Source organism: Drosophila elegans, unplaced genomic scaffold (assembly GCF_018152505.1).
Source record: "Drosophila elegans isolate 14027-0461.03 unplaced genomic scaffold, ASM1815250v1 contig_476, whole genome shotgun sequence".
Taxonomy (NCBI): Eukaryota; Metazoa; Arthropoda; class Insecta; order Diptera; family Drosophilidae; genus Drosophila; species Drosophila elegans.
The window spans coordinates 21,824,250-21,925,410 of NW_024545863.1; the positions used below are offsets into that span (position 1 = coordinate 21,824,250).

Genomic DNA, 101,161 nt, shown 5'->3' on the forward strand with positions numbered 1-101,161 from the left:
AAACATATGCAGAGATCTTTAGACTTACCAACCATTTTTTTAAATGGAAGAAACTTCCAATCAAAAATTTAAAAAAAAAAACCAGTGTACACCGCTTTCGGTATCCGAAAAAAGCACGATTTCACTCAGACCACTCAGAGATTAAAGAGTGCCGATCATTATCTGGCCCAGCGATAGATGAGTACAGCCCTTTACGCCTGCCAAAACCACAAAAGACATATATAAATATCTATCTATATACCGATATATCTGTTTTGCTAAACTCACACTCGACAGAACTTGAACACACGACTCGGGGTTGTAGGGCGATAAAATGCAGTGTCAATTGAAGTGCTTGATTAGGCGATTTGCGAGCGATTCGCCAGCGATTCCGAATGCATGCCTGCAATTAGAAACGGCGTCGCACTGCAAAATAAATGGGTGGCAGGGGCGGTGATTTTTGGGGGGCATACAGAGGTCTGTCATTCACAAACATGGCGGGTGGTGCTTGAAAAATGATTTACACGCGTAAATCATAAATTATGCCCACTTCAAGTGGCCCGTTACGCCAGAGAATCCATGACAAATGCAGATGACGCCCAGGCAACAACCGATGACGTTTGTGATTCCGATGTGATGCTGATGCTGATGTTGATTGTGAGTTTGATTGAGATTTTGATTGGGATGATGCTAGTGCCGATGAATGTTATGAAAAGAAGATGACGCGTTTTAGCACTGACACCTGCCTCTGACCTCCGAGCGACCCCATTGTCCGTAGGCTGTGGCTTTTCCTCCGCCCCTTATCAGTTTGGCAAGGCAGCTGGCCATCGACGTCATTCAACTCTACCCAATCCCTGCCACTACACGCGAATTCAATTTCAAATTTCACACTTTCAATCACACTCACACCTGGATTGATTGAAAGCGGCCACACTTTCAATGCTAATGAGCTGCGATTCCGCTTAACCATCGCCGTGAGGCAATTCAGTTCGCATTGGTCTTTGCTGGGCTGCGCACCGAGAAACCTTCCGGGTCTTCAACAAAAATATAAGCAATTCCACCTATTGACACCTGGATATAGTTTCTGTGTGCCCATGCAGAACGTCACAATTGTCGTACGATTATCGCACCATTTTCACGTCCGCTTGTCCAGTCTAATTAAAAAGTATCGTTCTTTTCGCACTGATAAACGCGGTGGCAACGCAAAAAGGAAGTGGCGTGCATTAGATAAGGTCCGAGAAACATATTTTGGGCCAGTACGATGCATATAAGTGATCTCTGTGTGATGATAGTGTTATCCTTGGCGTTGTTTCTTAATCCAGGTTGGTACTGTATTTATTTAGTTACAGAATAACGGTCGTTAGATTTTATATCTTAACAATAACTTCTGACTTAATCTAAATTACTCACAATTAAAAAAATGCCTGAACAATAAGCACTTTCTGTGCAATTAACCTTGGAAAAAGTATATATAACAATATTCAATTCGCAAATATCACTGTCAAAGGCAAACAAGTTAGCACTTGAGTCCTTCTTTTGCTTCCTCGGGGGTTTTTACCGACTTTGAGTATAAAATAACAACAAATATTTGTATTTTAAAGTGGAATCTTTACAATACGACAAGATAATTATCAATACCTATTCAACATATGTATTTCCACGGAATTCTGTCTAGTTGTGAAATCAATAGAAGTAATTCGAAAGTACGATAAGGGCCGCATTAAAACAAAACAGGTCATTTTGAGTTAAGCCAAAACCAAAACACAAGTCAATAATTTTTAATTAATATTTTTATTGCGCATATTACAACATTGAGATAAGTTTGTTATTAAAAATTCTTCAGCATTTGTTTTTCAAAATAACAGTTATATATACGAGAAAACTATTTTTTTTAAATTATAATCTAAGTTTCTCAACAAATGTTTTTTAAAAAAAATCTTGATTTTTAACTACGATAATATTTAGATCTTAAAGTATTATGAGGCATTGATCTTTATGCAATTCACCTTAAACCCAGATCAATAGTTCTGACTTAAGAGCACTTTATAAAAGATCAGCGTTTAACTTAAGAGCAGAAGAAGACAGCATCGCAGAGAAAGCTGATCTGTACGAATCGCTCTCTTTATATCTCTTCGACGGCGTCTGGCCGTTTTCTTGTCAGTTTGATAAGGCCACCTTACCTTGAGACGGTGCAAAAACAAACACTATCGCAAACGGCAACGCTCTCAGCTCTCGATTTAAAAATCGTTGCCAATTCGCTTAAATTCGCAGGCCAATTGTCAAAGTGAATTCAGTTGAAAAAAGCGCGCTGTGTGAACCGGGCATCAACATTTTTTAGCGGTTTATTTTCAACAGAAAAAGACAAATAAATAAAAAGTCACCAGTCAAACAAACCACCTCATGTAATTGAAATATTCTAAAATTCCAAACGTTAATGCATTAATGTTTTAACTAAATTTGGGAAGACGCGTTGAGCACGTGCCGCACATTCGCAGACACCTTCAAAGCACCCCAAAAAATAAATCAAAATATAAGCAAACTGATAAGACTGAATATATCAGAGCGTGTGAACGCGTGGTAGCTGACAATATCCACAAAAACAATATTTAATTAATTAACGTGCGCGATCTAGGGGGCGTGGCGAACGCTCAACAACAATTTTAATTGAGCTTCATTAATTGCCAACGTCAACACACAAATGCATATGCTTCTACGTACACAGAAAACAACAAGTTTATTTTACTATCCAGAGATATATTTATATAAAATAATTTGTTCAAATTTTGCATATATTTCTTTAAATTATTTTTATGTGCTTTGTTATATACCAGTTTTATTTAGAAGTGAGAAACAACGAATGGATTTGCTGTGTATTTTCGTGCGTTTAACATCTAGCTCTCTTCGCATTTTTCGGTAAATTTGTTGTTGCTCGATATTTTGCTTACTTTTCTTTCGTGCTTTTTGGATTTTTACGGCTACGCCGCGTTTTTGTGTGTCGCACGATTTTTAACCAGTTTCTTCGGTCTTCTGAGGTCGAAATAAGAAATGAGAAGAGAGCCAAAAAAAAAGAGTATTTATTTTTCTTTTATATTTTGGTTGGCAAGCGATCTTTTAATGTTTTTGCGTTGGTTCTTGCGTTTATTTTTACGTTGACGCCAGCTCTTTTGGCCATTTCTCTGATTAGATAATCTCTGGCGAAGATCTCAAACTTCCTGCTTGGATTATCTAATGGCCATGGTCACCCAAACTCATACCCCTTCTCCCTCCGTTTCCAATACAGTGTAAATACAATACTTTTTGTGAGATCAAAGGATAAAGTGTGAAAACAAGAACAAAATAAAAATACAAACTATAGATAAAGCGAAAACAAAAGCAAAAGAAAAGCAAAACGATAGCCAAGCAAAAGACCATACCATGGCCATAGAGTCACGCTCTACGGGCACTACAAGTGATACCATTAAACCCGCCATTAAATCAACAATAAGTCAAAAATCTCCAGTGGCACTCAACAAAAGACTGGCTGAGCAGCTGTTCCGTTGCGCTTGCGCCAATTTTAACCTTCTTCTACTGACGCTGATTCTTGGATTTGGCAAATGCTGCTCTGCCACGCCCATTCCGCTGAGTACGCCCTCAACATCCACATCTGCAGCTAGCCCACATAGTCCACATAGTACACAGCCGATTGACGAGGGCGGATCGCTGAGCAAACTGCTCGATGGCAAGGCCTTCATCAACATGGGCTTCAAGTTTCTGAATGTCTCCGGAAAGATTGGCACCCCCCTCGGCATAGGTGAGAACCCAAGAACTGTGCATCAGGTGAGATGCGATTGATAAACCAAAGAAAATATCAAGAAAACCAGATTGAGATGGTGGCGAAAGGGGGGCAGAAAGTGCGAAGTTTGTTTTTAGCTTAGCATGTGCTAATTTTAGACCACAGACGACGGCGAGGTTGAAATTGAAGTAGAAATTGAAGTTTGGATACTCTAGCTAAGGGCCTAGATGGCTAATAACTTTCCAAATTTATATTAACAGATTAAAAATAAAATATAATGCGAATTGCGACCAAGAATTTTAACTTAAAACTTTGTTGCCAAATTTTTAGAATTTCTTCCATTTATTTAAAGAAATTTCCTTTTCAACATAAGCTTGTATAAAAATCTAAAATCGTTAACTTAAAAATTAGCGCAGATATTTTCAACACACGCTTTTACAGCGTTAATTGTTAAATATTATCAGCTTAGTTAGTTCACTATACACATTCAAATTAAATGATGTTGATAATGTTTAATGATTGGCTGATGGTCTATTCATAGCCTATCCATTAACAATTATCACCCTACACATGTGCCCTGTATGTGTAAATGATGTTTATAATTTTTAAGAATGTTTAGCTTAAAACTGCTTTTAAATAAAGCAATTTTTTAAAAACTTATATGTGTATTAACCTTAATAATAAATAATTTTCAGCCCTTAAAGGGCATCCAAACCTACTTAATGTAAATGAAGGAAAAAATATATGGCCTTTCAATATTATTATTTGATATTGAATTTCATCAACAATAATTTATAAACCGCACAATCTCTCCGACAAGGGTATCATTTAAATGTTGAGTCATTGAAAAAACTTCACACATCATGCACTTCAAATGGGTTCAGTTTTACAGATACAGACACCGATGTAGTTGCAGATACAGATACCAAAGTGCACTTGCCACTTGTTGCACACACAGCACCGGCTACCGTGGTACCAATATATCCGAAAATTGTTGATCAACTTCCGCATTGATTTCCGCCTTGCTGACCACAGTGTTTTTATATCTTCTATGGTTTTAAGATAAGAAAAGCGTTTGGCGTCTGTCTGTGACGTCTTTTTTTGGCACGGGCCATTCCAGTCGTAAATCTACCTTTAAATCTAGCCACCTGCTTTGGCCAATAGGGATTTGCGTTTAGTGCTAGCCCTGAACTGGGGATTATCTTATCGGTCAATTTTACGATTTGTTTTTATGCATTTCTCGACCGCTGGGATTTTGCGATTTGGCAACAAGTGGCCAATCAAGGGCGGTCAGACAATAGTATTTCCCTCCAATAAATCAAAAAATGAAAAAATGAAAAGATAACGAGACAAGTTTTAAAACGTTCTAATAAGTCTTTCAAACGTTCTAGACATTAACTTACTGAAGGTAACAAAGTGGAGTGACATTATTTTAAATTTAATATTAATATTGTTCTCGCAATTCTTTGACCTAATATTTAATTTCGAAAATATTTTAAACCCGGTAAAACAATATGTGTTTTTAAAATCCAAAAATAACACAAAAATTTAAAAATAACATAATTATTTGAATTTTGTACTTAGCTTTTGGGACTCTTGGACTTTGCTCTAAATACATTAAATTGTTGACAGAAAATATACATATTCCACATAACTCTCTCACAAAAAAGAATGCGCATTTCAGAGTATTTTGTATAAGAAATTGACGTAGTCCAGAAAATTCGTCCGCCAACTGCGGATTTTTGGTTTATTTTAAATATTCGTAGGGTGTGAGCTTAAGAAAATGCTTATATATATAGACCCAGACGAGCCCCTATTTTTCTGTCGATTTGCGTTGTAGGATAGCCCATTATGGGACATCATCTCTTTCTTATCTCTCAGAGAGTCACACTCTACCAAGCTGTTGAAATTTTCCTCTGGTGATTTGTTGCTAATTCCATGTGATTTTTCTCGCCTGAGAGATGCTGTCAGATAAATTAACATATGCTTGATTTGATATATGCCAGCGCATATATCTATATTCGATTGCGATGTTGCAAGGTCGCCAAGGAGAGACAGAACTTGATTAAAATTTTATTTGTGCGCCCCATTTCGCTTTAGTTTTTAATTTATTTGCTGTGCCAACAGATTTATCTAGCATATATAACTAGTTTGTGCCAGAATCGACGACAAACAATAACAATAACAAATTAAATAGTGGGCGTGCTCATCTTACGTAGAGAACTCGATGTTGATGCAGTTTAATTGTTTTGTTTGTTGACTAGTAAACATGTTTTGATTGATTCAACAATTCAGGCGAAATTGTTGATGCATCGTACGATGCCCAAATCAATCTTCTTACTGATTTCATCCCCCAGGAATCACGTGTTATGCCATTTTATTTATAAAATTCAATTCATTCAGACAATTATCAGGTAATCCATTGAGCTTGATCTTGACGCGATCGAGGGGCTGGGCTTATCAATTCCTGCGTAGTTGTATTAATTAATATTAATTTGTTTAATCGAAAAATAGATTACGGATTAAAAATTGTTCCCACCATTAAACACCTTGTTGGACCTTATTCTTATCAAACTTTGCTTATTTTTTTCACACAATTATGAATAATTCTGTGCCTGCTCAATTCACTATGACCATGAGATATCTTTTTATCAGGAATAATTTGATTCGATGTGGTTATCGCAGTTTGTTAATAGATGGCCTATTGGTTGTGAAAATCGGATGATTATGACAACTTGCAGTTTCTCACTTTTGGGGGTAAAGTGAAGTTTATTGGGTTAAGCTAACCGGATTGCGAGTGGACTTGTTTTTGGCTATGCGATTAACGAAATCATTAGATATGGTAAGCAGTTTGGTTTTCGTTATTTGTTATGATTATTTATTCATAGTCTCGCACTGCGGCTGAGTTTTTTCGAAGTTACCGACAGACAGTCTGCTGGCTACCATGTTGATTTAAACTTGTTTTTTAAATCTTTGGGGTGTGTCCGTTTAAATACGGAAACTCTGTAACCAATAACCAACTTTAACTAGTTCAATTAAGTTATATTAACTTGAACTTGATTGATAGGGTAGAAAAATATAAAAGGGGTTAAATAAATAGGCAAACAAAATATATGTTTTCATAGCCTGTTTTCAATTTATTTTCTAGAATATAAAGAAATTTTATATGTGTATTTATGTACATATTTTTTCCTATTTTATATTAGGGAGTCCCATTCTTGCATTACTCTTGATGTTCCTTCAAAAGGAAACGTAACATATGACCCTTATCAATTTCAATAAGTTATGCTAATTTGATTTAAGCCCTGTTCAGGGTCACGAAGTATAAATAAATTTGTATATTGTTTCTATAATTGTCTAGAGAACCTAGACTTTTCATTTTACCATTATCCCGTTTTAAATTCTTCTTCCAGCCCACAAACAAATATTTATTTTTGGACTTATTTGCTAGTCACACAAGGCAAAGGAACTCGAGGCTTGACGTCATCTGAAAATACTTGAATGAAATTCCCCCATCTGCCCCACAAACATGTTCATGCATCTGTCCAAATTATAATTCGCCATTTTGTTGACTGTCATCATGCATAATTGAAAACAATTCCCGACCAGCCAGCGCGGCGTCACGAAATCGAATTGATTTGACCTTATTGATTGACGGCTGGCAATCGGAGATTGCCCTTTGTTTATTTTGCCACACGCACTCCATATTGCTGCGAACTTCAATTACAGCAATTAGCAAGTTTATGCATATGGGAATGGGAATGGAAATGGTAAAACGTTGGGCTATTGAAATATGCAAACGTGTGATGGATCGTCCGGAGGAGGAGGTCATCTGAATGGTGAATGGGTCAAGCGGACAGCTGTCATCTGCAGGCGGGATAGGAAAACCCTTCTCAAACGGTTCCACTTCAGCATTTATCCCTCCTTTATTATCGCTTTTTCTGGATTTCTGTTTGTTCAATGGCAATCTATTACATTCATTTTTTTTAGATGTCACAATTTCGTTTTAGGTTCTTACACAAAAAAAAAATTTGTAAAACATAATAATTTAAACAGTCAAAGTCTTTCAGAAAGATACTTTTAAAATAAAAATAAAAGACCTAAAACCCAAAAAATGGGTGCAAGTTTTTCTGCTTTTTTGCTTATAACTATTTATAGACTTAAAATTTTTAATAACATTGTATATTATGATACATTAAACAAAGACTTAGCTTTTACGTCTACCAAATTGGTTTTTGTAATGACATTAATATCTGAATTAAAATTGCCCATTTCAAAGATATCTTTTTTTTTGGTGTAAGACTGTTGACATTGCTTGGGTTTTTTCTGCCTGCCTGATGGCTTGTTTTGTTTTGAATATGTGTATTGCATATTTTCAAGGAAGTCGGGGTCGGAGTTTTGAGGGAGGAGACCAAAAACTTTGTGATCCATTTTGTTTGAGGCTTTTCTGTTGATTAAAAGCCCCTCTTATCCTCCTCTCGTTTATCGTTTAGTATGCAAATTACTTGTCACACTCACACATATGCACGCAGGCGGATATGTATGTCTGTGCGTCTGCTGGTGATTGTTTCTGAAGTTTTTAGCCCTAATCAATTTGAGCTTTTGTTATTTTTTCCTTTAATGAGAAAAGTTTGCTGTGCGCAAGTGGCCCCAAAGCCCGTAAGTCCGTAACTCCGAGTCGTTATAATTAGCTTTAAGCGTTTGTTTGCCCATCTAAATCAGGATCTGTTTATGTTGCAGGGCAATCTCTGGAGGCCAAGTGCGATGAGAAGCAGTTCCAGTGCCGGAGTGGCGACTGCATTCCAATTCGATTTGTGTGCGACGGCGATGCGGATTGCAAGGATCACAGTGATGAGCAGATTAAAGAGTGCAAGTTTATAGGTGAGTTTTACTTATTTAGTTTTATTTATTTAAGAAGGGCAAGAACCTAAGAGTTTATATAACAACATATAAAACCATTTCAAGACTAAGCTAAATATTGTGTTAGTAGCCATATGTTAGTGGCTTATTTAGTATAAATTTTAAGCAGCCTAAAATACACAGTTCACTTAGCCACTGAACAATATTTCATTTGAAGCAATTAATTATTTTGTTGTGTTATAGAGATTTATTATTGCTCATTGAAAATAAAACAAACAAAATTTGTTGACTTATTCCTAATTTGTTAGCGTATCTAATAAATTTGCTTAATTATTATTTGTTTGTTTATATTAGATTTGTTTTGAACGTAATATTTTAGAATATTTTTCAAGATAAATATGGTCGAAGCTTTTGATTGCATACTTCCAGGCGGCCGCTGCAATAGAACGTGCACAGTGAAGTCCGCATAATTAGGCATGGTCTGCTGCGGGGCATTTGTTGGTTTTCCTTTTGTTTGAATCAAACCTGAAACGACCATCGAAATGGAAACTGAAACTAGTTTGCAACATTTACGCATCGTAATTGTCGCTGACTGCTGACCAAAAACTGTGCCATGGCATTCCCTCGCCGCGGGTTTTTTTTGTATCTGTGTATCTCGATGCACTTGTAACTGCAACGCACTTAGCATTTAGCATGTAGCATTTAGCTGACTGCGGCATGCCGCTCGGTTGCATCAGCAATTTTTCGTCGCTGTCTGCCGCCTTATCATTTTCCGTCGCACGAGACTTTTGCGACTTATATGCGGCCCGATCGAAAAAGGAAACTATGTGAGGTCGTCTGCCCTGATTCGGCTTTATCGCCCAACTGACAGTTGAGCCAGACATCGAAAGTCGAGCCATCGAAACGAGTTCATCCATTTTTGGGATTCTGAAGGCGCATAACGCAATTGTTTTATGTAACTCCTTGCTGGACAAAAATTAATTCCCCTGAAAAGAAATTGATAATGCGCGGGGATGAGGCAGCAAAAACATTGCATTTCTGTTGAACTTGGGGAATTCGATAAGAGAGAGAGCTTGAATTTCCTGAATGTTGCTGACTGTTATTATGCTAAATACACTTAAGAGGCTGCATTATCTCAGCTAATGTATGTTATTGCGACATTAAAATATTTTTATTGCACGCGTAAAATATGTCAAGGGGGTGGTTTTGTTTTCAGTTGATATATTATATATAAATTTAAATACATTAATGTACTGCACTTTAATAAAGAATTTGATTGGTTTTTAAATTTTTGATAATGATAAAATGAACATAATTTTATTGATTTGGTTCAGTAAAAAAAATTTTATTTATTAAATATAAATTTTTAGAAACATAAATAATTTGATAAGTCAGAAGGATATGCAGATTCATTTCAATGATCATTGCTTAAGTCAGGACCGCACTCATAATAATTTCGTAATGCTCTAGTTTTGTACTCGTTTGGAAAGCACTCAAACGCCGAGAATTCAACTCAGCTCGAGTCGAATTTTTGCACTCGACTCGCTGGATTTGGCAAGCTTTCGATTTCTCGGCTGCTGCGGAGGCTGCAAACAACTTTGGGCGGAATTGTTTTTAAGGATAGTCGCTCTGCAACCAACCACTCAGTTGGCGGCGAACCTCTCAACCAAACGGATGTAAACGCGTGAAACTGTGAAAGGACTGCCTCCTAGTTAAGAGGAATTTGCATATATATATTTATAATATATATATATATATAGACGGGGAAACCCCACAAACTCAAAGAATCGTGTGAAACGCAAGCCAACGAAAGTGTGCCAAGCTTGTGAGTGTCTGCCAAAAAGTAAACCGTAAAAGAATAAACAAATTACGCGAAAATATTAAAGGCTAATCGGACTGTGAGCAGCCAGAGTCTGCGTTGCCATGATTCGTTTTATCTCTGACAAAACGCCAGCAGCACAGGACATTTAAATCCTGGGGCCCGGGTCCTCACAGGACCGCCAAGGAAGTCCCCGTTTCTCGGCCTGTCCGGGCCAGACTTATCCTCAAAGTCAATCGGTGACAGTTGATGGGGCTCACTTCCCCCCAAGACAGCCGTTCTTCTTGCCATTTATCATTTAGTTGAACATTAAATGAGCATCCGCCATTTCTACGTCTGACCCCGAAATGGAATATCATGTTAACAATTTATAAATTCTGTCTGCTTGTCCGCTGTGGTCGCAATAAACTTGAAATGTCCTGCTCGAAGGCAGTTTTTGTGTGCGGAAATTATGCAATCAATTTATGCAAGTTGGCCAGACCACTTGAGAATGGAGGCGTTCTGTTTGTCAATTATAATCACGAATCTTGGTCAACTGAAGTACTCATCGTCTTATATTCTTTAGCTCCTTTAAAAAACATCGAAAAAGTCGCGGAAACAAACACAAAATGGATCGGATTTGGTGTTTATTCTTCGTTGCCAGTTTGCTGCACACTCAGAGCCACAGTTTTCGCGCTCTGACCATAAATGGTATGCAAATAATTATGGTGATTATTTCGTTTGTTGGGGATTTAATGGTTCAAAATGATATTTGCGAGGACAATACAACAAATTAAGTGGACATGTTGGAACGACAATAATCACGGATATTTTCACAATACTGAAGTTTATTTAATGAGAAAATATAAATATAGACGAATCATTATTTATGCATATCACATATAATTTCAGCGTGTTTGTGAACATGAGAAACCTAAAATAAATAAACAAAGAGCTTCAAACTGTTAATGCATTTTTTAATTGAATTTCTTCTAAAATAGTCGAAAATCCATTGCGTTTATATTTTTTATATGCAAAACAGTAATTAATAACATTATTTTAATTGCTGCATTTATTTGGATACAAATATTTTTCAATATAGCTTTATTGTTTTGTGTCAATTGAGCAGAAAGTCTTTAAGTTTTAGGCACTCTTTAAAACTCTGTAGTGTGGCTACCATGTCTTTTATCAGACTAGCTTGAGACCCAATAGTAAACACCTAACTCTTGAGAAGACTCGGTTAAACTAGTCGACGTTGGGGAAAACTTTTAACTATTATCAGGTCGAAAAGTTTTCGACACCTTTTAACTTAAATTAAACATGCCAAAATCCCAATCATCTGGATTTACAAAAATCCAGAGTTTCCCCATGGAGTTTTCCGCCAGTTTTCCGCATTTTCAGCAGCCCATGGCACTTATGCAGGATTCCAGCTATGCCTCGCATGCAACAGAATATTTTTGCGAGCGCCGCTTAACATTTGCATACAAATTGGCAGGGAGCAGAGACTGCGCGGGAATACATGAAAGCATCAACTGCCAAGGCCAAAGTTTTTTAATCAACTGAAAAGCCGTTTAAACTTAGTTAAAAAAATAAATTAAGCTCCAAAAAGCTGCATGACAGCGCAACTTTCACATTTTTATTTTTGTCATTTTGTTTTTTTTTTTTGGGAGTTGCTGCATAAATGCAATCTATGAATGTTTCGTCCTGTCATGTCAGACATGATACGCAAACTGGAGTAATTTGATTTTTAATTGGAGACCAAGGCGACATCAAATTTTAACACAGGTGATCAGCAAATATTACCAATTTGCCCGCTGGGCGCAGTTCCCGAACATAATATCACATATACATATTACAAAAACCAAAACACAAAACGCAAGGAAAATAACATAAAATAGAATCGACAATCATTGAACCAAAAGTGGGCGGGGAATTTATTTTCCTCTCTGCACTTGTTTTCTACCAATTCTTTTTATATGTTATATTTTCGCTTGGGTCACACATGTGGCCAATTTTTATTGTTCAGTGAATGTGTATTTATATTTGCCTTTTTTTTTTGCTTTTATTTTTTAACAAATATTGGCTCACATCAAAGTTTTGTTTTCTCCAGTTGCCTGCACACACGCACACACACACACACTCATTTTTTTATGCCACATTTCATTCCCGTTCATAAAAAGTTTAGAAAAGTAATCATATAAAATGTTATTGATATGGCCAGCACAGGCCTGACAAGCATAAAAATTGATTAAACTTTACACAACCAAACGTTTTTCCTTTGGAACTGGCCAAGATTTGCATAATCAACAGCAAATTGTAAAAGCCACAAGGCATGTTCCAATCATTTACACCAAAATGTTTGGAATTCTATAATTAGAGGCCGTAAAAATAGCTTAAACTGGCCGAAGAATTTTCCAAATGCCTGGCAACAATTCACACAACAAAGTTAGGGCACCAAAAATATCTAATTGTTGGGACTGTTTTCGAAAGTATGCAATAGAATTTTGTACCCTGTTTTTCCGGCTGTTGGACGGTATGGAAAACTGCGTTTCATAGCAACAAGTCAGCGAATTCAAAAACCGTCTAATCCGATTACAAGCCATACACGTATCCTATATATATATATATATATATATGCACACACGCGGTATAAAGTGACACATTTTGCTGGCCCTTGGAGTGGCATTGAAAAGCTATTGCAGCGCTCTTTTTGTTTGTCTTTCTGGGGTATTTTCCTTGCTCAGCACGTGCTCAAGTGCGTGTAAATAAATATGTGTGTTTGCGTGTGAATGTGGGCAGTGGGTGTGGCCAAACATATACTCATAAACACGCGCATATTTCTGAGTGGCCCCTATTCCCACGGTTGTTTGTTTGGCTTTTGTTTTTGATACGGGTCGTCCCCAGAGTTCAAAGCCAGGCAAACATACAACTGACAAATAAATAAATAATATAAGACCAAACAAACGGAAATATTTTCTAAACCGATTATGTTCATTTTAATAGTTCTGTGACACATATCTACAATTAAAAAAGTTAGTGAAAATAATATTTAGCAATTTAAGCTTAGGAACATAAGAAAGGAATTTTTAAAATATATTTCATAGCTCATTAATTTGCATTGTTAAGGAAATAATAGTAAACATGGATATGAACATCCTTTTCTTATAAGCACATCAGCTTTTAAATGAAATGCTTACATTACAAATTAAGTTGCTATTATTTTGAAATAGGAACAAGATAAGAACTACAAAAGTAATTGAATATTAGTATGTATAACTTTAAGTATAGTTTAAGCTATTCCTTTTAGTTCAAAAAAGGCAGGGCTTAAATCATTTTTATTTATGTTTAGTAAACCAAAGTGGTTCTACTTCAAGCTTAAGTAACTAAAGTATCACATAATAAATCACTACAACAGCTATATTGCTTGATTTAACTTGAATTCTGTTGCTCTTTGCAGAGGCCACTTGCTCGTCGGACCAATTTCGCTGCGGGAATGGCAATTGCATACCGAACAAATGGCGCTGCGATCAGGAGAGCGATTGTGCAGATGGCTCCGACGAAGCCAACGAATTGTGCAGTAAGTATTTCATCCTCCGGGAAAGAGGGCATTAAATCCATACGGGAATTCCGTGAGGAATGAACCAGCTAACCGACGACTATTTCGATTGTGTGTTTAGTGAACGCCTGTCCCAACAACGAGTTCAAATGCCAAACGGTCGACCAGTGCATTCCGCGTAGTTGGCTCTGCGACGGCAGCAACGATTGCCGCGACAAGTCCGATGAGGCGCACTGCAGTAAGCCCCAAAACCATTTCGTCCTTGCAATCGATACGAAACCACACAATGCCAACCACCAAACCCCACCCGCCGTTCAATCGCTTTCACTAACCAACTTGCCGCATAACTCATACGCACCCTTAATGGAGTGGCGCTTGCATAATTTTCGCAACAATTTCGCCCCCTTGTGCTTAGAAGTTTAATCAAGTCATTGAGAGTGAGAGTCCTGTGCTTGCATACGTGTGTGTGTTTTCTGTGTGCCGAGGTGCGCGTATGTATTGTGTACTCATTTGCGGCGGCCCTTTACAACAAGTATACGACGCGTTTTCGCATGAAATTCGCTTAATACCCGCCCGCAGACAAGTGGGCACCGTTGTCAGGGTGTGTCTACAGTAAAATTTAATAATGTAAAAATTTAAAGTTTTATAAAGTTTAGATTTTCAACATTTTTACAAATTTTAAAAAATGTAGTTAGGTGATTAGATACTAAGCCTTAAATAATACAATTTGATAAAGTCAAGCATTATCATTTAGACAAGTCCCAAAGATATAGGAATAATTATTGTCATGTCTCCGACGGATACACACGGCGTATGCGTAGTGCAATGAAAGTAATGATAGCTCAACACGCCACTTTCTCTTTCCTTTCTACCATTTTAATAAATGCTGCACATCGATTTCGATAGGAGCCCGCACCTGCTCACCGGATGAATACGCCTGTAAGAGTGGTGAGGGGCAATGTGTTCCTTTGGCCTGGATGTGCGACCAGAGCAAGGACTGCAGCGATGGCTCCGATGAGCACAACTGCAGTAAGGAAATTTCATCCATTTTTTTTTTACTTTTAGTAGAAAAATATTTGGCAAAGAAAATTTAATTAATTAAGGTTGCTTGAATTAAGTTTCTTGAAAGATATTTGATTCTAAAAACAAATTAATGTTTTGGCTTTAAAGTTTTAAGTACAATCTTCTTCCCTTGAAATATTTATAAACACTTATTATGAGTCCCGTACCACATTTCTCAAAAGCATTCTACCTTTACTGTTCGTTTAAGATTTTGTTTGCCAAGTCTTGCAGTGAAAATTTACCTATTTACTTTCATTTATTTTGTATTCAGAGTTTTTGTTGAGCTATCCTTGTATAAATGCTATTTAATTTTCATTGGTCTGCAGCAGCAATTCGCAATCCAACTGGTCTCAATGCTTTCCCCATTTTCCCATCCCAAACCTCATTGCTAACTTATTCCAACCGAAGTGAGGCAACCTCACTTCATTTCGATTCTGGTTTTAGTTCCCTTTCATTTAAGCATTCTATTTGCTGTTGCAAACATTCCAATGACCTCCGATGGATTGCGGATATCATATCGTTACTGTATTTAAAGTAAAGAAATGGAAAAACGAGAGTGTGGATGTGATTTGTAGTGTTTTCTTTTTCCAAGTTTAATTAAAAGCTTTTACATCATTTGGTATCAAATTTGACTATTTATTCAAGCTTTTAAAATGCCTATAAACTTCTTGCATTGAAATAGAGACGTTGCTTTAAATTTTGATTCATACTTTGGAAAACTGCACCCTTCTGTATGCATTCTTCCTTTGATTTTTTAAAAGCATTTATATTCGTCTTTCATATGTTGCCTTTTGATTTCGATTACCTTTTTTTCAGATTGAAAAAAGGCTTAGATACTTAGTTTTTTTCTTAAATATAATTTTTTTTGTTTAATATACTCCTTACAGTTAAAACCATTTTTATTTGGTTAGATATTTTTTCCACCAGTTCTTTCTTACCCTCACATTACGAACTCCAGTTTTAATTTCTTCCTTATCTACACAAACACACTCCACTCGAGACTATATTTACCCACAAAGTACACTTCATTCTAACCCCCACGTAACTTCCCCATCACTTAATTTGGGTTTGGTTTTTATTGTTTGCCTGGTATTTGATGCAGCTACCTTTGTGTGCGGTAAGCCTAAATATTTTTGATAAATTCGCAGATCAGACCTGCCGCGCCGACGAGTTCACCTGCGGAAATGGGCGGTGCATCCAGAAGCGGTGGAAGTGCGACCACGACGACGACTGTGGCGACGGATCGGACGAGCGGGAGTGTCCGGTGGTTCCCTGCGATTCCGTGGCGGAGCACACCTGCACTAATGGGGCCTGCATTGCCAAACGGTGGGTCTGCGACGGGGATCCGGACTGCTCCGATGGCTCCGATGAGCGGGTGAGTGAATAATGCCTGCCATAAATTTCCATTCCTTGGAAGCCAAGCAAAAAACCCCAAACTCCAAACCCCTTTCAGTCATTCCGTTTCGTTTTTTTTTGGGTGCTCTCGCCTAAGCCACATGAATTATGGCCAAGTGGGGCATAACTCAGCGCCCTGTCAGCTTTGGCAGCTTTTGTTGTCAACGCATGGCACGCATAAAATTGCATTTTTGCATGCTTAGGGGGTGTATAATTTCCCCGGTGTGCCACGTATTTCCCTGCATACTTCTCCCTACTGCGAAAAGTTTACCAAACTCAGGGCAGGAAACTTTGTCCGGTTCCTTGGGCTAACTTTCGTTTTATTTTGCACCATACTACCAAAAAATGTCTGCCATTTTACTATTTTTAAAGTTTAAGTTTACCTTGCGGACCTTATTTAAAAGTGTAATTCAAAAGACTTACCAGTGGAATTGTTAAAATGAAATAGTTTTATTAAAATAGCTATTTTTAGAAATGAAAAATTCTCCAAACTTTTTTATAAGAAACAATTTCTATAAAAAATATGTTCAATTAATTTATTCAATTGAGTTACGAGTCTTTCTGATTTTCTATCAAGAATCAAATAAGTCATTACATATTTTTGAATTACAAAATTGTGTAAATTATTTTATATGCTCCGCAAATGAGCTTGAAAAAAATGTTGTCTGAAAAATTTATGTTTAAATATAATTTATTTATAAATCTTTCTATTGTTACCCACCTGTTTCTTTAACAGTCCTGTGCGAATGTGACCAAGACGACCACGCCCTGCTTGCCGCACGAGTACCAGTGCAAGGACCGCATCACCTGCCTGCACCACAGCTGGCTCTGCGACGGTGACCGCGACTGTCCAGACGGCGACGACGAGCATACGGCCAACTGCAAGAACGTGACCTGCCGGGCGGACCAGTTTCAGTGCGGAGATCGCAGCTGCATTCCCGGTCATCTCACCTGCAACGGAGATAAGGACTGTGCCGATGGCAGCGACGAGCGGGACTGCGGACTGAGCCTCAGTTTGGGTGTCGCCCAAGGAGGCTGCAACACCACCAGTGAATTCGATTGCGGCGGAGGTCAGTGCATTCCGCTGTCGAAGGTCTGCGATAAGCGAAAGGACTGTCCGGATGGCGAAGACGAGCCAGCTGGAAAATGTGGCGTGAACGAGTGCGCATCGAAGAACGGAGGCTGCATGCATCAGTGCGTGGATCTGAAGGTGGGTCACCACTGCGAATGCCACGAGGGCTACAAGTTGTCCCCCGACAAGCGCAACTGCCAGGACGTCAACGAGTGCGACATCCCGGGCAAGTGCTCACAGATATGCGTGAACGAAATCGGAGGCTTTAAGTGCGAGTGTGAAGCGGGCTATATGAGGGATCCCAGAAATCACACGAGATGCAAGGCCAGCGAAGGACATGCCTCACTCCTCCTGGCCAGACGGCATGATATCCGGAAGATAGCCCTCGATCACATGGAAATGACCTCCATAGTGAACAGTACAAAGGCAGCCACTGCCCTGGACTTTGTCTTCCGCACGGGCATGATCTTCTGGAGCGATGTGACCACGCAGAGTATATATAAGGCGCCAATAGACGAGGGCAACGATAAGACAGTGGTGCTGACCAAGTCCTCGGTGACCTCGGATGGCCTGGCTGTGGACTGGATTTACAACCACGTCTACTACACGGACACGCACAAGTGCACCATCGAACTGACCAACTTCGAGGGCAGCATGGGCAAGGTCCTGGTGGAGGACTCTCTGGACATTCCGCGTTCCATCGCCCTGGATCCCATCGAGGGCTGGATGTACTGGTCCGACTGGGGCGCCTCTCCTCGCATCGAAAGGGCGGGCATGGATGGCTCACACCGCACCACCATTATCAGCTACGACGTCAAGTGGCCCAACGGCATCACCCTGGATCTGGTGCGAAAGCGCATCTACTGGGTGGACGGAAAGCTCAATGTCATCTCCTCCGCCAACTATGATGGGTCACAGAGGAGCCAGGTGCTCTACTCCGGCGAGTACCTGCGACATCCCTTCTCGATCACCACCTTCGAGGACTACGTCTACTGGACCGACTGGGACAAACAGGCCGTCTTCAAGGCCAACAAGTTCACCGGGGAAGATGTGGAGCCCGTCACAGCAGTGCATATGGTGAGTCCCATTGATGTGGAAATCAAAATCTTATTTATAATTTGTTTTACATTTTTATTAAAATTATTTAAAAATTAGTACCCCCGGGGGTGCCATAGAAGTCATTCAAGTTTTGCAACTATTTAAAACGGTGTGTAAAAGTATTTTTAATTATTTGCTTAATAGCTCCAACATCCCATGGTGGTGCATGTGTACCACCCGTACCGCCAACCCGACGGTGTTAACCATTGCCAGTCGGTCAATGGCCACTGCTCCCATCTCTGCCTGCCAGCTCCCAGGATTAACGAGAGGAGTCCCCGCATATCCTGCGCCTGTCCCACGGGTCTGAAACTGATGGCCGACGGCCTTATGTGCGTCGAGGATCGTAAGTACTCGATAACTTTTAGCACCTCTTTTGCCGTATGCTTTTAATTTAACCAGCATGGCTTTTAATTTTGATTTTATGCTTACTAATAAACCCCTAAAACCCCTAAAACCCCTAAAACGATTCCCCAATCTGGCATGACTTGCACCCGCATGTAGCTCTTTACGTCGCTCCCTTCACAAAATCCCCGCGAGCCCGCAAAACGAAACCGAGGCCGAAATTCCCACGCCGGCGATTGCCCACGGGTGTCCAAGTGGGACAAGCTAACATTCGGATAGGACTTAACGATGATCTCCAGCTGAGCACAAGGCTGCCCCTTTTGGCGACGACTTTTGGTATGCCTGACAACCCTGTTCTTTGTGGGTCCACCCTAAAAGGGAACCTTTCGTTGTGTTGTCCTCATTTGTCTGGGAAGTCGTTTTAGATATCTTACTTGTGTTGTCTTTCTTCTATGTAAAATCACTTAATGGTTTTTGTCCTTTTGTCCTTATTGTCTACCTTACTGTCTAATGGGTACCTTGAAAAAAAATTACAATTAAATTAAAGAATATTAATTAACTATTTATATTTTAATCTGAGTTCATTTATTTTTGGTTTTTTTCAGTGAAATGTTTTTGTTCCATCTGTAAAAGATCAAAATTGTCCCCAGAGTGTGGAAAATACATTTTGGTTTATGTATGTCATTGTCCTTGTGTTGTGCTGTCTTTATTTGTGTTCTTTATTTATTTATTATATTATTGTCCCAAATGCCAATATTGTATACCATTGCCCTTGTATATTTTTGCAGGCAAATCATTCAAACAAGTCTACAAATTCGTTTTTAATCCCAATCACACATTAACCCATCCCATCGATCAACCTCCGATTTTAAACCGACACAACGGAAACGAGGAAAACTTCATCAGCAAGACGTCAGCGGAAATTTTGATTAATAAGACCCGAGGGGAGCTTCGATAGTTATCCTTTCGGATGGGTTGACAGCCCGGTGACTTCCTCTCTCAATTTATAAGATTCGACGTCTTCCTCTGCGACTGTTTTTGCCCCAATTCACGCACTGTTTATAAACACTTTCGTGAAAGATTCAGATTTATTGCAAGCGTATTAATCAAACTGCTTGCCGGGATCTGCACTCAACCGGAGCCCTTTTGCGGCGCCCAGGCCACAACATTTGCTTTGTCATGGCCCACATTAATCATCATCAGGAGTTCGGGGTGGACAACCCCATCCCTGACAGTTTCATAAATGCCATCGCAGTTGAGCCACTTGCATCGCAGGCAACCGCAAGTAGGCAGGCGATGGCCCGACCCTGCAATTGAAACCTCAGCAGGGAGCACCACCATCCCATCACCGCCATCTGAAAGTCCACAATTTTCAGGCCGCAAAGTATGAGGTTAATATCGGGAGTTTCGTCTGTCGCCCCCCGAGGGTGTTTGCTTTAAAGTGCGGCTCAACTTAATGTTGATAACTTTTACTGTTTTGACTAGAAGATGTTCTCCCTCGACGGCTTACAAAATCCCATTAAATGCTCTGCGTTAACGATGTCATTAGGTTGCCATTGCCACTGCCATTGCCATTGACGTTGCCATTTCCCATCCAAATCTAAATCGGCGGCAGGCCGCTTCTTGCGCATAAAAGTATTCGCCATCAAAGGCGCGAGCGCGTTTAAGTGTTTATTTGCGCCTAAATGCGCACTTTGAGCGATTTGATTGAAAATTCCTTCGCATCTCATGAGAAGAGGCGGAGTAAGGGGGGCTTAAAGCCGCTGGGAGTTTGATGTTGATTCCCTATTCCGCTTTGCTCTTTTATTGCGATGATTTCCGTTTTCTTTTTATTCAGTTTCCCCTTTGTTTATCATTGCTGTAGGTGAAGTACCGTTTAAGTCCCACCATTGTGTGAAAAAAGCTTAGCCCTTAAGTCTTCCCCTTTATCCAAAAGTGGTGGGATGTCTAGAAATAAAACACTTTCCCCAATTTATGTTGTAAAAACAATTTTCTAAAATATGTTTCATAAAAATTTAAAGGTTATTATTTACTTTCTCCAGCTGTTGCATGTTTATAACTAAAACTTTTTTGTTATCCTTGTTATCCTATGAATTATGGTTGCGGTATATGCATATTCATGTTTACTTATTTCTTGCTTAATATAATAGAATCTATGTTTTTCGTTTTACTGTCCCCTATTTTTATTGAAAATTCGACTGATTTTAAATCAATTTCTGTCCACAGTTGCCGACCAGCGTCCAGTGAAGAACCAGACCCAAATCGAAAAGACCACAACGCCCAGCGAGCAGCCGGATTCCGGCTTCATTGCGCTGGTGGTTATAGCCAGTCTCAGTGGCTTTGCAGTCCTGCTTTCGGTGGTAAGCTGGGTCCACAGACACGGTGAAAATGGGAAAAATGGGAAAAACTAATCAATTTATCCGGACATTGACAGCTCCTGCTCATTGGCTATCGCTACTGCAGCAAGCGACGCATTAACTCGATGAACTTTGAGAATCCCATCTACCGCAAGACCACCACCACAGAGGATCATTTCAGTTTGCGTAAAAACCTGCCGGCACGGATCTACGACCACACCAGTGTCATGGATGAGGAGGTGGGTTTTCAATCAGATTTCCAATTTAACTATAATTTCTGAAGGAGAGTAAACGCCTTTTAAATTGGTTAAAGCCTCTACAAGTTTATGCCATTTTTTTTTTTTTAGTTTTGTTTTAAACTAGTATACATATCTTATACTATTTCTCTTAAAATCATGTTTTTATATAAAATCTAGTTTCTTAAATTTATACAAATGCTTACAATGTTTTTAAATACAATTTAACATCCATATATTATTATTTTTTCTTATTTTCAGTACTCACCCGTCATAGGCATATCCTCGTACTAGATTAATTCCATTGGAATCGTGTAAGAAGTGGATTGGAGGATTATTTTGCTTGGTCACTAGAAAAAGTTGATGACCAAAGCTGACTCGAGACCCGTGGCAGAAAAACACACGCCTGAAGACTGAGCAACTCTGTGTATTGTGTAAATTAATTATTTTAAAATTTTAAGGCACGGCAAGGACGGCGGGTCACCTTGAGGCGCATCCTCAAAGGATGCTGTACAAAATACTATGTCGCAGAGTTCTATCACAAAAAAACAAAAACAAAAACGAAAAAATTTAAAAGAAAACGAGAAGTTTAAGAAAAATCTAATTGCTAATTATAAATTACATAGTTCCAAACTGTATATAGCTGTAAGTGTGCATTATTTTTAATGAAGCAAATTAATATTACTATACGTAAACATGACGGAAAGATCATAATGCTTATGATCGACTATTAGTGCGAGTTGAGATATTATATTTCTGTTCTCGAGGAGCAGAATCGTTTTATTATTACCATTATTACTACATACGTATTAGCCTTTTGTTAACTGTATTTGTTAAGTGTACATACATATGTATATGTTTCCCCACTAAAAGAAATATGATGAATAATAAACTCAGATTATACTTATGTGTAGCATACTCCTATGAGACTTTTTTGTATCTTATTGCAAATTGTTTGGGTGCAGTTTGTAGGTCAGTCCTTCTGTAAAAAAATACATTTTTTTGATGGAGGTGCCAGAAACATAAGTCTCGTTTTCAATAAATTTGCCATAATTTAATAGCGGGTTTTCATGATTCAAATGTAAGTAAATAGTTTTAGCAACGCAAGCAGTTTTAAATCAAAATGTGGATCTGTTAATATTCCGCAGAATAAATTTTAGAACGAATCAAACATTGGAAGATGCAGAGCAAGTATTGGTATTTTTCGAAAAATTTCGATTCGATTTTAAATTAATTTTTCTATTCTGCACTATTTTATGGTATGATGCTGAATGTTGAGTTAACAAGCAATTAATCAACTGTAGGCACAAATATATTCAAATTTCAAGTCACATTATTGTTTTCAACCGGAGCCTTGACCCATGCCAACAATCAATTTACACCTATAATTTCAGAAATTGCCTAGCTCGGTAATTGAGCATAGAACGAAAAATAGAAGACCACACATCCGCAACAGATTGTTACACGACCTAAGAGAGCAGCCTAAGAGCGAACCACCTGCTAGCAACGATTTCAATGTCATAAGTCGGTTACTCTTTGGCGTTTTAATCTCTTAATTTTGGGGACATTACTTTTTGTCGATCGCTCTTTCGAAGGCCCCACTGGTGACGTCGCAGCATTTAGGCTCTCTCTCTCTCTCTCTCTCTGTCTCGTTTTCAACAGGTGAGATCGGTTAAGTTCGGCTTGTACGCGTGGCGATCTTCGGTTTGTCGCCCGAATGACACACGAGCTGTGCCGAAGTCGACGCACGAACGGTGCCATTGGTCCGCACTTCAAATATGTGATATATTCCACCGGCAGTCTAAAATCATCGTGCGAGCCGTTGGGTCGACGCTATATCGCAATTCGCGTATCCGCTCCACGCTTTTGAAAATAACTTCACCGTTAGACCGAAAAAATTCGGAGCGCGAAAAAAATTTTGGAAAGCAAAAGTTTAAAGCAAATAAAAAAAGTTCAAGCCGGGGCTTTAGGCCAGCTCATCGCATTTGTCGAGCGAAAAAAGCGTTAATTGAAAAATAATGTATGCGTCTACATATTTTAGCCAAACGTTACGTCAGTATGTCATGTGAAAAAACAGCATAAAATTTGCGTGGAACATGTGTTTTGCTATTCAAAAAATAAATAAAGGAATTGGAAAAGGGAATGGTGTCAATGGGTAGCGGCTGCGCATGACTTACCAGGCTTACCTGGCTTATCACACGTTACAGGGCTGATAACCCATGTATTCAAATAAAAAAGTAAAAAGAGATAGTCGTATAAAAAACGACAGAGACAGCAAGTGGCCTAACCCTCGTTTTAACAAAAGTCGTCGCCCTTAGTTTGCACTTTTCTGTGTGTATTTCGTGTTTCCATTGCTCTTATGCTGTTTTTTCGCAACATCGTATGATGTTTCTTTTTTCACTCGTGGCTTTTTCAGCATGTTTATCGTGTCTTTTGCCTCGCACTCTCTTCCCGATACATTCGATTCATTCTCTCACTTTCGTGAAATTTTTTGGCAAACGTTGCGTGTGTTTTGCTTGGACTTATTATTTAATAAGATAGCCGTATATAAATAAGTTGGCAAGTCGAATTAGTGTGAAAAGCGTGTGTGACCTGACCCACTGAGCCTAAAGTGCACTTTTACCGTATATTCTAGCAGCTGCGGAAGATGGCAACAGCTTGCCTGCCAGAATTCACGGAACGCTTTCAAACCCCACCAGCGGAGTCACGAACAATTGAAAGTGTTGGCAGCAGTTGTAAAGAACCATCCAAAACAAGTGGGTTCTTCTATAGCGCCAGCACCAATTACCACAGTAAAGTGCAGCAGCTGATCAGCTTCAGCTTCACCTCCTCATTCCACCTGCTTTTCATCACCTGTATCCTGAGCATTAGCAAGTTCTGCAATGCGGCAGCGGTCAATGCCGCCCAGGTTACCGCCGCCACGCCCACTGCCAGCGAGATAATGCACAATCTGAGCGGATCGGCGCTGCTGGAGCGCCTGAAAGCCAGCACTTTAGGACCGCCCCTGGATCGCTTAAAACACATCGCTCCTGCGGCAGCGAATAGTTTAAGCCCGGGAATCGGATCGGGAATGGGACTCGGAATTGGAATGGGCAACTTTGGCAACTCCATCAACTCGGTGCTCAACGGAAACCCTTTCAAGTTCTTGAACGTGTCGGGAAAGATCGGCACCCCACTGGATATCTGTAAGTTAACCACTTTGATGTATTCATAGCCATAAAAGCGATAAAATTCTAGAGTATTGTTTACCAGACGAAAAATTTACAGCGAAAATAAACTTAAACTAAAACAAAACTCAAGTGATCACAAACTATGACATAATTTGTTTATATGATTCATTAAAATTCAATGATTTGATGTTGGTAATTGAGGAATTTTCTATATGTACTTCATTTTGTGATTCGTCTAGAAGTCAATTTTACGATCAAAACCATACCATAACGTAGAATTTTTAATGAATCAGAAGACAAACAATTTTTTCTGAAATATAAAAACATATTGAAAATACATCAAGCGAAAGAATTCTTCTTGTTTCTATTTAAATATCATAAATAATTCAATGCAATAAATTGAAATAGAGCGTATGTGGCTTACACTGTAGGCTTTATGACCATCAGAAAATGAGTCATTTCTAAAACGATAAGCCCATTAATCCATGTGAACCGGATTTTCTATTAGTAACAACTGCAGTAAAACTTTATAAAAAATTAAAATATAAATTAATAACAAGCAAGAAAAAAAGTCACAAATCACTGACCTAAACTAATTTTACATCTTTTCACGATTAATCTCAAATAGTGACAAATTAGTTTCCCATCTCCGCTTGTCTTTATCAGATCGTCTTTGATTTCTTTAAGTGTAAGAGGCGGCGGTGTTTATTTTCGTTGCCGCCGCATCTCGTATTTCTGGCGATCATGCCACCAGCCACGGCTACATATGTATATATACCCCGATTTCCAGCCAGACTCCGATTTTAGCTAAGCTCCGACTTACAGTTGGCTCGGCTCAAGTTTTATTTATGTGAATTTTGTTGCCACCCGAAAGCCAAAGCGTCTGGCAATGCCAGTAAACTCCATTTCCACTTCCATGTCTCAACATTCCACAACGTCATACGATTCTCAGTCCAGAGCACTACCTCTTTTCCCCCTGCTTCCAACTCCTTACCCCTCTTTTCTGACGGCACAAACCTTTTACTTTCCTCTGCACTCGCCTCTGCTTACACTATAGAAAATTTCAAATCAAACACATTTTTTTTTTTAAACGTAAGCATAAAATTAAGTTTCAAAATGTATGTGCACATAATGAATACTAAACATTTATCTGGCGGTCGACTGTTCCAAACTCTAAAAAAATCTTGTTGGAAAATTTTTGAATAAAAAACCTTACAATATAACATTCAAAGTTTTAACTACTATTACTTAAAGATCTACTTAAAGATCTTAAATCATAAAGAATACAAATGGGTTTTATTCCAGTTCTACGGTACATTTTTTTAATATATATACATATTTATTTTTTCTTTAAGTGTAAACTCCAATGCTTGTTCTTTCCTCTTTGTAATTATTCCGTTTTATGCTTATTTTTTCTACCGGCCGGCTTCGCTCCACGGAGCGCCACTTGAAGACTTTAACTTCGGCGGCTCTTGTGAAACCGAGAGAAACTGGGAAGACGGAGAGAGAAGAGTAGAAATTCGGAGTAGCAGACAGGGAAAAAGAGAACAAAAAGAGCAACAAGTGTCCAAATCTTGGAGTTTCTTGCCTTTGCACATTGGCCAGAGTAACTTTCGAAATGACTCCAGCACGTGGCAGATAAAAACTAACAATAACAACTGGAAACGCCTCGCTTTATTTATAAACATTAGCTTTAAAGCATTAAAGCTAGCCCGTCATAAAGTTTTAAATAAAACCTAACATTAACAACTCTCAATGCCTTAGCTTTTCTAACTAATTTCTAAAAGCTACATCAATGTCCAAGCTCTTTGAATTCATTTCTAAATTAATTTCCAATTTTCGTAAAGTAGATTAAAAGCTTTTTTAAAGTGTCTTGAAAAAGTTGGTGGTGTAATTTTTGTATGTTTGGATACTACTATCATTTTGGACGCTGCTGTGTGGACTTAAACAATGATAGGCAACAAGCAAGTATTTTGAATAAAAAACTACGTAAATCATATACATATGTAAAGCGAAAATTGAGGAATAATAAGTAATTGGCGCAAACTTAAAGTACAGTATGGAAATCATAATTCAGTAGACCTCTTAAAATTTGCAAGGCTTAGTTAAGCAGTAAAAGTATATTGAAATAAAACCAAAAGTTTAAGTAAGACAGCCTTTGCATTTTATAAAATCAACAACAACAATAATCAGTATATTGATTAATGAATGAGGAAGAGTGTAGCATAGAGTTTATCGAAGGGAAATTACAAATCGATAGACTCCAATCAAGTTTGTTTTGAAGATTTAATGAAACCTTCAACTTAGCAAAAAACGTTTAAGTTGACGCCAACGAATGTCAAAGATAAAAACAAAATGAATAACGCTGGGTTATGATAATGACCATAGCTTAAAGGTTAAACGCAGATGATTGAAAGTGGGACTAACGAGATAAACACCGTTGCAACACAAGATAGCTTGCTATCTATGTCAAATATATTTGCGCCATTATAAATAATCACAATCAAAAGATAATCAATCGCTTCGAGTAAATGCATTTTCACTGTAGTTCTGGCACATTCAATAAAAGCCAAATCTCAGGTGTCAAATAAATCGTTAGACAGGTTATAATAGGGGATATAGGTCACGGCGAACCCAGATGACAGTCATTTCCGTCCAACTAAACTTGCAGCCCGTAAAATCGAAATCAGTGCAAATTACTTGGATGGCGGCAAGCGGAGGGACCAAATTGACAACTCTCATTCGACATCAAGTTCTGGGCACGTCCTTGACAGCTTTAATGACTCAGACTGCGACAACGTAAGGTGCCCAGGCTTCGACTTCCTGGCAGTGCTGATTTATTTCAAAATCGAATTTAAACAAGTTTGCTCATCGCCAGCAAAAAACTGTCGGCCAGCCCCAACATGGCTGGGACTTTTATAATTAACTTGGCTAATTATGCCTGGAATTTGCACGTGCTCTGGATCCGACAGTCCCTGAAACAAAACTTGGTCCCTGGAAGTTCCTTGCGACTGTTGCATTACAGCCCGACCGCCTTAATTACAAAAGCATTTGCTATTATGTATAATTATGGAGCTAAAAAAAACGATTTTATTTTGTTTTTTTTTTAGTCGAAAGCTGGTTTTCAGTACTAATGGAAGCCCAATAAGTGCAATGCAATTGTTCGTGCCCGAGTGACAAATTTCATAAGCGATGGATGCAAAACACAATCAAACTGTGTTAACTGTATCTCATGGTATAATGAGAAGTGGCAACGAGGTGTGATGGTCAAACCTTTGTTAACCTTCGATTCCCAGCTAGTTCACACACAGCCCAGTGAGTTTCTCTTTTCTAATTAGTTTTCTATTTTGGGTTTCAATTAAAATATAACGCATTCGCAGCGTTGGCGAGCCATATTCGTTTACATGGCAAAAAGGTGGCGTGATGTGGTGGCTAGCACATTTGCTGTCAAAAAATTCCCACAAAATATCATTATAGAGAGTACGATATGCACTCATTAGAAATTCCGTAGAGGAAGCCTAATAATCGTATGGCGCTATATCTCACAACAAAAACCTGATGACGTTGGCGAAATTCCGAACGACTGTAAGGAACATCATTCATTATTAGCCGATAGTACTGAGTCATCTTAGCGCCATTTTCGCCGCCCATACAACTTTGGGCAACAGATGTATGAGTAATTGTTATTGTTGTTAATAATGTTGTTTGCTGCTTTGGTCGGACTATGACGTTAGCGATCAGGCCACCTTTTTCCCATTAAACAGAAACTGAAACTGCAACAATAACAATAACAAGAGGCTCTTACTCAAGCATACCAAATGAATTCACATCTCTTGCCAACATTTAAGAGCAGCCTTAATAGTTTCTCTTACGTTTTTATCTTCCAAAAGCCAAAGTGCTTGGAATTTTTGGGACTCAGAGTTGACTCAGAGATCCACGCCAACGAGTGTTACCTGTACGGTCTGATATCCAAAGCGCAATGTTCACATGGTTATACAATTATTTGTTGATTATTCTTTATCATCGTGGCCACTTTTATCAACCCAAGTGTTATCTTCACAGCAGTGGAAAAATCACACGAAATTATAATAATTCTAAGATAATGCTTGATAGCGTGCTTTCGATAAAAAAACAAAAAAAGGGCAACTAATCTAAAAACATTCACAATTTAAATTGTTTTTTACTGAGTAACAAAACACTATTATTGTATCAAAACTTAATTTCTTTCCAAGTCAAATGTGTCTATGCTACTCATGCTTAACTGCAAAATTTAAAATTAAAACTAACTACGTAGCTAAGACTTATTTTAGACACTTGTAAGATAAGAAACTTTTTTAATCTGCCGTTTACTTCAGAAATCTCCTTATGACTAAGTTCAAATTTATTCCTTCTATAAAAACTACAATAACCATTGAAAACTTTACGTGGTTTTAAAACGGCCTGAAAAATCGTAGTACTCGTGAAAAGTGTTTGCTAGTTTTACTGTTTTCACACTCAGAAGGTTATCTGTCTTATCTGAAGTGACTAAGCAGGCGCTTCTAGCAATTAAGATAATAAATTAATCTATACAAAATAATTGTGTGTAAATAGGGAAAAAAAATTTATACGATCCTTTTTTGGTTAGCGGTCATATTAAGTTTGCGTAACTTTTGAAATTCATATAATGTAATTACTGTAATTAAAAAAACAACTAGCCGAACTGTTTAAATATTTGAAAAAATTATTTAAGTTTAAATGTCACTTTTAACCATAAAAATAGTTAAAACTAAACTTTGTAACGTTGTTAAATAAAACTTAACAGTCATGTAAGTTTGCAAACAAATTCTAAAAATGTAGCTTTCACAAGAATACTTAAAATTACAGATAATAAAATGTAATACATTTTGCTAAAACCTAATTAGCAAATTGAACCTTATAACTGACTTCTTTGTAGCGGTATTAAAGGTTAATAACATGTTAATGTTAATTATAAGCAAAGTACATCAAATATTACAAAATTTAAATGGGCAGTGTAAAGTCAAAGTTTTGTTTACAGAAGTTGAATGGCCATCCACTTTACTAGGTAATAAATCTAACAGCAATTGAAACCCATATATTAGGTAACCTATACCTGCACATCCATAAATAGCTTCACCCAGTCTGTAAATAGCTAGCAAAATAATGATTAAATTTGGAAAACACATGCGTAAAGCCTTCTTATCACCACGAACGCCTGTTCAGGTGCAAAGTTCCCGCTATCATATTTCGGTGGTTTTCTATTTTATCTAAATTAACAGAAAATATTTTGCTTAATTTGCGTAATTCTCCATTGTTTTTGCGGTGTAGTTGACCGTAGGCGAATCAGTGATTAATCACTGACTATTAATAGGATTGCAGGCATAATCAAATCAGGGGAGGTTGGACTCCGAGCATCGACAACCTTTCGGGCCATTAATAAAGCATTTATATTGATTTGAACTCTGATTGACTTTTGCGCCGATTTCTGATTATTATTTCGCCCTCTTGGCTAACCAAGACAGCCCTCCTGTCATGCCCTTTGCTGTCATTGAATTAATGGTGCGAAATTTTCATGTGAAATACTCTTGACCAGCATTTTCTTTCCTGATTGACTCCTGGGCGAGAGCGAGGAATAAAGTAAAATAAAACTGTTCAATGAACTTCGCATTAAGCATTTAATTGGCCAGTTGCCGGCCGTTGCTTCTGTTCTGGTCGGACATTTGCGATTCTGTCAATCAAATTGGCGGCTATTGCCGACGGAGGCAGCTGTGGTTTTTTTTTGTGGAAAACAGCACAAATTATTGCCCCACTGATTTAATTTGTTTTAAATAGCTGCCTGGGATGACTGGGTGAATTCTTGTGGAAATAAATGCCTAGAGTGGAAAATGATAAGGGATATTTAAAAAAAACATAAAATTGAACTTCAAAGAAGACAATTTTATGATGGGTACAAAGTTTACAGAAGAAATTAATGTAAATATAAAATTTTTTTACTCTTGCTTGAAGTTAGTTTTAAACAGTGGTTTGGTTTGCTTTCTTTGGTTTGCTTTGTCCTTTAAAATCTTATTTACGCGTTATTTTAAAATACCACCAGAAAATAACAAATTCTGTTTGCAGCTTGATTCGTTAAGAACATCGCTATAAATATTAAAAGCTTTCTAAAAGTACTTTGTTAGTTACCTTTGAGAATTAAAATAAACATACTTAACAGATGAAAACGATAACTGAGAACGAAGCAAAGAAAATAATTGGCGTGTGTCCATTAACCAATTGGCAGCCATAAAACATATTTCAGAAAATGCAAACAATTGGAATGCAAAATCGAGGATAAATGAATTGCTTTCGGAATGTTTGGCTGTATGACATACACGTGCGTCGACTAATCTAAGTCCAGGCATATGGATCGGATGGGGCAGTTTCTTTTAATATTTATTTCAATTAAGCTACTAAACGACTCACTTAAAATGCAAATTGCATTGTACATTTACATGCAGATTTGTCTACAAAAGCAATTGCAATTTCTGAGCACCAAACAAGTGCACCAACACTCATCCAAACACACACATACACACGCACGACAGGAGCAAAAAAAACTCTTTTCATACGTTCAAAATGTGTGCGCACATTTTTAATAATTCACGTTGACTAATAAAAAATTTGCAGCTCACACAAAATGAAAAGCAGCAAAAGGCGGTGGAAAAGAAGCGTTGAACATATTTTTGCGAATAATAGATACACATGCATGCATAATGAAAATGCACGTGCTGTGGCAGGGAATATAAAAGAAGCCGAAATACAATCAGCGAAAAAATTTTAAACGGTGCCTGGTGGAATTTGATGCCTTGGAAGTCTTGATTTCCCATGGTATTGAACAACTAAAACACACAATTGTCAAATGCGAGTCACTCGGCCTTCCTGTGATATTGTTTCTTCCTTCTAAACGTGTATGCGTGCTGACAGATCTGATTTTGTAATTTAATGCGTATGTGTGCGTACGAAGGGGTGGACCAACCACACTTTATAGAGGCAACCCTAACAGTTCCATTATTTTTTGACATTTTCACCTCTTAAAATATATGAGTACTTGAGATATGTCTTCCGAAAAATTCCATTTAGAATTTTCTGGATTAGTGATCTTTATTAAAATGTTTACAAAAATAACTTATACGAAGTGTTAGCCAAGTCAACCATTTTTCGTTGCTAGCTGTAGAGATTGTGTGCCTGCAATCTATGGAAAAATAACAATTTTGGTGATGTATAAGTTATTTTCATCAATAAATATAACACAAATAGGTTGATTTAGAATCTATTTGGTGAATTCAGAATTTGCAAAACGTCCGATGATACAAATTAATATTTAATTATGAATATGTAATGCAGATTGAAGAAATTCTAAATTCATTGTCTTCAGCTCAGGTCCACTCTAAGGAGTGTTGCTGTGTTTCTAGATGAGCTCGTGCGTGAATGTGACGGTGCCTAAGCAATTGTCAATTTGTGTTAAACGCGCGCAATTAAACGGTAAATGGCACACGGATAGACCGCCTCAAACAAAGACACTTTGGCATAATGGCGGCACATTAACCGAAAGTCAGTCGGCTTTAGCATATATGCTAATCGGGCGACAAGGCACAGAAAATGAAAGATAGATTAGGGCGGCCGAGTGAATTGTCAATTGGCCCGTAAAACGATTGATGAAGCAATCCCAATCCCAATCCCATCCGACACTTTCCAACTAGCTGCCATCAAATTCTCGCTTATTAATTCCCCAAAACTTTCTGCCTTTCATTTGGGGTCCGTTTTGCGGTTCACCACGGAAACATAGACCGCAGCAAACACCCACATACCCATTTATACATATACACAGACATGTGTAAGCCTCGCCCTTTCGGCTGGATTTCATTATTTACAAGTTTTTGTTTATTGTCAAGTCTCGGCTTTCATTAAAAAGGGTTTTAAGGCTTGTCAACAAACGCCTTCCGTCTTTATTCCACTCCTGTGACCACCGCAATCTTCCTTCTTCAGTGTGTGCTTAACGAGCCAAAGTTTTCAACTTAAATTTTAGTTATGAATTTTATTATGCCCTCCCGTTGGGACTACTAGACCCCCAACTTCGGTGGTCGTCGTCTCCCGTTTCCGTTTAATTATAGTCTGCGGCTAACCCGAGGATTTCAACTTAATTAATTAATATGCATTTGATTTTGCAGCGCTCGGTCTGACCAACTACTGCGATGAAAAGCAGTTCCAGTGCTCCTCCGGTGATTGTATCCCCATACGGTTCGTGTGCGATGGCGCCTCCGATTGTCCAGACCACAGCGACGAGCGGCTGGAGGAGTGCAAGTTCACAGGTGAGTGCACAGCTAGAAAAGTGTCATAAGTGTCATCGTTTTTTGTCTATGAATCAAAGTTCGTTGGATTTCGTTTAATGTATATTTAAGCTGAGGCACAGACTCGTCCGCAATAATGATTTATTTTTGCTCAGCATTGCAGGAGTCAATTTTACTCACATAGTTTTTGTTATTTATATGTCTCATGGATATTTTTTAATTAATACGCGTGTTTTAATAGTTAAAAAGTTCTTTCCTTTAGATTTATAATTTTATCGCTAAATAGCCTATGATTAAACTTAAAAGTAAAGCCATTAGTTTTTTATTCAAATTTTTTTATTTTTTTGAAGTTTGTCTTTTGAGTTTTTGATGAGTTTAATTATTCCCAATTTAAAAACTGTAAAATGATGTATAATATAATAATTCCCAGCTAAATATTTCATCTAAAATTTCTAAGAATGCTCTGCCCATGCCACTTGTGACTTTTCTTTTCCATTCCCATTTCTTCCAAGTTTTCTCTTTCCGGCCTTGATTAGACCTTTACTTCAGCTGCTGTCTTAGTCAAATACACTCGAAAGATTGCACAAAATCTCACACTTGAAGGAAATCAACAGCCACAGCCGCAAAATGTATGTCCATCTGTACTTTTTGTTTGCTGTATCTTTTGCAGAAGCCTTTAAAGAAAGTTTTGCCAATTTTTGTAGCTCCTAGCTGGTGTTGTTTTTCATTTATTTTCTTATGTGTGTGGCCATGACCAAGAGAAGGACTTCTACAAAGTCAAGCGCTGGATACGGCATGGGGATTGGTATTGGAATAAGAATTTACGGCGGAGGCAGGACCAGAAGCCCAGCTGTTGCCTGCGAACTACGTGCGCTCTTGCTCTAATCTGTTGTCAGTCATTTGTAGTTTTTCAATTTGGAAATGTCACAGAACTAACCATTTACTTCGCTCTGCGTGTGCTGTTTGCCTTTGTATTGGTTTTTTGGTGTTTCTAGTGTTTTTGGTGTTTTTGTTATTTGTTTGGCTTCGCTGTTGAGTAAGTAACAACTGGCTGTTTATTTAGTGTCATGTAGGCAGGACTCGGAATTCCCCAAATCCCATGACTCCTCGAATTTATTTTCATTTAATTTTTACACTCCGTATGAGTGTGTGTGTGTGGGCTTTTTATTAGCCTCTGCATTTAATTTAAGTTTGGTTAACAGACCAGTCTGTTTCGATCTCCGGTTCGCTGGTTTCGTTTGGCCCAGGGCTCTCAAAAAAATTCAACATTGCCTATTTTCAGGCAGCAGTGTTTAAAACACTGCCAGTCGTAAATATTGGGCAAGAGCGTGGTGCTTAGTTTTTAAGCACAAAACTCAGCTGAGCCGCTATTATATATATTGTATGGGGGTCTTAGGTTGAGCAACCCGCCTTGTAAATTACCAACAACCAAGCAAACCTAGTTCCAGTCGAGTTGAGTTTCATTTGAGTCTCATTAGGGGCACAGCAGTAAGTCAAGTGCAATCTTACTAAGACATTGCATCAGGCTTGGAAGATAAACTGGTTCGAAAATGCTCAGACTGAATGAATTAAATCACTCAAAGAACAAAAATTCTGGGGCTGATTACTCCAAGTAATTGAAAGAACAAATCGGGTTTGACATTTTATTATCAATGCATGTATTATACAAATACGTTGATAAGCTCAATTTCTCAACGCATTTGTCAAATGTTTTGCAACCTATTAGATTAATTTTTGAAATAAAGTTAATTAGAAAACGTATTGAATACAGTATGTTTTGTTTTATCGATAGCAATTTTATATAATTATTATTCAATTTTAAAAACTTTTTTGCTGTTTTATATTTTTCCATTCAAAATTTTGGCTTTATTACATGCTTTACAATTTGAATTGATAATTGTTAAGTTTACTATGCTCAAACAAAACTACGGACATACTTTTGTTGAAGTGAATTTATTTATAAAAACTGTAAACATAACAATGATGCAAAGTTCTTAAAACATCCTAAGTAATATAAAGTAATTTAAACGGAACTTATAAATCAATTTCATGTCAAGGAAACATAAATCAAATGTCGTGTCAGTCTGATTTAATTCCAAGTAACACTCGGGGTTTTCCGCTTGCACTGCGATCTATTAGGAATTTGTATTATGTTAGCATTTATTTGCGCCTTCAGATGTGATTTCATTTCTGAAATTAAATAATAATATTATTTTTATTTTTCGTACTAGTTTCGTACTTACATCGAACATAAGAAAAAATTTAATAAATAAGAATTATATTGTAAATAAATTTATTGACAGCTAGAAATTATAAAAAAAGGGAACTGGGGAAACCCATTCAGTCTGATTCTACTTAAATTAAAAGTTTACCAGGAGACCCCAGAAACAGTCTGGGCCTTTAGGTTTCAGGAATACAATATTGCAGTAGTGTTTATTATCAAAAAGTTTAAATTGCACATTTAAATCAAACTTAAACCAACTTGAAACTAAAAAAAACAAGTCACGAGTAGATACAGCCGGATACAAGCAAATAATTGAGGGACACTGAATATTAATAGAGTAGTCGAACCGTATCAGCAAAGTATATAGACCTCAAGAATATGTCGACGCCTTACAGCATTCGATTTTACATATAAGTAGTAACAAGGTCATTGGGTTTTTTGGGATTGCTTGTTTTGACAAATCACAATCTAATTGCGCACTAATTGAAGTACTCAGTTTGATGAAATCTAATCAAATCCTGAAGCCACTCACTCGGGTGAGATTCACGTTTGAGTGAGACCTTTGAGCGGAACTCTTATCTTTTGAGTGGAAGCTTCTGGCGCGGAGTCTGCGGAATAATGGGGGCCACCACATCCATCCAGATGAAACGAGAACCAAACACAAGTCAGTTTGCATCGAGCTCTGCAAAGAAACGGACGTGTATGCTTTCCAGCCAGGATAACTGAGATCTCAGGACTCAGAGGCGGCAAATAATAAACAGTTTCGTGCAGGACAAGTCGTGAGATAAATAAAGTGGAAGCAAAGTGAATAAATTCATCAAGCTCAAAGCGATTTGTTAATTATTGTTTAAAGAGTATACAAATATTTAAAAGATTAAAAAAAATATTTTAAATAAAACAAAATATTCGTTAACTTGAACAGCAGCTGTTGACCAGCAAAAATCAATGGCAATGCCAATTTGGGCCGACAAACGTTAGCGGACACACTGAAATCAGTTTGCTGGCGTCCCTTTGGCGGTAACATCAAAAGGCACCAGCGTTCAAAGCAACAGCAGCTTTTCCCCAAAACGGAAGCTTTTCCGCAGTGCCTCTGTGTGCGTGTTTTTCCTTTTACGATTTTCGTTTTTTTTTTTACGCTTCTGCGCGCCACTTTTTATTACATTTACATTTAGCCCACTTGCCCTCTCTTTTTTGGCGCATCTCTTAGCATCGCTCTTTACCAACTGGCATAATTCGGTTCTGATTTTGCCAAGACTTAGCCTTTGTTTTGCATTGGATTAGATGAACTTGACACCGAATGCAAGAGAAATACAAGAAACTTGCCTCTAGAGGAGTATTTTGAACTAAAATCCTTATGGCTTTCAGATAATCTTCACACATTCGCTATAAATCAATCCGTTTTAACTGTCACTTATATTAATCAATTTGCATTTAAAAATTACCAGCTGAAGGAGCGTTTGAGAGCGTCATAATTCCCGCCGACATGTCAAAGATCAAAATTCCAATTAAATGTAAACACTCAACTTGGCTTAACTTAACTCCCTTAAAAAAAAATTGTTCCATGCAAGGATTATATAAAGTTCTGATAAGCGACCGCATCAATAATTATTAAACAAAAATCAGACAAGCAGAAAAAGTGGCTTAATAAAGCGTTAAACGCGTGGGAAAAACGAAAATTGAACAAACAACGAGAACAATAAGTGAAAAATAATTAAAAATTATACAATAGAAAAGCATTTCGTTTTTAAAACTTTTTATTCAAATAATGTAAAGGTAGTAAGATTAAATATTTAACTTAAAATATTTAAAAGTTCAATGCCGTTTTTCATACAATTGAACTATGTAAAGAAGTAAATAAAATATTATATTAAATTCTCTGAATAAATATTTAAATTCTCAATAAATATTTATCAACTCAATAATAACCAAGTTAACAATTTAAACTGATTGCATAAAATAATAAATAAAGCAGGAAAAAAAAATCAATTTTGTCGCTTGAAAATAAAAACTTTACTGACTACGTTGCAGATGAAACCAATTAAAATGACATTTTTGCACGTATAAATTTTGTAAATTATTTGTGAGCGGAAAAGAGTTGCATACTTTTTGAGTTACTGCCAATGATGCAGGTTGTGCTGATATTTCGCTGAATATTACCGGCTGCCATTTTTGCTGGCCGACCACTTGACTGCCATTTAAAATAATTATGATTACACGCTCGCAACAGAGATCCCAGTGCCAACATTCGTGCGACAACAAACCCGAATAAACAGCAATTTAATTTAATAATTCAGCGGAGCACTTAGGCAAAAGAAAATTATCAAACAGTAAAGCCTCTGAAGAGTCGACATGGGACCAATACGTAGCTTCGTGGGCTGCTCCGTTCTGCTGCTAATCACCGGATTAATACCACAGCAGGCTTTCAGCTTATCCGAAATCGGTATGTTGGGGAAATCATTTATGTGCTGGGGATGATAATTCCCACAAATCAAATCAGCAACAAGATTAGATAAGAAGACGTTTAATCCGTACATTGCTTACTTTTAATCCTTTCTCTCCCATTTGTAAATAATTATATAACTTTTCAAAGCGCAGTAGTTTAAACGCTCACAGAGCTGAGAGATTTTGAATAATATAGTTCTTATTATTTTATGACTTATTAGTTTATGACACATTAGGTTATATCATAACAGTACATACACTTTAATACATAACATTCTGATAAGCTGGAATAATAGTATCTATTTTAGAATATTATCATTCCGGATTTGTTTATGGAGTTAATGTTGGCCACTTAATAATTTTATTTTCCCAATAATCTTGAAAAAACGTCCAATCACGAATGCCAGGTCAAAGTTTTTCGATAACGCAGCCTCGGATCCATTAATCGCTTCAAGTGAATTTCAATTTACTGTTATTGTCATACTGCGTAATCGTTGTGTAGTTGTTATCTTTTATGCATGAGCTTGGCACAGGATGTGTGATACAATCGATACCAGTTTCTACGAAATGACAAAAAGTAATGTCTTAGAAGACAGTAAATAAATAAATATCCTAAAGGAAACTAAACTGAGGCTGGCCATTAACAACAGAACCGATCCAAGTGGCGTTGCTTGTACGCCACGTTGCTTATACGCCACGATGCTTATACGCCGCGTTACCCATACGCCGCGTAAACATCCAGAGACGAAGGACAAAAGCCAGCAAAGACGCTCCCAGACTTCTAAGCAGCTTTTACACCATTTGGTGAAATACATGTTGGTCATGGTATGCTAGTGTTCGATATCGGGGGCATAAATATTCATGCAGCACATTTGGAAAAAGCAGACAGCTGATAAGCCTGCCACCCACTCAGGAAAAAATCTAAAATAGAACGGTTCGAGGAAGAAACTGAAAGAGCTCTATATGCTTGCATGTGTATATGCTGGATTTTGTGCGCTGACTGCGGGCCTAAGATAACTTCAGACACACATCCTTGGAGTCCCTCTGCTCCCCAGTCTTTGTCCTTTCCCGAAAGCCATAAATTATGTATTCCGCACATTTTTAAGCGCAGCAATCAATCGAAATGGCTCGATCCGGAGTTGGCCAGGAATTCACAGAAATAGGAATTACTTTTCAAATAATTCACGGCGCGAGCCCTCCGCTTTCCATTCCGAGAATCAATTTGTTTGCCTCGCTTCGCGAAACAAGTTTATTTAACATATAAATTGGCAAACATTTAAATGGCGATTGCACGGCCATTTGTTGCACTGTACAATATTCAGCAACAGTTGCCAGACATATGAAACATAAAACTTTGCCTCATTAGTGGGACTCTCAGCCTCTGTGCTGCGAATGATTTATGATGCCCGGCATTGTCTCATGTACCCCAGGCCGAAAAACAAACCCTTAGCTGGCCCATTTACCAGCTCTTTTTTTATTGAAATACTTGAGGCGGAGTACAACTTCAATAAAGTGGAAAAAGGTGCCATAAACAACAAGCGGCGGGCCTTTTTTACGACACAACCCGCTGTGTGCGGAAGCAGATACTTCTCTAAACAAAGGCAGAAAATAAATAAATAAAAATAAAAAACGGGAGGAGGAAAACAATTGTAAACAGTGAAAAAAAGGAAAATCCCCTTAACTGTGGCACAAATTTTTCATTAATTTATTGAGACGAGACAGGAAGAAACAGGGCAGTAAGAGATGAGGGTCAGCAGGAGGTGGGTGAAAAGTGAATTTCACTTTCGCATTTTCCTTATTCCACTTGTTTTTTGGTTGCCTTTCGCCGTTTAAATGAATCGGACAATTCAATTTATGCTCTGCCAGACAGACAAACTTCATTAGGGCTTCTTCCTATTTCACATCCCTTGAATCAATAAAAATGTTTTGTTATATCTTTTTGTTTTCGGTTTTGTTTTGTGTGAAAGTTAAAATTGTATTTGTAAAATTTCTGTCAGTTCAAAATATACATTTCTTTTTTCCGCTATTTTTAAACTTATTTCTTAATTTGAAAAATATTTCTGACAACTTAAGCTGATTGTATCTTAACATTCATTTTACGAAATACATTTGCACAAAAGACGGTCAAGAGGATATTGGAGAACGGCAAATATCAGAAAACTTTTAATGCGCCAAATCGATGAATGACCGCGGAAACTTTTCCCCTATTTCCCTTGGACACTTCCAAAGTACAGGGCAACTTTCTGGCACTAAGCTTTTGGCCTGTAAATGAGCTTGGAGACCGTTGTCCTGGAAGAGAAGGAGGACCTGCATTGTTACCAAACTTTGTCGAGGTTAGTTCTCGGTGTCTGTATGGAAAGTTTTCGATGTATTTGCTTTGGCTTAAGTCGGCTGACTTTGTCACTTTTGTTGTCGCCCGTTGGGAACCTCAATTTGTGGTAGCCCCACGCCCTACAATCAAAGCGTTGCATTCGGCCTTAATAAATACATGTGAAAAGTCAGATAGACGACGGCTTTGCCGGCAGGTGTGCCATTTATTATCGTGCGAGGTGTCGTCAGATTTTCCACCCTCGCGGCAGCAAAAGCACTTTAAATGAATTGCATAATCTGCAGGGACCCGATTCCCACCCACCTGCAACAAAAGGGATTAAGAGCCTGTCTGGCAGGGACTCCCCACATTTCCGCCCAGTCGTAACACCCCGAAACCCATACCTCCTGCACCATTTTGTCGCGACGCGGCAGACTGTAAATAATGAAGTTTGCATCTGGGTGGCAAGTGGCAAAGCGGCAAAGCAGCTGCGAAATGTGCTCTTAGGCACAGGAACAAAAAGTTCATACATTTATTTAGATATATATACTCCAACAAACTGTTCGCCAAAGATCAACATCGAGTATAATATTTCTGGCCAAAAAACTGGTCATTTAGAACACACTAGTGACATAGAAATTCTATTTGTATTTATTTTGCACTTTTTCCATAATTTGCATAATAAATCCATAAATAAGGGACGAAAATTATTTTATCTATTATTTTCTGCATTTTTATATCAATTACGATTCCTTGTATTTATTTTGTTTTATATGCTTTTCATTTTCTTTATGTGTACCAGCAAAAAACCAATTGCTTGTGAGAAATATCTGCTTGTGCGTTAACTTAGGATAATGTTCCTAATATTGAGTGTAATTTTCTGGTGATGACAGATTATTTATGGCTGAATAAGTAAGTTATTAAATATACTAAAATTAACTTTAGTCAATTCCGTAATATGATGGCAAATGTTATCTTCTACATCCTTTAATTTTCGCTTAGGCTTTTGTTCATTAAGCGCTTTCTAAATCAAACCGAAAACAGACCAGATTCTGGCTAACTAATCCCCCGTCTCAGCCCTTTTTAATGTCCTTTTTTGGGCGCTAAGTGCCGCTGTCTAGGTACAAACGCCCCAGAACGTTTTCGCTATTCGGGCTCGCCGTTTCCATTTTCTATTTCCCGGTTTCCCGGGTCCCCAAACACAAAACGCAAAACGTGATGCGCATTTTTCGCACTGCGGCGGCTGTGGGTCTGAATCCCCTGGGTTTTGGCTTCCACTTTGGGTTTGCGCTTGGGTTTAGGTTTGGGTTTGGTGTTTGCCGGGGTATACAGTTTTGCGCCGGAGTTTGGAACTGCCACAAAAGTTGCGCTTAAGTTTATGGCAAACGACTCCCGGCCTGCTGGGGCAAAAACTTCACCCAGCGGAGCTGGCAAGGATCCCCTTAAAGCCATTTTGAGCCGAATGCAGATGTCATTCAATGGAATTCGTTCGAAATAAGCGCTTAATTGTCTGCACTCTTGTAGAAGCTTACAAAGGTGCAACGTTTAAAAAAAGCTTTGCGGAAAATACATTAAGTTTTTGGGAAATATTCAAAACGAGAGAATAATTTGGTAGCTGATATTTCTTTTATTAATAATATTTTGATAGTTAAGAAACATCCGAAATCATTATTTATTATCGTTATTAAGGAACATTTTTTACCACAGTGAATTTATATATAAACTTAAAGCAAATAGATATACCTTTATTTTAATGCTTTTCAATATTGTCACTTTGTGACATTTATTTAATATTTTCCTTGCAACACATCCTGCTATCAATTTTATAACAAACGAAAATCATTCATTTTAACTTTATCAAGCATTCCTTTTATCTTTTAATTGCATTGCCATCACTCAGTCAACCAAGCAAATTGTTTTCCTTCCAGGAAACCGGGCTAAAATATTTGTTAGTCCTTTGAAGACACTTTCTGGTCCATCTAACCGAGCTAAGTCATAAAATAAAATAAACATAAAGTGGCGGAAAAACTATTTCTACTAAAGCATAAAACAAAAGCTGAGCCACAAGCTGAGGCAAAAGCCACAGGAACATAAAAATCACATTTATTTTTGACACACTTAACCATTCGAGCATTAAAAGTTTAAAAGCCATGCTGTGCAGACATTTGCACATATATATTAATGGGAATATTCTATCACTGCCATTATATCCAGCAGTTATGTAAAATTGATTTCAAACATTTACACTTGCAGAATCGACTTGCAGCCAGGAGCAATTCCGCTGCAGCACCGGAAAATGCATTCCGCAAAGATGGGTGTGCGATCGGGAAAACGACTGCGCCGATGGAAGCGACGAAGCGCAGACTCGTTGCCGTAAGTGTCAGCCATTCATTTTTAATATAAGCAGTAGATATCGGCGACATGCGATTGGAAAAGTAATAGAAACGCCTAGTAATGCACTTATGACTCGATACATAATGGTAAACTCGCTGACGGAATTGAAACTTTTTACTGAGCATGGTTTGATTATTACTTTTCTTAATAAATAATTAAGACCTAGAGCTTGTCCAGAGTTTCGGGTCACAATTTAGACCAATAACTTCTTTAAAGTGCAATACTACCTAATTATCCGACTTGCTCGATTGGTATTAGTTCCATAATTTTTAGATACCCATAGACTTTAGAAAATCAAATGAACTAAGCCTTAATATAGCTCAAATTTGCATACATATTTAGGATTAAATTTAAGCTAAAATTGAGATTATTTTTTAAAAAATGTTAAACTACTTTTTTAACATATAAAATAATTTTAAAAAATTGCATTACTGCAAACATAGCTTAGAGCCGATGTCTACTTAAAAAAAGTATTTTCTAAAAGCTTTAATTTGTTAAATATGTAATATAATAATGTGTACAGGGGGTCGATGCTCCCCTGCGATGGTTATGTGTAAAAATGGTGAGCAATGTGTACACAAGGAATTTATCTGTGATGGCGACGAAGACTGTCGCGACGGGTCCGACGAATCAGAATGTGCCAGTAAGCGAAAATAATGAATTATTCTATCTCACATTTGCATACTAACTGGAGGATTTTCCCATCACTAAAACGAGCGGAGTCACTTAATCGAAATTTAAATGCGTGCCGCCTAGGACCCCAGAGGTCCCAAAAAGACTTTATGACTTGCCTGGGACTGACCAGGCCATAAATTAATGCCACTTCTTGCGGACAATATCGCGACGTGACCATCGGCGGAACTAATTTGTATCTATGCATTAGGCGCACTTTTCTTCTCGATGGGCGTAGTTTCCGCTTTTCACTTTATCCGTCTTATTTTCTTGCACAGTAACTTGCTTAGTGGGTTATTGTCTGTGACATAATTTCCCAACTATAAAGAAGAGTCCGTGTTGAAAGAGAGGCTGGAGAGTGGCGAAAATCTTTTTATGTTGGACGGTATTTCAGCGGTGTAATTGAAAAAATGATGCGATTTTTATGATGTTATCCTTGATGAAAATAAAAACCGGTAATCAAAAGGCGAACGTAGCGCCAAATTGAGCCTGTGGTTTATATGCTGGGACTCATGGCTCACTGGTCGGCTATCAAGCTACAGCTGTGTTCGAAATGATAAGGGCTTGCTGCTGAAACATAAAACGTTGTTTTTTTTTTAATTTTTAAATGAGTTAATACCAATTAAGTCACATGGAAGAAAAATTAAAAAAAAAATGTAATTTCAGAAATCTTATTTTGAAAAAAAAGGATACGCTTAAAACTTGTTTAAATTTAGGATCTTAATTTTTCGGAAATATCTCTTACATAATTCCATTACAAAAGTAGGTGCAAACGTACTGAATGACTCTTGAAAATATTTAATCATTTAAAAGCAATTTTTTTTTATACTTTTTTTTTAAATAAATTAGCAATCAACTATTGAACTGATTACAGTTGTTTGCTGTGTATGCGCAAAGCTACGTCTGCTCATGTGAATGGATATGTGTGCCATTTTATATATTTTATGTGCTTTAAAATTGTCGTCAAACCTTGTTGACATTTTGCGTTTACCCAGTGAATCCCAGTTACTCTTGTGAATCTTAATTTAACTTGGTTTTTGGGGTACAAACAGTGCAGCTCACTGCGCAGGATAACTCTCTTTAGTGCGGATATTTTCAGTTATGGTCCCCGCCCCGTTATTTAATTTTATTTAATGCTCCACTCGGACTCTTCATATCTTTGTTTACTATTAAGGGGAAACTTTGGCCAGCCGTTGAACAGTGGAACAAAGAGGGGTGAACTGAACAATAAACAAAGCGCAAACTGCCCCACAAAAGCATCAAGCTTCATTGGCTTTCAAGTGCCGGAGAGCTGAAGGCAGGCTGCACTCGACTTGGACATTTCTTGTACAATGTACATGGTCTGAAAAGCATTTTAAATAAAATTAAAATCAAATTGCAAGTATATGGGGCTGGGCGTCAGATAACAAGAAAATGCTATTGAATACAATGCGAGGATGTGTGCGTATGGAAAGAAGTGCAAGAGAGCAGGACCCTCGGTGGTCCATTGACTGTGACCCCACGACAGCAAATTGATTCTGCCAGGACTCACAAAAGCCAAAGCCGAGAAGGAAGCTGAGTCTCCATGGACGTACGAGGATGAAACTGCCATTCAGCCAAGTAGTTACCTTCGAATGAATAAAAACGAAAAGTTTTATATGTACATAAAAGCCCCCTGGTGAATGTTTTCTTCGCCACCGATGGAAAATTTAATGAAGCCATAAATTATGGTTGGCAAAATGATATTGGATAATTGAAAATATATCAGGTGCATGGGAGAACGAAATAATCGAAAAGAGTTTTCAAGTGACCATGAATGATGTTAAATGCCATTAAATGAGAGGACGAGATATCAATTTCAAATGTATTTAACTAAAATGTTTACTGCATATTTCTATTTATTTTTATAAAGTAATTAAAAATCTTATGTTAAAATTCAGCTTGTGTTAGTAATAAAAAGAGTTATATACTTCAAGAAATGGTTAAGATATAAAAATTAAATAATTAAATATGGGCAACTTATAAGACATCTAAAACTTAAGGCGATTTTGTAAATTTTTTCGCAGGCATTCTGGCAGTTTCAGTAAATATTCAGCAAGCGAACGACGAATAAATTCAGTAAGCTGGTCACAATAAATTCCAATTAAAGCCATATCACGCATACGACGCGTTGTACATGCTAAGCAACCGCCAAAAGTGGCAAAGGCCAAGAAGAAAATAATAATAAATTAATTTATTTGCAACGATGTCAGAAATTTCCGCCGTACGCCATGCCCGTGTAAGCGGTAAACAAATAGACAGGACGAAGGACGTAAAGGAAAGGAAAGGGAAAGGAAGGAGAGTAAAGAGAGGAAGGAAAGAAGGAGAGGAAGAGGTAGACAAAACGCTAAAAAGCATATTCAAATATTTGGCACATCCATAAGATTTTATTGCTAACACGCACACACAGTCTCAGCTGGGATGTAGGTACATAATCATATCAGCGAAAATCACACACACCCAAACAACACCGTGAAACAAAGGACAATGAAAGAGAGAAAGAAAGTGAAAGAAAGCTCGAAAACGAGTCACGAAGAACTGGCATACTAATACGCATTAAGGGTTAAACACAAGCGTTTTGCTGTTCCTGTGTGTGAGTGTGTGCGTGTCTGTGGGGGTGTTGTCAGCTTTGTTTAATGTCCGCTCCTTTGGCAAGGATATCTTCAATGGATGTATGTGACTGTGACTGTGACTGTGACTGTGAATGTGAATGTGTGTGCGTGGCGGGTGTGGGCGATAATTGCTTTAATGCATACGCATGTGTGCGTTTTAACTTTATGGAGTGTTGGCTGATAATGTCTTAATTACTGCCTAGATAAAATGCCAACTGTTTAGCCCCCGAATGGTTGTGCCTGTGTGTTGGCATGACAACTATGTTTACTACTCGGAGAACGGTTGCCATTGCTACCCCGCCCTCATAAGGCAGCTGCTTATAAACTTAATTACAGGACAGTGCTCGGTTGCATACTTTAAGTCGCATTTCCTTTCCCAGCGATATAAAATCCCATTAGCCAGGCAGTTACAAGATTTTTTTGGCCCTTTATGGAGTCTTAAATTTTGTCAAATGGAAAAGAACTATGAGAACAACTCAAATAGTTTTTCCAATTTTTTATATTTATAGGTAAAATATTGTTTAATTTAAGAAATTACAAACAAATATATTTTTTAATACTTGCATTGATTATTGAATTGGTTTTAGAATTCAGTTTTCTGGATTTCCCCATTTATTTCATAACATTTGTACTCCAATCGAAAAATATCTTGATCTGTTCTTTTTTAGGAAGCCAAACTTGTTCGCCCGAGCAGTTTTCCTGCAAATCAGGCGAGGGCGAGTGCATTCCCTTGGCCTGGATGTGCGATCAGAACAAAGATTGCCGCGATGGAAGCGATGAGGCCCAGTGCAGTAAGCCAAAATCGAATATTCCTTAGACTTTTCTCTGTTTTTTGCTTGGTGTTGGCTGCTTTAATATACGCAATTATCTTAGATTTTCACTGCCTTTGCTTGGTGTTGGTTGCTATTTATTTCTAGATGCTGTACCGAACTATTCCTGCACTTGACTGTGCCATGCACACATTTCTCGAAGAATTGTGTAATGCCATGTTAAAACTCGTATGCAATAAAGCACAAATATTTACGCATACACACACACAGAAGAGCACACTTTAGTTTGCTGTGTTTGCGCTGTTTCTTTGTTGTCACTTTCACATATTTTCTTTTCCTATATGCTTTGTTTGTATGTTGGCAATTTTATTATGGTGTTGGCTTTTCCCAGGCACATTTTCCCCGTCTTTTGTGCTCTAAGCATTTCCTTTTTCCATGCACTTACTAATGAAATTCACAAAATCCTCCACAAAATCCCTTCGAAGAATCAAGTTAATCATTGATATGAACTTTGCGCAGATAGGACGTGTCGCTCGGATGAGTTCACCTGTGGCAATGGACGTTGCATACAAAATCGCTTCAAGTGTGACGACGACGACGACTGCGGCGATGGTTCGGATGAGAAGGAATGCGGGGAAAGACCTAAATGCCCCCAGGAGTCCTTTACCTGTCCAACTGGCACCTGCCTTCCCAGGGAATGGGTCTGCGACGGCGATTCAGACTGCGCTGGTGGCGCAGATGAGGTGAGTTCACAACCAAAATTATTTTGGTTTCAATATGTATCAGCATAAAATCAAAATCAAAATTTCACCGCATATATATATATATTTCCTGTAACCTGAAACTCCTTGCAAATACAAATTAATTCTTATATGAAGTGTGGGCAATGCCACAGTTTTTTCATTAAGTCGCATTTACATTGCAGTTTTTATTTATAAATAAAAAGGGAAAGAACAGTTTTCTTTGTGTGGAAGCTCATGAAATCTTTACCTTCAACTTGCAATGAAAATTGATATGAACACATTATCAAAGCACACACACACAGTGCACACACAGAGGAAGTGGTTTAACAGCCCTCGCATATAAATATATATTTATATGGAGCGAGCTAGGAAGCATAAATTATGCAAGACGCGAGCATTATTCAAAACTGGCAACGACGACGAGGACCATGTCGGCAACTGTTTCCCATAAACATTTATATGTATGACGCATGGCTTTTGTTGTCAGTAGTGGGTGGGTACCCGAAATTGCATGGCACCGAATAGCAATAAAAAAAGTTTCCAGCTATCCAAACAAACCGCATCTTTGATGTTCTTCAAAGGATTTATTTAAAAAATATTTGAAAATTGTTTAAAAATTCTACCAATAATTACTACAAGAATTGAAAACACAAGTTTTTGATTTATTTAAGTTTTAAGCAATGTGCTTAAAAACCTTTATATCAAATACACAACGGATTATAAACTTAAAACAATTTTTTCCATAAGCACCAAAGCTAAATAAATACATTGGTCGGATATACTTGTTTTCCAAAAGCGTATAAAGTGTGGAAAATGCTTTCTGGCATCTCCTAAAAGTATGCAAGGCAAAAAATGCAGGCGTTGGCCACAGGGACCTGTAAAAATATGTGTACAAGTGTATGTGTGCGTGCTGGTGCATAAGAGCTTGTGTGTACTGCTGTGTGTGTTTGTGAACCGGGCTTAGCTGTCTGAATATTTGGTTGGCACTTAACAAGAAAAGCAAACTGTTGTAGCTGCAGTAAAGTTAACTTCCCTTATCCTCGTCACGCGCAGAGATCCTTTTTCCAAGGACATTCCTGTTAATAGACAACATTGCCAAAATTAAAGCATTTTAAATGATAAAGACATTTTAATTTTATATTTGTCTATTAATTTTGAACCGTAGTAGAATCCTGAATTAAACTCTGCAATTTTATCCTTTTTTCTACCCTCCAAAGCAAAACTGTCACACTCGTCGCTTGAGTTTCTGTCATGCGTCCGAGTTCCAGTGCTCGGATCGCATCACCTGCCTGCACCCGTCGTGGGTGTGCGACGGCGAGGCAGATTGTGAAGATGGCGAGGACGAGTCACAGGAGAAGTGCGCGAACGTGTCCTGTCGTCCGGATCAGTTCCAGTGTGCCGATCGCAGCTGCATCGCCGGCCACTTGATCTGCAACGGGGACAGGGACTGTGCGGATGGCAGTGATGAGAAGACGTGCAACATCAGTGCACCGCTGAGGGGCTGCAATGCATCCAGCGAGTTCGATTGCGGTGGTGGCCAGTGCATTCCGCGGTCCAAAGTCTGTGACCAGAGGAAGGACTGTCCGAATGGCGAGGACGAGCCCGCTGGCAAGTGCAGCATCAATGAGTGCTCCAAGGGCAACGGCGGCTGCATGCACCAGTGTGTGGACATGGAGGTGGGTTTCCGCTGCGAGTGCCACGATGGCTACAAACTGGCCGCCGACAATCGCACCTGCGTGGACATCGATGAGTGCGAGACCCAAGGCGTTTGCTCCCAACGGTGCGTCAATGAGATCGGAGCCTTCAAGTGCGAGTGCGAGGCGGGCTACATGAGGGTCCTGAAGAACCACACTAGGTGCAAGGCCAGCGAAGGACATGCCTCGCTGCTCTTGGCCAGACGGCACGACATCCGGAAGATAGCCCTCGATCGCCCGGAAATGACTTCCATAGTGAACAGTACAAAGTCAGCCACTGCCCTGGACTTTGTCTTCCGCACGGGGATGATCTTCTGGAGCGATGTGACCACGCAGAGTATATATAAGGCGCCAATAGACGAGGGCAGTGAGCGCACTGTGGTGCTGACCAAATCCTCGGTGACCTCGGATGGCCTGGCTGTGGACTGGATCTACAACCACGTTTACTACACGGACACCAACAAGTGCACCATCGAACTGACCAACTTCGAGGGCAGCATGGGCAAGGTTCTGGTGAAGGACGCGCTGGACATTCCGCGCTCCATCGCCCTGGATCCCATCGATGGCTGGATGTACTGGTCCGACTGGGGCGCCTCTCCTCGCATCGAAAGGGCGGGCATGGACGGCTCCCACCGCACCGCCATCATCAGCTACGATGTCAAGTGGCCTAACGGCATCACCCTGGACCTGGTTCTCAAACGCCTCTACTGGGTGGACGGCAAGTTGAACTCCATTTCATCGGCCAACTACGACGGCTCGCAAAGGCGTCAGATTCTCTACTCCGCCGAATACCTGCGACATCCCTTCTCGATCACCACCTTCGAGGACTACGTCTACTGGACCGACTGGGACAAACAGGCCGTCTTCAAGGCCAACAAGTTTAATGGAGAAAATGTTGAGGCTGTCACCGCAACACATATGGTAAGTCTACTTTAAAATCATGTTGTTTTTAAATAAGAACTTATTGCATTTTGAATAATAATATATAAATTGAATTTTATTATTATATAGAAATATGTAAAAATGAAACCATTTAATATTATCAGTTTCAGTGAAATAAATTTGAATTAAATACTGATAGAATTGTTATTTAAAATGTATTATATGCATGTATGCGAATTTCCGATTTCAATGTCAAGCCAAGCTCTGATTAAAGCAGACAATCTGAATATTGTGAAACCGACTTAATTTACTTGTTAGTGCCAAGTTGTTCATTGTACGAACTTTGCGTGAGTTTAATCGAAAACAAAACAGGATGTCAAGCTAATGTTAAAATACTCAGAAACTGTCCATTCTTATCGGTCGTTAAAATATTTCAAGAATTTGAAGACGATTTATACTTAAACACTAAATTGTTTAATTTCATGCCAAATATAAGTCGAATATAAATTGAAAATGCTATTGTTATGAATACTTTTGTTAAACATTTAAAAATAAAGATTAAACATTTGGACAGAGAGTGAAACAAATTAACAATAATATAACTTTTTAACACATTTAATAAATTAAGATAACATTTTCGTTGCAGTTGGAACATCCCATGGTGGTGCATGTGTACCACCCGTACCGCCAACCCGATGGTGTGAACCACTGCCAGTCGGTCAACGGCCACTGCTCCCATCTCTGCCTGCCAGCTCCCAGGATTAACGAGAGAAGTCCCCGCATATCCTGCGCCTGTCCAACGGGTCTGAAGCTGATGGCCGACGGCCTTATGTGTGTGGAAGATTGTAAGTAGATTTTTTACTACACTCTATGCGAATTTCAGGGGGGTCTTCGTAATTGCATTCGAGCTGTCCGCCTCGATGGTCGTGTTTTGCGGTTGAGCTGACCAAAGGCGGCCAACAGAAGCGTGGCGATACAGAACGCTTCTCTGTTGCGGTTGCGGCCTTTTGAGTGGTCCACTGCACTGCGCATTTCATTCAATTGCATTTTCACCTTTTCGAATCTCATTATTTCAATAAAATTACCTTTGGTTTGTAGCGCGTATCCCAAGTGTGCGTCCCACTGCACCGATCCATCGGACGACCAACCAGTCATCTATTTCAACCACAAAACTACCTCCAGATGCGCACAGTGAAGCGCCGGGTATGCGACATTTTTCTTTGAAAACTATGGTGGTGGTTTTTTAGGGTTAAGCGGGGTTCGTAAAATCTCAAAATCTTAAAAATAAAATAATATAATTAAAAATCAAAACTGAGCCTCACGGATCATTAAAAACTTTAAGAAAGTTTTTTTTTTAACAAATTCGTGCTCATTTATCTAGTAAACAACATTAAATTTTTTAAGGCTTTAACAAATTTTAAAATCAGAGATATTTACGAACCCTAATGTAAAACAATTGAGTAGTAAGAATATGAAAGGGTTTAAGGAGAACTGGTGTTGGATTTATATAATAACATTTGTTTCAAGAGTGCTTACGTCCCTGTGAACATATTTTTCACCTGCATTTCTTGTTGTTTTAATTTTGGCATTTTATGCGACAATTTGTAGAGCAACATTTACGCAAACATATAGCCATCGTCGTCATCATCATTAATCAACATCAATGATATCGACGTAATCACTCAAAATGCACACACCAACACACACGAACTCTGGCCCAAATACTCATGCCAAATGCGGAGCGTAAAACATAAATATCGGGTGCACACACAGTGCAAAAACCACAAAAGGGAAGCATTGGTGACATGTTTAATGGCAACAGGACCACCCAGTCGCCCTCCGATTCCCCCAGCCGACTTATATCCAGCACTTACCCTGGTCGGGACTCCCGGTCCCGGATCCGGGCGAATTTCTCCGTGCAATTTGCGAACTGCTCTCTGACAGGGTGACATGGATTCGGATGGGAACGGAATGATGAACGGCTGACAACCGCAACAGCAGCAGCAAGGACATTTCAGCGGCAGTCGTCAACAAATCGCCATGAAATTAAATTGTACATAAGCAACACACCGAGTGATATGGAGCATGGCAAATAGTTTAACCAGAAATTCGTCATCACCAGCGCTACTATCGTCATCGTCATCAGCATCATCTTTATCCTCCCAGCAAATTGGCACTGTCAACACCTCGAACTGTCGACGTTTTGGGCGACATATTTGCAAAAGTGAATTACCCCTATCTGTCCTGGCCGGTGGCTCATACCTAAAAATGTATCGGACCACAAAGCCCATTTCTCTCTATTTTTAGTGTGTATTGTGTCTGCTGCATCCAGTGCCGTTTTCATCTGTTTCGTATCTATTGATTTAAATTAGAATTTTGGTTGCCATGTCTAAAAGCCGTATCATTATTTTTTATAAACCCACATTCAGCAATAGCTCTTTGATCAATTTAAGCTCGAAATTGTTCCGCATTCCAATATTAAAATTCAGGCCAAGCGGCATAAAGAAAGATATTTTACTGTGGCAACCGAATTTATGCCAGATTTTCTGGGGAATAAACAAGGCCAATATAGTGTATCCTTGCGCACAATAGAAAATCTTAAATTTTGAACGACCAGAAAACGCCATTGGGATACAATTTTTGTTGTTTTCCATGTGCATTTGATGCAAATCGAACATTAAAATAAGGTGATTTGGTAACTTCAAACAAAGTTCTTATCACTCTAAAATTCTGTGAATTATTTAAACGTTTCCGAGTACCTATTATAGAACGCAATTAGAGAAGCAAATTAGCCGCCCTCACAAAAAACAATTTTAACCAATGCCAGTCGTTATCCTCTTCAGTTGCCTGGCCGGCTTAGCAGTGAAAAGTGGGCAAACTTTCGGACGCTTTAAAATGTTGTCATGCCTACGGGGTGTAATCAAGTTTCCTGGGAAGACTTAGCGAGAAACCCACACAATTGTGCCTAATTACGAGAATTTAAAGAAGTCATAGTGGCGGGCTTAGCAGACGAGTCGCGGGGTTGAAGGTCGAGGACTCTAAAGAAGCTGCAACACACTTGCGGCCAAAGAATGACGACAACAGGGGCTTTAACAAAGTGGGCTCGGACCAAGTTTGCAGAGGCGCGGGTCAGTAAATAACTATAAACTAGTTAGAGACCATTTCAATTAGATGGTTCAGCCCTGCCAATGATGATGACGCTCGTCCCGCCAGCATAACTGCAATTTCAATTAGCGGTTTGTGCTACTTTTTCTATGGCCATCTCTGCCCACTTCAAATTGCTTAATTAAGCGCAGGCAAAGTTTCGCAAATACCCCAGAGACACACAGAGACGGGCAGTGCAATCCGGTTGGACAGACCCCCAGTCACCATAAACTTTGAGCCGTCGAAGTAACGACTGCGTTTTTAATAGCCAACCACATAAAATGGAGCTCACAGCGGGGAAAAGCGGGGAAAAGCGGGGAAAATCGGGGAAAATCCGAGGAAAAGGCAGTGGGGAGAACTGGGTGAACAGCTGCTGCTGTTCCTTGCAGCATTTTATGACTTTCATTTGCCTGCACTTCGGTCAGTCCGGCAATTGTTATTGCACGCCTCTAACTTTACTGCATATTGCCTCCGATGTAAAGACAACAATGGTAAGGGGGGTCAAAAAAGACCAAAAACATGACAGAAAAGCCGCCATTTTGTTTATTTGCATGCCACACCATTTTTGACTTCCTCTGCTTGTTTTTTGTTGTTTTATACAACTTTGCAACTTTTTTTTGGTTATCTAATCTGTTTTCATACCCTCTCGGAACCCAAAACAGGTGACGGAACATATTTTATGCGTTTTATTTCATTTGGGAAGGAAATTTGTGGCACGGCAGCCATTTTGTCGTACTTTTTATGGCACTTCCGGTGGCCGGGGATCGAGGGGTTCCGAGCACCTGCTATGCGTTATCCTGAGTTGGAGTTTCGAAATAAATATGAGAGCATATGTGCGGTATTATACAAATGGGCGATGAGGCATAACTCTCCGTTATATATCCAAATGTTTGCACGTCGGTATGTGTGTGTGTGTGTGAGTGAGGCACGGAAATTGCATTTCGTATTAGATTAGAAGTGAGCAATAATATATGACATTTCTAGGTAAGCATAAAACTGGCAGTTACCAAAGAGCAAATGCTAATTTGGTAAAGTAAAGTAAATTTATCTTTTCAAAATGGATAAAAACAGGATCTTAGATAAATAGATAAAGCAATTATCATTTTAATTTTCCAGCAAACACAGAAAATTTTGTTTTCAAAACAATGTTAGGCTGGAAAATATACTGAAAATAAATACATTCTAAGCTTTAGTGAAATGATAACCAAGACCTAAAACAAAAAATTGTTTAGCTGCCCCTAAAAAATTATAGGAAAATAAAGCAACAGCTGCTGGCAATTTGCTGACGCTTTCGCCTCAGTGAAGATAAACAGCCACACACTTAAACCAAAAGAAATTAATATGCCAGGCAACGTGCAACTTTTCAGATGCTTGTCCTGCCATTCGACTGTCTGTTAATGCCGCCAAAATAAATTTGCAGCATCTTAACGCCCGAATCGATGGCGCACATCTGTTGCCGCCATGAACTTTTAATGATAATTCCCTGCCACATGCTCTCTCGTCCAAATCTAAAAGTCCTCGTTTTGAATATTCGTAGGGCAAAAATTAATATGAACAACAGAAGTTGGAATATTTGGACGGGAAACTGGGATTTATTTCGCGGGTGGAATTGGGCGAAACCTAAGGACGCGCTAAAAGCACGCCAGATCCCTTGCCAGACGAACGCGCGCCTCCCGCGCTTAACTTTGTGCGCTTTTTTCTGCTGTTGAACAAATTCTAAACGGAAAAATATAAAAACGAATTATGATGACAGCGGAAAAATCCTACAACTTCCTGCCACCACAACAGCAAAAGGCAGAGAGTACAAACGCACAGAAGCCAACAGCAAAACCAGGGAAACCCCATAAGCGGAAACATTCGCCACGGGATGTAGTCGTCGTCGGCGACTTCTCTGCTTTTTTTTGCCCAGTGCCAAGCTCCGAGAAAGACAACATTTTAATTATATTTGGCCATAGGAATTATGAAATTGTGGGAGAATGCAGAAGAGCACGTAAAGGCATATTTTAATAATATTGTACGAGTTTGCCTTTGAAATACAGGAAGTTAATTTTGTATAAATAATTTACTTCATTGTGGTTTCATAATGGTTTGCATTGGCCTTAAATTATTTTATTTATGACCTTCCCTTTTTAAAAAAAATGTCTTTAAGATCAGTAAACAATACAATTTTCATAAATTTATCGTTCGCCTTAACATGGGTACTGGAATTAATTATTAATTTTTAAAAAACAATCTACATTTTCATTAACAATGTTTATATGATTATTTGTATCGGTATAATTTTTGTAATGTTATAAACCATGTTTTCTAAATTTATGATTTTACTTTATATATTTCTCCCAAACAGTTAAAGAGAAAGTTGGCGTGAATGGCACAGTCGTAATTGACAAAGCTGATGAGTCTGCCCAAAAGACAGAAAAGGACTACGGCCAAGTAGCCTTGATTGTGATAGCCAGTCTAACCAGTACCGCCGTACTAGCTTCCGTAAGTCTACTACAATTTTAATTTAACAAACAATTAACGAAGGTACGTTAATAACAATTACAGATCATCTTTGTTCTATACCGACGATGCACGCGGGCGGTGAACTCGATAAACTTCGAGAATCCCGTCTACCACAAGACGACGGAGGATCACTTCAGTCTGGAGAAGAACGTATCGCCGCATATGTACGCCACTGCCATGGAGGAGGAGGTAAGTGGGTCGGCCCCACAGATGGCCACAAATCCCAACGACTTTAGTTATGTCAGATTCTAGGAGGTGTTAGGTGCTAAGTTAATGTTGTACATAGATGGTAAGGTGCTCGTATCATAATTGTATCTAGGGCTAAGTAAGTTGATCCAACTAGAATGTAAACGATTAAGATATAATATTTATAAGACCAGAAATTGTTGTGAACGTAGCAAGTTTCAGATTTTGACTCCCCTTTAAACGATTTATTTTTTTTTTAATGCTGCGAGCCACGAAACCACGGTCCCAATTCAGATATTAGAAACGGTAAGTTGTGGTTATAAAATCCATATTAGTTCATTATTGGCCTAATATGTAACAGAATTTTTTGTGTTGTGTGTATAATTTAATTATCGTTTTATTGGTCTTTAATTTAATTTACTTTACCGGCGATTTGGGCATTTTTGCCTCCCATAAAATGTGTGCTTATAGAATTTCCGACCCGTGGGTCTTGCTAATTGCCAAACTGCAATGGCAATCAAAATGTGCATATCAATTAGCCAATTAACTAAAAGGCCAATTAAATGGAGTCAGTGAAGCTTCAAAATGTCCCAGAGCCCAACAGCTGCCCAACTAAAACCTGAAGCGATTCAATTTGCCGGGACATTTAAGTAAAATATTTCAATTAAATTTGCTTTTTTTCAAGTTTCACGCATTTTGCAGCTGCTTCGGTGCCAATTTTAATTAAAGCGGTTAATTAAAACATACAAAAATAAGACAAATCCAAGCGGAACTCGACAACAATGCATAACAAAAATTACGCAAAATTAAACAAAATGGAATTAAAAGAGATTTTCTGTTCACCAGCCATAGCCACCAATAAATAACACAATAATTTGCATACAAGCGAATTCATTAGTGCGATTTCAGGCCGCAAGCTTAGCGGTCGGCTGTTTTCATTAAGGCTTATAATTAGATATCCTCGGTTGGAAAGTGTTGTCGTTAAATCTCTTTTTTGTAAGTATTTAGCGGTGATTAAAATTTTACAAAATATTTTTACAAAAAACAAACAATAAGCCTTAATATCTAAAAAATCTTAGATGGAAAATTAGGGGTATATATATTGGTTTTTTTTTTTATAAAATGTGGTTTTTGAATAAGAATTACTATTTCATAGTTTTAGTTTGTTTTTTATTAAATTTTTTCTTTCGATTACGAAATATATATTTTTGCTTATATATAGTATATGTTTTGAATTTTAAGTATTTTTTTACAAACATAAATTTCAAAATTACAGAACTAACGAAATATTTTCTTTTAATCCATATAGTCTGGCAATCCTCTCTTTGAACCGAGCACCCAATGTGTCTAAGGCACCTCCAAAGTTTCATGTAAATGCATATCCAGCAAATAATGGACGATAGACCAAGAACAACTACAAAGCATCTCCTACTTGTAATTCCTTTTTGGACCAAGGCCCCAAAAACTCAACTAAGAAGTGAAAGTTCAATGAGAGAAATGCTAAGAAAACTGAGCTTTCTTTTAGCAGTAAGAAATGAAGAATGCCAAAAAGAATATAGAAAAGACAAGAACGATATCAGATTGGGGGCAAAAAAATACTCAACAAATTTAATTTGTTGCCTAGTTTAAAATTTAATTTAAATGTATCAACACTAAACACACACACAGATACCCTCACACACCAACATTCACATGCATTAACTAATAACAATGAAAAACCTTTTTAGGCGCAACGTTTTGACATCAACTAACGTCGCCCCACACACACACACACACAAACATCAACGCATATCCTCCCACCCACAACAACAACACCCACGCACACACACAAAAGCCCAGAAGAACTCAATGAAGGAACGAGCCGGGATTTAGAGCCAGAAGTCCAACTTTCCTTTCACGTCCATGAAATCAATTGTAAAAAGTTAAGAAATTTCGTTGAAGAAGAAGGAAACATTTTGTGAATTCGAAAAAGAACAGATTATAGCTAAACTGTAAATGTTTATAAGCCTAACAATTATTGTGACTAGCTATAATATATTTTTGTTATCAATGAACTAATTAAAAACAGTCTTGAAAGTAAAGTTTTTAGCACCAAGTTGGAATCCTTTTTAGCAAAATATTAAAGAAAAACCTCTCTGTAAATACATAGGTACTAAATTGTTTAGCAAAAATTTACAAGACAAAATTATAAATTTAGAGTGGTTGAAATCATTTTACCATTATACTTTGCTCCGTTTTCGTTCTTGAGTATTTACAACAATTTGCTGTGATCAGTTTAAAAGCATTAAACCTACATAAAAATCATTTAATTTTAATAAGTTTAATATTCCTCTCATTTAATTAATGTATAAACAAGCTTTCAAATATTTTTATTTATTTACAAATTTTACACAACAACAAACAATTTTATGTGTATTGGCAATTTTGGTTCCTGTGAAATATATTTTATTTTAGGCATTAAAAGTATTTGCTTGAATGCTTTTTTGAAAACAAAATATTAGCTTACTTAAAATGGTATGTGTGAAAAGTTGAATAAACAAATTTATGAAATTTTAGTAATAAATTAAAAAATAAACAAGAATAATGTAAATTAAAGTTCATTCAGAAAAATAAAATGGAATTTTAAGACAAGGAAAATGTAAATGTGTTTCATTTTTATGGCATATAACTATATATTTGAGAACTGAGATAAAGAACTTTCACGGGTTAATCTCTTAAATAAAAAATAAATAAAAATGCCTGCCTCAATATTAAGTTAATAATATTTTTAGTTACATTGTCCAATTTGTGTTTAAGTGATTTACTAAATTTATTTTATTCGCCACCAACGCTTTTCAATTCACTTAAAATCAAGTAAAACATTCAGTTAATTTCTTTAAGGAACATTTTAAGGAACTTCCAATCTCTGTGTGAAATATACGTTTTCAAGACCGGTACACAGGTCATTCAAAATATTTTCCTAGTCCAAAATAGCAAGAAACTCATCACCTGTATCTGATTTGTGTTCAGGAGATTATTAATCAACAAGTCAGGATTATCAATCAACTGCATGCTATTACTTCATTTGACCTCATTATCTTTGCAATGATAATCTAAGTGAACACCAAACATTGCTGGGCATCATTGCAATGCTGTATCGGAAGCTAATCGGGTTCACACATTGTGCTAATATCCACAACGCCGACACAGTTTTGAATTTTGTTGAGCTCACAAGGACACATCTGCATGGAACCAGACACGCAGCCATGAATTATTGAATGCTAATGGACAACTACGGCAATTATTTCACATGAGAGGACATCAATACGTAAGGAGCTCCGTCCGGAGCCAAAGTTTGAGGCACCCAGTCAACAGATTAAGCAGTCATTGGGGGTTTCTTTTTTGACCGGATAATATCTAAGCACTGACAGGTTTTAATTTCATCCCAAACCGCTTATCGAGCACCCATATTTAACAGGCTCTAACTTCTGTTTACCTAATTTATGGCTGGGAATTATCGGTGAGGGAAAGTCCGACGCAGCGATTTTCGGCGAATAAATAAGATTTTATGCCTTTCGGGCGTCTTTAATGTTATAATTTATGTAGCGCGCCTCGAAGCAGGCCACATTATTTTTGTTTATTGCTTGCAGGGCAGCCGGCTGTCATCGAAATTTCAACGTATTGTGAGTTGATTTCGGCTGGCACATCGATTTGAATCGATTATCCAGCGCGGCTCACGTTTGCCATGAAAATAAAATGTAAATAAAAGGCGACAGCGACACATTTGACACACGGCGCCGATAACTTTTTCAATTTAGATATGATCCCAAAAGTATGTCGGGAAACTGCTCAGATAATCCCCCAGCCAATGTCAGGTGTGTGCCCCTTTCCATTAGCCATATGCGACCAAATGGCAAAACACTGTTCCATGGCGCCACGCAGTTCCCTCGCCCAAATAAAGTGAAATCTACGAGAAAGGGGATTCCCTCCCTTTTGCACATTAAGGCGCACGGAATAAGCGACTCTGACTCAGCGTGAGTGTGTGCGTAAAGAACGTGGTGCCGGAGGATGAAAATCTGCAATTCAGCCGGAACATAGCATACATTTTGTCGTTTTGCCAGCCGCAGGCGGCCACCAAACAAAAACCCCACACACAAAGCGTACACAGAACATATTTGATTTGACTTTACAATTTCGCTTTTTTTGTATTCTTTTTGTAGTAAAAAATATACTCAGTTGTGTAGTATAAAAATATCATAGGTATGCGTCGGAAGCTCTCTGGTTTCGATTGTTTAAATCCTAGTCTTAAGATACAAGCAATTGTACAAAATAAAATTTAAAGCTTTACGTTACTAAAGGTGTAGTTCTTACTCATACTATTTTTAAAGTATATAAATAGTTACCCGTCAAATTAATTGTTTAAAATCAGTTTCTTAATTAAGACTAATTAATTAAGACTAAATAGTCACAAATATAAGGTTACTTAATTTTGATAAACATACAAAGTTATGTAGAAAGTTTTCAAGTTTTTTCCGAGTGTCAGCCAAAAGCCAATGAGCCTCTGCAGTTGGGCAAAAGAAATAGAACGAGGAAACGTGGCCAGAATTGTGTGTGGCTCGATGGGACGGGGTGGGGATGAGGGGGGGCGGATCAGACTGGGATGCATCTGAGCGACAACTTTGTACCACTCTTGATGCAGGAAACATGGCTGTCATTGGTCACGCTGCCACCACTGTACTTTGTTAGCGATGCGCAGCCAACGATAACTTTGGTGAACAATATCCTTAGCTCTCGGTTTTTTTTCCTTCTGCCTCTACTGCTTGTATGTTTTGCTAAAGGAAACTGCAAATGCAATTGCATTTCACGTTCGGATGAGATGTGAAATTGACGTCAAAAGGGTTTATATTGTGGCAGCTTCGTTGGCGACTTCTATGGGAAAAACTTTTGTTTCTTTGCAAAACTATTTTTAAAGCGCGTTCTAATAATTCTTTGTGTAGTTTTGAACGCATTTTTTAATAGAAATACATTTTTTAAAGACAGAGATTTTATTATTTCTATTGAGAGAAGAATGTTTTTTTTTAATAAATCGTTTTTTTTACGTTTTTAAGCTAAAGATTTTTAAGAAGTTCATATTGATGAGAGGTTTTTATTAAATAACTAAGGCAAGCTACAAACGCAGCTTTAAGACAGCGACTTTTGACGTTAAATTACCTAGCTCAGGAGCTTGGCATACTTTTAGAGATCAACTTCACCATTAATATGGCTGGGAACTAATGAGCCGAGCCACGCTGATTTTGCAGTGACTGTACCTGTCGCCATTCGCTTATCGAGAGTGTCAACAGGGGGGAACTTTAATTACAAGCCAAAACTTCATGGGACCTCGCCATGTTTGCAGCTGTAGTTGTAGATGTTGTTGTTGATGATGTTGTTGTTATTATTGCTGGGTTATCCTGGGGCCAATTGAATGGCACATGCACACAAGGTTAGTAGGCAAGTTCACAAGCCAAATATGCTGTGCGTATGCCATGGAATGTGGATTGGTTGCTGGTTCAGTGGGTGGTGCAGTGGGCGTTGCAGTAATGGGATTTCCAGAAGGAGTGGCGGCACTGTTGTCACTGCGTCTTGCACGCTGGACGACGTTGTTGGCTTGTCGGTCGAGTTGTTTGCACCACAATCTGAATAATGGATACGTTTCGTGCCACATTGAATGCCCAGCAGTAAGTGATATTGGCCGACGCATACTAGAGGTTTTACGTGGGCAGGTTTTCGGAATTGTTAATGTAATTACGCCTGACAGCCTTCTTTTACCACCTTTTCGGAGGGCTAATCAAGGGCCAAGTCGATAAGCATGTTGGAGTTTAAAATGCAGTCACGCAATTTGCCTAATTGCCGTGCGGCTAATCAAGTGACAAATTCTTGAGTATTCGCATTTCCTCAAACCCCAATCTGAAAAAACTTTGCAGACGGTCGTTGAGTGTGAGTGAAATTCATCAACTTCAAGTTGAAATAAACCCAAAAAAAAAGATGACAACATAAGGACAACGGGAGGCCGTAAGCTGCTTTTGTTTGCCATGATAAAATGACTACAAAATGGCGGCAGCTGACTTAACACAGTGTGTGTGTGAGTGGGAGTGCAAGTGGCACAAACACATTTGAACCCCAAGTCCTTTGGCCTTGGCGCAAAACTGTCGTCTGTCTTCTGCTCTGCGTGTGTGGCTTGAATTTCACTTTTTTATGCGGTGCGCTGGAAAAAGTTGTGCGATTTCCTTCCCTATCCTTTTCCCGGGTAAAATTACTTTCGCGCAAAGGTTGCCGCTCACTGCAGTGTACAAGGAAAACTGATGCTGCATTTCAATGTAAAAAAGTTATAATGAAAACTAAGTAATTTGGTAGGAACTGGCAAATGTTATCCTTGGAAAAAAGAAGGAGAAAGATATGGAGAAATAAGTACATAAGATTCACAATGAGGTGTTGAGCATCATTCAGTGTGCATTTTATAAATTAAAAAAATTAATTTATTTTGCAAAATTTTTCTTCAATTAAAGAGTATCGAAGAGTATCTATAAAAAATTTTTCAGGCAGATAAAAAATCTGACATTTCATTAATCAAAATCTCTTCAAATTGTAAAAAGAAATCACCCACATACAACACATCTAGTCTTATTCTATATATTTGTAAATATGTACATGGAATAGTTAAAGATATTGCACATTACTTTTAATTTGTATTTCAATATTTAAATTTCTTTATTTTATAAATCTTTTTTGTAATGTTTTCGACCCGAACTTAACTTTCAAGCTTGTTTGCAAATATTAAACTTAAAACGCCAGCGACAGATGTCGGCGGGATTTCTTTTCGCTTTTTCGATTACTTGGAGCGAAAGTAAAGGGAAAGCGGAAAGTTCTTATTGCGGTTGGCAGCAGATTGCACCATGAGCGTGTGTGTAAGAGAGTGTGGCCGCCGGTTTGTTAACATGGTAACTAGTGTGCGTGATACGATCTGCAATGGTGGTGATAGAATCTACAGACCAAAAAAAACTTAATTGACAGCTTTAAATACTTGGTGAAAACTGCATAGATTAATGTCCTAACTGCAAATATTTTTAATCAGTTTGGATCACATCATTTTGTTTATTTCGGAAAGAGTCTTGTAAGCTTCATAAATTAAAAAAATTGAGCCCAAAATTTGTTCAGTAACTATTGCCAAATCGTTTGACAATTTCATTATTTGCTGCTGCACAACAAATAATATGTAATATGAAAGACTCCATCGACCAAAATGTTATTTAATTAGGTAACATAATTGCTGACACTAGCCATCGATGTTGGCAAATAATTTGAATTATTTTTGTGCTGGTCAATCAATTAATGACAAACAAACCAATCGGAAAACTATTAGACTGCACATGCGAAGAGAGGGCAAACCAATTCGCAAATCGTGGCGTCGTGCTGCGAAATTAATTAGATTTAATCGAAGGCTAGTGGTCTGTCAACATTCGTTTGCCAAAGTTATTGAAGGAGCTCCACTTACCACAGCACATCCTCTTAAGTTGTTGTTGCACTACCCACTGTATTGAAATGAAGTTAAGAAGACTCACGGAAGTGAATGTTAAATTTAAAATAAAAACACAATCTATTATTAAATAGCTGAATATATAAAATGATTTATTTTAAGTATGTATCATAAACTAATAGATGTGTGATAGATATCAGTGAGTATAGGGTAACACCTAGTTCGATCGATACCATTTGTTGTCCTTGGTGCTCAGAGTGCGTGTGGCAGCCTTTGCAAACAGTAAAAGCAGGCCAAGTCCAGCTTGCGAATGACAGTCAGACAGAATGGAAGGAATACGGCAGGTGAATTGGCAGCCAGCACGTTTAATACCAAAATTGACATTAAATTGCTTGTGACCTGAATCGCAGCCCAGTCACCTAGTCACCCAGTCACCCAGTCACCCACTCACCAACTCTCACAGTGTCCTGTCTCCAGCCTCTGGGCTCTGTTATCGACATTTACGACAATTCCAATAAAGAAACATTGCAGACGTTGTCCTGCTGCTTCGTCCGTGTGCTCCTGATCCTGATTTTGACAGGGCGCAGAGCGATGTCACCTGTAATGAAAGGACGCTTACCCTGCACAGGACACAAAGTGAATTTGCAGCGAATTTATGAAGGATTTGCGGGGTCACAATGACCAGCAGGTAAAGAAGGACAACAAGGAAGGAAAAATCCACCTTTGGTAATGAGAGCAACGTGATTAAGGCATTGAAAACCGATTTTTGTGGAAATATTATATGTACCTTTTATGTGTACCTTTACATTAAAAAATAAAATTCCTGGATTGATTTGTATATAATTACATTATTTAAAACAATTATTATTTTCTAAGAATAATTTACAGAATACCCTAGCAACTTGACTCCCCACCTGGCAGATGCCAAAAAAGGCATGCACCTCCTGCCAATGTTATTTTATTATTACTTTTTCTGGGTTACGTGCCGAAGAGAAGGAAGGGAGGGACATGCACAAGTTGTCAACAATTGGAGGAGCCAGCCAAAAAGGTATTGGATCAGCTCCCGGGGATATCGTCAGCCATTTTCCCCGAATGAAGTTGTTGATTATGTCGAATGGCGTTACACGTGGCCCTGGCAAATACTCGTAAACACTTCCAGCCACATACATACACAATGAAATGGCGGCCAGGATACGCGTAGGATGAGCCAGCGATTCTGTATTGGCCTAGTCGGCGTGAGTCTGGGATTTCCTCGATGGCACTGCTCACTTACGTGACGCAAATGCCTAACGTAATTGTCATAACGTCAGCGCCGGGACCACGGGGCGTATGACTATTTTAGCCCATTGAGCTGGCAACGTTGAGAGGCAAATCCCGAGGCAGACATTGTTAAAGATCGACCAAATGTCTCAGCACGGGATAAGCGGAAAAACACACACAACTAAATCGAAGGATGCGAAAAAAATAAACACAACGAAGCAGGAGTAAAACTTATTTAAAATGACCTTCGACATGTGGCCCAGTCGGCACAATAGTCCGGTCATGTTACAATGTACAATATGTCTCCCCAGATGCGTCCGTGGGTGGATGCTTTTTTTGGCCACTATATTCGGAGAGCGAGGGTAGCCTTGGAAGTTTCCCAAATAATAAGTAATCTAGTAAGTATATTTTTATGTTTTTGTATAAAAGTTTTAAAATGATTTCAAACATTTAAGAAAAAACCATCTTAATACTTTATAGGTATGAACATTTATATTTAAACAGTTTTATTTGTCAAAGATATTTTTTTTAACAATTTACAATATAGTATTATTAATATTAAGTCCTTCATATCAAAACTTAAATTCAACATATTAATAACAGTTTATTGACCTTGACTCTAGATTAAACTCAATTCTGCCAAGCTTACTATTATTTTTAAGAAATATTAAATCTTAAATTTGAGTTTTTTACTATTCTTTAATTGCACTTTCCACCCTCTTCTGCCAACCCGCCAAGGCTCGGTTCTATAGCCTACTTTTCAGGGAACTCCAGCAGGGACTGCACTGCAGCAATTCGCATTCATAGTCCAGTGACTCCTTGAGTACCCCGCCCGTGGCCAAGACAAAAACAGAATCGCCTCAATCCTGGCTTTGAGACTCATCCAGCTGCCTTTTAACATTTTTCCATTTTCTTTCTTTATTTGGTTGTTTTTTTGGCCAAGCGAAAAACACGGAGTGACCAAACAGGAGCCCCACATTTGCCGCCCACCGTTTTTGCATGTTCTATAATTTTTCCTGTTTTCGCCTTGCTCTGCGGTGCTTTCCTCGCTCTGCTTTCCTTTTCCATTCTGGCCTTAGTTATATTTTCCCTCCTTTCTGGTGGCTTGCTTTCGCTATTTTAGTTTTCTAACCAACAAAACAAATTGAATCACGTTCGCCTGGTAGAAACGTGAGTATTTTATTTTTTCCGTTAAACATTTTCATTTTTCTTCCCAAAAATGGATGATAAAGATGGGTAAGACCGAAATTGTGATTACCCTATAGCTTATTTTTTATACGGAAATTTTATTGTATTTTTCTTGCTTAGTTTTCTGTTGTTATAATTAATGTTTTAAGCTTATAAAATCAGTGTACACAACTTTCAAGTCATTATAACATAGATTAGATAGAAGTAGGCACTTGGCATGCGGGTCTTTAAATTAAACTTGAAAGTCATATACAAATTCCTAAATACAATTAAAAATTAAAGGCCCTCCAACTTTGCATGTCTTTTTTTAAACTCACTTGTTTTGTACTTAAAGAAATTAAAATAAACACATTTAGACGTAAAGCATTTAGACTTGAAGCATTAAGCTTCAATTGACTCCGAGTGGCAGTAGAAATCGCGAGCAAAAAGTAGCATTGTGACAAAAACTGTATGAACACTCACAAGTAATTATTGTATAGGGTATTAAAAGAAACCATTTTCATGGATTCCAAGTCTGGACTGGACTGGGACCAGTACGATGCAAGACGTTTTCCCCGATAATGACGCCGTTGAGCCATGGCCATAGCTTTTACTGTTGTTTGCCGACTTGCCGTTGAGTGTTAGCTGCTGAAGCATACAAAACACAATCACTTTGTTTTTGCCGAGTTTGTCCGGCTGTGTTCTCTTTGGTTTTGTTTATTAAAAAGAGATTGGAGTGCAGAAAGATTCCCAGTTTTGTCATGACCGGAGAATGTCTGTGCCACTGGTGGCCACTTGGGCCTACTACCGACCGAGGCACACAAAACCATTCATCATCATTCCGGACTGATGATTTTATTTTGATTCCGGAACGTTGGGGGATTACCAGGCTAATGATTTTATTATAGTTTTTCATACGGCCCTCGTCGGAATTTTGATTGATGGTCCTGCTGTGCCTTTGCCCAAATTCCTGATTCCGGTCTCATTGTCTTAACATTTAAGCGGCTTTATTATATTAAAAGCGAATTAATGCTGTCGCCATGGCGATACAAGGACCCCAAGTTGAAACAAAATGACGTTTATTTTTTTCTATCGTGAGAGGGCCAAAGAATTTAAATTCAAGCACCAACAGCCAAGAGTTTGGCTCCTATTTGAAGTTTGTTCAATTATTTTTTTTTGTTTTTGAGGGCTAGACGAGCTTTTAATGAGCTTCCGAAAATTGTCGAGAACTAACAAATTTTGACGAATTAGGGGTGAGTTTTGGTAAATTATTAAAACTGCATTAAATATAATATTGTTTTTTGAAAAAAAAAGTCAGGTTATGTCAGTTACAGTATTTTTGAAATACTTACAAAATATTTTTTGAAATTATTTTATGAAACTTATAATTTGAAAAGTGAAAAGATAATTAACAATGTATATGTATTTAAAGAACTTAAAGTCGCATGAGGCAGCCTCTTTCTAACCATAAATGTGTGTATTTTACGTGTTATCTCAGCAAAATATGTAAATACGGAAACCCTTTGAACTTTCCCTTATCACTCGCCTTTTGTTAATTGGTGTGCGGTTGCTCCTACCCCTCTGACCAACACCTACATATCATCCGCCGAGAAGGGGCGCCCGCATATCCGAGACCAAAAACCGATGTTAGTCATAAACCAAAAGGGAATCCCAGGGGAAGCCGGTCAGAACCGCCCAACCTCAGCTCATTCCCAGGATGCCAGCACATTGTTATAATTACGCGTAACTTTCGACAAGTGTCGCCTGAAAATCGCCAAACGTTCTCATTTCAAGTGCCGCTGTCCAGGCAAAGTTCTTCCCTACCCTTTCGAAATTAAAGGAAGAAGGGGGATTCCCACAGCATCTGCGGTTTAATCTTCTTTTAAGTTGGGCCCCACCCAATTTTCTAGAAAAAAAGATGGCGACACCGTAAAGCAAAAGTTGGCCGCCACTTGTGGGTTTATAACTTAAAACAAAGCAAAGACGGGGGCAGCTATGGAAAGGGATATGGGAGGGGGCGGGGGCGGGGGCGGGGGCGGGGGCGGAGGCGTGGCAAATGGAGGTCCGGAAACGAGGGCAGCCCCTTGCACAGCTTGAAAATAGTTGGAGTTTTGTGAAAAGTCATTGTTACACTGCTCTGAAGAGCTGCCTTCACCCTCCGCTTTCTTCTCTCTAATTAGTCGTCATTGGCGTGTGATTTGTGGGCGGACTCTGCAGCATTTTCGAACTTTGAGAACCAAACGCATTTCCAAAACCTGAACTTCTTCCGCCACAAAACCAAACTGTAATTGTTTGCAGATTTTTGATTTACCTTAGAACGAAAAGTTGATTGGTTTGCACTGGAGAGTAACAGTTGCCCTATAATTATGGTTGAACTCATAAAATAAAATAACGTAGGCAGGATATGGCCTATATCATAAGCATTGGTATAACGAGTAAGCAAATGACTATTAGAGGCGTGAGTTCAAATAATCATGAGTTAAAAAAACAAGTTGTAAAAATTCTAGAGATCTGTTGGTTTACCTAATATTAATTAAAAAAAAAACTTTTTAAATTTGAAAAATTCTCACAATTAAATTTTAAAAGCACAACCGAAACCACAATTTTGTTCAGCCTTGGCTTTTTAATTAGCCAGAAAATGAGAAGCCTCAGTGTAGAAACACCTTTTATGAAATAAATCTCAAACCGCACCTGCTGGAGAAAACTACTACGACCGGGCTTCTCTCCCATTAGTCGAACCAATTGCCAGTTCATGTTCAGTTTATATGGTTTATTCGGCGTTATAGCCCGGCCGCAAATGATTTAAAGCAAAATGAGCTGGCCACAATTTATGCTGACCACATTAACCATTCTCGACAAAGTGAGCGAGAGAGAGCAAAAGTCCGAGCAAGTATTTAATTAAATTAAGCACAAAGGAAAGCACCAAAGTCCGAGAAGCAAGCGACCGAATGAAGTTGGCTTCTGTTTTTATGGTTCTGGCCTTTAAAGCAGTCGTAAATCATTTAAGAAAATTGGTCATGGGAACGGACCGATATATACAGAGATGGCCGCTAATGGCCAGCAGTTCTTCATTGTCCGATCCGATCACGCCCGCCAAACCACTCGAAGCGCATTAAAATAGACTAAAATGGCGAGCCTTTATGGCCACTTAATGTAAAACAGTTAATTAGCCCCACACCCACACACACACATACACATACGGCAAATGTCCAGGCTTAATGCAAAATGGCCGCCATCATTTTGTTTTTTTGCAGCCATTTCCTTTCGGTTTTCTTTTTCCTTTTGCTGCTGACGTTTGCCATCTTTACTAGGCAAAATTCGCCAGGTAAAATGAGGGTGCTTTTGGGGGGATGACTGCTGTGAAAGGCGGAAAATTACTTTTGATTAATGAAGCACAATGAGGCGCGAAAAAAGAAACCAAGTAAAAATTATAAAAAGCAATGGAAGGACAGCAGCAAGAACCAAACACCACGCTTAAATTCCCTTTGTAAAATGATAAGAGCACTGAGAAAACGTGTTATTTTCACAATTTACAATTTAGATTACAAAAATCAATGGGGATTAAGAAGTATACTTAAATACACAGAAAGCTATTAAATATAAATTATTTAAGTATTGCACACCATAAAAAGTTGAAAATTTAGTTTATATTAGTGTGTCTTAAAAATATACTACAGATTATTTCAATACTAAATATTAATACCGCTTTACTTTTAAGTTTCATACTCATCATGTTCAGAAATTTATCATACCCAATAGTTTAAAATTTATAATTCTATAACCATTTATTGTGTGGTCACTATCTGAAATTATACCAAAGCAAATGGCAGAAAGCCTTAATAGTAGATAATATTCATGTAAATTTTATTTTAATTAAATCTATGCCCCTCTTCCTAAACAATGCTTTAATGCTTTACAACTTCGAAAAGGGCCAACTTCTCAGCGCAATTTCTATACTCCCAGATAGAGTATCACAAAAGGGTTTCAATCTCTTCCGCTGTCGCGCACTTTGCACATTTCCTGCATTTCCCGATTTTCCGATTTCCCCGAGCCTCCTGTTTATGGCAGACAGCTACTGAGTAGCCCTGAGTTCCTTTCGGAAAATCGGAAAAGGAAGGATGGCGCTGGAAATTAACGTGCAGACTGACGGTTGACATGCCATGGACAGTATTGAGGCGAACACCGCCCGCAGTTCATTATTAATGCCGATGCATTGTATTGCCGTCCGTGGGGAAATGTTCAGTTAAGTCACATCGCCATTTCTCTCGTCTTTAATAGCCGTAAACGTGACTTAATGGTCAACGCCACATTTCTAAAAGATGGTCGAAGAAGTGCAACCTGGCAGTAATTCATAATTATTTGCTCTGGCTCACTTTTATTAACTAGAATGCTACGTCCTTAATTGTGACCATTAAACGTGGAACAGATTCGGCTTGGCAACTTTCGGGAAAATTCATTTGCCGGCTGATAGGGCCAGGTCATGGTCGAGCCGCGGCCAAAGTTAATATTATGTAATAAACGTTAACCGCGGCATAATTTGCATATCCAAGACGGACACCGAGCATCGTACGCCTGGGCTAAGTGGGAGTATAATTAAATTTTATCCAATTAAACGACTGACAAGTCCAGAGCAGCTTGCGGTCGGGCTTATTAATGGTATCTTTATTTAATATATTCCAAGTCAGTCTTAGCAGCAGCGAGATGCCTTAATATATAAAAGCTGGACCAAGTTGCGCCAATTTGTGAGTTAAAAATATCGCTCCCATTTCTAGAGCTAACATAATGTTAGCTTGCTGAATCTGACAATGTTATAGTCATGCAAGATTTTAGTTTATTATGCTTTGCATCATTCAGCAAGGTTAATTACAGAAGTATAGTTTTTCTATTTGGAGCCGAGTACAATTTTTTAACAAGTTTCATTCATTATAAAAAGGCATAATCAATAAATCGTCAATATGAATAGAAAATAAAATTTAGAAAATAATTTTGTAATAATTTTATTTTAATGTTATAAGTTCAGCTTAAAGTTGGCAGCTTATCTCGTTCGGGTAATAATTATTTTTAGTTCTTAACTCGGCGTAATCTTCATTGTCGCACAAGCCCGGTTGACTTTATACCTTTATAACTAAATATAGAACAATTATATCTCTTTAACTAAATAACAATGTTAACGAATTATATATCAAGATTTCAAAAAACCGTTAAATGTAAATGTTGCATTTTTGGTATTAAAAAATGGCAAATTTAGTGAATGACATCGCTATATCGATAGTGCTATTTGTGTTTGCTCAGCTCTAGTTCGATATTCGATATTCCATCGGGTCCTCCTGTCGATTTGTTTAGTCGAATTTAGGCGCCAATTTTAATATTTTAAATCTTATAATGTTTCTTTGATTTTAGTAACATTATTGTAAGTTGTGTGATTCCGAAACTGCCCTTGCTTAGTGATTTAATGTAAGGAATTGAAAGGAAATTGTACAAAATAATGTCCATTTTTTTTGGGCCGGATGGTATTTTTTATCGTTATCGGCGCGGTCACACTGCTTGTGTAATAAAAACAAGACAAAATTGTTAAAAAATTTCCGTAAATGGTGTGGTCTGGTTAGTTAATTGAATTAATTAAACTCGAACAGATTTCGCATTGCACCGAGGTGCAGCCAGTAAAAAAGCAGCTCCGACAAATGGTGGGTTTGGTTTCGGTTTGGTGATAAAGTATGTCCAAGGGTCGTTGGACGATCTATTTGGAACCAAGGTTACGATCACGACTGATTGTTGGTTTTATGTGATTACAGAACGCAAGGAAGAGCCTGCAGCTGAGACAGGGATTGCCCGATAATTAACCCATGCTGCCCGCCATCATTTTCCGGCAGGTGCAGCGTCCACTGCACCATGGAGCCGCCACTTTGGAGCACGTTCTGGGCGTCGGTGGGAGCAGTTTTGTGAACTGCCTAAATCGCCATGCCGCCGCCACTGGATTCATCCGGATTTCCTTTCTGGACATCAAGCGCCGAAGGAACTGGGAACTGGCCCGACTTCGCCAATATGCCGATGCCAAGAAGCAATCCCTCCAGTTGCGCACCCTGCAGGGACGCCATCTGCTGCAGGGAGTCATCGATAGGAAGAACTTCCTCGTGGATGACATCCGGGAGGCGAGGCACAAAGTCCAGGAGCGGGTTCGCGAGAAGATCGACGAGATCCGCGAGGAGCGCGAGAATATCATGACCATACCCAACATGCTGACCATCAGTAGGGCTTTCCTATCGCCCTACATTGGATATGTGATCGTCCAGGGCGACTTCACGGTGGGCATGAGTCTGCTGGCCATCGCCGGGGTCACCGATCTGGTGAGTTCCTTATATGGGAAATATTTAAAACTCCTCCTCTAACCATGCCTTGAACGGGCTATAATAGTAATGTCTAAAAGTTCAATTCTGAAAAGCAGTAAAATGGTTCAAAGCTAACTTCATTTTGTCAAATATTTTAGAAAGTAAATCGCAAAACCACTCGACTAAGTTTTCCTATTTAAGTTTTTTATGTTATGTATGCCGATGATACATTGCCAGCATTTATTAATTTGTATTGTGTCTGTCTGTGTTTAATTTGAACAATAATATGTTATATTTAATAGTATACTTTAAGAAACAAAACAATTATATTTATAATGTGATGTTTTTTATTCAAATGGCCCAGACTTAGTTCTAAAAATAACTTGTTTATCTTCACATCTGCAATATCTGTACTTGTCGCTTTTCAATAATGCTTTTGATTAATATAGTTTCTAAAATGGTTATTATATTTAAAAAAGTAATTTAAGTCAAATATATATTGCTTAATGGGACATATAGTTGAGGTCATTATGGAAATAGCAATCAGACATAGTTTATAAAATAGATTAGATATTAAAAACATTTTTATCGCAACACTAATGTACAATGAAAATAAAATTTTAAGGAATTAAGAAAAGTTCCTAGAAAATCTAAAGCATTATTATAATTAAAAGAAAAGTTGTCCCAAGCCACTACTAATATTTTGAGTGCAGCTTATTGAAACTGTTCTGAAATATTAAAAACAGTATCTTTTTTTGTTTTTTTTTTAAATCTAGTTACTGTCTATATAAACTTTTTAACTTGTTCTCTATCCCATAGTTGGATGGACAGATCGCCCGCCGGTGGCCCTCGCAGGCGAGCAAGGCAGGCTCCTTCTTGGACCCCATGGCTGACAAGCTGCTGATGGGCTCGCTGGTCATCTCATTGTGCTACACGGACCTGCTGCCCGTGTGGCTCGCCGGCATCGTGGTGTTCCGGGATGTGTTCCTCCTAGGAGCTGGATTTGTTATACGCTACATAAGTCTGCCACCGCCGGTGAGTGATGGATTCCTATTGTCATCGATAATGATAACACATGATCATAATACTTGTCTCCCGTAGAAAACATTTTCGCGCTATTTCGATGCCACCCATGTGACTGCTCAACTGGAGCCTACGCTGCTCAGCAAGATAAACACGGGCGTGCAGTTGGCCACCATTGGCCTCAGTTTGGGAGCCCCCATTTGGAACTATTTGGGTGAGAAACATAGATAGGATGAGAAACGCACCTTTGTCATAGATCAAATAACCAAATCTTGAACTATACCACCGCAGATCATCCCGCCTTGCATGGCCTTTGGTATCTGACTGGTCTAACTACGGCTGCCACTGCCCTTAGCTACGTCATGAATCGGCATAATACCTTTAAGATTATCCAGAAAAAGACGTAGGACCGGGCATTTCCACTGTACATCTGAACACTAAAAGGAGTAGTAATTCTCCTTAAGCAATGATTAGTATGTATTGTGTTTTGTAAACGATTACCATCTAAAATTAAATAAATCTATTTTGTTAACAACTGTGGTAGTTTTTACCTTTGTTACCACTAACAGTTAAAAAAAAAGGTACTAAATAAGTAAGGCATTTTGCTCTACATTTAAGATATGGTTTTTATTTTTAATCCTTTCCGATCTACTTTCTAATTTGTGTATGTAGTAGTCGAACTCGCCCGGTACGCATCGTCACTAAGGTGTTCTGGTCCTTTAGGATATGTAAGCGAGGCAAACTGTTTACGGAAAATAGATGTAGCCTGCTTAAGTATCTTGACTTTCTTTAATTTTAAAAAATATTGTAGGTAAATGTCTTTCTATAAATTAACTTTCATGTTATTGATCTAATTGAATTTCTAGTGAAAATAAACGTTTTTGTGTTTGCTGTTAATATTGAAGTAAATGCTCCTTTGTATAAAATAAGTAAATAAATTTAAGGTATACAATATAATTTTTAGTTCGAATTTTTTTGGTATCTTTCATGAATGAAAACGGGGTAAAAAGTATATTTCTCAGGTATTTTTCTTGCATTCGGTCACACTGATCCACAGCTGTGCGCCGCGAACGAAATTGTCGTTGCTGCGCCCGCGACGCGAAGCTGCGCCACGGAAAACTTTTAAAAATAATACAACGCAAAAACTAAACAAAAAACGGTCGCGAATGCGGCGTCCAACAACAACAATAAGCGAAGCCAAAAGTCAAGCAACTAGAATCGCTAAGAGGGAAAAATTCAACTGGATTGCAATTGGAAAACCGAAATTCGTATTGATTTTCTTGTTTGTGTGTGCGCGGGTCCGTGAAAAACGCAACAAAAGCAAAAGCAACCACTTCCAGACTTCCCAATCAGCCACTTCCTTTTCTTCCACCTAGCGGTAATCATTGCCAATTGGAACCGCGATCTTTGCTTTCCAGCAACAGCAACAACAATGTAGACAAGTGGAAGTGTTTTTGTTGTGTAGTTGTAGTTACTAAACAAGATAAAGTGAGAAAGGGAGAGATACAGACAACAACAAAAGCGAAAGTTTTATTAAGTGCGTTTGTATATGTGTTGTATTATGTGGTGTTGTGCGAAAAATGGTGGATAAATATAGGCAATAATAAATGCAAATCTTTGCTAATAAAAGGGTATTTCGGCAAAAATCGCTTGATAAATTATAAATGCAGGGAGTGGCCGGCTAAGTTGGAATTTTTCGGCTAAACTTGAAGCTCACAGGCAACGACAAAATGTGGATACCTTCGAACAACAAATACGGAGTCGGTGAGTAAATAAAATGAAATGTACCACCCACTCTTCCTCCCAACCACCCACCACCCCCCGCTGGGCGTCACGCGCGTGGCCTTTGTTTTTATTGTTGCCTTTTGCGGCGATTCACGCTTTTTTCCGCGAATTGCCGGATACCAACCACCCCCACACTTTTCAGGAGGGGAGGAAAAGCGATTTTTCTACTTATTTTTGTACACAAACTGTTTTGTAGCATCATCATCCCTCAGACCACCGCCCCCCGCCCACTGTCTTTCGCCCCACACCCCCCTTTTCCACCCATCATGTGTCTCAAAGAGATTTTCCTGTTTGTTGTTGCTGCCGTGCTGCGATTTGATGTGTTTGTATACACAGTTTTCCTCGCACACGGTTTTCCCGCACAGCGCTTTTCTGTCGCGTTGCCAATTTCCCAGCCCAGGTGCTGCCAATTTAAATGCTTTCGTAATTACACACCTAAAAAAATACATCTTAACAATGAAATCATCTATCTATGAAGTTTATTTTGTATTGAAAAAACTAAAGCAGAAGAAAGCTGATATTTAAAGTGGTACATATGTATATAACTTATAAAACCAATTTAGCTCATTTAACTTCAAATTTTTATTTTTTTGACTAATTTTAAAATCTTACAATATTTTAATTTTGCAAAGCTACAAATTTGTATATTTAAAAAGTTTTTAAATAAATAAATTGATGAAATACTTCATATAGGGTCCATATTTTACCCATTACCACTGTTTAACCGCCGCAGAAAATCAAGTTGCGTGTTTTGATAACACACATGTGAACAATACAAGTAGATCTTGGATATTCTTTGTGCGTACTTAATGCAGCTTTATTGTGCTTGTTGTTTTCACTTCAACTGGATTTTCACATTATCTCCGTATTCGTCACACTTCTCGCTTCAATGGCATCGCTTAACAAATTACTAAGGGGGCAGGGCAGGGAAGTGGACAAAAAAATAAAAATAAAAGACCCAACGACAGAGTGATTGTCTGCCATCTTCAGTAGCGGACTCTGTGCCAAGTTTTATTCATTGTGCCGCTTCAATGGTTCTCTGCCCAGATAAGCGCCAATTTTCATTGTTGATGGTATACTCTGGTCAAAGGCATGTTCCTCTTAATGTAAGGCCAACAAATTCGATCCAACAGAAGAGAGCTATAACACTAACATTTATAGGTATCAATAATATCAAAATTTTATGACATTATGGAAAAGTTTATATCTAACGTTTATTAATATTTTGTTTATTATTATTTTATCATTCTAAAAGATAAAGATAAAAGATACAATTAAAAGACACAAATGAATATACTTTTATACTTGACTTTTAATTCAGTGAAGCAAAAAGTGTAAGGGTGTTTTGTATTCGGCAATGCCATTCAAATATTCTTTATCATTGCTTCGTTGTTGTGTTGCTCCAGTTCCCCTACATTCGTGGAGACAGCTTTTTGCTGCTGTTCGTTGATGTTTGCTCCACATTTAACCCGGCAAAGATTGACATGAGAGCGGTCAAAGTTTACACAAATCAATCAGTCACTCGTCGAGCAGCGATCCAGGCTGTGTTAACATCATTAGCGATTCGTTTCGAGGCGCTGCCAAGCCAACACCCTAACCTTGCACAATGCCCGGTTCCTCCCCTTGTGTCACCACCACCGCCTCCTTTTAGTTCCAGTTCCTTTCTCAGTGGCCTTTCATCTGCAAGCGCCACGTGCTGGGCAACTGCTGGGCAATGACTTCATTGCCAGCGCACTCTTTGTCTCCTTTTTCCCCTATAAGTAATTATTGTACCGCTGCTGCATATACAGGCGAACATCAATAACTTCAAAAGCACCATCTGTTATAGGAAGGCATTTTTAAATTTATTATGGCTTACCTCACTTCTGTTGGGGATTGTCGGAAGTTATATGAATATGATCGTATTTATAATTTAATAAACCTGTTAATTATTTGAACCCAAAAAATGTCATTAAATAAAGAAATACAGTCTTTGCCAAGTTTCTTTAACTCAAAAAGTCTTTATTTAAAACAAGAGACTTAATCTGACAATCACATTTATTATGTTTGCTTTTAGAAATTGTTAAGGCGAGGAAAACGAACGAAAACGAGTACAAATCACTGTATTTAAGCACAACTTTGACCATAAGGCTCTTACAAGGTATTTTTCATTTTCCATCATGGGTCTCCACATGCTAACCCCTCATTTGGCCAAACAAAAATATATTCACTGAAAAGTTTTACAAATCTTTGTTTACTATAGGAAGTTGAATATAAAAAAGTTGAACTGGAAGAAGTCCGACTGTAGTTGTTGCCCTCAATTGCGCATTGAGTCGAGTGCGCAATGGTGACAATTCTGCGGAGCAACCCTCGGAACTCTGTGCCTGGCCATGCGGGTCACTCCATTGGGGAGTTGCGAACTTAGATTTGAAGCTGAAAGTTTACGCAACTTTTTTGGCAAAAAATATAAATGAATTTGGGGAGGGCAAAGGAAGGCCCAGCCTGCGGCACCGGATGTTGCCTCCGACTTTCTGCCTGCCTGTCTGCCTTTTTCAGTGAATTCCGCTGTCGCTGCGGCAATTTCAGTTTCAACTTTAATTTAATATTCATTTTATGCATTTGGCCACTGGAGCCGCGCACAAATTTGTGCAGCGCTTCCTTCCTTCAGAACGCACAACCGCACACATGAGTGCGCATAAAATTGATTCATTTCCATTGTTTAATATGCTTGGCGGCAGCATTTTTTGTTTGTTTTTTTTCCCCCACCCGTTTCGAGTTGTGCGTATGAAACACTCGTCTATTTGAGTTGTACTTCCATAATTCGTCTTTAACGATTTATTTATGAATTGCCATTTGTGGGACACGCGGCGTATGATTAACAACCCGAACACACGCACACTCGAAATTTATCAGTATATCGCATTTGGGCGCATTATCGGTCACATTGCCGGATAGACGGGTGTCCCCATCCGTTGGCTGATTTATGTTAATGCAGGCACAGTGGGTTTGTCTACGAAAAGGTACTGAATTCCCCCCCTATAGGAAGTGACCCCTTTCTTCGATAAGCCAGAGGAGGTAATAAGTTACCTGTCCCATAAAGTGTTTAAATACGCCAGAAGTAAATATATTATACAAATAATTAACAAGTTCTTCCGGTGGTGCACCAAATAGAAGGTGAATTGATGGGAAAGGGTCAATAACAGTTGCTGTTTATTGATTGGCTTGGTTGGGTGGCCTTAAAATATAAATTTCCAAAAATGAGCAAGCAAATTGACAGCGCCAAATGTGCGCCATGTGGATTTTAAATACTCATTTACATGCAAAAACAAAATGCAAGCAGTAACAAAAAATAAACAAGTGTGCAAGCACTCAATTGAGTGGCATATATGAAATGCATTTAATTACAGTAACATCGAGAGATACAAAATGCATATAATAAGCACATATTTTCAGGCCCCAGCAATACGCGTACACATATCTACATACCCATTTATTCTCCAACTGATGGCACTAACTCACAATTATAATAAAATCCACTTGACAATGGAGGGAACTCGCCTTTGTTTAGCTGGGAGTTCGCTCTCTGTGAGGAGCAAGTGCGCCAGCATCCATTCAACCAACTCTATTATTCAGACAATGTCTGTGATAATGACATCTGATTGACATTTGGGTCATGCTTCCTCCTTCGGACAGGTTTCAAGCGATTCCGGCAAACAAAGAAAAGTGTTTGAACGGGTTTTTTATACCTCTATTTATTTTAGCGAAATTTGCATTTGAAATCTATTCACTTCTAGGCCAGACATAGACTATAGCTTAGTTTGCACAATTGCAGATAGGCTATAAGGTCATTAATTTATCAAGTATTTAGAATGTCAATGTAAGCTCTGTAGGTGAAACTGGATTACTTTCAACGCCAAATTAATATTTTAATTTAAATATATTCAAAATGACTGGGACGAATTTTTGAATGTGTCATTGATGTTCTGAATGCATTACCTACAATGCTTATTTATTTAAAAACTGTAAGCTTAAAGTTATAAACTCACACATTGTCTTTTTGACGCATGTGAAATATAAACTCGTATATTTCACAGCATTCGTATTGTGGATCCGCTAATGCGCAATGTAATAATCACCACTTTTTCTTCCTTAGAGAAACAATGTCCCTACCGATTCAAAGTTAATTTTAGTGGTTTTAGGCCAACCACTTAACCCACATTCGGGCGGTTTCCCTTTCCGCAGTCGGCGAGTTCCACTTTGTTGGCGACCTCGTATTGTTGGTTATAACACAATTAATTAATTAAATTCTTAACCCTCCCCAGAGGCACTTGGGTGCGGATGCGAATTCGCCGGGGGGGGGTCAAGTGTGAAGATGGGCTCCCATTTGTGGGCTGCCCGCCACGCCCCTGCAAGTCGCCCAGTTCATGTAATCCATTTGCAGTTGAGCTTTTGCTGCGGTCTGAGTCGCAGCAAGTAGTGCCGGCAGTGCCCTCTCTCATTCAATTTAAAATTATTTTCCGCCTATGGCCCCCTCTGTTCGCCCCTCTTCCATTTCGCATGCACTTGCCTTAACGACTTTTTTATTTAAATACGTTTGTTGACATTGCGGACTTGTTGGAGTGAGCATTGTGCTCTCTGTTCTGCTCCTTCTTTAATATCTCCCCCAGCGTTTTACCCCATTTTTCCCTTTGTGTGCTGGCAAACAAAAAGAGTGATGTAAGCCAAGCCTTCTGGGATATTGCATTCATCGTAAAAGTAATTATGCGGCTCAGCCCTATGATGATCCTGCCAATTTCCAGTGGCACTTCAACTCAACTTTATTAAATTTAATATTAAATTTCCCTAAGCTTGCTAAATGCTCATTAAAATTATTAATGCACGTAGAGAAAAAGATTACATTTTAACCTTTGTCGCCTGAAATAGACATTAAACTTTAAGTTAGCAGTAACCAAGTACTCAAATATAGAACGACGTAAGATGTTTTTTTCTGATTTTAATAGGTAAACCCTAATTAAAATTTTAGGAAGCAGGCCCAAAAGTAGACAGCCATAAAGGAAAAATACCACTTTTTATTTTTGCAGCTCCATTTTTTTGTGAGTGTATTTTGAGGGGATTTTCCAGGCTTTGAGTTTTAGCTGCGTGCCAGACCGACGCCTGCCTAATGTGACTGACCTAAATAGTGCAAACGCTTGGCTGGCACTTTGGCACTTTGCCTACTCCGCTGCGGAATCCGGGATGTGTGAAACGTACACTAAGCAAAAAACAATATTTCAAAAAACATATAGACTTAATATGGTACCTTAAATAATAGGAACGTTTAAGAGGATTTGGTGTGACTAGAAACAAAGCTTGTTAGATAATAATGTCTCCTTAAATTTAAAGTTTCAGACTATATTTCGGTTATAAATAGGTACTTGCTAAACTATTCATTCTTTTAAAGTGAAAAAAATGTGCATTATTTTCAAAGTGCCGAAGTGTGGGCATGTGTGCTCATTTTCTGGAGTGTTTGCCCCCGCCAGTTGAAGTGCCAAGACCGGAGCGATGCGAGGTCTTCAACTGGCGTTTTAAATTATAAAATACTTGCTATTTAGCATCCCCAGAATTCATTTAAATCAGTCTGTCGCATTCGCGACGAGAAGCTCAAATTGGAGCCAGTTAAAGTCGGTTGGCAGAGTCGAAGCAATAACTGAAATAAAGACGAAAGAGACTCTGGCAAAGGCAACGGCATATGGGCAGCAGCAACCATAAAGCACTTGAAGTAGCAACAGCAACAGCAGCAACATCTACAGCAGCAACAGCAACAGCAGCAACAGCAACAGCTAGAGTAGCAACAACAGGAAGCAGTTTGCCCATTTTCATGGCACTGAAGCATTTCATTTTACATCTCCCCGCCCCCAAATCCCGCCGTCTGTCTGTCTGTCTGGGCGTGCGTTTTATTAGCTCCTTTCGTTGATATGCTCATGCCGTGCTCGCTCGTTTGTCTTTCAACAAGGGAGCCCACATCTACATACACATACACATCCACATTCACGTCCTCATCCACCCAGCCCCACAGACACCACCTCCACCACCAGCAGTATAAGCAACAGCAACAGCAGTAGCACCACCATCATCATCAACAGCACCACCCTAGCTGGGCCGGGTGTTTCGTCTTGCGGCGCCTCCTATACTAGAGTGTGTGCCTTGCATTTGTAATTGATACACGGCGAAAAATCGGACATGACCCGCCTGGAATTTCAATTAGCCTTGTGTATTCTAAGATCATGACTGATAATAAGGGAAATTCCAGGCAAAAAATTCTTGTAAAATTCGCTTGTTATCCCTGAATTTAATTCCGAGAACACTAATTCACTAATGAATACATTTATTATCTAAAATCATGGACATATCATGAATATGAAATAAAGAATCTGTTTTAAAATGGAAATCAAAATGTATTAATCTTTTAAGTTTAACATTTTATTTCCAATAAACTTCTCAACAAAATAATTTGCTGAACTGGATGGCGGAGGTCAGTAAACTCAATAAAAAACAATTAAGAATTAAAATCCAGATTCCAGATGGCTTTTTTCCCATAATCGAACGAACGATAGGAATTTTCCGACATGTGGGTTCTAGGCAAAAACCAAAATTGGCAGTGTAGTCGTTACCATGGCCACCATATCCAACGTTGCGGATGTCTCCAGCAGCTTTTCCAGCTCCAGTTGAAGCTCCGGCTTGGAGTAAGCTTCCATTTGAGTTGGAAGAGCTGCGAGCCAATGTGTTCGATTGCCGGCGTGCTGGCCAAGTGCTGCTCATTGTTCCGTGCTCGACAAAGAGACACCCCCACATACATACGCATGGCTCCATAAAAATACGTTCGGATGCATACATTTTCTTTTCATAGCCATTTGCCTATTTATAGTTGAAGTATTTATTGTTGCCGGGCCACTCGTGGCATGCTCAAGTGGCCACTCATGGGGGCACTTTAATTGCCACGCCGTCCATCCTGGGGCAATGTCATGGCCAAGAATGGGAAACGCAACTGGTTGTAATCCAACCACATCTAAGACTAACTTTTCCTGCTCTAATTTTCATTTTCCCATTTTTGCTTCCCCCACAGCCATCCACAATTGGCATGGCGATGTCCGGTTTGGCCTGGCACTGGACGTCGGCGATTCCGTGGACATTGTGGAGGAGTGCAAGCACTGGTATCGCGGCTCGTGTCCCCGAAAATCTCGGGCTGTAGGCCTCTTTCCCAAAACCTACATACACATCAAGGACCTAACGAAAATCGATCCCGTGGTCGCCGAATGTACGCAGGTTCTGCGCGAATGGTCGGAGATCTGGAAGCGTCTCTATGTGGTGAGTCAATAAACGATCGATAATAGAGTTCAAAAGTTAATCGATTTTAAATCTATTTCAGGATCGCGAGGCATACAAGTTCCAAACCCTGCGCAAAGTTATGTTTTCCATATTGGAAAGTCGTCGGGAGCTCTTGAGTGCCACCATGACTCAGGATCAGACACTGGAGCTTCAGATGGTTGTGGTTTCAAAAATCGACTGGGGCAATCGGTAAGTTTGGAGATGTTTAGAAAAGAGGTAGATAATAATCCAGAATGCCTTTAGTTTAAAACTACATCAATGATTATTTTTCTCACAATTTAAGCTGGTGAGCAAAATTTCAATAGCTCTTAAGGAGCTCTTGTTTATACAAATTCCCAAAGATTGCGTATTAATTCAGTCGTAATTCAAAGCACTAGCAATAACAATGTAAAATCTGACCTTCATGTTTATAAATTACATAACCGTTTCCCTTCATTAATAAGACGGGAGTTTAGCTGAAATTGTATATAGAATATTTATTACAACTTTGAACTTAGATAGCTTGGGTTCTCTTTTGCTTTATGTAAAATGTGTTCTTTTCTAGCAATAATCACAATAATTTTGTTATAAACAAAATTCCTTAAAATTACAATATATCTGTAGACTAAATGTTAGGACAAAAATAGCGAGAGCATTGTGTATACTCGTTTAAATATTCATAATTATATTCTTCGTCGTACTCGTATCATTCGATTACTACAATTTTATATAGATCAACGTTTCGTGAGCGTGCGTGAGCGATAAGCAGATAAATTAAGCTGCATAGGTATTCCTCATTAAGGGATCGATCGATCCGAACTATCCACTATCCACTATCGAGCTAACTGTTAAACTTAATTGTATATTTAAAATGGCGCATCATTGTCAACGACCTAACTACGATACCAAGTAGCAAAATCGTTTAATGGGGTCCTCCTTGTCCACCTCGTCGTTCAATCTTCAACCTACAAATTGCACGGTCTGCCTATGTCCCCCTCGCATTATTATCTCCTATCTCGATGTCTCACTCTGTGGCTCACCTCGTGTCAATGACGAACAGCATGCACCTGTCTTTCACTTGCCTACGACCGAATTCAAAGTTTATTTTCTTATAATTTCGCTAAATATATTTCGCATAGATTATTACTGAGTTGGATGTCCGAAAGTGCAACTGTTGATTCGTTCTCTTGCAGTCTGTGAGTGGTGGAAATGGAAATGGAAATGCCTAACCTCATGACACACAACTCTCTCTATCGTGTCCCCCCTACAAATATTATTGAGAAATCATTGAAATCATTGTTTTTGAAGCCACCGCGGGGTGTGGGCTCATGTCTCCGTCTCCTTGCCGCCGCCGAAGCTCTCCACGGGCGGGTATATCGGATGGCTGATGGGGTTCATTTCCAGGGTCGATGGGGCCGATGGGGTTCGGGATGCTCCGAGCAGGCTGCAAAGCTGCTGCAGCATATCGCTGTACGATCTTGTGCTAAGATTCTGGCTAAGGAAGTGCAAGATCAGGAAGTCACCAATCTGTTGCGGAAGCATAAAACTCAAATTAAAATGCTGTCTTAGGGAGTCACTTCTTCTGGGAGTAACTCACCTCCAAGCGTCTGACCAAACCGGCAATTTCCTTGCGCTGTCCTGAGCGATAGGAACGCTTGATGATGGTCTCCCGGGTGGTGGGCATCATGATAACCACCAGAGAATACAACACAGCCACGCCAGAGATGGTGGCCAGGATTATAAACCAGAACCTTAGGCAATGAAAGCAATAAGTAATCAATCTGAAGAAAAATATATGTTTAAATGCTCACCACAGGAAGATGTAGATCTTCTCATTGAGGATATTCAGTGCCAGCACACAGAGTGTGTCGTGTTTCTGGATCGATCCACTGGGACCGAACTTGTGGAACGTACACTTGGTTAGTCGGGGGAAGATCTCGATCATGGGATCGTAGCGCTTGTCCTGGTCCATATTGGAGAACTTGACCACATCCGTTCCGTAGGACATAAAAGCACCGCCCAGAAACTTATCCACCATAAATATATTCACAATCACATTGATAAAGTTCAGCAGTTCGCAGAAGAAATATGCGAATGAGTAGCCGTTGTGCGTGTTCAAGCTGTTCATGAAGTACTTGAGGATCCGGTCCTGACGATCCCGTCGATAATCATCCGGCACACTGACCATGCCACGCAGTCCATCGGTGATCATGCGGATCTTGCCATCCTCCATGTTCTTCCAAACCCAGTGGGGCACGTAGAACAAGAGCCCCTGAAATAAAGAACAGATTAGATTGGCCGGAAGTGAGAATTACATTAAATTAAAGACACAAGATTTGTCACGCTCTAAGTGCGCAATAAGTGATAGGTTCTAGATGCATTAAATCTTCAATTAAGCTCACTTTGTAAACGAACATGGTAATTCGGGTTCTTTGGAACTTTTCAAAACGGTGCTCATCTTCGTGTAAATTACGAAATAATAGGAAACTGAGCAATTAAAAACTGTTTTAATGCTGCATTCAGCTTAAACTAAATTTGAGAGAAATTGTGGACACTAACAGTTATTAGATTATATTTATGCTGCGATTTAAAACTCTAAACCAAAATGTATTAATGTAAATTTAAGCAATAATTTATAAACGCACAGATATCCTTCGATATTTTTTGTGTAAACTCACCTGCATGAATAGCACGAATGGCACCCACTGGTAGTAGCTGTGGTAGCGCTTCTCTTGGCCATAATCATTGCCCAAACCCGGTGCAGCCACGTCCGTTCCGATCTGCCGATGCTGCTGACCAGGTATCGTGAAGGTGTAGGTGATCCAGCAAAAAGTGTTGATCACGTGCATGGGTATGGAGCCATCGTTGATGCAACTTATGGGATCGCCTGCAATCGCAAAGATAAAGATAATTTGTAGATCTACATTCGACCTCGCCGCAATTCGAATCGAGAGAAATGCACGCGCATTCCTCGCCAGCAATCTCGCAAGCCGTTCGTCAACGTCAAGTGCCATTAGGGCAATCTCTGGTCCCAGCTCCACAGTCCCAATTTGTCGGGTATGTGGGTGCGGTTGCCATACGGTTACATTTATTACGGTTGCAGGTCGCTCACAGACAGACAGACGGGGCAAAGTGCCTAGGTAGACCTGCAACATTCAGGCGGACGGACGGATATACAGAAAGTCATTTTTTTGGGTGCGCCCCAACTTCAACATTAACTCTGTCTCCACCCACTCTGTTTGGGTAAACAAAGTGGATACAAATGGACGAAGTGCAGACGAGTGGTGGGTGCGGGGGAGGGGAATTCCCAGAAACAACAGTCAATATTTGACTGTGGTTTTGTCAGTTGTTCACTTTCAGAGCACTTCTTTTAATGCACAAATATTTGGCTTGAAGCTGGGCTGGCAGACGATGCCTAAGTCATCTTAAAGTTGTATTTAATAAGTGTTACGTATACTTTATATAAAGTGTTTTAAAATGTTTTGTTGATTAGGCTAGCATTTTTAAAGTGCGTCTTAGACACTTTAATTACTCTTATTATTATTACTTATTTACTTTATATTATTTATAGTGGTCTTGTAGGGTCTTTTTTTAATCACTCCTGTTATGCTCATTATGGTATAATTAGATTAAACCAGCTAATGAATGGCTTTCATTGCTCTTACTGTAAAATTATTCTCCACATTGAAAAATGCGTGGGAAGGTAAACTCATAACTATTACAAGTATCTTTATGTAAGACACTTTAATGAGCCCAGCTTGAACCAGATACATTGATTTCACGCCACTTTCAGACGGAGTACAGGCCACCACCCGTGGCGACCAAAAAAATGAGTCATTCGAATAAATGGCTTAAGCTGAAATCTGATGAACGTGTTGCGGCCAATTTGTGAAAGCTCTGCACGAGTTATTTTTCTGGTGGCTTGTCATTTTTGTTTCGATGGGTTCGATTTCAAATCGGTCGAATCGTATTTCTTCGATTTTAGTGCTGCATTAGCAGCAATGCTGCAATTGCAAGTGCAAACTAGGCTATTCGGGTGCTAAACACTTGCATAGTTGCACTAATTTTGAGTGCAATCGGACTGGAGGAGGTGCTAACTTACCGATCAGATTGTTTGCAGTGACGATAATGCAACAGGTGAAGAGAATGGCGGTCGTGATCCTGTAGTGGCAGCGGAACACCATGTTGTCGATGACCGCCTTGTCCAGCAGATAGCGTATCTTGATGAAGCCGGACACGGCCGAGACCATGCCAAAGACCGCCATGTTGATGGTTGGTGGTGTGCTGCTGCAACGAAGCTAACTGCAAGTGGACCAGAGAATAATAATCAAATGAGCACTCGTACACTGCGAAAGTCGAAAGAATTCCTAATTGAATGCAGCAAAAACAGGTTTAATTGGCCCCCAAGGCACGCTAATTTTACTTATATGAGCAAATTAGGAATTCATTTTTATCTCAGCCGCTTGGGAGTTCTTCATCATAAAGTTGTTCCCTTTGGGACTGGTCTGTAGGATATTAAACAAGTCCCCTTTTTTTAAGTGCACTGCCATCGCTTTTTCTTCGCCATACTTAATTGTGTGCTGTGTTTGCCTTGTGCGTTATCTAGGACAGACATGACATATTCCAAATTATTTCCCAACCATACGTACATATACGAACATATTTCCTCTCCACTCCCAATCTGGGTCCCTAGTACAAGACCCCCTCCTCGTTTGTCTGGGCTCTCGACGTTATCGTCGACAAGCCGCACTTACAATTAAGTAAGTGCTTGGGCAGTGCCGGAATTGTTTGCTGAATATCGCTGGCATAGCTGCTGCTCTCTCTCCTCCATTATATGTTGTGCAATCTAATCTAATCTGCGCTAAGCTCGGCTAGGTTGAATGCCCTCCCCTCGACCCTCTATCCTCTACCTTCTGTCCTCCATCGCTCATCCAATATAGCTAACAAGTTCATCTCAAGAACTTGGTCTCTCACAACCGGTACAGCTTTTTTGTCAACCCACGCATAAATTTCACTTTGTCCCCGCCGAACCCAAAGAGCCCAAATCACTTGGGGTTTTGTTTTCTTTTTCCACTTTTTCGGTGCTTTTTGGATTTCAGTTCAACTTTTCGACTCGCCATGGATCAGGTTCTGGTTTTGGTTTGCTTTCTTCTTGGCTCTTTTGTTTATATGCAAATTTTTTTTCGGCCTTTCGGTGCTATTGTGTATTTTATGTGTGTGTTTTGGCTGTATTTCATTTCGGCACGACAGATCGTATAACTCCGTAACTTCGAGAGCAACACGCACACTAAACACACACCATCGTGCGCAGAGCACATAGAGTCGTCTCTGTCGCACGCATGCGAGCAGCAATTAAAGTCGCAAAGTATCTGTATCTGCGCAACGGCAGCTACTCCTTTTAAATGCATCAGCTTCTGCACTGAACATTCAATCTTACCACGGCACACACACACACACACACACTCACACACAGATGCGAGGAGAGCACTTCATTTCAACCCAACTTCAATTCTTGCCTCTTTTCTTTCAATAAATTTTTTTTTTCGAAAAAAAACAAAAAAAGAAACTGGTTTTAAGGTATTTTCTTTTTGGGAGCGGAGCGGGCTCGATCGGATCCGATCGGTTGTTGCCACTGTTTCTCTCTCACTTTGTTTCGTTTTCCTTGGAGGTTTTTTTTTTGTCTGAAGGTGTTGCTACCAACATTGGCAACAGCAACCTGCCAGTTGGCCAGAACCGAACTGCGACGACCCCTTCGCACACTTAAGTGATTCTTTTGCTCCTGGCCGTGTTTTTTGAGCTCTCCGCTCGCATTTTAATTTATTGCTGCCACTTTGACACTTAGGAAACTCGTTTTTTGCTACCTAAATTTATTATTACTGGCTGTCGTTATTTGTGGTTTTTTTTGTGTGTTTCTTGTTGTTTTTTTTTAAACTTTGTTGCAAATTTAAGATTTCTATTATACACAAGTACAAACACTCGCACACCCAAGCAACTCGCACACACAGACAGACTCAGCTGTGGAGCTGGAATTGCATTCGTAACTGCATTTTGCTGTGGTGTGCGTGCAGCTTGGTGGTTGCTCAGTGGTGCTGAGCTCTGATTTCAGACCACTACTCAGTACTGAGCACTCAGTGTTTAGTATTCAATGTTCGGTATTCGGTGGTTCCCATACCCGTATCCGTATCTCGAAAATATGCAGCTGCTCTCAGCGGCGTTCAAAAACCTACTGACACCGACGCCAGATTCCCAGAGCCAGCCGAACGAGCCACGATTCCCGTTCGGAGTGCGAGTCTCTCTTCCAAACTGGGTGGTTTTCCCTCTCCGACGGAACGACGGAACCAGCGATCGCAGCTGGTTCCCGCTCACAGCTCGAATCTACGCTCAAGCTGCACTCGCGCATTACCATTTACCTGAGACCCGGCATTACCTGTAGATATCGACCCACCCAGCCACAGCCACCTTAGGTCGCTCAGGTAGCTCACTCCGATTCTCCGATCTCCGAATTTCCCTCGATCTTGAACCGACCTAAGCACGGCGGTGCAAACGTCTGGATTGGAAATCTGTAAATCCATTGATTAGTTAGGCTGAGCGGCAGATTTGATTGTTTTCTACAACTCTATCAACTATGAAGATCTGGATTTTAGATTAAGCTGGCGTAGCACAACAATTCGGAGTCAGAGTCATTCAGACTAAACAAAATTTTGAAACACAATGCGCACAGAACTGGAACTCCCAATAAAAGGCTTACGAAACAAAAGAGATATCCAAAAATAGGCAACAACGCTTGGGAAAATTAAAAAAAAACGCTAGATTTTATACAAAATAATGAGTAACTTCAATTTTTCAAAAGAGTATTCTGTTAATAAATAAAACTATATTTGTTTTTTGGAATGTTGTTAACATTTGTAGTAAACTTAATAAGCTTTTTGGAATATCGTGAAATTGTGTTATTGTGCATACAAATTCTTTATGTACCTTTTAAGGTAACACAAAAGAGAAACTTTCACTTTATGCTTATTACTCAATCCCAATTTCCAATTTCCCAATTTAGTTTGTGTTAATTCTATTAATCATCTGTTTATTTATGAGTTCTTTAATTCAAAGACAGATAAATGAAATTAATGAGGTATACCCCCAGTACTTTGATAATGCCCCTTTGTCTCTCATTATAAAATTGTATTTTAATTAATTCCGAAGAACCTTAGGCTGCATGTCCATTTAATTTATCGCTACTCCCATGTCCACCAAATCCTCTGGCAGCACAGACGCCGCTCTGAAGTGGCCGCCAAGTGGGTCTAAGGAACTATTCGTATTTCAGGGTTAAACGTGTCGTCGTCGTCGCTGATCGCACACAGCCTCACGAAGGGTCCAAAATGAAGATCCATTTGCATGCTGAGAGCTAGACAAGCATCGCCAAACTTGTTGCCAGGCATTCCTCCCATGTCCCCTGATCCCAGGATCCAAGTTCGAACTACTGCCTTCCCTGCCAGTAAAAGCAGCAACTCCCTGACTGGCGGAATGACTCAGCTTGGCATGCCTGCTGGTTCTTCAGTCAGTCTTGGCCATAATGAAATGGCATTTCGAAATGGCTGCTGCTGCTTCTGCTTGGTTTCTTGGTGGTGCGGTGGTTCTGTTCTGGAGCTGCTGTTTCCATGTCCTGAGCCTCAGCGCTTCACTTCGCTCCTCCCCACGTTGCACTGTTTGTTTATTGTCGATGGCTGGGTGCCTGATGCCTGGTTGCCTGTGGCCTCTTGCCAGAAATGTATCTGCGGGCTACACCTTTTATAAAGACATTAAATACGAAATATATGGCATGTGTGATTGTGATATGCCGTGTATCTGGGCCGCTGGCGAGGCGAGACCCATAGATACAATGCCATCGAACACGTTGTTGTTATTGCTTTTGTTTGTGGTTGACAGCCCTGCTTATCGAAGTGTAAATAATTAAATTTTTCTGTATCGTCTGGGTCTCCATCTTGTTGCGTCTTCTCGCCTCGTTCTGTTTCTGTGGTGTCACATCTTCATAGATTCCCTCGCCACTTCAGGCGAGGCTTAATTAAAAATGAATTTATTCGGATAAGCGAAGCATCTTCGATTTTCGGAGGTATATGTATATAACTTTTGCCTTTCACTTGTTGAGCTTTGGTTCAGGCACTTAATTAAAAACGACTTAAAGTGTTCATTACCAGCATGGCTACCGTTTGGGTTTTGGCGGGTCCCGAATCGCCGCGCACGCGCTCCTCTCATATTTGTATCCATGAGATACATTTTCGAGTCGCAGTGCTTCATTTGGTCACGTCAACTCAGAGCCACAACTCCCGGCGTAACAGAGGTGGCTCAAACCCCACACATATGTATTGTATATATTTTCATGGCGAGAGAGCGCCATGAACATTCCCCAGAGAACTTTAGGCCTTTTTCTCTGCGTTTTTTTGCTTCTCTGGGTCTCTACCACTGGGTTTTCTCTACTGGTTCCGGTTCCAACATGGAGATTCTCTCTCTCTCTCTCTGTATTCGCCGTTTATTCTCCCTCTCTCAAGTTCACCTGAGTCTGAGCCAGAGCCAGAGCAAAGCCGTTTAGGCCTCGTTAACAGCAAAACGGCTTCTTCGTCTGGTTCTGGTGGGAGGTTGGTAAAAGATGCCCATGCTCATACCCGGCTCTCTCTGCGTAAGCCAGGTAGAAGACGCAGCGTAGCCGAGGTAGCAGCATCGTCAACGACGTCGCGACGTCGGCCAACATATTGCCGATGACGTTGGACGATTGTGTTGGCGTTGGCCATCGCTACGAACCTGGCCCCAACTCTGGCCTCTCCTTTCCTCGACCACTTTTCCATCTTCTCGTATGCGCCACCGGAATGCCGTGAACCCATTAGCTGTGTAGTTTTTTGTGTACCTCTGTAAAGCAGCCGAAATTTATGCGTCATGCAGGCCATGCGATGTGAGTCCATGATCCGTGCATGATCATCATCATCATCATCATGTAAATTCCCATCGGTAGCTGCCGTACAAACAGCAGGCACGTACTGGCCATAGATAGTGTGAAGTTAATGATCGACCCAATCCATTTAGATACGATCTTTGTCGATATATGTCGATTGATTTTCGGTTTGAGCTACTTTCCGAAAGTTGAGCGGACTCATGACAGGTTCTCTGCCTGCCTTGGCACTGATTCATTTGCATGAGTAGCAATAGTTGCTCAGAACCGGGGAACTGGAGATTGTATAATGAACTGGAGTTCTTATACGCGAATATGAACATAACAAACTTATCTTTTATTCAAATAAATGCAAATAAAATTAATTATGATATATATATTAAGTGCGATTAATAATATTCAATCAAATTTTTGAACTTTGAGTACAAATATTTATCCAAAGAATTAGGTAAATTAAATTCGAATTAAATCAATGTATTATTTAAGGTTTGTACTTTATTTTAAGAGATCTCTCATGCTTATCTTGAACCCTCTTGAATTCTTCTAAAACAAATCTCCATTCCCTTCGCGGCTTGTTCTATTTATGGGAATATGCGGTGATTAATGATGATCGCCCATGATGACTGACCAAATTTGTATTTAATTCTTGGCGCTCCGCACGACTCCGTCGAGCGACAATTAATTACGAATGCGTCAATTTCCTTAAAGCTCTGATGGTTTTCCAAACAACCAACTGGACTGGACTTGGTTCCCCTCAAGTTGCAGCTCCCACGTTTCATTAATTGAAATGTGTCTTTCGTATCGGAACGTGACAAAGTGGCAAAGTTGTTTTAGCTGGGTGTTTCCTTCCTTCCCCAACAACGCTATCAATCAACCTTCAAATGCTTTTCGATCTTTGCAGCAAACTCGGCCTGGACTTGGTGCCCAGAGAGGGACCGCTGGCGGTGGATCCACATGGCATCGGCATCGTCAAGCTGTACAATGTGCACGTGAGCAGTGCCGACAACGCCAAGGCCTCCTCGGTATGGATCTTCAAATTCAATAATATTATTACTATTACTTAAATTCCTTGTTATTCGATGACCCACAGAGTCGAGGAACTTTGAGGCGTAAGACGCAGCGCAAAATCCTCACCCACCATCTGTACTTTTGCATGCGCGACTTTGGCCATCGGATAGGCGGCGATGATGCGGAGGTCTATTTCTTTCTCTACGACGGCAGTCACATGCGACCACTGTCCGAGCGGTTTCTGGTCAAGATCTCCAAAGATGGTTTCTCCAATTACATTGAAAAGTTGCACAGCAACTGCACGGTGTTTACCGATCTGGGTAAGGATTATGTTTCAAAGATATCGACATCTATTGGTCAATTTAAAGACTTTTTTGATTCTTATTTATTTACCACACTTCTGCTCATAAGTTTATATTCAAAAGTATATTAAAGTTAAAGAAATGTAGTGCTTATTAAATTAAAATCATTTATCTATCTTTAAGGGTATCTAAATGATGATCTTCTGCTCATTAGCTTATATTTAAAAGCAAATCAAAATTAAATAAATACTTGAAAATATAGTATATATAATATATATAGTATATTATTTAAAATTAAATAAATTGTAATTTAATTTCTCTTTAGGGGCGGCTGATCTAAATGAGGATCTGCATTTGGTGGCCGTGGTGATGCGCGTGGGCAAGATCATTCAATCGGACTCCATTAAGAAGATCGAGAAGAGTGGCACCTATGGCCATGGGCCAACCTTTCGTCGCCCGTTCGGCGTGGGTGTGCTCTCGCTGGGCGACATTGCCCACTTCGACAGCAGCCTGGAGCAGTCCTCCGATGAGCGGGAGTACAACTTCAAGCTGTACCAGAGCGAGGAGAAGGACTTCCACCTGCTGCCGGAGCTGATCATCAAGAAGTCGAGTGGAAAGTACTCGCCCATCCAGACGAGTCAAGGAACGCAGGGCATTGTGGTGTCCCTAAAACTGCTGCACGGTGGCTTGGGCCAGGCTCGCCAGGAGCAGCCGCTGCTCTTCCAGGGCTCCACGATCACCAGAAAGATGGGCTTTCCGGATGTCATCATGCCCGGAGATGTCCGCAACGATCTCTTCCTCACCCTGGAACGCGGCGAATTCGAGCGGGGTGGAAAGAACACGGGGAAGAACATCCTGGTGACAGTTGTGGTGCTGGACGAAACGGGCAGTGTCCTGAACGACTGTCTGTGGGGAGCCTCTGGCATGGACCCCCAGCCGCAGTACCGATCCATGATCCTGTACCATCAGAACGCCCCCAGTTGGAACGAGATGCTGCGCCTCAGTGTGCCCATCGATAAGTTTGGTACGGCTCATGTGAGATTCGAGTTCAGACACTGCTCGACGAGGGACAAAACGGAGCCTAAGCTGTTCGCCTTCAGCTTCGCCAGGCTGATGGACACGGGAGGAGCCACTCTGGGCGATGGCCAGCACGAGTTGTATGTGTACAAGTGCGAGGATCCCGCCAAACTGCAGGCATCGAACTATCTGCGGCTGCAGTGTCGACCGCGGGATGCCCAGGCCAAGATGGACTGTGGCGGCTGCTTCAGTCGCAGCTCCAAGGAGGTGTTCGTCCTGCGCTCCCTGCTCTGCTCCACCAAGCTGACCCAGAACGCGGACCTCCTCTCGCTGCTGCAGTGGCGCACGTACCCGGAAACGATACAGGATTCGCTGACGGGAGTGCTGCGACTGAACGACGAAGAACTGGTCAAGTTCCTGCAGGATGTGCTGGACGCCCTGTTTGCGATGTTCTCCAACGAGGAGGGCAACAGCACTCAGCACTCGGGCCTGGTCTTCCATGTGCTAGTGAGCATCTTCAGCCTGCTGCAGAGCAACAAGTTCCAACACTTTCGGCCGGTGATGAACGAGTACATCGAGAACCACTTTGCGGCCGCATTGGTCTACAAGGGTCTCATTACCTCCGTGGAGCACATGGCCGTGTTCATGACCAAGGCAGAGCACCCCGACCCCTTCCAGAAGTGCTTCGGCTCGCTGGAGTACATCTTCAAGCTGTTAATCCAGTCGAGGCGACTGTTTGCCAGGGCCACCGGCGGGCAGTACGAGGACTCGTTCCGCCGGGACCTGCACTCCCTTTTTACGGCCCTCAACGGCATGCTGGCTGTGCCCTCGTACGATGTCATCATTCCCACCCAGGAGGCGCTGCTCAACTCGACGGGAGTGGTGCTGGAGCAGTTGAAGGACACGCTGCCCGCTCCGGAGTTGGGCATGCTGGCGAGGAACATGCTGGATGCCATTCCCCGGGGAGCTCCCATTCGGCTGATTCAGGCGAAACTGCATGCCGTCAAGGATCTGGTGTCTGGGGAGTTGTTCCACGAGGATGGTATGTGGTTTTTTACATTACTTTTTCAGACAAATAGACTACCTTTTCCTTTTTTTATTACAGATTCCCGCACTGTGGTGCTTTCGGTGGCCTGCAAGCACCTGCGAATGCATCTCAGCCGACGCGATGAACTGCGTCTGTGCGCGGAGATTCTGTCAGAGATTCTCAGCCAGCTGTATGATTTGCAGAAGGAGCAGCGGGACAAGGTGACCAACACACTGCAGCACGATCTGGACTCGCTGTGCAAGAACATACTGGGGATACTCATCCGCACCATAAGCATTATCATGGAGGGCTCCAATGCAGTGCTGCCGCAGTTGGTCTCCTGCCTGCTGGGATTGCTGCAGCTGCTCGACGAGACGCACTACAAGCGCTACTGGGACGAGCTGAGTCCCAACAAGGATCCGCGCGACCTGAAGGAGTTCCTGAGCAAGTCCCTGCTGGTGTACGAGGAGCTGCTGACCCAGGACTGGCATGTCTTCCCCAACGACTGGCTGGTGATGAAGCTGGCCGCCAACGATGTGCTGCGCATGTCGCTGGAGGAGTTCGCCAAGCCACTGGTGTACAGGTTCCTGGGACCGCAGGCCTTCGACTCGCAGCTGTGGTGGAACTACTTCAGCCTGGCCGTGTCCTTCCTCACCCAGCCCTCGCTGCAGCTGGAGCAGTATAGGGAGCCCAAGCGACTGAAGATACTCCACTCGCACGGCGACATGCGGGTGCTCATGGGCTTCCAGATACTCAGCATGTGGTCGCAGCTGGGCGAGCAAAAGCTGCACTTCATTCCCTCGATGGTGGGGCCATTCCTGGAGGTCACCTTAGTGCCAGAGCCGGCTCTGCGGAAGGCCACGCTTTCCGTCTTTTACGACATGATGCAGTGCGAGCAGGTGGGTTCCTGGTTTTTTTTTGTTTTTTTACGGCCCTAACCATGGGTAATTAATGTAAATGTAAACGTTAATGTAAATGTGCTCGAACAGGCTGCTCGGGGCTCGTTCCGTTTGGTGGAGAGCGAGCTGATCGACAAGCTGGACCTGCTCATCAGTGAGAACAAGGGTGACGACGAGTACAGGGAGCTCTTCAGCACCATGTAAGTTGCGAAACACGCTTTGCCCACTGTACATACTTGTTTGTAAATGTCTGTAAATATCATATATGACTCACTTCACACTCATTGCAATCGCCATCCATAAAAAGGGAACATCTCAGCTTGGTGTAAGTCTAACTCAGTGCAATTTATCCTTTGCCTTAAGTGTAGTTCTTCCGCTAGCCTCTATTAGTCTCTAGTCCCTCTGTTCTGAATTTATTTCGTTTGAACTTCAACCCCTCTGCGAGATATTTGGCGATCAGTAATTGCATTTCTTGTGTGTTGCCAGTCTGCTGGAGAAAGTCCAAGTGGAGAATCCCAACTGGAAGGATGCTGGCATTGCCTTCATAGGCTCGGTCACCCGACTCTTGGAGCGACTCCTGGACTATCGCAGTGTGATGCAGGGCGAGGAGAATCGGGACAAGCGGATGACCTGCACCGTCAATCTACTCAATTTCTACAAGAACGAAATCAATCGGAAGGAAATGTATCTGAGGTGAGTCTATAAAATTTAAAAATTTTATAAAAAAACTAAATTTTGTACAATCCCGAAAAAAAATGTATTTTTTTAAGATAGTATGGTAGTTATGTTTTTTGGGAAAACAATTTGTTTTAAGAAAAATATAAAATAATTAACGCTGTCAACTAAAATACATGCTTTTTTGTAGAAGAACTTTGAAGTTCCATTTTATTGTCTACTCTCTTATATAAATAGAAATTAATTAAACACAATATAAAGGTTTCAAAATGAGAAAAGAAGAAATAAGGAAGTTCCAGCAGAAAAGAAATATTTAAATTTAAATTTATAATTTTTTTTCCCAGTTAGTTACAAAAAAACTCTCATAGTTTTGAAAAGTTTGAATTTCTGGACATGCTATAAGTAATTAATATAAATTCGAGATGCTGATTGATTTTCTATTCCCACAGATACATTTACAAGTTGCACAACTTGCACCTGCAGGCGGAGAACTACACAGAGGCGGGCTTCACACTCAAATTGTATGCCTCCATGCTGAGCTGGGATCGGGAGACCCAGAGTTTTGCCCCCTTCGACAACAGTGGCCAGCCGGAGTGGCAGCGCAAGGAGCGACTTTATCATGAGGTTAACAACTATCACACTCTTATATGCCATACAAACTAAAATAACATTAAATTATATTTGGTAGATCCTCAAATACTTCGACAAGGGCAAGTGCTGGGAGAAGGGCATTCCGTTGTGCAAGGAACTGGCCCAGCTCTATGAAACACGTCGGTTTGACTACAACAAGTTGAGTGAGATACTCATACAGGAGGCCAAGTTCTTCCAGAATATCCTTACTCAGTTGCGACCGGAACCGGAGTATTTCCGGGTGGGATTCTACGGCATGGGTCTGCCGCTTTTTGTGCGGGTACGTAACTGCACTACCAAACTCCATCTGAGATCTTGGTAATGCTTATTATATTCTGAAATTACAGAACAAGCAGTTTGTCTATCGGGGACTGGAGTACGAGCGAATTGGTGCCTTCACACAGCGTCTGCAAACGGAGTTTCCCAGCGCCCAGATTCTGGGCAACAACAGTCCGCCGGACAGCGCCATCCTGAACGCTCCGGATCAGTACATACAGATTAGCAATGTGCGACCCGTCGGGGATGCGCAGGCCTTGAAGACGGCCATGGTGCCGGTGCCAGAGAAGATCGCCCGTTTCTATGAGGTCAACGATGTGACCCGGTTCATCTACGACCGACCCATGTACAAGGGAACCGTCGACAAGGACAACGAGTTCAAGTCGCTGTGGATTGAGCGTACCATCCTGGAGATCGCCAGTCCCCTGCCCGGAATCCTGCGCTGGTACGAGGTGAAGCAGAAGACCATGCAGGAGCTGACGCCGGTGGAGTACGCCTGCGAGATCATCAGCAATGCCGGCAAGGAGCTGTCCGAGCTGATTGTGCAGTACAAACGCGATCCGAAGAGGAACATCAATCCCTTCTCGATGCGTCTGCAGGGCACGATCGATGCCAATGTCATGGGCGGCATCAGCAAGTACCAGGAGGCCTTCTTCTCCGAGCAGTTCCTCAAGTCGCCGCAGGGTGCCGGCCAGCAGGCGAATGTGCAGCGCCTGAAGGCCCTGATCCTGGAGCAGATACAGATTCTGGAGCAGGCGCTGGAGCTGCATGGCCAGCTGGCGCCCAGCGGAGTGCAGCCACTGCACAATCGACTCCTCGAGCGCTTTACGCAGCTGAAACAGAGCCTGTCCGGCATGGGCAGGCTGAAGAGACAGCACTCGGAGAGCATTGTGAACACGCCGCTGCCACCGTTGCCCACGGAGCAGCGAGTGGCGCAGGCCACCACCGCCTGCTCCAGCTCGAATGCCAATGCCCACGCCAACTATGTCTACGATCTGGACGAGATCTACACGAGACCGGGCGACACAGTGCGACCCGTGGACCCACTCAACTCCTATCAAACGCTGAGCAAAGAGAGCCTCACTATTCCGCTGGAGGACACTGCTGCTCCGCCAGTGCCAAATCGACCGCGTTCGCAAAACTTTATGGCTAACGGAGCCATGGACAGTCCGGAGGTGCCGCCCAAACGGCAGCCAGCTGTAAACTCACCCAACGCTCCGCCGCTGCCACCGCGTGGAATAACGCCGGATAAGCGGGCCTCGAATCCGATGATCTTTAATGACTTTGGCGGCGCCGATGCCGCCGTGGGCCGACGTCACTCCCAGCAGCAGCAGCAGCAGCATGGCCAGAAATACTCCGTGGTGGACATCAGCTACGACGATCCCGAGGCCGATCAGCAGCCGCACTCGCTGCCGCCGAACTTCCAGGACGGCAGTGGGGGTCACCTGAGCGTCTGCTTTGCGCCCAATGACTTCCGCGACTCGGGCATCTCGACAACCAGCTCCAGGGAGCTGAACCACATGAATCTCAACAACCTGAGCGAAGACTCATCGTCGATCTCGGCCGTCACAGTGCAGCATCGGGAGCACTGTCGCATCAGCAGCAACGGCAGCTTGGACTACAACGCCAGTGCATCGATGAACATCACACAGCGCGAGAGTTCGACGAGCTCGTTCGACGTGGAGGACTTCCCGGTACCACCGCCGCCCATTCCGCCCAAATCCTTGGCCATATCCAGCAATGGGGTCACCATGGGCGGCGATGAGGCCCACTCACCGCATCCCAGCTCACAAGCGCACACCACACAACTCAATCACAGTCAGAATCAAATTCAAAATCATTCCACAAACAGTCACCATCATCTCGTCCAGCAGCAGCAGCAGCAGAATGGAGATGGCGATGGTTACAGCTTGCTGCAGCACCAGGTCAACGGGTTGGGCCTAGCCACTCATCCGCCACTGCCTGCTGCTGCTGCTGCTGCTGCTGAAGTCGCTCTACCACCGGCATCTGCAATAGCCTCATCCTCATCTAGTCATCAGCACGATGGCGGCACTTTTTGAGTTACAATATGTCGCTGCCATCATCCACCCGATCAACCACATCAGCCACACAAGCCATCCTCATCCACGTCGACGTCGGACAGCGCGGCCACCGAAACGGCCTCGGAGTCCACGGACTCCAGTTCGTCCAGCCACTCGATGACGCCTCCTCCGCCGCCGCCGCCGCCATCCTGCTACAGCCAGTTCCATCAGCAGGTGGCCAGTGCGCCCCATTACTGCCAGGACTGCCTCTCCTCGCCGTCGCCACCGCCCACAATCATCACAGAGCAGGCCCAGGTGCATGCCACGCCGGGATTGACAGCACCCCAGTCCCAATACCAGTCACAGTCGCACATCGAACACTGCTCGTGCGGCCTGAGCTTCTCGGTGGGACAGGATCAGCAGGAGCAGCTGGGCCCCAGGCTGCTCGCCTCGAGGTTCTCCACGCTGGAGCGGCAGTCGCAGGGCTTCCAGGTGGAGCAGGTGTCCGGCTGCCAGCATCATTACCACCACCAGCAGAGTGGCCTTTATCACCTCCCCCAAGGCAGTCAGGATGCACATGCTCAGACGGATTTCTCCTATGCGCAGCGCTAAAAGATTGAGCCATAGACCCATTGAGAGTGAGATTGAAGATCGCTTAGCTTATACGAGTATTATGTTTTACTATGTTTTTTAAAATGCTCTCCATGGAACCCAAGTTCGTTCGATCGAGAACGGTTTTTTTTTTACTTCTATTATTTTTGGTGCCAAATTTTTGCTGCAAGTCCAAAGCGCAATATAAACAAATGTTGTAATGAAATAGGTTGCTTATACAATTTTATTATGCATAATTTTAATATTACCTTATTTTTATATTTATATTTATATACGGGGAATTGTCGCTAAAGTTACTAAGAAGAATAATAAGAGATAAGAGAATAAAGATGAACACACTTTTATAACGAAAGAGAATATCAAAAATGAAAACCAAAACACAGAACTCTAATCAAAATAAGTCAACGCAAAATATATACACTGAAAACAAAGCAGGACACCGACAAAATGTGCAATGCAGTTTTTACTTTAACGAACATATTTACATAAATATAGACATACACACACGACTACTACATATACATATGCGAAGAGCAATTAGGAATTTTAAAGTGCTACTAGCTTCATAACAAATCAAATAAGTTTTCCATTTTTGTAAATTTTTTAAATAAACTTATTTATATAGAGACTTCTTATATGTATGTATCTGCATATACTTCAAAAACGCGCATCAATCAAAAGCGTTAAACTCGTATATAAACTAATCATAAACTAAAACTAGTCAACAACTCGAATAAACAATGATTATTACGAAAGAAAAGTATAAAACATATTGTCTATAAATGCATGGCGCGAATATAAGAATTTACTAAAGAATTTAATAAACTATAAACGAATAAACATTTTCGTCTTAATTTGGGATTCAAATTGAGTCGGGGCTGCCAACCTTGTTTCCTCAGGGATGGACATTTTTTTAGCCAAACGACCTCTGGCGGAAATATAACGCCACCTACCGGTTAATAAGGGGACTCCCAGTTTAAAATTAAAAGACGTTACGAGTGCTTTCGTTTGCTCATTAAATACACTTTTAATGTTTATTAACCTTCTCAGAAAATCATTTTACATTATTCGTATAATTGTCACTTACGTCTAGCAGCAACTTTAAACTTAAAGCATTGAGTCTGCCTATAATTATTGCTTTGTTTGTTTGAATTAGTTTGTTAGCTTACGTTTCACTTGTTAGATTTGTTCTCTCTCTTTCGTTCAAGGGGTGGTGTAAATTATTGACACTACTAAAACGCTTTGCTAGGATTAAAACAGACCGACGTCCGAAAGTTTGCTATCGTTTAGTTAAGTTGGTTGTATACCAGCCCTAATGCTTAACACCTAGGGTACTCGTACTTGTAGTAAATATTGCGGTTTCTAATAATATTCAATACTCGGGGAGCTCAATAAATACTTGAGGTTAATGTTGCGCAATCAATTGACATAAATGATATAAACCCAATTCATATCAAACTCTAGTACGTATGTACATATGTACGTGATTCGTTGCAGTAGCGACGCGCCAGAAGAAGATTGTTTTGGTTTCACACTTGTCCAACTTGAATACCGGTTTCTAACTACTGGCACACAACAGCAACAACTGAGTGGTTGAGTATCGTTCACAAATATGCACAGATTGGAGCATTAACTAGGCTTACACTACCACTAGCTTGCCAAAATTAACAATTTGCATATCTAAAAAGTTCAACTAGGAAGAGATTAGCTTATAGGTGTTCTTATTGTAGAATTTTCGACGAGGTACAAAGTTATACATTCGAGTACTTGA

General features: G+C 39.9%; 5 protein-coding genes across 28 annotated transcripts; 4 read left to right on the plus strand and 1 right to left on the minus strand.

Annotated features, from left to right (window-relative positions):
* The first annotated feature begins 976 nt into the window (after nt 1-976).
* LOC108147153 (very low-density lipoprotein receptor) lies at nt 977-22,445 on the plus strand. Of its 10 annotated transcripts, XM_017273465.1 has the most exons (13): nt 2,261-2,381; nt 3,260-3,769; nt 8,492-8,632; nt 13,867-13,986; nt 14,087-14,203; nt 14,872-14,994; nt 16,176-16,402; nt 17,159-18,571; nt 18,737-18,935; nt 19,094-19,270; nt 21,161-21,294; nt 21,369-21,530; nt 21,789-22,445. In XM_017273465.1, exons 2-13 carry the CDS (start codon nt 3,394-3,396, stop codon nt 21,819-21,821), a joined length of 3,222 nt encoding a protein of 1,073 aa, XP_017128954.1. In that variant the 5' UTR covers nt 2,261-2,381; nt 3,260-3,393; the 3' UTR covers nt 21,822-22,445. The 10 variants fall into 10 exon arrangements, with proteins under 10 accessions (XP_017128949.1, XP_017128952.1, XP_017128954.1 ...); XM_017273456.1 differs by lacking the exon at nt 14,872-14,994; XM_017273455.1 differs by lacking the exon at nt 14,087-14,203.
* An 892-nt stretch (nt 22,446-23,337) lies between these two features.
* On the plus strand, nt 23,338-58,167 carry LOC108147151 (low-density lipoprotein receptor). 13 transcript variants are annotated; one of them, XM_017273454.1, is made up of 13 exons: nt 23,338-23,547; nt 24,166-24,712; nt 32,899-33,039; nt 42,246-42,365; nt 42,910-43,029; nt 46,357-46,479; nt 46,978-47,201; nt 48,419-49,816; nt 50,424-50,622; nt 50,876-50,980; nt 55,269-55,405; nt 55,469-55,615; nt 56,922-58,167. In XM_017273454.1, exons 2-13 carry the CDS (start codon nt 24,175-24,177, stop codon nt 56,961-56,963), a joined length of 3,294 nt encoding a protein of 1,097 aa, XP_017128943.1. In that variant the 5' UTR covers nt 23,338-23,547; nt 24,166-24,174; the 3' UTR covers nt 56,964-58,167. The 13 variants fall into 13 exon arrangements, 11 of the variants coding, with proteins under 11 accessions (XP_017128943.1, XP_017128934.1, XP_017128935.1 ...); XM_017273445.1 differs by lacking the exon at nt 42,910-43,029 and having other exon boundaries at nt 24,163-24,712; XM_017273446.1 differs by lacking the exon at nt 46,357-46,479.
* Nucleotides 58,168-71,056: 12,889 nt separating this feature from the next.
* LOC108147316 (probable cardiolipin synthase (CMP-forming)) lies at nt 71,057-73,415 on the plus strand. Of its 2 annotated transcripts, none has more exons than XM_017273743.2 (5): nt 71,057-71,243; nt 71,324-71,875; nt 72,677-72,892; nt 72,959-73,094; nt 73,172-73,415. In XM_017273743.2, exons 2-5 carry the CDS (start codon nt 71,375-71,377, stop codon nt 73,285-73,287), a joined length of 969 nt encoding a protein of 322 aa, XP_017129232.1. In that variant the 5' UTR covers nt 71,057-71,243; nt 71,324-71,374; the 3' UTR covers nt 73,288-73,415. The 2 variants fall into 2 exon arrangements, with proteins under 2 accessions (XP_017129232.1, XP_017129231.1); XM_017273742.2 differs by having other exon boundaries at nt 71,057-71,215.
* A 527-nt stretch (nt 73,416-73,942) lies between these two features.
* Nucleotides 73,943-98,817, plus strand: LOC108147178 (dedicator of cytokinesis protein 3). Of its 2 annotated transcripts, XM_017273518.2 has the most exons (13): nt 73,943-74,644; nt 81,747-81,988; nt 82,050-82,198; nt 91,825-91,945; nt 92,014-92,251; nt 92,559-94,292; nt 94,356-95,176; nt 95,267-95,376; nt 95,484-95,501; nt 95,663-95,869; nt 96,301-96,475; nt 96,540-96,761; nt 96,829-98,817. In XM_017273518.2, exons 1-13 carry the CDS (start codon nt 74,611-74,613, stop codon nt 98,815-98,817), a joined length of 6,060 nt encoding a protein of 2,019 aa, XP_017129007.1. In that variant the 5' UTR covers nt 73,943-74,610. The 2 variants fall into 2 exon arrangements, with proteins under 2 accessions (XP_017129007.1, XP_017129008.1); XM_017273519.2 differs by lacking the exon at nt 95,484-95,501 and having other exon boundaries at nt 73,944-74,644.
* LOC108147179 (innexin inx3) lies at nt 82,460-88,263 on the minus strand. Its single transcript, XM_017273520.2, has 6 exons — nt 88,161-88,263; nt 86,091-86,290; nt 84,667-84,875; nt 83,800-84,260; nt 83,586-83,739; nt 82,460-83,515 (listed from the first exon to the last, which is right to left on the minus strand). The coding sequence occupies exons 2-6, from the start codon at nt 86,251-86,253 to the stop codon at nt 83,315-83,317; spliced, it is 1,188 nt and encodes a 395-aa protein (XP_017129009.1). The 5' UTR covers nt 86,254-86,290; nt 88,161-88,263; the 3' UTR covers nt 82,460-83,314.
* Nucleotides 98,818-101,161: the final 2,344 nt, after the last annotated feature.

What these genes read in the sequence shown, in the direction of transcription:
- LOC108147178 (XM_017273518.2), top strand. Translation starts at nt 74,611, where the DNA reads ATGTGGATACCTTCGAACAACAAATACGGAGTCG. An exon ending in CACGGTGTTTACCGATCTGG is followed by an intron (nt 92,252 to 92,558) that starts GTAAGGATTATG and finishes ATTTCTCTTTAG; the next exon opens with GGGCGGCTGATCTAAATGAG. An exon ending in CGGAAGGAAATGTATCTGAG is followed by an intron (nt 95,870 to 96,300) that starts GTGAGTCTATAA and finishes CTATTCCCACAG; the next exon opens with ATACATTTACAAGTTGCACA.
- LOC108147151 (XM_017273454.1), top strand. Translation starts at nt 24,175, where the DNA reads ATGGCAACAGCTTGCCTGCCAGAATTCACGGAACGCTTTCAAACCCCA. An exon ending in GCGCTGGTGGCGCAGATGAG is followed by an intron (nt 47,202 to 48,418) that starts GTGAGTTCACAA and finishes TACCCTCCAAAG; the next exon opens with CAAAACTGTCACACTCGTCG. An exon ending in TGCGCACAGTGAAGCGCCGG is followed by an intron (nt 50,981 to 55,268) that starts GTATGCGACATT and finishes TCTCCCAAACAG; the next exon opens with TTAAAGAGAAAGTTGGCGTG.
- LOC108147153 (XM_017273465.1), top strand. Translation starts at nt 3,394, where the DNA reads ATGGCCATAGAGTCACGCTCTACGGGCACTACAAGTGATACCATTAAA. An exon ending in CTCCGATGAGCACAACTGCA is followed by an intron (nt 14,995 to 16,175) that starts GTAAGGAAATTT and finishes ATAAATTCGCAG; the next exon opens with ATCAGACCTGCCGCGCCGAC. An exon ending in CCTTATGTGCGTCGAGGATC is followed by an intron (nt 18,936 to 19,093) that starts GTAAGTACTCGA and finishes ACCCGCATGTAG; the next exon opens with CTCTTTACGTCGCTCCCTTC.
- LOC108147316 (XM_017273743.2), top strand. Translation starts at nt 71,375, where the DNA reads ATGCTGCCCGCCATCATTTTCCGGCAGGTGCAGCGTCCACTGCACCAT. An exon ending in TCGCCGGGGTCACCGATCTG is followed by an intron (nt 71,876 to 72,676) that starts GTGAGTTCCTTA and finishes TCTATCCCATAG; the next exon opens with TTGGATGGACAGATCGCCCG. An exon ending in ACATAAGTCTGCCACCGCCG is followed by an intron (nt 72,893 to 72,958) that starts GTGAGTGATGGA and finishes TGTCTCCCGTAG; the next exon opens with AAAACATTTTCGCGCTATTT.
- LOC108147179 (XM_017273520.2), bottom strand. Translation starts at nt 86,253, where the DNA reads ATGGCGGTCTTTGGCATGGTCTCGGCCGTGTCCGGCTTCATCAAGATA. An exon ending in CACTGCAAACAATCTGATCG is followed by an intron (nt 84,876 to 86,090) that starts GTAAGTTAGCAC and finishes TTGCGATTGCAG; the next exon opens with GCGATCCCATAAGTTGCATC. An exon ending in GTTTGGTCAGACGCTTGGAG is followed by an intron (nt 83,516 to 83,585) that starts GTGAGTTACTCC and finishes CTTCCGCAACAG; the next exon opens with ATTGGTGACTTCCTGATCTT.